General features: G+C 45.2%; 4 protein-coding genes across 4 annotated transcripts; 2 read left to right on the top strand and 2 right to left on the bottom strand.

Annotated features, from left to right (window-relative positions):
* Positions 1-6,161: 6,161 nt before the first annotated feature.
* Positions 6,162-8,184, bottom strand: NEUROG3 (neurogenin 3). Its single transcript, XM_075935630.1, is given in 4 exon segments — positions 6,162-7,025; positions 7,267-7,330; positions 7,333-7,430; positions 8,171-8,184. Coding segments are annotated over 4 exon segments (885 nt in total). The 3' UTR covers positions 6,162-6,316.
* A 39,051-nt stretch (positions 8,185-47,235) lies between these two features.
* On the top strand, positions 47,236-72,769 carry LOC102452307 (broad substrate specificity ATP-binding cassette transporter ABCG2-like). The gene is made up of 14 exons (XM_075935629.1): positions 47,236-47,295; positions 47,692-47,809; positions 48,305-48,460; positions 49,421-49,578; positions 49,988-50,139; positions 51,366-51,458; positions 51,983-52,170; positions 56,013-56,164; positions 56,567-56,656; positions 58,718-58,842; positions 59,565-59,719; positions 65,529-65,618; positions 70,711-70,763; positions 72,612-72,769. Exons 1-14 carry the CDS (start codon positions 47,243-47,245, stop codon positions 72,757-72,759), a joined length of 1,731 nt encoding a protein of 576 aa, XP_075791744.1. The 5' UTR covers positions 47,236-47,242; the 3' UTR covers positions 72,760-72,769.
* A 7,042-nt stretch (positions 72,770-79,811) lies between these two features.
* Positions 79,812-112,625, bottom strand: TSPAN15 (tetraspanin 15). Its single transcript, XM_075934942.1, has 8 exons — positions 112,455-112,625; positions 100,969-101,154; positions 95,603-95,677; positions 89,895-89,990; positions 87,507-87,623; positions 81,085-81,132; positions 80,859-80,975; positions 79,812-80,024 (listed from the first exon to the last, which is right to left on the bottom strand). The coding sequence occupies exons 1-8, from the start codon at positions 112,548-112,550 to the stop codon at positions 79,872-79,874; spliced, it is 888 nt and encodes a 295-aa protein (XP_075791057.1). The 5' UTR covers positions 112,551-112,625; the 3' UTR covers positions 79,812-79,871.
* An 18,394-nt stretch (positions 112,626-131,019) lies between these two features.
* On the top strand, positions 131,020-142,293 carry TACR2 (tachykinin receptor 2). Its single transcript, XM_075935628.1, is given in 5 exon segments — positions 131,020-131,118; positions 132,343-132,587; positions 135,842-135,998; positions 137,835-138,031; positions 142,027-142,293. Coding segments are annotated over 5 exon segments (852 nt in total). The 3' UTR covers positions 142,181-142,293.
* Positions 142,294-144,179: the final 1,886 nt, after the last annotated feature.

Below are 144,179 nucleotides of genomic sequence, written 5' to 3'. Positions count from 1 at the left end.
CTCCGTTAAGGGAAGAAGAAGTGTGAATTTGAGATGTGTAAAGCATCCCCACCTTTAGAATATATATTATCTTGTCTTTACATAGCATATTTCATCCCAAAGGATCCCTAAAAATGCTTTACAAAGCATAATCTATAAAGGTTTACATTCTCCCATCACTTAAATACAGCCACCTCTGGTTTCTATCTAATCCTTTCATTGTTCAAATCCTTTTATCTAAACATAAAAATGTTACCTAGAATTGTGTGTCAGGCACCAAAATGTTGCAGAAAGTTGGCTGTCTTCAAAAATAAAAGCCAGTCCTGTTTTGTACAAGTCTCTCAGCAGCCACATTTGGCAGTGCATGTGCTAAATATTTTTCAAAATATTGTTTGCATGAGTTGGAGATTCGATACATTTCTGTATCTCTGGAATGGGCACATTTCAAATGGCCACCAGTTTCTTGTACATCCACAAGTGCACAGGCCATTAAAGAAGCCTTGGTTATTATGGTGGGACACCAGACCTGGGACAGCCCAGTGAACAGACATGAAACCATCATGCACTAAATGCTAAAAAAAGATAAATGGAAAAGGAGTCTTTCAGTCTTCATTATCAAGTATCCATGGGTTTGCCAAAACCATAGCAACCAGTTCAAGCAATGATTAACCTAATAATGTGGAGGCAAAGAAAAAAAGATGCATTCAAGACCTTAAAACAGTCACTACTTATCCAGAGGTTGTAAATTTCCCTGCTAGTACACAGAGCCAATGCTAAAAGACCAGAGACGTCCTAAATCTCCAAAGAAAAGAGATCTGATGCAGTAAAACCCACTTACTGAATCCTTTCTAGAAAAACAACTAGTTTACCAAACAATCGCCCTTCAGGCCTCTGCTAGTACCTGTGACTTGTATTCTAGGTCACATTCTCCTCCTCCCACTCATACAAACATGGAGCTTCACACCAGGACTTTTGCAAAAGTGCGATTTTGATCAAGCCGTTGCCTGAGTTTGAAAGTGTTATAATTTCTTGTCCTTTTTTTCCTGGTCTCATATCAGGCTTAGGCAGGGCGCATATGGAAAAGCTGAACTGCGGGAGGAAGATCAAAAGACTGGCAGTATGGAAACTAAACTACTAAGGAACCAGAAGGGTGAGGGAGGAATGGCATTAGGCCTCTAAGGAGGTGGGGGATGGGTAGCATTCAGGACTACACCCGCACCCCACGCCCAGACACACACTTCTTCTCCCCTCCCCCTCTCCCAGCCCCAATTACCTTCCAAGAGGCTTCCCGGTCCACTGTGCCCCAGGCGGGGGAGTGGAGCTCAGCACCACTGCTCTGCATAGGGCCAAGGGAAGAGGGGGTGCCAGGACGCTCCGCGCCGCGTGGAGCCAGTAGGGGGAGCGATGTCCAGGGGAGCTCAGAGGAAGAAGGAGACCCCGCACCTTGCCTGCAGCGAGGCAGTGAGCAGCAAGGCGCCGTGCTAATCGTTGTCCCGGCTAGCAGCTCCCCGGGGCCAGGCGCGGCTGGGAGCTGTGCGCTAGTCGGGGAAGGCGGGCTGCCGGGGCAGCGTGGGGAGAGTTCCTTTGCTGGGGCAGTTGCTGGCGGAGGAGAGGCTGGGCCCGAGTGCCAGCTGCTCACCCCCGCAGCACCAGGGCCCCACAGCTCCCTGATCCGCCCATGGCGCTGGCGTCCCTCCCCGGCCCCACCAGAGCCAGCTCCCTGCGGCTCCGCGCTCAGAGCGAGCGACTGGAACCTGCTATAACCAACAGCCCCGGCTGCTAGGTAAAGGAAGGGCCCCGCCGCAGGGTGCTTTGCCCGGGGCTCGGCTGCTCCTCCAGGCAGGCCAAGTGCGGGTTGCACATTGTTACTTGCTCCTAGGTAACTCTGGCCCACGGCGCGTGTCAGTGACGACCCGTCTGGGTGCAGACTGGAGAGCAGGATGCTGACGTGGGGCTGGCAGCTGAACCCCAAACCACCCCCCTCCTCCTGCCCCCACTGGCCGCACGCCCACTGCCCTGCCTGCTCCCGCCAGGCACCGGAACGACTCCCGGCTTTCAGCACCATGGCCAGTGGCTGGCCCCAGTTTTGCTCCGCGCACCGGTGTTGACAGCTCAGAGAATCCGGCTGAAAGGGAAGCTGCTGCCGGGGCCCCAAAGCCGGCGGCAAGGATAGTCCATGGCCTGGCTTCCCCCTTGGGGTCCCTCTAGCCGCGCAGTTCTGCGCCGGGCCGGGCTAAGAGAGCCGCTGTGGGCAGGGCTCTGCGCCGGCCCCGTGCAGCTCGTAGCCTTTGCACGAGTTTGGAGGCAAGAGATGGGAAGTGAAACAGTAACCCCCACGGGACCTTTGTCTGGGGAATGGCAGCCCAGGGCCAGCCACGTGCGGGCCAGTCCTCGCAGAGGGCCGGATCGCAGGCCGGGGCGCAGCCCGGGCGCCTGAGGAGGTTGCCTGGTGGAGAGGGTCATTTCGGGCTGCTGCTGAAAGATACAGACGATGCCATAGCCTGCCAGAGGCTCTCACCAGCCCCTTCTGGCACCTACACCCGGAGCCTCATCGCCTCCTCGTGCCGCACAAGCCCACACTCCCCTTCCTCTCATACTGGTCAGACCCCACCTCCCCCAGCCCTCACTCTCCCTCCACCTCCTCTCCCGCCCCTCACCCATCCTCTCGCCTCACCCATCCTCTCGCCTCCCTCTCATGCTCACCGCCCTCATTCTCCCTTCTCACCCACCCGCGACCTTCGGGGCTAACTGCAGGAGACAGCCCAGCTCTTCGGGAACTGTGCGCCGTCGCTAGCAGTTCAGAGCCATGGGGAGGAGGCAGAGGCTGGTGCCTGGAGCAGGGGGAAGAAAATAGCGAGAAGAATCAGGCCAACCACCTTTAAGGCGTTCTCCACACTTAGCTAGGGCCCGACAAGCTCTGCAGGCACCCGAGGATAAGGGGGCAATGACCTTGTATTCCAATCTCACCAGGGAACCCCTATTTCAGTCCCCCTTTCCCTTGGGCATCCGTGGCAAATCCCCCTCGATTTCTAACTGGGCAGAAGCCGGGGGCTCCCAGAGCAGCTCTGGGGGATTCCTGTGCGAGCTGGGACCCCAGTTCTCAGAGCTGTGGCCTGCTACCAGCTTGCAGTACAGTTAATGCGCTGCAGCCCACCGCGCCCAGAGAGGGACAGCTCCGTGGGGAGCTTAGCCAGCGTGGGCAGGGCCACGACTCGCGTGGGAAGGGCGAGTCCTGGGCTTCTCCTTACAAATCAGCTTCTGCCCTAGGGCTGGCCAGGGGCCCACGCCCGCTCCTGCCTTTCCAGGGGCCCTTTCTTCCACATGCGCTAAGCGCGGAGGGGAAGAGCGGCGCCAACCCACGCCCAGGAAAGGCCCCGCATTCCAACCGCCCCGGGGCCAGGATGTGTGATGGAGCGTCAGTGAAGAAGGAAGGTTGCTCGGATGGGCTGGGGCTCAGCGACACTATCTGAGAAGAGGCCCCACAGGCTCCCAGCCTGTGCAGTTATTTTTCACTGTTGCCTTGGGGGGGGGGGGGGGGCTGTGCGTGCGGGTTTGTCCCCAATACCCAAATTTCTTTTGTTCTACAAATTGCCTCAATAGCGTCTCTTTGCTGCTTGCAAATGGGCTCAGCTGAGAACAATTAGCATCACAATAGCCTTTTGGCCCAGAAGCAACTCTTTGTTTCTCGGCCGCAGTGCAAGGGGGCAGTGGAAGAATGCCCTCCCAGAATCCGCGGAGAGAGGGGGAAAGAGCTGCCATAAATCTACTACCCAGTACAAATTGAGCCCCTAGAAGGGGAACAAATACAAGATTCATGGGTTTAGACCAATTTTATAACCAGCCTAAGGCCCAGACAAAACCCACGGATTTGGAGAAACTCTGCACTGTAATTAGGAGTGAGATGTTTTTAAAGACGCCTGACAAGACAAGCGTGCTTTCAACGGGAAGATATTTTTTTACATGGCAGGTAACTGGCGTCTGGATCCTGCAAAATCCCAGGAAGCGTGTTTCAGCGTTTACTGTTTTGCACCGAGTTAAATTAAAAGACAAACTTTAAACCCGCCCACTCTGACCCGCAGAGCAGCTTCCTCACCAGTGCGGTGCCTCTGCATTGGTGTGATGGAAATTGTTTGGGGGTAAGGGCCTGACTAGCATAATGCAGGTTTTGTCACGACTTTTTACATACCTATAGTTGTCTGTCACTATAAGCATTAATCATGCTTTGCTAGGCTCTTTTGCACACAAGTCCTGGAAGTTACTTCCACTTGCAATATGGGATAGCGGCAATGAGAAGATGATTTGATTTGATTTTAATTGCTCGGCTAAACCAGTGATAACGGCACCCGGGGAAAAAACATGTAATTCTGCAGAACAACCCCTCAGAGAATAGGACACTGTTGACTACAAACGCAGTTCAGATGCCGCTTTATTTGAAAGTGCAATACCGAGGCCAAATTCTGCTCGCCTTACCCAGAACTCCCACTGAGTTCAATGGTAGTGATCAGGAGAAAAGGAAACAGCATATGGCCCATGATTTCCAGTCACTCATCAAACAGAATAAAAGCGAGAGAGAAGTCCAGTTACGCTGCCTAAACAAGAGAAATGCATTGTGGCATTGGTTTTATCCAGGGAAAGGTTATACAGTGCCTGTCCCAAACATGCATTGTGAGGAAACTGTGACCTATTGGATATCCAGCACGTTTCACTCCAGAGCTAGCCGCATTTTAGTTAAGTCCCTAGGCCCAAATACTGATACTTTTATTAGTAAAAATAGCCCCCATTGAAGTTAATGGGACTTCTAGTAAGGCCAGAGGCGTTGACCCATACACATATAAGTAACCTCCGCCACTTGTGGAGGGGGTGAAATATAAAATCGCCTGTTTTACAGACGCATGAGTTGTGTTCAGACACGGACTAATTTAGAAGCTCTGTGCGTGAAAATAGTGGGCAGTGTAACAACTTCGAAATGTTTTTAATCATTTCATCGTTAACGAAACAGTGGGAAATAGAGATTTTGTAGGGAAAGAATACTTCTAGAGGCAATTTTGCTAAAAAAAAAAAAAACCCTATTCCTTCGTCAGTGAAAATAGTTCTCAAGTGCTGAAGCGGTCACACCAGAAAATTGCCTTTAAAAAGGTAGCAAACCCCTCGGTCCTAACCCCTCTTCCCTCTGTGAATTTCTTGTTCAGTGGAACTATAAAACCTTCGGCCTTACATTTCCAGGTGCACACTTTTCTCGTCCTGTAAACAAGTGAATATTGCAATAGGCCACCAATAACTCATTAATCTTGTGTTATTAGATTAAATCCCCAGGCATTAAACAACACCTCCCTTCATTCGTCTGTTTGCTGTTCCCCCATCCGGGTTTTGATTAGTGCCATATATCTTCTCTGGATTCAGGTAGGCAACTTCAGCGGTGATGTGAAATGTATTGCGTGTTAAAGATGATAAGAAGAGAGAGATTAGACATTATATGTGTATAGGCGAGTATATCAGGAGCGACTATATTTTAGTGGGCGAGTAGATCTGCCGAGCTATGTCGGTGGGGTGGGGCGACTGCAGGACAGAAGGCCGGCCCCAGACTACTCGGAGTTGGAAGCAGGGACCAAAGGCAGTATATAAACCCGTGTTTCTACATGTAAAGCTGAGCAATAGGCTACGTACAGTAGCATGCTCAGCTCCTTGATGACTCATTGGCAAGTAGCCCCGCGTGTGTGCCAAACATTCTCTAGCAGCTTTAGAGGAGACAGGCTTTATTGTCTTTTTTTTTTTAATTATCACCACCCGAGCTGTTCAGTACAATCATTTAAACCGGTGCCAAAAATAATCTTATGTACAAAATATATATCCGCTATGAAATATATTCAATAAATACAAAGAGGGACAAAATTAATATAATTTACCTTTTCCCAGTACGAATATTTGATTTGTTTTAAAGACGTGCGACCATCTCACATCAAAAAGAGCTTTGTCTGAAACTTACCCGCCAGAGACCCATGGATCACACACACCCCCACCGCCCATACCGGAGGGAGAGGGTCCCGGATTACAAAAAGAGAAAAGCATCCCTCTCTAAACCTGCCGCGTTCCTAGCGCCCCCTACCTGCTCCGGCTCTAGCAGGAGCCCTAGAAAGTGCACAGCCAGGGGTTTGACCCCCAGTATGTTTTAAGGCAAAGCTGATTTCAGAAAGTCCCTCCAAAGATCATTCTCCTCCTGGGGCCGCGGGCGGTGCGTGTCCATGGTTTGACCATCCGTGCGTCGTTTTGTGTTTGCAGCTGCAAACTAGTCCAGGGGCAGAAAAGGGGGAGCGGGAGTCCCCAGGACACAGCGGTGGCCTCAGACAAACTCGGGGAAGGCGTGAGGGCTGGGTCGGAGACAGGCCAGGGTGTCCGCAGCCTGGTAAGCGCCCCCGTCCTCCAGGGAGTCAGTGGGGCTCAGGCTGCCCGCCTGCGAGCCCGGAGAGTACAGCGAGTCCCACTCACAGGGCGAGAGGCTGCCGGGACTGGCCAGCTCCACTGGCTGCCGGAAGGGTTCCCTGCCCGGCTCCGGCTGCCCCACGCCCAGCAGGCTGTGGTCTGCCATGCGCAGGGTCTCGGTCAGCGCCCAGATGTAGTTGTGGGCGAAGCGCAGCGTCTCGATCTTGGTGAGCTTGGCGTCGTCGGGGAAGGTGGGCAGCACGCTGCGCAGCGCGTCCAGGGCGGAGTTGAGGTTGTGCATGCGGTTCCGCTCCCGGTCGTTGGCTTTCATCCTGCGGCTCCTCTTCTGCCTGCTCAGCACCACCTCGCTTTTGGCCTTCGTGCGGCCCCGTCTGGCCTTCTGCTTCTTCGGCGGGCACTGCCTGGAGTCCGGGGAGGGGACTCTCCCGGGTCCCGCTCCGGCAGGGCAGCCCCCTGCCTGCAGCCGGCTCCGGGGAGGGCTGGGCGAGGCAGACAGGCTACCCGTGCCCAGGGAGGAAGGGGAGGCTTCACCAGCAGGCGCGCCGTAGTACCGCTCCCCTGTGCTGGACGCCGGGGCGCCGGGAGAGCAGTCGGTCTTGGGCGACATCCTGCAGGGAAACCCAACGCACAGGGACCCGTCAGTTTCCATCCCGCGCCTGGCGCGCTGCCCCACAGCATCTGCTCACATGGACCCGTGGGGCTGAGCCCGCGTCTAATTCAGGGCAACCAGGCAGCGTCCCCGGCGACTCCTGGGTCTGCAGCTGCGGGCGCCGGGGGCGCCCAGGTCCCTTTAAAACACAGATATCGATCCGAGTGCGCAAGGAAGCTCTGGGCGAAGGGGGCGCTTACCTGGATCCCCCGGGGATGAGGCTGGCGCGGAGGGAGACGCCCTGGTGCAAGAGCCCGGCCAAAGGGGTCCCTTGTCTTCTGACCCCGTGGGGACGCGGAGCAGTCTTCGCTCAAGTGCAGGGGAGTGGAGGCTTCGCGTCAGGCACACGACTGCCTTTGAGCGCCTATATATGCAGGCCTGAGACAATGGGGATTTCCGATCAATGCAGCGTGTGCCCCCTTGGCACGCTTTATCTTATCGGCCCGGTCCGGAGCGTGCCTGGCTCATTGCTGCCCGCCGCCGGCCAATCAGAGCGGCGGCCTGGGGCAGAGCCACGCGAGTCCCTCTAGCTGCTCCCGCACAGGCCGGCGGGGGGAGGAGGAGCAGGAAGAAGGGAGGCTCCAGCCCCATTCTGCCTCGGCAATAGGCCTGGACGGGTCATTGCCGCAGCGCTCGGGTCAGCAGGGAACACGCCCTTCAGCTGGGAAAGGTCCCTTCGCCGCCCCCGCTCCTGCAGGGCGCGGCTCTGAGCGCTCTCTGCGCCGGCAGCCCCGGGAGTCGGTTCGCCTCTCCACCAGCCCGAGGCTAGGGCACCGTGACCCACTTACTAGCGTCCCCAGACGCGGGGCTGCCAGCCCTGCCTGAGCCAACAGAGATCGCCAAAGTAAATCGGCCCCCTCGCTGCGACGCCAGCTTCTCACCAGGGCACACTTCATTCACTTCTTTCCTCCTGAGCCAAGGGGCCCAGGGGCACCCTGAGCCCTGCAATCCAAGCTACGTCCTAGCAGCCCCTGATCCCCTCTATAAACCCCGACAGGCACTCAGAGCTACACAAGAAGGGCGCAAAATTCTTAAGCGCACTTGATCCCTTGCTCTCAGGTTTGGCAGGGGGGCAAAACAGCTCTTGCTGGGATCAACACGTACCGAGAATTGGGCATCTATATGACCCTTTGGCGCAGCCCAGTCACGAGGAGGTTGGGGGGGAAGAAATGGTGGGAGGACCAACAAACAACACCCTCGCCGCTTCTTTTCTTTAGTAAATGGCTTTGGAAACTCTTTACATCGTACAGGCCGGCCTAATTTTAAGGATGGTGAAACGTGATAGATGCTCACAGCTACTTAAGCAATAGCTTATACTATACACATAAGTCCCAAAAGAATAAGCGGCTTCATGATTTGTTTTAGGACCAAGCACAAACCCTAGCGGCTCCCACAGATGAATACTTGAAACTGGCTCCTTTTTTAAAATATGGACTCATACGAAATATTGAGTTTCCACCACAAAATACAGGCAGACAAAAATGCCATGAGAAAAATAACAGTGGCCTTTGCCTCGCCATGTCAGACCTGCGTGGTAACTCTTGTTCTTCATTGCCAAGCGTTCCTGACAAGTGCATCCTCCAAGCTGACATCAGCCTTCTTCAGTGCCTTGACCCACCTTTCTCTAGATCTGGCTGGTGGCCTTTTTCCCCTGACTATCAGCCCTTGTACTCTCTGGCCAGCACGACCCCCGCCAGGCATCTCCCATGACCCAGCCAGTTCAGCGGATACGCTTCAGCTTTTCTGTGATGGGGCCAACCTGCATCATGGCTCGTGCCATTTCACTGCATAGCCCATGGCGTCTCTTCGCACCCAGCCTCCGCCTGAGCACGCTCATGTGAGCAGTGTGAAGGAGCCGTGGTCCTCCTCTTCCTCAGTGGCCAGCATTCCGACCCACATCTCCTGGCGGGCCTCAGCATCATTTCCTACACGTGGCTCTTTAGTTTATTTGGCGCGGTCTTATCACAGAGAATTCCCATCAGTTCCTTCCACTGACACCAAAGTGCCCTTTCTGCAGCTCTTAATATCCGTATCATGGGTCAAGAGTGAACAGGGGTATTTACATTGTTTATATTAAAATGACATGCCCCTCTGTCCGTAGATGTTAGAAAATGTAGGTGCCATATTTGCCAAATACATCAAGGAGCCCCAACACGGAGAAAACAGGCAAGGAGAGACTTCAAAGGAAAGACGTAGCCTGGAGAAGCGAGAATCCCTGTGGTTGCTACACTTGTACTGTCCAGGGAGCGTTGGGAAATATCTCTGTAGCTTAACTGGCACTGACTAGCAAGGATTCGATGCCTCTGTTACATCTTAATTACTGGCAATAATACTAACAGCTTACATGGAGAGCCAACAAGCTAAACAGCCTTAGACTCGCAGGACTATGTGCAGGCTGGGACTCCCCCACAGTACTGGACGGCAGCCATCTCTGGGGTGAACGGGGGAAAGCCCTTAACACCCTACAGCAACACTGCGCATCCCCTGAGGACAGGCCATGGATACCGCCCATTGTGACTTACTAGTCCCCTCTCAGCTGGTGACCCTGCAGGAGGGAGGGCCAACGGTCACAGGGGCTCTTTGCCAGGCTTTGGAGGAGAACAGGCGCATCCGGAGGCGAACTGAAGCAAGCGCTTTGTGTGTAGCTCGCGTGCCGGCTAGGGGAGCGAGACTGCCGCGATCACCAAGCACCGCACTTCCCGTGACTTCTGTACAGACTGGCCCGCGCTGTCACACGGAGGGGTTCAAAGACTCCCTCACCTGGGCACTCTGATTGGGCAGTTTCACTTCTAGATGCCAAAGATGGCCGCGTGTGCCAGAGCAGCTGCGGGAAAGGTTCCCAATATCTCTGCCGCAGTAGAAGACATCCCTGCTCTAGGGGGGGGGAGGCTGCTCCAGAGGGTGTTTGTGGGAGGTTACTGCCGGTTAGCTTTTCTTCCCTTCTCGGACAAAAATAGGGCCATGCGGTTCTTCTTGCTCTTTTGGGATAGATCCTGTGCCTACTGAAATCTATAGGGAAGCTCTCAGTGGCCTAGCCTACAAGATCGCACCCTATATGTAGCCCACGCTTTGTTCCTCAAGAAATGCACGTTAGTAACGGGATGCCCTGGGTATACAGCTATACGCCCGGAGAGAGCCATACCTCTCTCATGCAGGCTGCTTCTGTGAGACATCTACCAGGTCTAGGTAGGCTTCTCGTTTGGGACATCCGACTTCCTATATGTCCCCCTTCCATTAAGGGGGGGGCTTCCTCATGTAGGGCTCCCACTCCGATATATTCAGCTTTCTAGCAAATCCATATGAACCCATCAGTTGGCTGGACTAAGGCTCAAGACGCATAGAGTGGTCCAGCAAGACAGCCAGTGTACGGGCACCCAGAAAATTCTGCAAGTGTTCCCATGCTTGCTTCTAATTGGTTCCATGTGTGTAGATGCATCACTGGCATCCAACACAGTCCCTTGTGTACTCACTTTCTCTTTGTTGACCCCAGCACAAGGAGTCTAAGAAGCCTACTACGCAGGGCAGAGAAGAGAATGGTTTCGTTCCCTGTTCCTAAGCCTGTGGAAAGGCGCAATGTGATTAGCTTTGGCCAAGATAGAGCTCTACTTCCTAACTACCTCCCGTTCACATCCCCTTGCCCACGGGGCACTTGGCCCACTATGTTGACCTCCTAAAGCACATTCCTCCATGGTCCCTTTGGCCTCCTTTCCCAACTCTCCACTGAAGAAGAGGCAAGGACGGAAGCCACCTGTGAACTTCATCCTCATCTCCTTGTGCAGCAGACTGCAAAGCAGGGAGAATCTTCCGAAATGTGCTCTCCTACTCCCCATAAAGAAAAGCGAGATAGGGAGGCCTCTCCCTGGCCATTCCACATCCCCAAAGAAAAGCTCTGTATCTATCGCTAAGCTCTTTTCTAGGCCCCAACGTGTGATATTGCAGCTCCAGGACTCAAGGCACCATCTTTCAAATTTGTCTCTGCCCTTCAGCACCCATCCCCTCATTTAATATATAATGCGAACCAGGAAAAAGTAAATCAACGCCTGTATCTAGCTTGAATGAGCCACTGGTTCAGCAAGTCTGAGCATCCCTAGATGGGTGAGAGCCTAACCTTATATAGAGCGGAGAGCACAACAAACGCTCGGGACTAGAATGCTAGGCAGACTTCTAAAAATTAGGAAGGAGCCCGAAGGAAGAGACAGCAGACAGGATTTGTGCAGTGATGATGGAAACCCAGGAGTGGCATTTAGACATTAACCCAGTAGTGGGACGATTTGGTTTTCTCTGCATTGTAGAAGGCTGGCGTTCCAGACTGTGCATGAGAAAAAAATATCCCCCATTAAAATGAGCATAAAGTTTTCCCCTGGAGACTCAGCTGCACTAATCAAATAGCTCGTGTCTAGCTTTTGGGGAACCCAGTGAACAGGAGCGCTGCCGGGGGGCGTGCTCCCTGCAAGCGGTCCGGGAGAAGTGAGGAGGCGTCCGGTGAGCACAGCTGCACGTTTGCTTTCCCACGGAGGAAGTGGATGGAACTTCTTCCCGCACATGCAGGGAATGGTTTGGAGCCTGGCTGAGGCCAGAATCCCCGGGGAAAGGCGATGTCACCAATTTTGAGACCTGAACTCTTTTTCCTTTGCAGAACTCGCGCAGCACCAAGGAACAGGAGCAGTCACTGCTGTGCGCAAAACGTGCCCAGGGTTTTTGCGCAATAGCTATACTGGTCAGCGGGAATTATCTCTGCGGGGGGCACATTTAGTTCCCCGAGGTTTCGATTTGAAAGGCTATGACATTTCTAACTGTCCTGAAGCCACTTATCGACCAGAGAGGGGAAGAGACAAGAGTGCTTGTAAAGCACACACGGTGTGGTTTGGAAGCCTTTAAAAGTTCACTCTCCTTCACCAAAACACTTCTGACATCGCTCCAGTATGGCCGTGGGGATTCGAGCTGGGAGTTGTAACGGATATCTATGTGTAAAGCGGTGGTGCTGAAACAGCTCCTTCTCTAGGGCTGGAAATGTGTCCCTGGCCCCTTACTGCTTTCCCCCGTCAGCAGGGATCTGTGGGCTCCCCCCAACCCAGGCACATGGCGCCCCTTTGCGCACTGCCGTCTCCAGAAGCGCAGGAAAGAGGCAGGGTTAACATGAGCCTCCCAAAGGCATGTGCATCTGGTGAGTGTCTGTGAGTCCTTTAAAAAGGGAGGCTGCTTGGGGTCTGAAAGCCTTGTTCGTTCATTTTTCAGGGGGGACTGGGAGGGGGCACTTTTCTTGCCTCTCGAATTTTGTGTGCCCTTTTAGATTTGCAACAAGGGGAAAATGAATAGCAAGGCCCTGGCAGATTTTTGTGCTTGTGCAAATGGTTGACAAAAATCTGGTGAGCGAGTTTCCAACCCTTAGACTGCCCACTTCAAACGTCCTTCAAACAAAAGCTGAAGAGGAAAAGAAAGCCCCACCTGGTACCACTGTTTGCTAAAATAATAATAAATAGATTTCGTTTAATAAATAATTACAAGAGATTGTAAAGTGAAGTGCTTTGGGAAACATTAATCATGAGGCTGGGGGCAGCCATCACCTGCTGGGAAACAAGGCAAGTTTATTGTTAAATCACCTCTACACTGCCACTTTCTGATAACTCTCTCCTAGTGCCACAATGACTGCTCGGTTCTGTTTACTCATAGTTAGCATAACAAGCACAATATTACCACAAACGTGATAAAAATCTAGGGGGGGGACTGCATTAGGTTCCTACTCACACCTGTCTGGGCAGCTTCACTACAGAGCTGGCATTAAATGGCCCTTCCAGGAGGGGCCCTTATGTCGTTTACATTAGACTATTTTATGCTACTTTATAACAGGTTTACTGCAATCCCTATCTCCCTGTCCTATTTGTCTTATTTTATTGAAAACATATGGTAACCAGTTGAGCTCCATCCCATCTTTCATCTGTCAGGCGTTGGGGATGTTTTGCAATCTGGGACTTGCCTGCAGTCTGCTCTGACCAACTGGTGCTGTTTAATTTAAGGAAGGGAGTTGAGATAACACTTGGCTGGTCTGGGTCTCTCCCCCCCTCCACAAACTGGGAAGGTAAATACAATTTAATAAAATAAAATTAACCGTCTGCACCAGTGGCAGCCCCCATGCGCTCTGGGAGCCTTTTTGGATAGGTGAAAGGCTCACCATATGCCTTTTTCCAGACGAGCCCAAGGCGCGCGGGGAGCACATGGGAGGGGAAACACAAGCGATGGGGGCTCTCCAAAGTGGCCAGAGCCTTTATTGGCACCCCCCCCCCCGACTCCCTTATTCAGCAAATGACAAACAAACTCTCGAGATCGTTTTAGCGGAAACCAAGGAGCCGGGCAGCGCTCAACGCGTGAAAAGGTGCAGTGCGCACCGTACCACCTGTTGTGGGAGCGGAGGCGTCCCAGAGCCTTGCTTCCCCTTCCTTCCCCTCCCCACCCCAGCCAGGACGTGCGAGACTATTACAAAGATACTGTGATTTGTGGTGACATATGTTTAGCGAATATGTGCACACTTCAGAGCGCCGGGGAGAGCAGCTGCTCTTGCTAACATACCTACCCATAATATAATACCTGTGGCCGGCATCTTTGCGCCTTCTTTTGAGATGACAGACCCACTAATCTTGCTGACAACGGCTCTGTTATGTGACTTTATTGTCAAGTTCAACAGATGTACGTCCCCCCCCCACACACACACACACAAACGCGCCGTTAGGACACAAGGGCCACATATGCCAGGCGAGAGGTGCACATATGCCCCCCTTTGTGCAAGGCAGCTCATCCAAGCAGCGTTTTCCCGAGGAAAAAAACCAACCAGCACCAAGCGGAGATGTGCAGGTGCCATGAAGGGCCGATTCCCTTCTGCGGTGCCAGGCTGCGCCCCCGGAGCTGAGACAAGGGCAGGCCGGCTGGGAGAGCGGGAGGCCTGGTTCTTAGCGCTCACTCCAGGAGCATGGCACGTGTCCGCGCTAACAGCGGGTTTAAAAGCCCTCTCTGGTCCGGGCCCCGCCGCTGCTGAGAAATCAGTTCGTCCCCTCAGCTCCGTGCGCCCCCTTCTCCGACCTCTCCACCGGGAAAGCTGAGCCACATCCCCGGAGGGCGGTCGGGAGAGAACCCGGTAGCTTTGCCCCAGAGGCAGCGCTCTGGCCGGGCTTGGCACATCGGGTCAACAAGTCAGTGGGGGAGGAAGAGGCAGAGGATGGGACCGGAGACTTGGCCCCGCCCGGGAGCCGGTTCATTCAAAGGGGCTTTTACTGACAGGTGCTGGAATCGGACATTAAACTGCGGGGGCTGGCGCGAGCCTTGGGGACCCTGTAACCAAACGGGCACCGTCTCTATCGCACCCTGGACGAGGGAGGAGACGCTCGAACACAGACTCTGGGCACATCTCGCCTTCCGAGCCCCGGGGCTTCCCGGAGGAGCGCCCGCAGCTGGAGGGGCAGGGAAGGAAGGGCAGCGTCCGTGAGAAGCCGGTTGGTGGGATTATTTGCTCAGGGCAGGCGCGTTCATTGCTGCCTCGTCCTTTCCAAGGGCAGCCCTGCCCAAGCCAAGCGCTCAGCAGTGAGTGAGACTTTTCCTCCACAGGCCACTACTCTGACATGCCAGTCCGATCGCGTTCACACTCAACACCAGCGTGTGCTGAGGGTCATGCATCGGCCAGGGAATGACCAAGAAGAGCCCAGATACCGGCCCGCAGCTAGCCCGGGCCGGAGCTGGCGAAGGGTTTCTCGTCTCCTCCAAACGCTCTTCCACTCGTCGCTCATTGTTCAACCCAGAGACTGGCCAGCCAGATCAGTCTGATTTGCCTTTGGCTCCAACGCCCAGTTCAGCACCGGCCTCTCCAGGGCACCTCTGGCCGCTCCAACGTGCCCTCTACTCCCCCCAAACAGACTGGCAGAGATCGGGGGGCCAGCGCACTCCCCTCCCCCTTGCACTTTACCAGGAGCGGGGCGGGAAAGGGGACAGCTCCCTCTCTCACCCAGCCGCCGCCGAGCAATGGAAGTCGGTGGGACTCCCCTCCTCTACCCCCTCCCCCAGGCCAGCGCCCGGGCCCCAGCGCTTCTCCAGCCCGGGCGAGCGCGCTGACCAACGTGCTGGCTTCCCGGGAAACCACCCAGCACTCGGCTAAGCGTCAAGCGCGGGGCAGCAACCCGCCTCCGAGCAGTGAATGGGGGAAGCAGCAAAGCGTGTTGCAACCCCCTAGCCAGTGCCAGTGAGCACAGTCAAGCTTCCTGCTGTTCGCCCGCGTCTTTTGCGCAAGGAGCCCAGGGGGCGCGCAGGAGAAAACAGCTCTGGCTCCATAGACTAAGGTTAGCTAGCAACAGGCAGCCGGCCCCGCTTCGCCGCCTGAGTCAGGGCAATGGGAAAGGACCCGATCCTGCCCAGTCTTACTCGGGGAGTAACCCCTGGGCTGAGTACGACAACCTGCCCTAGGAAGGGTATCAGGATGGGCTGGGCAGTTGCTATGTTATTAACAGGCAAAAGCTGGAGGGAAGACACTGGAGTCAGGCCTGAGTGTGAAATGCAGGATGAGGCCTCAATGGCTTTAACCATTTAACCATGGCACTTTCCCAACTGTTTGCAAAACATGGCCATGCAAGAAGAGTGAGGGTACATCTGTGACAGATGCGGCTGTCAGGTGAAGGCGCCCATCCTTCCATCACATGAGTCAGTAGGAGTTGAATGGCAGCAGGATCCAACCCCAAAGCACAGTATATAGAGAATAGATGTGTGGGCATGGATGTACTGCTGTGTGAAACTCCAGGCAAAGAGCTAGGGTTCCTATTTAAATCAGATACTCTACCCCCATGGTTTTCAAAGGGTCATGCTTTTAAATGGCAAGACAAATGTCTGGCTTAATCTTGAAGAATTTAGTAAAGCAAACCTCCCATTGAAAGTACAGGAAGTTTTCAGTACATGAGGACCAGGCCTTTAGGCCCCCAGTTTATCCTGTCACTGAAAATAGGTCTACACTGCAGCATTATTTCGGAATAACTGATGTTATTCTGAAATAACATAGTGAGCATCTACACTACAAGCCTTTATTCCAAAATAATGAGCTGGAGGACTTCTTACTCCAACTCATGGTAACCCTCATTTCATGAGGAGTAAGGGCAGTCAAAGGAAGAGTGTTCTTCCTTTTACTTCCCGCTGTGTAGACAGTGCCAAAAGCCAAAATAAGCTATTTCAAATTCAGCTATGTAAATCATGTAGCTGAAGCTGCATAGCTTAATTCTACTTTAGCATGCTGTGTAGACATACTGAAGCATGTGGCTAACTTGAAGCCTGCCAGTAGTTCCATTTACTTGACATCACTTGCTTAAAGTTAGCTATGTACTTAAGTATCTTGCTGATTTGGGGCCTTAAAGAGCAATTGTAATTAAAAATGGCAGATACAGATACAATTTAGGCAAAGGAGCCTTTTACCACCAGGTGAACTGTTTGGCTGCCCCAATTTCCTTGTGCAGCCTGGTGTGAAATACTGAATTCTGATGTAAGGATAAATGTGGGTAAGCCCTCCTTTTGTCATTATTTCTAAATGAGCACTACATGGGTATTTACATATAGCAAACTATCAGCTTTCTAAACAAAATCTCCATCCTGGACAAAGCCATGTTTTCTAGGCATTTTGAAGTCCTAACAGGTCAATCAAGTTATAATTGGCTCCAACTGGTACTCCTACAAGCTGTTAAACTCTTCACCTGCTTCTAAGTGTCATTCAAAAAGATTCACAATTCTTTCTGACCTCTGAAAATAATCAAAGGAATGGCTTCTATTCTGACAGGAAAGCACCACAGATCAAAGGTTAAACACACCAGAGCACATGAGAATTGGCAAGGCTTGGCAATGAATTACTAAAAGCTGTAGTCTATAACACTGATTTTTCCCTATCTAGTGAATACATAGATCTGTCCAAGGATAATATCCTCTCCAAATCCCAGAGTAAAACACTGCCAGAAGATATAGAGACAAAGCTGAAACTCCTTTGTGAATTATTAGATAGTATCAAGGGAATCTCTTAAGATATGAAAATGCCATTTCATAAGTCATAGAGGAGGAAGAGAAAGAACCGGGATGTGAAAATTAGCCCTTTAGCTGTGCTTTTACATACCACACTTTATGTAAAATGAAGACACTAAACATGAGTGTAACTTGAAAGACAAAAAAGCTTAAGAATCTAATACAAATATAACATGCAGAGGAGCATCTAGCATTTTTATAACCACACACAGAAACCGTTCAGGTAAAATAGCATTATTAGAGTCACAAAGTCAAGCACAAAAAAGATAGGAAATGACATAACTAAAGTTGCCTGTGCAACCTTCATTCAACCTTTCCTCCCTTGTGCATATGGCAATCTTTAATAATATGCTCCCATGCCACTTTTTCCTGTTGCCCATTCCTTGTCTGTTCGTTGCCTCTCGAGCACCTGGCATTGGCCACTGTCAGGAGACAGAATACTGGGTTAGATGGACCTTTGGTCCAACCCAGTATGGCTGTTCTTACATTCTCATGTTCTCCACCTGTTCTTATAAAATCTCCAATGACAGGAATTCCACAACCATCTTTGAAGCCAATTCCAGAGCTCAGTTACCCTGATAGATAGAATTTTGTTTCTCTAATATCTAATCTAAATCTCTCTTGCTACAAATTAAGGCCTGGCCTATACTAGACCAGATGGGTTGATTTAAGGTACACAACTCCAGCTATGCAAAATTCACAGGTGGAGTTGGCATACCTTGAACCGAGCCATGGTGGCATCCACACAGCAGGAGGCCAATAGGAGCACATGCGCCCGTCAGTTTCCCTTACTCCTCACAGAACAAGGAGTACCAGACGCCGGCAGAAGCTGCCTTCAGCGTTCGATTTATGGGTCTACATTAGACCCACTGAACATTAGACTCACTGAACACTCGAATATCGACCTCTGGAGGGCCGATCTTCTCCCTCCTGTAGACATGCCTCAAGGCTATTACTTCTTGTCTTACCTTCAGTGGACATGGAGAACAATTGATTCCTATTCTCTTTGTAAAACCCCTTAACATATTTGAAGATTTATAAGGCTCCACTCAGTTTTCTTTTCTCAGAACTAAACATGCCCATTTTTTTTAAACTATTCCTCACAGGTCCGGTTTTCCAAACCTTATAACATTTGTGTTACTCTTCTCAGGTCTCTCTCTTATTTGTCCACATCTTTCCTAAACAGTGACACCCAGAACTGGACACAATATGTCAGCTAAGCATACCAGTGATATGTAGTGTGGGACAGTTACCTGCCATGTCTTATATATGACACACCTGTTAATACACCCAAGATTGACATTAACTTTTTTCCACAATTACATCACATTGTTGACTCAGTCAATATGTGATCTGCTATAACTCCAAATCCTTTTCAACAGTACTTCCACCAATCGGTTGTTTCCCATCTTGTGGCCGTACATTTAATTTTTCCTTCCTAATTGAAGTACTTTGCACTTATCTTCATCAAATTTCATCCTTTTGATTTCAGACCAATTCTCCAGTTCGTTGTGGTTGTTTTGAATTTTAACCCTGTCCTCCAAATGTTAGCGGCCCTTCCCGATTTAGTGTAGATGATGATGGCAGACCAACTACCAGCTTCTACCAAGCCCTAAGCCTCACTGAACATCAACAAATGCTCATCTGGAAACCAATCTGGCTCACCTGAGTTAGCATTGTTAAAACAGAGGTTAAGTAGATAAGCATGTGTTTAGACTTATTGAAATGCTTGTAGGATGCTACCTCCTTTTTCCAGTCTGTCTCTCTAGCCAGTCCCAATTTTGTCTCTGAACCTCTATTCCTCTCATCTGATCTGTCTCCCCACTCCTCCCCCAAGCCCCACTGATGATCAGTGCCAGTCTCCCCAACCAGTTTCAGTTTCTCATCCACCAAATGGAGCCCAATCTCCCCTACCCATTTCCTTCCCTGATTTCCAGTCTCATTTCCCTTGCCCGGACTTTCCCGCCCTAATCTCCACTCTGACTCTTAACCAATCTCCTCCCACCCCAACAGGCCCAGTCCTAGGGCAAGGTGAGCAAGACTAATGCCTTGAGTCCCATGCTTTCGGGGTCCTGTGCTGCTAAGTATTCACCATCCACTGGCCGAGCCTAGGGCCCCGCTCCCAGCCTCCTCCCTTGGGCCCCGCAAACACTTTGGCCAGGCCTGCACCCCAACTCCCAACCCCAGTTGCCCCCCCTTCTCTCTTCTAGAATCCAGTCTTTCTGTTCTCTCTTCTAACGCTTCTTGACCCAATCTACTCCCCTTCCTCTCCACAAATGTCTGGCTTTTGTCACCTCTCCAATCAAATCAAGGGGCTTCCTCCTGTACACTGCCTGGGCCCAGGAGAGGAGTCACTGAGAGCACAGAAAACATTGTTTCTTTGCTCTCAGTCCAGATGTTTGGACTGGACCAGTCCATAGCAGCACAGAGCTGCAATTGCAGGGAAAGGCCTTCTTAGCCCCAAGCTGAGCATGCCCAGTGAAACCAGAATCTTTGGGGTGTTTTGCTGTTAAAGTCTAAAATGAATCTAGGGATTATTTATTTTTAAAGGTTTATAGCATGCGCAAATTTAGACAGATTTTTTCATGGGTATGTTAAATGGCGTATCCCTGACCCAAAGGCCAAATTTCAAGTCCCTGCTCCAAAGTATGGGGGCACTAAAACTATTAAATTAAAAGCTCACCAAAATTTTTTAACTTGGCAAAACAATGTCTTTTCCCTAGCAGTGTATTTTACCAATGTGTTTCCCCTAGTTCTTGGCATTGACTGAGCTGCTTTGACTGAAATTAAAAAAAAAAAAAATTAAAAAAAAACCCACACAAACACCAGGCATGGCAAATTTCAGCTCAAGTGGTTAAAGTTTGGCAAAATTATAAGTAACTGAAAATGGGGTCTTACAATGGAAAGTATCAGGCAAACTTAATAATAGGTGTCCCACTACCCTTGCCTATAATAAAGATATATATGAGTACCATTGCAAACCATTTCAGATTTGGATAGGACACATAGTTATATGCATAGAAAACAGAAAACTGTTTTAATCTCTGGGAATATATTTAATTAGGACCCACTTGGAGAAAGCAGCTGTTACCTGAACTGAGAAAAACTCTAACTAGAGTCTTTGAACAGGAAATGGGCTTAGCACTTGACAAAAATACAGTATCAGGCCTGATGGTGGGAGAAGTTCACTGCATATGGAAAAGGTTTATAGTTTCAGTCCTCTGGCAAGCTCTGTGGCGTAGCTTCAGCTAAATGTGTACTGAAGTCCAGTTGAAGAGTGGAATTTCACAGAAGCCCTGAACAAAGAGAAAGAGCGGAATGTTAATGAATCTGTGGTACAATCACCTTTCAATGTTTTCCGAGGAGCCAAGGAACAAGGTAGTGGATGAAAACTGGAGGTAATGGGTAGAGCTCTGCGTGGACACAAAATTGGTATCTGCATCCACATCTGCAAAAATGATCCATTGGTATCCGCAGCCACACCACGGATATAAAGCCGATAGCCACAAAATTTCCAGGCTCTAGATATGAAATTTGTACTGGGTTCTAGGTAAGAAATTTGGACCCACCTCCATATCTTCGAAATGAGCCTTGGATATCTGCAACCACACCTGCGAATGCGGATACCTGTGGCTATAAAGCAGATATTTGTAGATTTGAAGGGCTCTAGTGATGGGTTCTTTAGCAGATGGAGTATACACTTCAATGATCCTGAGCCCACAAGAAGTTGGGGGCATTCAATTCCCATTAACTTCAATTGCAGTTATGTATGGCCAATACTTCCCATGTTTGATCCACATTAGGGAAAACCTGGCCATTGTGCAATTACTAATATTGTCAACCAGGAATAAATTAAGTATCAGAACATGATGTTATAGACCAGGGGTCTCCAAACTTTTCTGCCCGAGGGCCGCATTAACTATCAAACAGCAGTTCGGGGGCTGACTACACACTTGAGGTCCAAATAAAAAACAATCAAAACATGGATGTTGTTTTTAATTATTTATTTAATATTATTTTATTCAGTTATTATTTAATAACACATTGATACACTACACATGAGCACCTGTATTAGTGTGAATGGTGAAATTGTTTCCTGGATGCCAAAATAGAGCCCAGCCCACTAGTGACCTCATGAGAGAGCTAGCCAATAGGATAAGAACGCACTGGCCAATAGGGAGCAATTGTCCACGCCAAGTCCCAACCCCTCTTGCTGTGAGGGACGCGCAGAGCCCGGGCTCGGCCGTCGGTCCGCAGGGCGTGTGGCCGTCCGTTGGCGGCTCCGATCCCCCGCACCTCCGGCCGGGGAGTCTCGCTGCCCAGGGCAAGGGCTGCGCGGGTCCAGAGTCCCTCCTCCGTCCCGCTGGCTCCTCCGGCTTCCCTCTCCTGGCTGCCTGCCCAAAAGAAAGTGAGTGCCGGCCGCCCCTGTCCTTCCGGCCCCTCCCCCTTTTGAGCCAGCACGCACGGGGCGTGCCGCTCACCCTGGCGTCCCTGCCCCTTCTCCTCCTGGGTCCTGCCGCCTTCCTCGCCTGCGGCTGTGCGCCCTCGCTCCCCTCCCCGTGGGCTTTCCCCTGGGCTCCGCTGCGCTGTGCCACTCGGCGCTTCTCCGGGGGAGGGGCTGTCAGTGTGGGGAGTTTCTTCGCCGCCCCAGCTCCGCGGCGCTGCGCCACTCGGCGCTTCTCCAGGGGAGGGGCTGTTAGTGCGGGGAGTTTCTTCCCCGTCACAGTCTCCACGGGCCGGATGAGAGGGCCTCGTGGGCCGCATCCGGCCCGCGGGCCGTAGTTTGGAGACCCCTGTTATAGACAATCAGGTAAAGGGGTCAGACAGGAAGGTTGAGGTCTTGGTGTGATTTCTGTTATCCCAGAGCAAATAAAACCAATGCTTCCCAGCAGCAGATTCCCAGGACATCCGGGGTGGTCAGTGGGATTCACCAGAGTGGGATGTCATGAGTCCCATTCAGACCCTTATGGGCCCCGCATATAACAGGCACATTTCACACACAGGTTAGCAGTGTTGTTGTCAAGTTGTCATTGTCAAGTCCAAGTTGAGTCTCAAGTCACTACAGTTCAAGTTCCAAGTCGAGTCTCAAGTCTTAATTTAAAAAATGTCAAGTCACTTTTGTACAAGTCATCAATATCGGCATTTTCGGACAATTTTTTCACCAAGTCGATTTAACAAACTTAGCAAGTCTCAAGTCGAGTCTCAAGTCACAAACAATGAACCCGAGTTGAGTCTCAAGCCGAGTCACCTAAGCGACTTAAGTCAGACTTCAGTTCAAGTCATGGGACTCGAGTCAACAACACTTAGGTTGGAATGATAGCAAAGGATAGGAAGAGATATTATCAAATACAAGTATGTACAGCCGGGTCTGTCCCAGCTCTCCAGTCTAGACAAACCATTACAGCCAAAATCATCTTCCTCGCCTACCCTTTCAATCACCTCACCACCCCTAAAGTCCCTTCTCACAGCCTTCCTGTAACTTTTTATGGTAAGTTCAAATTTCTTGTCTTTGACTCAGGGCTTTAAACAATTCTGGAAGGAGACTCTCTCTCTGTGGTGCACTGTGCCCACTCCTCACTTCTTGCTGATCTTTTTTCATATTGGCTCCCCAACAGCCTCTCTCTCTTCTCTTTCACCAAACTACCCTACTGACTTAGCTTCCAGCCCTCCTCAAACATCACTTATTTCTGCTGGCTTTGCAGAACTAATCTCCCACTGATGCTTTCTTCTCCTGTTCCAATGCCAGACCTTTACATTTATACACCAAAACAAACAAGGAATGCAAATGAAAAGAACAACAATCTCCCTCTCTCCAGCCAGAACTTCAAGTTAGACCTTGAAGTATAACATTATCCCAATGACTTTATTCCCTTTTCCTTAGTCAGTCCCATCTTATTGCCGTTTTTTGTTTCATTTACCTAACTCAGATCGCAGACTCCTCGGGACGAGAACTACTTCTTCTCATTTGCCTCTAAATCTCCCTGAATATCAGTGGCACTATGTAATAATATTGCGCATGGTGTCATTTGTGCCGGGTGAAAGAGCATAACCGTTTCCACACAGCTTGTGGTGATGGTTGTGCAGGGTGCCATCGCAAATAGTCATGGCTGACAGCAAGCCCATCTTTGACTGAAGTTAGGAAAACACCCCCAGTGAAAAGACAGCATGCGATGTTGGTTGTTACAAGAAAAGCTAAAATGCACATGGTTCCAAAGTGTGTGTTACTGCAGGATGGAACCACTAATGCTAATTCTATCAGCATTAGAGCTGATTAGAAAATTGCTTTTCCCTGGAGAACATTTTAGCAGAAAGCAAACTATTTCAGCCAAAAACTAAAATATTTCAGTGTGGAATTAGTGCCATTGTGCCTCATGGGAGTTGTAATCTGGCAGGGAAGCCTGATCCAAAGCAGAGAATGGGGACATGAGGATATCAAAGTACCATCACTCTGCAGCAGGATATTAGAATCTAAATGTTTTGAGGCTGGGACAGTTGGGTTTTTGTTTTGTTTTGTTCTATTTTTATCCAAAAAAATCAAACATTTCCACAGCAAGTAGAAACTCCTATTTAAACACTCATTTAGTCAAAAACACAATTTTCCAGTGAAAAATCGTTCTTGTTGGAATGTTTGGATCTGCCCTGATTTGAATGACATTTTCTCAGGTGCAGAGATTTGTGAACTGAGATGCATATTTGAGGCAGCTAGCTCACTATCCTGTGAATGGGAAAGAATTCTGACAGCAAGTAATGGCGGGGGAACTTCAGAAGATTTAGCATTTTGGATTATTCAAATATTTGTCTCGGGGGTAGCCGTGTTAGTCTGTATCTGTAAAAACAAGGAGTTCTGTAGCACTTTAAAGACAAACACATTTAGTTGGATGTAAGCTTTGTGGGTAAAACCCACTTCATCAGATGCATTGGAATAGAAATTACAGAGGCAGGGATATTATCCCTTCTTTTGGTATATGCTTATTTACACTAGTAATCAAAATAAGGCAGTTACTTATCTAGTATAGGACCAGTGTCAAGGAGGACAATTCAGTGAAGTTGATGCGGCTGACTCCCAGCAGTTGATGGGGAGGTGTGAACACCAAGAGAGGGAAAATTACCTTTGCAGTGAGATACCTATTCTAAATCTTTATTCAGTCCCAATTTTAATGTGATAAATTTGCTAATGAATTGCAGCTCTGCTGTTTCTTTTTGTAATCTGGTTTTGAAATGTTTTTGTAGAAGGATAGTGAGTGTGCAGGGAAATTAAAGTGTTCTCCTACTCACTGGTTTATGTATGTTACCTTTCTTGATGACTGATTTGTGTCCATGTATCATTTGGTGCAGAGACTGTCCAGTTTGGCCAATGTACATGGCAGAGGGGCATTGTGGGAGCATGATGGCATAGACCAGTGTTTCCCCAATTTTATTTTGTCACGGAACCGTTTTAAACTCGAAAGAATTTTGTGGAACCCCTAATAACAGTCTAATACAGTGGTCACCAACCAGTAAATCGAGATCTACTGGTAGATCTTGGAGCCTCTGACAGGTGATCCTGACTGGTTTGGCCAAGAGGCTATCAAGTGCCGGCACTTCAGCTGCTCCTCCCCCCACTGCTCCTCATCTCCTGCTCTTTGCCTTGGCTCTGCCTCTCCCTCTGGGCAGCCTCCTGCTTTCTGTGCAGGGCAGGGGACGGAAAGGAGGGTGCTGATGTCAAGGTTCCCCTCCCACTCGTATCCTTTCACCACAAAGCAAAGAGGGGGCACAACAGGACTTGAGATGGAGTTTGCTGGCTACTTTAGGGAATGGGCCAGGGCAGGGGTGAGCCTGTCTTAGTCCCACTGCACCACCACCCAGGAGCCACCTGAGGGACACAGTGCCCAGCTGGAGCCCACATCCTGAACTCCTACCCCAGCCATGAACTCCCTTCTGCACCCCAAGCTTCTGTCCCAACCCCCCTGCATCCAAACATAGTCCCAGAGTCTGCAACTAGAATCCCCTTCTACATCCCAACTGCTTGCCGTGAAGAGCAGCTCAGAGTCCCTCTCACATTCCAGATTCCTTAATCCAAGACCAGAGCCTGCACCCCAACCCTCTTCCCGAGCCTGATGAAAGTGAGTGAGGATGGGCAAGAGAGGCAGGACTAAGTGAGCGGGATGGGGCCTCAGAGAAGGGGAGGGACAGAGGCGGGACAAGGGTATTTATATTGGAGGTAGATCTTGGATTCCACTTCCATTCAAAAAGTGATCTCGCGCTTAAAAAGGTTGGAGATCACTGGTCTAATATATGGAGCTGAAAAAGTAGACCACAAATAAGTAAGGATAATAATAAACAAATGCTAAACAAGGTCATGAGATCAACATTTAGTTTAATTGCACATATTTAAAAACAAAAATCATATCATATTAATTATTTTTTAAATCATAAAATGTTATTGTAATGGAATTTTCTTGCGGAACCCTTATTTTCACTTTGCAGAATCCCGGGGTTCCGCAGAACACCATTTGGGAAATACTGGCATAGACCATGTTAGTAGATGTGCAGCTCCTACACTTGATAAATTAGGGTATGTCTACACTACCCTCCTAGTTCGAACTAGGAGGGTAATGTATGCATACCGCACTTGCTAATGAAGCCCGGGATTTGAATTTCCCGGGCTTCATTAGCATAAGCGGGGAGCCGCCATTTTTAAATCCCCGCTGCTTCGAACCCCGTGTAGCGCGGCTACACGGGGCTCGAACTAGGTAGTTCGGACTAGGGTGCCTATTCCGAACTACCGGTACACCTCGTTTCACGAGGAGTACCGGTAGTTCGGAATAGGACCCTAGTCCGAACTACCTAGTTCGAGCCCCGTGTAGCCGCGCTACACGGGGTTCGAAGCAGCGGGGATTTAAAAATGGCGGCTCCCCGCTTATGCTAATGAAGCCCGGGAAATTCAAATCCCGGGCTTCATTAGCAAGTGCGGTATGCATACATTACCCCGCTAGTTCGAACTAGCGGGGTAGCGTAGACATACCCTTACTCCTTTCAGGTAGGTCCTGAGCTTCCTGGCGGATTTGCTTGCCTCAGAGGTTCACAGCAGCCCACAATTGTAGGTACCATGCCCAGGGCTTCAATTTGCTGTTTGTTGAGCTCTTTTCATCATTGGCCAGTATATGGTAAAATGGAGGATAAACTCCACAGTCCTTTCCTCCCTGAGTGGAAATGGGGAGGTGTTGGAGGGAACCCAGGAGCACCCTCTACTCCGGGTTCCAGCCCAGGGCCCTGTGACAGTAGCTACTCATGTGAATCCCTGATACTTGCTAGAATACAGCTCCAAGACTCCTGGGCTACATCCCCACACATTTCCCAGCACCTTCCATCTCTCCGCTTCATCCTCCTACTTGTGATCTACTTTCTTCCTACTCCCAGTAGCGCTGTCCTCCTTCCTCCCAGCTGCATGCACCCTACAATTGCAGGCCAGCCTCTTTTTCAGCCATTCTGAACTGGTTTTCTTAATTACCCCCAGGTGTCCTAATTGACCTAGGCTGGTCTCACTCTGAGGCCTGTCAATTAGCCCCAGGTGTTCCACTGCCCCTGATTGCCTCTGCTGGTTCTAAACCAGCCCCTCCCTGTTATTCTGGGGGCAAAGATCTCCTCAGTCTGAGGCTTATATATCTCCCCTCCTCTACTTCTTTCCACTCCAATGCATCTGATGAAGTGGGTTTTACCATTGAAAGCTTATGACCAAATACATCGGTTAGCCTTTAAGGTGCCACAGGACTCCTCAAATATTGGTATGCTTATTCTAGATCCAGAAAACAAGCTGAAAACTCAAAATTACCAGCCGCTGCTATCCTTTCTATTCAGTCTATTTATTTATTCTGACATGCCCATCAGCCCGATTTTTGAGCACCAATGACTGAGTCTGGGAAACCAAAGTGTACAGCTGAACACAATCAACATATTGATGACACTGAAGCCCACGCTAGCTCATTGTCTCCTGGAGGGCCACTTATATACAGTGAAAAGGGTTGATAGAATGGACCTTTGCAGTAGTCTACCTGTAAGAGTCCTTGGGACAGATGTATAACTGCAGAATATCACCCTCTGGAATCTCCCAGAATGAAACCACTGAAGTGTGACTCCATCTAGTCCTGCAAAGATCTGTACATGAATCAGTACCACTTTATGTGCTGACTGAAGTAAAGAAAACCATCATGGACATCTGACTTTTGCCTTGGAGAATATTGAGCAATGAGTGTTGCCATCCTTCTTAAAAAAAAACCTTTTAACACAAGACTACAAAAAGAAACAGCACAGTTGTAATTTATTCGCCAATTTAACACAAACAAATTAGGACTGAATAAAGATTTAGAGTGGTTATCTCACTACAAAGGCGATGAGTCCAGAAATCAGTGGGTGCCAGATGATGCCAAGGCTGTTTTCTCACAATAATCTTTCCTCAAATGGGTAAGATAAAAACAGGGCAGTAAGTGGCAAACTTGTCAATGTCAAAATGTGATTTCTTCCTAAAGAATTGACATTCATTTGACTGAAGCTCTCATAAGGAGATGTTAATATCTCCCAGTTAAAGTTCCTTACCCTGCCCTTCCCAATCTGCTTGTTTTTACCAAACAAGAAGGACCTGGCTCTATTTTCCAGTTTCCAAGCAACTTCAGAAACTACATGAACAAAACTGACGACAACTTCTTCATTCATTTGTTGCTACCTCCATCCACAGCTCTGCTTCCACAGAGCTAGATAATGCACCCTGACTCTGATCTATCTGATCCATAGAGCAGATGGACAATTCCCCCTAGAGAGCAAATGTTGATTCTTTCTGAGTGGAGGCAGCCTGGATTAACTTAATTGCTCACCAGTTCTGGCTACCAGATCTGCACAAAAGCAGCAGTGAAGGACAATAAAGCCTCCAGCCCAGCCACAGCATGAGGAACTAAAAAAACCCTCCCTAAACTACAGTGAGTGATTAAGTTATTCTTACACACTCAGGGCTTGATTTCACTGCAACATTTAGTTCAAGTTACTACACTCAAGTCAAGTTACTGCACTTGAACCTACACAGCGAGAGTGAAAACGAACACTCTTCGAAACAACAAGGCACTTACACAGAGTGATTGGATTAGTGGCTGATGAGCTGTCATTTGAGCTGTAGCATCCTCACTGAATGACTAGCTTAGGCTTTGTCTACCCTACCAAGTTTGGGCACCCAAACTTATGTCGATACCCAAAAGCTGACATGATAAAAATCCCAAAAAGAATGTTCACACTTGCTCCCTCTCTCGACAGATCAAGTCCACTTTGTGGGCAGCATGTTCAATAGAGAGAGCAATGCACTGTTGGTATGCATATCTCACTGACCCCTGCCAGGACTATATCTCTGCCAGGAACTGGCAGGATGAGTGTTGGGGTTAGGGGGAGACAGGGCTCCACATGGACAAAAGAACGTACAGTCTGTGCTGGGGTTCCACTGCAGCTTTGCAGGGAACAAATTCTAAAATTATCCCACACTTTTCCACAGGCTGGGATCACTCTAGCAGACATCGCACTGCTGGGGGTCTGGGTACATGTACTGCATACTTGCAGCTTCCACCAGCTCTGGATGCCGCTCACCTATGTGCTGCTTTGGTCCCTGCACAAGTAATTGCAGCATGGCATGGGAGTTTCCTGCAAAGGAGGAAGGAACAAGTCAGCTCTGTCATGGAACCTGCAGCAGAGGATTAACAAGTACCTCCAGGAAACTTTCCTGGAGATCTCTCTGGAGGCCCTTGTGAGACCTTGGCATGCATCAGCACTCTGTTCCATTTACTATACTGGGAAATGGCCAGCTCCCAGAAACACAGCCAGCCTATACTTTACACCCCCCTCTGTGCTCAGGGTCCTCCCTAGAAGTTTTGGTGCCCTATGCATTCCCCCCAATGGGGGGCTGTTCCACAGAGGGGGCTGGCCCCTTCACAGGTGGCTGCAGTCCAGGCTGGGAGGCAGGCCCAGAGCTGCAGGGGCAGGAGTAGGGCAGGAAGGTAGCAGTGGTTGGAGCCGCCCCTTCACTCACGGATGGCAGCAGGAAGTGAAGTGACCCATCCCCAGCCTGCTTTGCTCCCTGAACTCCCAGAGGCATTGCTTAGGGCAGCGTTTTTCAAACTGTGGGTCATGACTCCTAGGGGGGGTCGCAGCAACTTGGGGGGGGGGTCACAGCTGGATTCAGTTTTTCACTTGTGATCCCTCTCTCCCTGCCCGCAAAGAGCGGCAGGGTGGTGGAAAGCAGCTGCCAGCAAGCGGCGCAGTGTGGCCAGGGCTGCAGACTCCAGGAGCGCGGCTCAGCTGCAGCAGGAGGCGGGAGCATGAGGCTGGTGCCGGCACAGGAGCGGACGCGTGAGGGGCCAACCGGGACATGGTTGCCGGGCGACTGAACACTTCCCCAGCTGGGAGAGGGTGGGGGTCACTCAGGCAGCGGGCTGGGGGATTGGCTTGTGGCAGAGGACCCGGAGGTAAATAAGGGCACATGGGGGTCAGAGGAGGAGAAGAGGAAAGAAAAGGAACGTGGAGCAGAAAAGGCACAGAGGAGAAAGAGACGGGGGGAAGGAGCCTGCAGTGGGGAAGGGCGTTGAGGGCCGCAAATGCCTTGAAGGAACCCCAGGAGGGCAAGCAGTCTGGTGAGAAGGGGGGAGGGAGCGACCCAGGGCAGTGAGGGGAGGGGTCAGACAAATTCATCTAGCATTTTAGTGGGTCATGGTATCACAAAGTTTGAGAACCTCTGGCTTAGGGGAATGGCTTGGAGCTGCCCCCTGCACTCACTGGCAGCTAGAAGTGGAGTGACATGTCTGGGAGCCAATGGAGCAGAGAAAACTGTGGTTGAGACATTCTGCTTCCCACCACCTGTGAATACCAGGCCTGATCCCTGCTGCTGGCACCAGCCCCACCCCTGCCAGTCCCCTGCGCCATATCACTCATGGGAGGAGCTTGGGGGAAGGGGTGGAGTGTGGGTAGGACAGGGAGGAGAAAGGGCAGCGTGTGGTGGGGGGAGGGTCCCGGGCCCTGCACCTCTCTAGGGATGGCCTGGTAGGCACAGCCTGCAGCAAGGCCAGCCAGGGGATGGGACTGGCCACCAGAGCCAGCTCTGCCCCATACGCAGCACATAGCTGTCTAGGGCACGACAAAATGTGGGGCAGTTAGTTACCCTAAACTGTGGTGCCCTAAGCAACTGCATATTTTGCATATTGGTCAAGACAGCCTTGTCCACAAGCCACAGCCACTAAGCCTGCCCCTCATCTCCTGCTCCCTGGAGAGCAACTGCTGAGACATCATAGCATCCAGCTCCTCACAGGAAAGACAGGCCTTTGAGGCAGCACCAGAGCAACGGTTTGCCTCCCTCGCCTTAAGGTCCTCCCTCCGCTTCTCGTGGTCTGCACAGATGCATGTCCTGGCCGTAGCCCTTTTCATACAAGCCTTGAGAAACATGCCCAAAAATGCAAGAAAAATAATTTTTATTTTGCACTGGAATGAAATACAAACCTTTCCATGTTTATATAAGCAGACTTGTATCCAAACATCCATTTTCAGACCAAAGAAGTCAGGTTTCCAGTGCCTCTTTCTCTCTCTCTAATCATAGAGTTTGTGGCCCCACAAAACCTATCCATCAAAAATCTCCACAACTCATCTCCTCTTCAAGGAGATAGCACACTTCATAAGAACAGCCAGACTGAGTCAGACCAATGGTCCAGCCAGCCCAGTATCCTGTGAGCCTACAGTGGCTAATACCAGATGCCCCGAAGAGAGGGAACACAACAGGCAATCCTCACATGAGCTCTCCCATCACTCACCTCGGGTATGTCTACACAGCAAAGTAATTTTGAAATAACAGCCCTTATTTTGAAATAACTTTCCTAGCGTCTACACAGCCAAACCGCTATTTTGAAATAAATTCGAAATAGTGGAGCGCTTATTTCGAATTTGGTAAACCTCATTCTACAAGGAATAAGGCCAAATTTGAAATAGCTATTTCGAAATAAGTGCTGTGTAGCTATTTCGAAATAGGGGGCCTCCAGCCTTCCCAGGGTGTCCTGGTGGATACTCCAGCCTCAACCAAGACCACTCCTCTCCCTCCCCACCTTCATGGAGCCCTTAAAGGGGTAGACTCTGGCCACAGTGCCTGTGCCAGCTCCAAGCCTGCCAGCCCAGAGCCAGCAGTCACTGCCCCTGACCCAGTGGCCCCAAAACATGAGCCAGCAAGCCACTGGCAGCCAGAACCTCCACCGCTCCCCAGGAGCAGTCTGCCAGCTCCCAGGAGCCTGACAGGGCCCGGAGAAGGTGGATGCCTTCCTGGTCCAGGGTGGAGATCATGGACCTTATTCAGGTATGGGGGGGATGCCCCCAATGTCCATGATCTCTGCACTAGACATAGGAATGCGGCCGTCTATGGCAGGATAGCTGCAAGCCTGGCCACAAAGGCCACATGTGAACCCTGGAGCAGGTTTGCATGAAAATCAAGTTGGTCTGGCTAGACCCCCACCCCTGAGACCTGAGCTTCCCCTCCCCCTTCTTTCCCTTGCTTCCCCCTTCCATCTCCCTCCTCTGAGGTTTCCCCCTCCCCTCTTCCACCCTCTCTTCTCCCCTCTCCCACCTCTTTTCCCTAGTCTCACCAGAGTTTCATTCCCTCAACCCCAGTTTTGTGAAATAAAGAAAGTTTGTGTTCATGAAAATAAGTGTATTTTATTTGACATCAGGAAGGGGGGTTAGGGAGAGGTAAGTGGAAGGACATGAGGGAGGAATGAGGCACAAGCCCCCAGTAGGGCAGACTGGGGAGGCTCTTAGTGCTCCTCAGGGTGGAAGCTCTCCCGCAGGGCCTTCTGGATACTGACAGCCCTTGATGGACCTCCCAGATGGCAGCCTGCAGAAAGTGCAGCCAGGCTCGTAGCAACACGTCCAAGAGAAGCACCAGAGTGCCCAGGGGCAGCTCTAGCTCCATGTTGCCGAGTGCTGTGGTGTCCCGAGTGAGGGCAACCAGAGCATGCAGAGACAAAATGCTTTGCTGTCCCTCATCGAGGTAGACAAGCAAGCAGGGAAACCTGAGAACTGGCTGTCCAGGGGTGGGGGAGGGTCCTTTAAGCACAGACCTCAGAAAACCTCAGGTAGCATCCCCACGCAGTAAGTCCTGACCTGGTGCCCTGCTGGAACTAGTGTGGACATGCTATTTCGAAATAGCAAAATACTATTTCGAAATGCATTTTGTGTGTAGATGCGTTATTTCGAAATAACACTGTAGTGTAGACATACCCCTCCAGAGAAAGAGGCTAGGGATGCCATTCCTACCCATCTTGGATAATTGCTATTGATGGACCTAGCCTCCATGAATCTATCTAGCTCTTTTTTGAACCCTGTTAAAGTCCTAGCCTTCACCACATCCTCTGTCAAGGAGTTCCACAGGTTGATTGTGCACTGAGTGAAGAAAATTTTCCTTTTGTTTGTTTTAAACCTGCTGTCTATTAATTTCATTTTGTGACCCCTAGTTCTTTTATTGTGGGAATAAGTAAATAACTTTTCCTTATTCATTTTTCCCACACCAGTCATGATTATCTAGACCTCTATCATATCTCCACCCCCCTTAGTCTCCTCTTTTCTAAGCTAAACAGTTCCAGTCTTTTTAATCTCTTTTCATATGGGACCCATTCCAAACCCCTAATCATTTTTGTTGCCCTTTTCTGAACCTTTTCCAATACCTTTATATGTTTTTTGAGATGAGGCGACCACATCTGTATGCAGTATTCAAAGGAAATGCATTTCATTGGAAATGTTCCAATCAGCTCTATGGAGAATGTTTATTGTAACACAGCAGGGAGCGAGTGGCCCTGCCAAGATCAGTGTCCAAGTATGCTCTATGTAAGTAAAGGACTGTAAGCTTTGTGAGGAGAAACCAGACTGACAAATGTTAACAGAGAGGTTAAGTGACTCACCCAAGTTCACAGAGTGAGTCAGTATCTTAACTGGGAATAGAACCAAGTTTCTGGACTCCCAAGTTAGTGTCCTACCCTCTGGATGATCCCACTGCTTGACAAGCTGAGCCTGGACAGGCAAAGATGTTACATATTCATTCCCTTATTTGTTTTCTGGGCTCCAAATACATTTTGGTGAATCTGGGAAATGGCAGATCTTGGCAGTGAGTTGAGCCAAGAAAAACCAAGTCCTGCCAACTAACTCCTGCCAGGCTGGGCTCCCATGTGTCCGGAGCATGTCTCCCTGCACCCATCTCTTTATAGCAATTTCTGCCATTTTCTAACATCATTTAAGTTTCTAAAGTAATTTCTTTTGTTTTGTTTTTTAAAGCAAACCATCTACCATATGTTCCCCCCTGAAAGGCGCAATTGTTGTCAGATAATTAAGACACTGAGGTGAGCACTCGGAGATTCCTTTCCTCAGCCCCACACATTGTCCTGTCTCTGTCCCTCTTTCAATACGGCTTTGAGGGCTCTGCTTTTCTAACTTCCTCCTCAGCAAGAAATGAAAGAGCCACTAGAGTGACCCTCTTCACTGCTCTCCCTCTTGCTTTTCATTTATTTTTTGACACCCAACAATAATCCCAGCTTGGTGCTGGCCTGCCGTTCTCATCTGTCGCTGGGTCAGGGGCTGCAGGGACACTGCCTGGCCCATTCAGAAGCTTCCCAGGATTGAAAAGAACAGGAAGGGAGAGAAACCAGAGCCAGGGATACCACGTGCAGCACAGAGGTGGTCCAGTCTGTCAGAGGTTCTCCAGCTCACATCACAGTTTACTTCCCACAGGCCAGGACACCAGGATGCAGTTTCCTCTTTACACTTGTATTTGGCTTTACTAATTAGCACCCGGAGTGATGGGTTTGCTACACCAGCCAATACTCACTTTCCAAAAGCCATTGCTCAGTTCTGCTGATTAGTTTGTCCCTTGCTCAATGGACTGGATCCATTGAAGTGCTGAGTAGTCACAATCCCCACCAGAATCAATGGGAGAGGAAGGTGCTCCCTATTTACAGGAGTGGGCCCTGGCTACTCAGCAGGTTTTGCATTCGTAAGGAGCAGACTGGAAAGGCTTGCTGCAGTTTAATCTGATGTTCTCAAAGGCAGGAATGAATTGTGCACATCTGGAAGTACAAGGCACTTGCAGGTGACTAAACTAACAGTTGGTGGGAGGGTGAATGACATCCAAGCACACTGACCAGTCTTGGTATTAAAACATACACAAGGAAGCTTTCCTTGTCTTGAAGGATGGAGGTTTTTGCTTTCATGCACCTCTGACTTTGGGAGCTCTCTGCGCTGATTCTGTAGAGAGGGCCAAACTGTCAGAATAGCCTCAACCCAGCTCTAAGTAAGTGTGTCCATAGTTGGGCCCCAAAGACTAATTTAAGTATAAATCTAGGGGCAGGCCCGTCAACAAAAAGGCGGTAAAAGGGCATAATTGCCCCAGGGCCCAATAATTCAAAGGGGCCTAAAGCTCCGGCTTGCTGCTGCTACTGCATTTCTAAACACAGACATCGTTTCAATCTACAAAACCATTACCAAAGGAGGAGTCTGTCAATTCAGTCTAACAGAATTCTACTCTACATTTATTCATTTCATGAAACTAAACCAGACACTGGGAGATCTAATATTTTAGCACAAAACACCGGTACATTTCTAACATTTTCATAAACTAAAATTTTTAAAAAATGTTTAAGTTCCCAAGAAATTAATAGAGTGGATGTGCAGACTTGAAACGACAGATAAAGTTGCATTTTCTGTGCCTTGCTCACTTCTAAATCCTGAATTCATGATTCTTTGCTTCCCCTATAAGACTTGATTAAATCATGATTAATTAAAACAGCATAAGAACACAATGTTTCTTGTAGTGTGTTTGAGGTCATCTTTGAGGACACTGGAGTTTTTGTGAATGAAATAGTCTCAGATTTTTGTCAGGACGTGAAATTGAAAGATTTTTCCATTTCCCGGTAGATCTTTCTGAAATTGTCCTTTGACTTAGTATATTTGATGTGTGCATTCCTATAGCAAGAGGAAAAGAGATCTATGTAAAGATCTGTCTGAAAACAATTGCTGGAAATTTAGTGTTGAACCTAGAGGAAGGTCTTTAAACTAGCTACATTCTCTCCCCATTCCCCTTGCCAGCTTCACCTGCCCCCATCCCTGAACTGGGGTTTTCTTTGTATTCAGATTTTGTCCTAAAAGAAACACCACACCAAAGGATGCCTTTCTAAAGGTCTGGATTGCCTTGATGTGCATTTAAAACATAATCACGTAAGAGTTACAAACCGTCAGTCCTCAAAAGCAGCAGTACTTCTCCTCTTTCACATCAATTCCACCTCCTAGAACTGATGGGGGTATTCATCCTCCTCTTTGTTCCCTGAAACTCACCGCCCACATAACTTTCCACTTTGGCCGTGGAAAGCAAGCAGTGTGGCTGCAGTGGCATTAGCAGGGTCTCACTTGGTGAGTGGATGATGCTGATTCCCTTTCCACCTGCAGAGGTTGGGCACAAACTGGAAATCTCTGTAATCCAGGCTCCTGCAGAGTGTTGACAGGCACAGAGGGTAATTTCACTTGTGGACATACTCAAACAGAACTATTGTAAAAGAATAAAAGACTGAAACCTATGCGGTCAATTTACCTGTAAGAAGCAGCAGCAAACTAAGATTAATAAAGAGCCAGGTTTACAGGAAGCACATGGTGTGAGGAGAAATAGGACTCTGCTTTACTTGTTAGGAGCTGGGTTACATCCTGTGCTGGGCAGGAGTACCAAACCCTTAGGTAGGTGTGCTGGCATTTGGCTTTACCAGGATAAAGCGGATCACTGCAGCCTAGAATGCACTTACATTCCTGTGTGCACCATAGCTCCTAGTTTATGAACAGTACTGCCATCAAAGAAAACTGCCATCACTTTAAGGCTTGGGCCCTGCATGGAACAACTGTCTGTGCCTTCTACTGCATGCCAGCCAGTAAGAAGAATGACACCACCAGTTACTTACCAGACTTATACTGGGAAAGGAATCAAGGCTCTTAATTTGGGCATAAATCCCAAAGAATTTGACTAAGACGCACTTGGCACATGTAAAGATCTCCAAGCACAGACTGCCAGAGGGCTAACCTTAACTTGGAAAAATTCAGAGAGAGTGGAAGAAAAGCTAAGAGTAAATCTGATAAGAAAGTACAATGCAACCCAGAGATAGGTGTTGATATACACAATAATCCACCGGCACAAGTAATAAAAGGGTGGACCTACTGCAGGATGAAGTTGGTGACATGATCTAGTGGGTGAGAGTGTAAAGCAGTGGTCACTAACCAGTAGATCGGGATCTACTGGTAGATCTTGGAGCCTCTGACAGGTGATCCTGGCTGGTTTGGCCAAGAGGCTACCAAGTGCAGCACTTCAGCTGTCCCTTCCCCCCACTGCTGCACATCTCCTGCCCTTTGGCTTAGAGCTGCCCCTCCCCCTGGGAACCTCTTGCTTTCTGTGCAGGGCAGGGGAGGGGGAGTGCTGATGTCAGGGTGCCCCCTCCCATTCTGTTTCCTTTCTCTACAGAGCAGAGAGGGGGCACAGTAGGATTTGGGATGGAGTTTGTTGGCTGCTTTAGGGAGAGGGCCAGGGCCAGGGCCAGGACAGGGGGGATCCTGCCATAGCCCCACTGCATCACCACCCAGGAGCCACCAGCAATGCCTAGCTGGAGCCCGCATCCCAAACTCCTACCCCAGTCATGAACCCCCTCCTACACTCCAAACCCTTGTCCTAGCCCTGAGCACCGCTGCATCCAAATGCCATCCCAGAGCCTGCACCTAGAACCCCCTCCTGCATCCCTCCTGCCTGCTCCAAGAGCAGCTCAGAGCCCCTCTCACACTCCAGATCCTTTAAGCCAAGACCAGAGCTTGCACCCCAACCCTTGCCCCAGCCTGTTGAAAGCGAGTGAGGATGGGCAAGAGAGGGAGAATGGAGCAAGCAGGGGCGAGCCTTGAAGAAGGGATAGGAAGAAGGCAGGTAGATCTTGAATTGCACCTAAATTCAAAAAGTGATCTCGTGCTCAAAAAGATTGGAGACCACTGGTGTAAAGTTTATACTACAGAAAGAAGAATTTCACATAGCGTAGGTGCTGTTGTATGGCCTGAAAAGGACACTAGCCCTGACTATACTCACACTCACAGGGTATGTCTACACTACCCCGCTAGTTCGAACTAGCGGGGTAATGTATGCATACCGAACGTGCAAATGAAGCCCGGGATTTGAATTTCCCGGGCTTCATTTGCATAAGCGGGGAGCCGCCATTTTTAAATCCCCGCTGGTTCAAACCCCGTGTAGCGCGACTACACGGGGCTCGAACTAGGTAGTTCGGACTAGGATTCCTATTCCGAACTACCGGTACACCTCGTAGGAACCTAGTCCGAACTACCTAGCTCGAGCCCCGTGTAGCAGCGCTACACGGGGTTCGAACCAGCGGGGATTTAAAAATGGCGGCTCCCCGCTTATGCAAATGAAGCCCGGGAAATTCAAATCCCGGGCTTCATTTGCACGTTCGGTATGCATACATTACCCCGCTAGTTCGAACTAGCGGGGTAGTGTAGACATACCCCCAGAGACAAGCACTAAACGTGCTTGAGTGGACTGTGCAAACAAACCCTGGGACAGCAGTATCTAGGATGTTGTTTCTTATAGAGAAAACAGGTGTGATGCAACCTTGCGTTTCTGCCAGAATCTCATCCCTAAGATGGATCATAATGTATGCAGTGCATGTTATTGTAAGTCCAAAGATACCATACTTCAGTCTGTCTTCTATTGAAAAGAATGATGGAGTTATTCATGAGTATAAGGGTACGTCTAGACTACATGGCTCCGTCAACGGAGCCATGTAGATTTGTTTGTTCGGCAAAGGGAAATGATGCCGCGATTTAAATAATCGCGGCTTCATTTAAATTTAAATGGCTGCCCCGCTCTGCTGATCAGCTGTTTGTCGGCAGATCGGGGCAGTCTGGAAGCTCCCCTGCCGACATGAAAGCCCTTTATCGACCTCCCCGGTAAACCTCATCCTACGAGGCATAATGGGGAGGTTGATAAAGGGCTTTCAGGTTGGCGCGGGAGCGTCCAGACTAGCGCGCTGAGCCGACAAACAGCTGATCACCTGTTTGTCGGCTCAGCGCGGCAGCCATGTAAATTTAAATGAAGCCGCAATTATTTAAATCGTGGCTTCATTTCCGTTTGCCAATCAGCCTAATCTACATGGCTCCATCAATGGAGCCATGTAGTTTAGACACACCCTAATGGACTAAAATTTGACATTTCCTTTCATTCTGACAAGGAAGGGAATGTGCCTAGGCAGAAAACATAAGAAAAACATGGACCTATTCACCTGATATATGAGGAACCATTAATGATGTCACCAGACTTTGTTGGATGGTGCTCGGAGCCAGTTATTAAACCACAAACCATTATGTGAACGGTCAGTAAAATGGATTCAGGAGGAGAAAAGGAAACTCTCCTAATGCTTTGAGGTGGTACAGCTGTGCCAAAGGAGCGGTCAGCACAGGGCAGTGGTTCCCAACCTTTTTTATACCACGGATTGGGAAACCCACTCACAAACTTTTGACAGACCAGTAACATTTTAGTTGAATATTTGCAAATAATGAATATGCAAATATTCAAATAAAATGTTATCTGTCGGTCAACCAATTCACCTGCTGACCCAGTCTTGTCACTCCACATCCCTCTACCTCCAACCCCAGAACCCTCTGACTCCATCCAGCCAACTCTGGTACTCTGTGTCTTTGTATTACGAAACCTGCCAAACCCATCATCTGATCCCCCCTATATCTCCCCAGCCCCACTACATGCCTGTCACCCCAGTGCCCACCATCTACCACTTCCCAACACCCCCTTCTGCCAGTTTCCTTTTGTCAACCACCTTTGTCTTGCCTGGAGCCTGTCCTGCATCTGCTGTCACTACCAGCCTTGGCACGCTGTGTCTCAGCGACCCCGGACTTAAACTGACAACCTCCCATTTCCCTGGATCCTGCCCCACCACTCCCAGTGCCCCCTGATCCTGCCCCAGTAGCCCCGGTGCCCCTTGCTCCACAATCGCCATGACTGCCTGTTGTGCCAAACCCTGATCCTGCCCCACTGACCCTGCAACTGCCTGTTCCACAAGCTGTGAGGCCCCCGACCCTGCTCAGACACCCTCGGATCTGCTGCCCCTGAGACAGAAGCACGAGTTGTGCTGCACCTGGCTCCAGCTGACCCCCACTCCTACGCTGCATGCCCTTTGACCCTTGACTTTTAACCTCTGACCCCTACAGCTCGTGCCAACACCCTCTTGTCCCGTGACCCCACCACACCCTCACCCAACACCTCTTTGCCCCCACCTCACCCCTGCACTCCGCAGAGCAAGGCTGCCCCTTTAGGGAGCGTGGCCATTACTATACTGCAGGCAGGGGGAGCAGCCATTGGTGGCGTGTGTGCTCCCTCCTCCTTTTCACCCCCTTCTTCCCCAAGCACGTCTTGCGCCCCCATGGGAAGAGGTGGGAGGGAGCGTGGAGTCCCATCAGGACCAGCCTCCCACCTGGGTGGCAGGGGGAGGAGGAAGGAAGGCGCCTCCCGCTCCACCTCCTCCTGCCGCCACTTCAGCCCCATCGCCACCGCTGGGCAAAATCAGCCACCATGGCTGCAAGAGCTGAAGCCATCTGCTTTGTGGCGCCTCAGGAGCCCAGGGTGAGCCCTGCCCCCAAAGCCACCATGAACAGCTCGCTTCAGTGCCGGCAGCTGCTGCAGCCCAGCAGCTCGCAGCATGGTACTAGGCTGTGGACCTGGGGCTGAGAGCCGCTGGGTGCAGGTTCCTTGGAGTAGTGGCTCCATGTTCTGCTCCTTTCATTGCTGTGATTCTGAAAATGTGTCTTTCCAGTACAGCAAAGCATCAATCAGTGTCTTAATGGTACAGCAGCCTTTCTACCGTAGAAAGAAGAATTTCACACAGCCTAGGTTCTGTTGTGTGGCCCAAGGAGGACACCAGCCCTGTCCGTACAACCCTGACGTACCAGCTGACTTGCACCAGTGACCAGGATCCCCCAAAATGTATTGTGATTGGTTTGCATGGAGAGGGGTAAAGCAGCCTGGGGATTATTACAGAGGGAGCAAAGAATCTCTGTGGGCAAGCCCAGCCTTAGGGCAAGGCAAGCAAGGTGGTTGCCTTGGGCCCTGCACTTTCAGGGCCCTGCGCTGTACCAAGCCCAAGTACAAGGGGCAGCTGGAGCTGGACAAACTGGTCACCTGCATTGCCGTGGGGCTGCTGCTTCTGCTCATCTCACTGGCTTTCGTACAGATCTCCATAGGTCCCTGCCTGGCCAGCCCCACAGCCTAGCACCCTGCCACTGCCCCAGCCGGGGTCCCCTCACCTATCAGGGTGGGCATCTGGGCTCCAGCCTGGCTGCATTGGCAAGGCTGCGGGAGCTGGCCCAGCCTGCACGTGTGTTGGCAGCTCTAGGCTGTGTTTGGGCCTAGTGAGCTGGGATGCAGCCCCAAGCCACTGGCCTTTCTCCCTGTCCGCGGCAGATTATGTTTGATCTGTATGGAGGGGAGAGTCACACAGTTCAGCAGAGAATCTGACCTGGACAGTATGTTGTTGAATATATCCAGTGAGTGACTTGTGCTGCCTGGGCTGGACTCTGTAACCCCTCAACTGGGTTTGACTTAACCTAGAGCATCTGCCGGCTGGGCCCCGCTGTCAGCGTGCCACCTTGGGCCCTGCAAACTCTTTGCCTGGGCCTGTCTGTGGGTCTGCAGAAGGAGGTGGCAGGCCCTTGGTTCTGTTACCTCACCAAGCCTTTCTTCAGTGCATTCCAGCTACCCCTTCTCCCAGGCTTCCCTTCTCACCACCCTGTCTGCTACCAGGAAAGGACTAACAGCCAACAAGAAATGGTTAATCGAGCCTGCTCCACCTTCCCTCCACCACCTTCCCACAGAGGTGGACTCTGCACGCTGCAGGGAGCCTGTCCCCAGCTGAGTTTTGCTGCAAGAGGGCCATCCTCACTTTGGAGGGAGGGAGCAGGACTGGCCCCTTAATTGCTAATTAGCAAAAAATCAGCCATGTGCAATTAGGATTGCCAACATGGTGTTTAAAAAATACAGGCCAGACCTCAGATGTCTCCATCTTGACTTGAACCTCTGGGATTCCAGATGTCTCCATCTTGACTTGAACCTCCCTTTCCCCCACTCCCGTGCTTCCCAGAGTTTCTCTCAGGTTGTGGGTGCTTCTGAGAACCCAGGCCACAGGTGCTGGCCCAGCAGCCATTGCGACTCCTGTTCAGGCGCTGCACAGTGCCAGCGGCTGAGCTGTGGCTGCTGTGGTGCTGTGCACTCTGTGGTGCATATTGGTAGAACCACACCCCTGGGTACCAACCCCCTGCCAGACAGAGCCCTTTCCTGGCCCTGGCCCTTCAGCACAGCTCCAGGGCATCCAGCTCTATTCACTTGCCTTGCCAGACAGAGCCTGCACTGGGAAAGCAAACTGAGCTAAGGGCTGGAATCTGCAGGAGCCCCATCCAGCTAGGAGCCAATGCTCCTGGGTCCATCTTTTCTACTCTCCTACCAACCCCTAAGCTCCTGCACATGACTCTGTCTGCCTTCCCTTTGCAGCACTGAAGGACCTGGGTCAGCAGGGGAGTAGAAAGATACACCCATGAGTACAGCCTCACTGCTGTTGAAATACTAGCTAAAAGTTGTCCTGTAGTATGAGACAGGCAATTTTCTATTTAATTAAGAAGCTTCAGGGGACAGCCAAGTTAGTCTGTAAAGTGCTACTAGATCCATTGTTGTTTTTTAAGTTTATCCTGAACAGACTAACAAAACATGTAGAAGGTATCATGGGTTGTGCCCAGGAAAGCTCCTGATACCATCTACATGTTTTGTTAGTGCTTCCAGACCATTCATTGTTTTTTAAGTTTATTTAAGTAAGGGCACTGCTGGCAACCCTGTTTGCAGGGGGTGTCCTTGTTGCAGAATTAGCAAGGTTCAGATGATGTAATATTTATCCAGCGCACAGCCTGCTGCACCTCTCCAGACTCTTCTGGGTTCTTGCCCCTGTATGTGTCTGAATTTGACCCTTTGCCCACCCCTGCATTTCATACCTTATGTTACATGAGTTGTGCAAATGATCAGAAGGTAGCACCTGGAAGGGGATTATCTTTGTGCCCCCTCAGCCTTCAGAACTATAACCCCGCTGCATCACAGCCTGCACACATGTAGAATAGTGATAGAAATGTAGCCGTGTTAGTCTGGGGTAGTTGAAGCAAAATGCAGGACAATGTAGCACTTTAAAGACTAACAAGTTGGTTTATTAGATGATGAGCTTTCGTGGGCCAGACCCACTTCCTCAGATCAAATAGTGGAAGAAAGTAGTCACAACCATATATACCAAAGGATACCATTAAAAAAATGAACAAATATGAAAAGGACAAATCACATTGCAGAACAGAAGGGGGATGCGGGGGGGAGGGGAAGGAGGACACTTGCCAACAAGGACTTAACAAGAATTTGAACTATCTCACCCATTACCAAGACAGTTTCCCCAATTATCACCTGTAATACCATTAACTCACAAACATCCCACTCTCCCTACCTTTAATATCATCAATTCACAGACACTTACCTTCCTTCCTCCCCCCCCCCCCCCCCCCCGCATCCCCCTTCTGTTCTGCAATGTGATTTGTCCTTTTCATATTTGTTCATTTTTTAAATTGTATCCTTTGGTATATATGGTTGTGACTACTTTCTTCCACTATTTGATCTGAGGAAATGGGTCTGGCCCACGAAAGCTCATCATCTAATAAACCATCTTGTTAGTCTTTAAAGTGCTACATTGTCCTGCATTTTGCTTCAGCCTGCACACAGTGTGACTATGCCACACCATGATAAGTGGTCCTGCTCTTATTTTGCATCTCTCTGAAGTCGTCTAGGATTAAAATGCCTTCAGGCAGGCAGCACAGTAGATTTACAGGGTTACACTCTGCCTGCTGGGAACAGCAGATGCCAAAAGCAAAGATCAAACTTGTAAGTAGTGAGTGCCACCTACTGTCCAAATGGCATTATGACACCCTCTCTCCCACCTTTTGCATACTAGGGGAAGTGCAATGTAAGGAACCATCTGGGCCTCTCACCAGTTCTCTCCGGCTAAAATTCCAGTGCCTTATAAAGCTCACAGACCTTGCCATTTTCTCACTGTTTCTGTCACACACAGGGGCAGAGCAGTGTGGTGCTCCTTCCCGGACTGACAAAGCCAGAGAGATGGGCAGCAGGTAAAGATCCAGGTGCAGCTTCCCTTGCAGAGGACTCCAGTTTGTTCTACTGTTATTTTCTAGTGTCAAAGTTCCATTCATTTATGGATGTCCCCACTCATTAGGCCAAAGTCATTCTTGAAGCAAAGACCAGTGAAGTCAGTGGAGGAAAGGACTTGGCCTATTGCATTTTACGGTCTGATATCAGCATACGTAACCCTGCTGAACATACTATTGGCTACATAATTATATTGCAGTTTAGCAGAGAAGGACTTTGACTCTAATAAGATTTTGCAGCATGTTTTACAGATAAAAACAAGTGTTCAACAATCGGACTTGAGAAAGCAGACACAGAGATTTGGTGGCAAGGACACTGAAAAAAAAATCTCTGCAGATTTTTGCCCTTGACAAGGTTTTTAATCCAAAGAGAAACATCCGTCCATCCCCTCTCCCATCTAGTTTGAACAGATCTTGGACTCCCAGGCATGGAACTCACTGATTCTCAGGAAGCTGTTGCCCAGCTGACTGTGCCCGGGCCAACTCTGGCTTTCCAAAATATCAGTTACTTTGTCCACATCACCACCAGGTCCTTTTTCTCAAAAGAAGCAGAAGAAAAGGAAATTCTCAGAAATGTCAGGTAAAGAACAGCTCTTCTCTGTTTGTGTATGGCCAAAGTAAGGAATCATAGAGCTCTGGGTCCATAGAGACCTAGGAAATTTTAAATATCAAAGTACTGTATTGAATACCCCATATTTGAATTAACCCAGTTGTATTGAATAGTAGTTATCTGTCTCGGGATTGTCTGTGGTTCCTATCACAGCAAATATCTAAGCACTGCACAAAAACTAAAACTCACAGTGAATGTTCTCCTGGTCTTGTTTGTTTTCTGTCTGCTTCTCTATTCTATCTTTCTGTCTTTCTCCCTTCCAATCTCTCAAGTAGTCCAAGGGAGATGCCGTCACTGGGCATCAAAGAAGGTTGGGTGGACTCTGCCTGATGTTTGGCAATAAGGTACTTCTGTTCAGTCCCATACATGGGAGAGCTGTATCCTGAGCCAGACTGATTGAAGCCCCCAGTGGAGGACTGCCAGCTCTGAGAGTAGCGAATAGGTGGTCAGTGATGCAGCGTGACCCAAACCATTAAGTGCCTCCTAGATCACATCTGGCTTAGTTTGATCTTATGCAGGCTGCTGTGTGAGCTTCAACATTTGGGGGGAGTAGGAGGTTATGCTCAGGTCCTCTGGTCTAGCTATTATAACCCAGTCTTACCTGGAGACAGACTCCTGCCAGACAGACCCCAGGCAATGGCCATCAGGTTTCCAGAACTAATGGTTCTTATCAGCCTCTTGTAATTATTTAGTCTTTGAGATGCTACTAGACTAACTGTTGTTTTTTAAGTTTTTCCTGGTACAGACCTTCTTGGCTATTCCTCTGAAGCTTATCTACTAACTGACTTTTTCTCTTCCTCCCCTTCAATTTATTTTCCTTCTCCCCCCTCCCTCCTTCCCTTATTTATTCTTGGATCAGGACTTCAACACTCCGGTCATCTGAAGAAGTGGGCTGTGCCCATGAAAGCTCATGACACTGTCTACATGTTTTGTTAGTCTTTAAGCTGCTACCAGGCTGTTTGTAGTTTTTTAAGTTATTCCTAGTATTGTTTGTGTGCCAGTGTCTCATGAGTACCTCACTGAAAACAAAAGGAAACTTTTAATGTGACTGGCCCAGCCAGAGCTAGCTCACAAATTCAGCAGCATCCTAGGAATACGTATGCCTCTATCCTGAGGGTACCACCATTTTAGCCCTGCAGGAATGCCCCAATCCCTGAGAAACCCAATCACTCTTTTTCCTTGATTCCCATCTTCCAGTCCCTTGCCAAGAAGCCAGGGGCACCCTGTCTCAGCTCATTGGGGATGATCCTTAATTGACTGAAGGGGTCATTTATGAGGAAGGCAAGGGATGCCTCCTTCAAGAGGCAGAGCACGCTAGCTCTTTGGGGCAGGAACCCTCTCTTTGTTATATGTTTGTACTGTGCCTGAAACAAGGGGTTTACACAATAAACACGCCGTGGGCTATATTATGCTGCCAGCCCCTGCCAGTCTGTGGGACGGCAGGCAGGCGGGGAATTTCAGACAGGGTTTCCTTCATGGCCCAACTGAGCTCCGACCCCCTTTCCTCCTAATACCAACAATCTGAAGAGAAAGCACCATTATGCAACCACTGTATGCCCTGACAATCAGGGAATGACTCCACTTCCCTTGCACTTATCAATTGCTACGGGATGGTCATTTCCCTCCCCCTATTGCCTCTCTTCAGCTACCCTCCTAGAACGTCATTGGACCAGACTAGGCACCCCAGGTTTTTCCTGGGACTCCAAGGTACAAGGCCGAAGTTGTCAAATCCCAGGACTGCAAGAGTGAGTGGTAAGTGTGTTAAATCTGAAATAGTGCACAGGAGGCTGGCACTGCCATGCATTCCGAAGTCTAGAAGTACCAAAGGGCAGATTCTGCAGAGAGTGTGTGCACTTGGTTGTGGGAGTAACTGATGCCCTCTGAAACCTGGCCAGGCTGGTGTGCGCACTTTATGAGAGTTGGAATGCCTCCCAGAAAACACCCCTACTCTTAGTTCTTCGTATTTGCTGCAGTAATGCTACTGTGAATCATTTAATTTCCAGTGACAGAAGGGCAGGCCAAGAAGCTCTTAGCAGCAACATTTTGAATGAGCTTGAGAAGGTGTTTTGGTTTGGGAATTAGCCTTTACTTGAGATATGGGAGATCTACAAACAATATGGATGCCCAAGTTTTCAGCTAACAAAGGGGTTCCAGCTAAAATCAGGTCCCTACCGTGCTGCACATTGTGCAGACAGACACAGTCTCTGCCTTAAAGAACATACAGCTTCAGTTTAAGATTAGTAGCCACTGAAGTGGGGGTAGCAAATAAATGGAAGGCTAGTAGAGGTGGGGGCTGGGGTGACAGTAATGTTAACACATTTCTACTGGCACTATCTCTGTGCATAGTTTGACGATTGGGATGTGTGTTTAAAGGGTGACTTTTGAGCTAAATAAAGATACAGTCGGTAACAATCTCTGTTCTCCACCTACCTGCTCTGTATCACTTGCCAGTGTCTGGCAGGATCACAGCAGGAGTGGATATCAAGGAGGGATTCGAAGGAGGATGGAGTAAGGACTTTAGGGATTTGTTTTGGGATGATATTTCACACCTAACAGGAGTCATGGATGAAAGTGTAAAGATGCTTTTGGAAGAAGAGAACAGGTAGTCCATGAGAGATGGCATAATCAGCAGAGGAAAGAGGGCAGTTGACAATACTATAAAGACAAAGTAAGTTGGCAAGGTGGAGTTAAATAAAGCAGTGAACATCCTTAAAGGTATGAATTAGGCACTATCTAATGTGATGGAGAAGGGGGAGCCTGCAAAGAGATTTGAATGGGGAGGATGTGGTCAGAAGGGCAGGCCAGGATGCTGATCTTAGCAGCAACTTTTTGAATGGGCCTAAGAAGGTGTTTTGGTTTGGGAAATAACCTGATAGGATTCTGTTCATAACTCCACCCCCAGCTCTCAGGTCCATTTGCTGATGTTCCAAACCAGTCAAGTCGTGATACAAACATTCCGCTGGGGGTCTGTACCGGGCCAGCTGTGAGAACAGCTCAATGCACTTCACACAGCATGGAACCATTGTGACCAGGCCATTCCTGGAGTTTCCTTTTCATAAAGAGTACACGCTCTGTCATAAAGCTAAGTCTTGTGTCTCATTCCCTTTCCAGCCAAAAACTACCTCTAGCTTTCACTTACTCTCCTTGCCCATGCAGGGTCTTCTTTCAGGTGAAATCATTTCCTGAACTGTTTATAATACTTCTCACAACCTTCTTTTGGCAGTGGCATTATGAAGCCTGGAATGAATGCCATTTTAGGACCCACTGGAAGTGGCAAAACCTCGTAAGTGTGACTGTGTAAATCAATGCCTCTTGTGTCAGTTTTGATATCACTTCTATTGCAAAGAAGGAAGCAGGCAGAAATTCAATCCCTCCCATCTAGCACAGGGTGGGCTGGACTTCGCAGCTCTGGGTTCGGGTACATTGGCAGCATCTAAACACGGGGAGTAATTTCCCTCTTGCCACTGGAAACAGAGATACCTCTGGGACAAAACTGGTTCCTGAAGGCAGTTGTAGAGCAGAGCCAGGAAATTCAAAGCTGAATGAGCTTGGAGAGTGCCTTTGTTCCCTGGGGCAGAAGGCAGTGCATGCAGGACTGGGGGGAAGGGTACATAGGTTGGAGTGATATGGGAGAAGCCTTGTACTGAAAAACTGTGAACAGTCACTCTTCTCTCTTCAGACTCCTTGATGTACTTGCAGGATGGAAAGACCCCAAGGGTCTTAGAAATGGACAAATCTTCATGGATGGGAAAGCAGTAAACTCAAAATTGCACCTATGCTCTGCCTACATCGTGCAGGTGAGTCAAGGCAGAATCCATGGTGCCTCCCAGTTTGTGCCTGGTTTTTCATTTGCATAGTATGCAAAGTCTGAAATGCCCAGGACATGCAACATCAAGGGCTTATGATGTTGGATTATCTCAGGTGTGCATTCCCTGTGGCTACACCAGAGCAGTTAAGATCCTGAAATGTCACTTCACTGAGCTATAGTCACATGATTCTGGCATTGCCCAGAGGGAGCCATGGATCATGTCACCATAGGCATTTTCTCCATTTGGATCATTGTCTTTTCCTTCAAGAGACTACAAGTCTCAGTCTCCCATTGAGAACTTCTATGGAAGACATTAGAGCTCTGTATTCCTCTCTCTGGGACTCCCCTTTGGGTACAGTCTGACTTCACATTAGTAGAACAATGCTGATGGTACCAAGACCCACTGTAGAGGCTGTTTCTCTCAAAACTCTGGCTGATGTTCCTTCTAAAAGCAAATGTTTTCCAATGTTCTGGGCTGCCACAGGAGGATATTCTGATGGGAACACTCACTGTCCGTGAGAACCTCCAGTTCTCTGCCAGCCTGCGCCTCCCACAGAGTCGGAACAATGAAGCAGAAAAGCAGCTGAAGGTCAATGCCGTGATACAGGAGCTGGGGCTGCAGGAATGTGCTGACACCAAGGTTACTGTGCTATCTTTTTATAAAAACCAGTAGAGGTCACAAGTGTCTCCACAACACCCCTCACGTCAAGCAGTAGCTGCCTTATGTGTGTGCACAAGCACCTGACAGGCCCCTTTTCACACTAATGGTGACAGAAGGGTGTGATTTGGTGCGTGATTTGAGTGGCACGTACAGATTCCATCCTCTACATGCACAAGGTACAAGCAGCTTGAACAAAGCACACACAGGGATTTCCTTTGGCAACTTTGCATGTATGTCCAACTCCTCTTAGGCCAGCAACAGGGATGAAATCTGGGGCTTTCCATACTGAAGCCATGAGCTTTACCACCTGAGCTAAAGGATTGCGTCTGAGTGGGGAGTGATAGCAGATTCTCATGTTTCACATGGGCCAGTCATTACAGAGGGACAAAGTCTCACAGTCTCCTAGAAAGGGGTTACACATTGGAGATGCAAGGCTCTTCTCCCATTTCTCTCTTCCTCCCATCCTCCCTTACCCCTCCACCTGCTGGGGAGGGAGACAGGGAGAAGAGCTGGGAGTGGGGCAGGTCCATGAAGAGAGCAACGTTATGCTTTGGTGAGGTGCACAGAGCTTGCATGTGGGCTGTTTGGTGTATGGGCTGATCCTGTTGGAGAACCATGGCTTACTTGTTTCCAGTCTGCCCTTTGTTTCTGGTGATCCTGGGAAACACAGACCAGTAAGGATTATTTCAATACTTGGTGAATTGTTTGAAATAATTACAAATGGAATTATAGAACATCCCTTGCACACGATCTTATAGGGAGAAGCCAGCAGGGCTTCTGGAGCTCAGTGTGGGGGAATGAAAGGATCAGGCATGCCCTTAGCTGTATGTTTTCCATGTGTGTCCATCTCAGATCAACCCACTCGCTACCTCCTGGATTTAAACTCACCTGCCTCCTCTCCCAAGTGAGTTCTTTGCTTGCTTTTCTCTGTGGCAACAGATTGGCACTGAGTTCCTGCGTGGCGTTTCCGGAGGGGAGAAGAAGCGGTGCAGCATTGGCATGGAGCTCATCACTGCACCTTCACTGATATTCCTGGATGAGCCAACCACGGGACTGGATGCCAACACAGCTAATGCCATCATGCAGCTGCTGCACCAGTGAGCCCTGCCCTGTTTCTGACACTCCACTCACTCTGCTAAGCAATTTCATTTGGAGATTGTCCCCTTCCTTACGCAAGCTGTCTCAGAATGCCTTCGCAAACTAATGAGTTATATTCAGCACAGGCACTGCTCAGGTATTGAAAGGGCAGGCAATGGTATGAGGTCAACAATAATGCACTCAGCCAGGCATTCTAACACCTGTTTTGAGAAGAAGCTGTAGTCTGAACACTAGGCTCACACCCGGGTCTTTTCAAATAATACTCTGTAGCATTTAGTGTCTACCTCCATTGCCCCTGGAGACATTGGCAGAAAATGCCGTAATATGGCATTTCCTCCAAAATACAGTTGTTAAATTCTAGCTGGCCTGGGATTCTGATATTCACCCATTGCTTCTTCTGTTTTGCAGACTCTCCAGGAAAGGAAAAACTGTGATTTTTTCTATCCACCAGCCACGTTATTCCATCTTCCGTCTGTTTGATCATCTAATGCTGATGAATAAAGGAGAAATCATTTATGCAGGACCAGCTGAAGAGTCCACTGGTTATTTCAACAGCATTGGTAAGAGATGGCACTGTGGCAGCGTGAGAATCACTGCTATAGGACAGCTACAAAGCAGTTTTTGTTAATGGAACCCTAAAGCTAGCAGTCAAGGTATTTAAGTGCACAAACATAGTGCTAGTAGGAGGATGCACTGTGACTAGGAGAACCTTTAACAGAGAGACAAGCAGTTCACTATTCAAGGACACCACAGAAAACTGTTTTGATTCAAATCTTAATTGCATCAGCCAATTCCAGTGTGCAAAGGCCAAGTCCACTGCTTTATAAGGGTGCTTTGCATTGCTATGCAAGAGATCTATATTTAACTCTTTGTCCAGGACTCTAATTCACAAAGACAGCAGAGACTGGGTGTTCTAAAGAAATAGTTGATACAGTGGGGGGAAACAGATGGGAAAAACATAAGAAATTGCTTCAGAGGTGCCACATGCATCTTGAGAAAGAGGGGAAAACTGGCATCAGTGCACAGCAATGTCTCTTAGCTGATCCAAGAAGCCGTGTAGATGGGCCCCAAAAGGAGTTCTGTTCACACAAGATTAGAGGATGTACAGAAGCTTGATGCATCAGGAAAAGAGACAGGTCTGTTTAAAAGAAACAAAAGGGTTGTTTCAGCTGCCTTTGTGAGATATTGTGTTGACTAGTAAGTTAGCTGGTTGAAGAGTGAAGCTGGCTGTGAAAGACTGATCTGTGAGAGCGACAGATCGATTACGTATTTTAAGAGAAGGCGGGTTTGGCAAAGGTTGGTTAGCAGGCACTAGTCTGACATGGGATGGGTTGGTTAGTCTGCATGGTGCTTTGGCTCCCTAGGTTAGTCTGGATGTTGGGCTGTACAAAATATTTGTGATGTAATTCAAACCCCTAGAAATGAAAAGTTTTGGAATTTTCTTGTTATTTTTTGAAGTTCTACTTCATGTATTTTCACATTTCTGCATTCAATATTAGGAGTATTTTTGAGTTAAAATAGGTTCATTGATCATCTCAGCATTTTTAATTGTATCAAGATAAATATTCATATTAAATGTGTGAACTCAGATTTTCACAGGTATTAATATGTAACAATCCATTTCCCCAAAATGTCAAATAAAGCAAAATTTCTGTGCCACAAAATGTCCTGAAATGAAATGTCGTATTTTGGATGATATTCAGCACAGAGCATTTGTCATTTACTCACACTGTGCATTGGACATGAGGTTAGCTTTGGTTTTCTCTCACGAAATGGTGTATTTCAGGATACCAATGTGAAGCATTTAACAACCCTTTGGACTTCTTCCTGGATGTCATCAGTGGTGAGATCATGCAGTCCCGGCCTAGTCCAGAGTTAGGTGAGTGCTGTGCAATTACATTGGCTGAGAAAGAGAGAGGTGATGGTAGAATAGCAGACAGGACAATGCCTTGCTAATCCACTTCAACAAATACATAGGAGTTGTAAAACACAGAGGTAGTCAAACTTCAGCAGTGCCCATTACAGCATTTAGCTCAGAGCCTGAACACAACACACTGGTTTCTCCTCAAAATAATTCTTGTTCCTGAATGGTGCTGATTCCCTTCTGTCTCAATCACTTGCCAGTGTTAAGCACACACAGTTGCAGTCTCGGCATAACATTTTTAGGCTACGCTTTCCCTTTAGCAAGGAGACATGCCAAGGATCATCTAATTCGCGTGCAGACTGCGGTCATTCTCTTTGCTCTTCAGTAGTGTGTCAGTGATGAGCCCAAAAATGCTGGTGTGATGATTAGCAAGCTTTGTGGCTTTTCTGGGAGTTGGCTAACACTTTCAAAATGTTTCAAAAGCAAAGTAGAAGCAGGAATGGAACAATTGACCTGGGACTGTCTCATTTGGTCTGCAGCCTCAGTGGAAGAGACGGATTCTCATAGCCACTCTTGCAGTGACAAGAATCCACTGCCCATGTACTACCACAAGTCCCGCTACTATGAGCAGCTTCAGCAAGAGCTGGAAAACCTACAGCCATTCGAGAGCCACCTCCGGGATACTGGTGCAACAAAAGCCACCTACGCCACCTCATTCTTCCACCAGGTGAGGGCAGGGGAAAAAGAGAGGGAAATGTTACATAAAAGGCACAAGAAAAGGAAGGTTTCAGGCTTTGTGGCCTTAGAACAGCAATCAGTAGATTCACTAGGTCCTCTGCCTAGTGAGACTTATTGACTGTGCAGCAATTCTAGGGAGACAACTGAGTCTAAGACTTGCCCCTCTTCTCCTTCCGGTAATATAAATATTCTTCATTTTTGTAGCCACATAGGACCAGATATGGGGACTCTGTGCCCTGGCCAATGAGCAGGTTGTGTGCTGACAGTCTCCACAAGGCCACTGGGAGAAGCTGTGCACTGAGACACATTGCAGAGGCACTGGGCTGGGGCAGCTCAGCAAGGCCCTCATCTTCTCTGCTCTAGGGCTGTGGTTCCCAACCTTTTTACACCGCGGACCGGCAAACCCATTCACAAACTTTTGGCAGACCGGTAACATTTTGTTTGCATATTTGCATCTTTACTATGCAAATAACAAATATGCAAATACAATATTACCAGTCCACCAAAAGTTTGCGAATGCCAGTCTATGGAATAAAAAGCCCTGACCCCCAGAGTCCCACAGTGCCAGCCCTAACCCCTAGAGACTCCCTCCCCTCCACTACCCCCAGCGCCAGCCACTGACCCCAGAGTCCCCTGCATCCAACCCCTGCAGTACCAGCTCCCTACCCCAAACACCTCAGTGGCAGCCTCCCACCCCTTAGAGCTCCTGCGCCAGTCCCCAACAGTAGCCCCAGCTCCAGTACCCTCCAGTGCCAGCCCTGCCCCCATAACCCTCTCACTACTAGCCCCACCTCAAGAGCCTCCCAGTGCCAGCTCGCCCATGCCAGATGCCCCAGTGCCCCCCATCAACCTCCCACCTTTAGAGCCCGCCATCTCTTAGACAACCTCAGTACTAGCCCTGTCCCCAGAACCCCCCCAGTATTAGCTTTGCCCCCAGAGCCTCCCAGTGCCAGCCCCCTGCCTCTTAGAGTCCCCCAACGCCAGAGCCCCCCAGCATTAGCCTCACCCCAGGACACCCAATGCCTGCCCTGGCCCCCTAACCTAGCATTGAATTGCCTCCCAGCTGCCAGCTGAGCGCTGCTGCTCTAAGGCTGCCGACCTGGGCTCTGTTTGGCCCTCCCACCACACAGTGAACCGCTCTTCTGAGGCCATGAGGAGACCCCACCTCTTCCTGGCACTAGCTGGCTGAGAGGCGGGGCAGGGTACACCTCTCCCAACAGCCGCAGCAGGGAGGGAGGCGCTGGGTGGTGTATCCCAGTCCTGGCCCTCAGGGCCACCGTGGCCAGGCAACCAGCAGTTTGCAGACCAGCACTTGGGAACCACTGCTCTACGGAAAGCAAACCACAGGGTTAACACAGCAGTGCCTTAAGATCTACCCCTGACACTGTGCTGGGCCGGGAGGCCCAATGGATCTGGGCTGTGTGTCACACTAGACTCCACCCATATTTAATCCCCTTCTGCCACAGACTTGCACAGGTTCCACTGCCAGGGAACCTCCACAGCTACAGAGCTGAATTTCTCCCTTCATGAGAATCCTAACCCTGCTTTTCTTATAGGAAAGCATATCCCCAGGTACTCACCTCAGAAGGTTACCCTTGAGCAATTTGAGGCAGCAGTGTACAGTGAAGAAGTAGCTATTTTTGCTGTCATGCTGGGGAAGAATTTCTATTGTTCATCATTCAAAATAAACTGTAAAATTAAGGAACAAGTGAAGGCAGGTAAATAACGGACAGAACAAAATAAGCTTTTTCAGAGATACAGAAATTATGTTATCCAACATGAATCAGACCCTCTGCTGGTATGAACTGGCGTCACTCCTTTAAAGTCCAGGCCACTATGCTGATATACACCACCTAAGGATCAGGCCTTGAGGGGGTTTATATTTAATGGTATGGATCTTACAAAGTGACCCAGTTCACTGAATGGGTGGGGGAGAGGGAGAAGGAAGGATTAAAATCAAAATCAGAAATTGACTGTTTACCTTTGACAATGATGTCTCTCTCAGGCAGGAGTTGCAAAGAATGTAACACCGAGAGCATGGTGTTAATTTTTTTAATCATACGAAGGATCAAATACACCATCTCTCTGTGATTGCAAATGTAATTCTGTGTAAGCAAATGTGTGAAGAAATGATGATCTGCAGAACTCATTCTATTGCCACTACAGTCTTTGAAAATGAGGCAGCGTTGTCTGGCTTGCAGAGATAATCCTAATTCCTAACCTTTACACTTCTCATCCCACCAAAATGACATATCAACAGAGACAAGGGGTGTTTTAAAAGCCTAAGTATCAGAAAATTAAGTATTAGAAATCAGTTCACAAAAAACCCTTGCCATATTCTATAGTAATAACCCAGAATACTGCAGTTTACAGTTGCTATAGTCCACTGAACTATTACTGAAGGTAACTGAAGTATTTTTAAATAAGAATAGATACCAGGATGTACATAAGTAAAATATATGGGTGTTGAATGGTTTGGGATTGTCCCAGAGTAAAGGTGAATGGATAATTGCTGCAGGCAATGGACAGACTGTTTCACAGACATTTGCCTGTTTCTGGTTTAGAAGTGTAGGGGTCCCGTCCGCCCCCACAGCGTCGCTCGTCGTCAGCTTTGGGGAATTGGCTCTGCTGGCGGTGATACTATCCGATTCAGGACACTGTCCTCCAACAGTGCCCACACAGCCTGGGCTTTACCCCTTCTGGGGGCTTTGTTCTTTCTCAGTTATGCCGAGAGGGGGTACAGGGTAGGGAGGAGAGAGGGGGGCCCGGGCCCACCCTCACTCCCAGGCCCCAGCCCAGGGCCCTAATGGACACGGACCAGCTTCGGTCCAGGTCCAGTTGGCAGGGGCATCCTCCCGAAACCTGCCCAAGTGAGGGGCTTTTGTATGGCCCTCCCCTGGGCTATTTCCTCTCCGTTCTGTTCCCCCCCCCCCCTCCACTGCTGCTGGCTTACTCGGCCCTCCGTGGGTCCACCTCTCATCTCTCCGGATGACCTTCCAGACCCCGTTGCTCCACGGCGGTCCGCAAAGTCCTGCTTTCCACAGCCAAGAGGGGCTTACTCTTGCCCCGCCCGGGGCGGCATTTAAAACTCCCACCGCGCCCAGCGCCGGAGGGTGACGTGCTCCTGACGTCACCAGCTGACTCCACCTGTCCCACAGCGTCTGTGCCGCCGCCGCTGAGGCGGTCAGCTGGTCCGCGGCGCGAGTACAGCCAGCGCAATGCCAGTGCGTGCTTCCCCGCCGCCCGAATAGGACTTTCGCCGCGGGGGGTTCAGTGCGGGGTTGTGGGGCCCTGTCACAAGAAGCCATCTTCACAAAAGTGAGATTGATGCTCAGTTTTTCCAAAACATTATATTCTCCACTAGAGGCAGGCTCCTTTGCTACAGCTGCACATAATCTTCAATGGGAGCCTTGGAAGTCCCACTACTTCATTTCAAAAAGTGCATGTCTCCCAGTCTGAGGCTGTGGCCTTGTGGATATTGTTGTGCACCTGCCATGCAGGATGTGTGGGTGCAAGTCAGAGTTCTAGTCAACTAGAGCAGGCACAGCTTGGGAGTGATCAGTCTTATTTAGCATCTGGGGGTGAGGTTGAGCATCATTTCACTCAAAACAAATCTCTGTGGATGATGGAAGAATGCAGCTGAGAGGGATTTGCAGCTAGTATCCTTTGCTAGAATGGATGGTAACTGCAACATGCGGTTTTGAGCATGGAGAAACCCCAAAGGGAACATTAGGACTCAAAACAGTGTTGTAAAGAATCCTCAGTCCAATAGACCAGCCTGGGAAATTGCAAGTGAGGACACTGAATTTATGTGCACGTGTATTCCCTTAGCTGTACACTGTGAGCAATCGCAACGTGAAGAACATCCTGAGGAATCCTCAGACATCCATTGGCCAGCTGCTATTGGGCACTTTCTTCTCTGTGTTGGTGGGGCTCATTTTCTACCAAGTACCAGCCACTCTGCCTGAAGCCTTTCAGAACAGGTGAGAGGAAGAACAACATCTTTAGTCCCTTCCTCCAGCTTGGACGTGGGAGGGAGATGAATGGAGAGACAAAGGGAATGATGCACTTACAGAATGAACGCAGAGATGAAGACAAGGTCTTTCAAGTAGCTCAAGTGAGCCTAATACCCTGTGGCATCCAGGGGGTTAGAATACAAAACCTTATACGGAATCAAAATCAAAAGACATCAGAGAATATTCCCAGTAGGAAAGACAGTGACAGACTCAAAAAATTTCCAATTGAAACACTTACCTTTGTGAGGATGCTTCCAAGACAGTGTAATGTGAGAGCAGCATGAAGCATAACAGAACTCTGCCCTTTGTGTACAAGTCCAGAAGAGATCTCCACATAAATCTCTTTCCCTTTTCCTCCCTTCTCTGCAGGTTGGGAGCTTTCTTCTTCCTGGTCATCAATCAGGTCTTTGGGAATCTGTCTGCAGTAGAGCTCTTCATCAATGAGAGAAGGCTCTTCATGTGAGTGACTCTAAAAGGACTTTAACTCAAAATGCTGGAAAGAGGTATAAACCAGTGTTTCTCAACCAGTGGTACGAGTACCCTTAGGGGTACTCGAGAGAAGTCGGGGGGGGGGGGTACATGAACACAACTGAAATTTGGAGAAAACTGATTTTTTAATGTTTTACAGCATTTTATTATTTTTGTACTTTTTACACCCAAAAATTTCATTGCCCTCCCGGCTATGATTAAGTTATTTAAACAAATGTGTTGCAATGGTAGAAAAAAATTCTGTCTGAAAACGGTAGGTACTGGAAGTACTAATATTATATATATAAATTTTAAAGGAGTACTTTATAAAAAAAAGGTTGAGACACACTGGTATAAACCACCTGTGGCTGCCGAGGTGGCAGCCACAGACGTGTGTGCCCACAATTTAATTTTCATTCCAAAATAACCGTAGCCCTTCGAGTTGCAAAGAAAAGTTCTGAGATGTGAACTGAATGAACACTAGTACAATGTCTTCTTTCTGAGTCTGTTGGACTCATTGGATGATAATGGGACAGGAAGCTGCTGGTTAATGACAAGGACTCCTGGACATCAAGTCCTCCCAAAATTTCAAATAATCTCCACATCTGCCTAAAAAAGGAAGTGAAAGGGACAATTCATCCCCACCAACAATGCCAAAAGCCTCAAATGCCTTGTAGATGGTCAGGTTCCAAACTCTCTTCAGGACTTCCAAAGGGGCCAAAAGCCCCATCTATTCCTTGTCCTGTTACCAAAATCTCCAGATTCCTTCAACAACTTTTACAACACAGTTATACATTTTTGATACCAAAATCAGCAGCACTTTAAAAACTGAAAATCTGGGGCAGCATAAAATGACTTGATTTGGGTATCAGAATAAAAATGACATGGGAATAATGAATAGATTGTAGTCTTCATTTTCAGGTTTCATGCATTTAAAAAGTGTACTTTTTCTGAACCTTGCCACAGAATTTTCATATGAGAACATCTCAGAAATAAGTATGCTGTGTCACAGAATTTAGGTCCAGCTGGGCCTGATAAATGTCTCGACGATCATGGATCTGAGAAAGTCTGTCTCAGTTTAGCTCCCAACATTATACTGCTCAGTGTTGTTTCAAAACAAATACAATCACAGCCAATTGAAAGCTATACATGCAAATATAAGCACACTCTGTTCATTAAGTCATAATATAGCACACACTTAGCATCTATAGACAATGTAGGAGAGATGTGAATGGACACATTTCAGAAACAAAAGACTAAAATACAGGTAAAAGTGCAGTTTCTACATTCTACTCTGAAGAGACCACAAGGAGGGAAAGAAAGGAATTGGATATTTGAGGAGAGTGAGGACTGGGTTACGGAAAAAGAAAGAATACTGTGAAGAAGGGAGAGAGAGAGAGAGAGTGTGTTGGGCAAGTTCATGTAAAAATGTAGTCTAATCAGTGAGAAAGGGATAAAGCCCTGCTTTGCAGAAATTATATTACTAGATTCTGAGGTAGACAACAAGCTTTGAGCGGGAGAAGTTTTTTGAAGGCTGGCCTGATGTTTTCACAGTTCTAGATATGGATGAAGAGACTGGCCACCATATTTTGGACAATTTGAAATTTGGCAGGAGGAAGTTATAAGCATTAAGAGGAGGAGGAGGAGATAGAAGCATAGGAGAGAGTTTCATTAGAGGAGACATCGGGATAGTATCATATGTGGGTGATGTTTTAGATGTGGTAGGCACATTTGCAGACCAGAAAGAAGGCAGAAAGAGTAGAAATTAAAGCTGAACATGTATATTTCTGAAAGTAAGGGTATATGGGAGAGATGTATAAAAAATGAGGATGAAGGGGATAGAGTTTTGTTTCAGGATGTTGTGCTTACTAATTTAATGGAGTATCTGTCTGGAGATGAAGAAAGTTCTGATGGAGATGGGTGTTAATGGAATTGAGGAGGAAAAGAGGAAAAGACGAAATGCTAAAGTGGTTATAGAGTTAAATATTGTAAATATATGGAACAGCTACTTTGGTTTTCAGTGGTTTTATTTATTGCACACATTTTTTCCAGTCACGAGAGCTCAAGGGGATACTATAGGACCTCAGCTTATTTTCTGGCCAAGGTGTTTGCTGATCTGATTCCCAATCGTATCATACCCTTGTTGATGTTCTCTGCCATATCATACTTCATGATGGGTAAGTACTGAATTTCCTGTAGCTCAGCACCTCTTTGAGGAAGTGATTCAGGACAAAAATAATTTTTCTTTGCCCCCCAATAAGACGACGCACATCCACAAATTCATCTTATTGCTAGTCTACCACTAGCTCGGACTCCAGCTGGTTGCGTTTTCACAAAGCATGGCTGGATCCAGTCCCAACAGGACTCCAGCAGTGTGGCCTCTTAAGGTTCCTCCACGGCTTAGGGAACCGTACAAGAAAATCACTCAGATGGGCTCAGTTCTATCTGAGACATGTGAAGAGTTAAACAAACCCACACAGCCAAACTGCTAATTTGAGCCTGATTACAGATGAGAATGAGAACAGGTCCAGCCTTCCAGTAAATACAAACATTTCTGAGGGGTGCACTGCCTAGCTCTTTAGGGATAACTCTGACACTCAGCCTGAAAATTCCTCACAAATCCAGTGAGCTTCAACATAGCCATGCACAAATTACAAACCAAAATTCCAGTAATGGGAACTCTCTCACAACACTGTCCTGGAAGGATATGCTATGCATCCAGCACTGAAAGCATCCTCACTGCAGTGCTTGTTATGACACTTTTAATTTCTGAAAATGCCAAGCTGGATTCCTGTAGTGGGAATCGTCCTACACTCTGTAGCAGTTCCATGGCTATGCATGTTATGCATCCACACCTTTCCAAGGTACTAAGTCACTTTCTCTGTATCACCATACACAGGTCTGAAACAGGATGCAGGAGCTTTCTTCCTGTATGTTCTTTCCCTCAGTCTGACAAATGTGGCAGCTGTGAGCATGGCCTTCCTGGTGAGCGCCAGTGTCAGCACATTCGCCATCGCTAACGTCTTAATCGCCTTGCCCTTCGTCTTCATGATGGTGAGAACTTCTTATCCACTCAAGGGCAGCCTTGCAGGCTATACAAACCCAACTAGGTTCAGGCAGGCCTAAATCTTAAAACACAGCTCAGATCCAGATTTAAAATATTCCAAACTGAAGGGATGCTCAGATCTGCAGCTTTGGTTTAGGTCCCTATTGGAATGCTCTGGGAAGGTGTGTTTTTAAAAAACAGGAGTAATTCTGATGGAAGAAAGCAAGATACAAAGCAACTGTAGCTATATATAGTTATTAGTACAACTGGTGTGGTCTAAACACAAGACAGTCAGCATTGCCTGAGTTCTAACCCTGTCTCTGCACCTGTCATGTTCTGAATCAGATATGGATTAGCTACTAGACCTTGCTTATATATCCCAAATGTGATCATAATGAGATCCTTTACCACTCTTCCAGGGATGTCTGAGGTTAGCCTAAATAAAGTACATTAAAATTCCATTTATCCAATCTAATTGGGACTGGGGACAGAAAGGATAATCAAAAAATGGATAATTTGGAGATTGGGAAAGAGTGAGGCAGCAGCACCATCCAGGGCCATGGGAGAGATAGCCCATTTGTGGACCTGTGCTCTTTGGCTGTTTGGTTAATATAGAGAGCCGGATAATGGAGGGTCAGATAAACAGGGTTCTACACTATTGTATACAAAATTCCAGCTAATGGCTGAGCAACATAATACAGTTACATAACACATCTCCCCCTTTATGTTCTACATTCCTATCTTTACAATAGTTACACAATCGCATTGTCTTTGAAGTTCAGTACAAATCAATCTGTTAAGTGTGTCTGTACTTTACTGTCATCTGGTTGTCTACTTTCAATAACAGACTGTGGTTGGTTTTGGAATCCTTGAGCTCTGCATGTACAGGTTGTAGTGTTTGCTCTGTTGATTGTTCTAAGGAAAGAAACTATAGATATTGATGGTCTTGGCTGAACTCTGCTGTCAGCCTCCATCACATATGATCTGGGTACTGGATTCTGTTTCTTTACAACAACTGGAGCTGTCCATCCTTTTTCTCCATCCAATTTGACACGAACAGAGTCGCCAGGTTCTGGACCCAGTAGTTCTTTAAATGAATGTCAGCTGTAAAATTGTTCATAAACTCTTTAAGCCTTTTTATCTGACTTGGTTACTCTCTTCATATCTGGGCATTTTGGCGATATGCTCTTTTCCAAAACTGGAACAATCATTCTGAGGTATCTTCCCACCAAGATGGTGTGTTGGACTACCTCCAAAAGTCACTACTGGTGTTGATCTGTAACTCAAAAGGCAAGTGTAAGGGGACTGTTACCCCTTACTAAAACTCTGTGGGAGTTTTTGATTTGCCAGCTCGCAGTATCTGAAGGGGAAGAGTTCATGAGACTGACTGACCCCAGAGACAATGGAAAGCAGCCAACACTCCAGCTCAGCCTGATTGACAGGTTGGACAGGCCAGTGAGGAAGGGGAGAGGCCAGGCCCTGTCCTCCCTGTGAGCTGGGATTGTTCTGGCTCTCTCTCTGAAAAAACAAGCTGTGTGCAGAAGAGGTCCAGCAAAGACAGAGAGCTGAAATAGGAATACAAGCTGTGTGAAGAAGTCCTGCAAAAATAGGGAGCTGAGAGACAGCCCAAGCAAACCAAGCTGTGTGCTGAGGGGCAGTTTTTGCAGCAGCTGAGCCTGACACACACAGCTCAAGAGCGCAGACCCTGTGTTGAGCAGCAGACTGGCAGTGCTCAGAGAGCCAAAAGGAGCAGAGAAGCAATGCAAGAAGCTAGAGACTGGTCACACAGCACAGCCTGCAGCTGGATGTGGTGAGCAGCTGGGAACTGCAAAGTGTGGGGAGAGGCTCTGGACTGGGAGAGGGGTCTGGCCACTTAGAACTTGAGGCTGTGTGGTCACTGCCAGAGCAAGCGTGTCCAGCCTGCAGCCCCTGCAGCACATCCAGGGCCTCTAAGGAAGAGACTGTGGACTGTCCTTACACTCTGCAGGCTGCTGTTTTGATGTCCCTGTGCTACAGAGCAGGGCTGTGTGTTCTCATTTAACCATTCTCATTTTTTTCTTATTCTTTTCTCTTTAATCAGTTGTTGTTTAATAAATTGTATTTGCTTTGAACCTTATGAAGTGATCACTGGGCCAACAAGGCCTGCAGTGTAAAGAGAGCACCTCGGAGTGGGAACACCCTAACTCCTGCCCCTAGTGACTACAAGGTCAGGGATTAAGCCCCAGGAAACCTGGGCCCAGCCTTGTTGGGGTTTCAAGGGCTCTGCTACTCAGGAGAGTGGAGGGGGAGCCCTCAGGATCAGGGAGCCGTGGGGTAAAGGAAGTGGGAGCGGGGACTCAGATCCTTTCGCTGGTTCATTTCACCGGGGTGTATAGAAGTCAGGAAAGTTCCCCACAATAGCAGGATCATTCCCCCGCTTACACAAGTAATGGCGGCTCTTCCTGCTGTAGGATTTTCTTGGTTATCTGTACAGCTTTCTCAGCCTTTCCATTCACTTGTGGGTAACATGGGCCGCTAGTGAGATGATCAAAACCATATTTTGTTTGGATTCACTTAAATTCTGCTGCAGTGAATGGTCACTGTCCATTGTCTGTCACTAATTGTCCCAGAATACTAAAGTGAGCAAAAGTGCTTTCAAGTACATGATTTGGGGGGGGGGCGGGGAAATAGCCCAGTGCAACCAGGTAATGATGTCATCTGACTTTGCATAGATCTGCAACTAGTTCTTTCGAGGTTTCTCTGCTAACAGTGTTTGTAAACTGCATGGTTCGATATTATCTGAAGTTGATTTGATGTCCTTTCAAAAGTCCAATATCATCCAATCCTCCTTCAGGTTCTTCCACATTTTGCACTAGGCCCATCATGGCTACCACATTGCAGTGACAAAAGGTTGTTGGTCTTTGATCTTTTGGTCAGATGCACTTTGACTGCATAGCTATTATGGACGTAGGTTACTTTTGTAATGAACTGGACCATACAGTTCAGAATGCCTTCCGATATCTGTGACTTTAGCTCTGGGAGGGGTTGAAGGTGATTATAAGTTTCTTCTGAGATAACTGTGACATCAGCGCCTGAGCTAGTTTTAAAGACAACAGTCTTGCCACGAATATTAAATTTCACTTTACATGCAAGCTGTATGTCATCACAAGTGATAGATCACAGAAACAATGGTCATTGTTTGTAATATGAGTCAATTCCCAGACTGTTTTGGTGTGGCAAACCGCTGAAATATATCCATATTTCGTGCATATATTACACTATGTGCTTCTGTCTGGATATGCATCATCTCTTGGGATATGACTTTTTCCACATCTTATTTTTGTAGGTTGGAATTTGTCCCTCCTAACTTAGTTCAATCTCCTTGTATCAAGGGCTTTATGGTAATGGCTTTAAACACTCAAGTGTTTGAGATCTTGAAACTAGCTTAGAAACTGTAAACAATTTTCTTTCTGTTTTGCTATTTCAATAGCTGAGGCTAGGGTAAAAGCTGTCTTTAACTGTAGCTGCTATGAAAGGTTGTTGTTTTTCTCTCTTAACCCAATAGCTAGCCTCTCTCTGATACGTTCATATCTTGCATTCCCAAAATCACAGTCTTCATCCAATGTATGCAGAGTTCTTATAAACCATTTAACATTTTCCCCTGGTTCATGAAAACATGCTACTTCATAAACCACATTTCTCTGTAGTATAAAGCGTGAATCAAACAGCCATAATCCTTTCACTGTCATCTTTATGACTGTCTTTATTAAAGTAAAAAAATGTAAAGCTATGTTCTACCAACTTCCCTAAAGCATAAATGTGATACCTGCATATCCCCCATTTCTTTGTGCAGCTTGATAACAATATGAAATCTTGCAAAATATTTCCAGTCTGCTTGTCAAGCTGAAATTCTCTGGGGGCACTGAAGAGTGGCCTGTTGAGAGATCTTGCAACCTTTCTTGTGCTGTGCCTTCTGTTTGCAACATTGTTGCTGGTTCTTCTGTTTCTGCTTTAGTTTACTCCTAACACCTTGTCACATTCCTGTACCAGATACGGACTGGGTACATAGCTTGTTTATACACAGAACTGGTGTTCATCATAAGATCCTTTCATACCATGTCAGGTATGGCTGAGGTTAGCTTAAATAAGGTATTTTCATGCAGCACCACCTAGTGACTAGTGATAGAAAGGTAGCCGTGCTAGTCTGGTGTAGCTGAAACAAAATACAGGATTATGTAGCACTTTAAAGACTAACAAGATGGTTTATTAGATGATGAGCTTTCGTGGGCCAGACCCACTTCCTCAGATCAAATAGTGGAAGAAAATAGACACAACCATATATACCAAAGGATACAATTAAAAAAAAAGGAACACATATGAAAAGGACAAATCAAATTTCAGGACAGAAGGAGGATGCGGGGGTGGGGGGGCGGGGAAAGGTAAATGTCTGTGAGCTAATGGTATTAGAGGTGATAATTAGGGAAGCTATCTTTGTAATGGGTAAGATAACTGGGGTCTTTGTTGAGACCTACCCGTAGAGTGTCGAATTTTAGCATGAATGACAGTTCAGAGGATTCCCTTTCACGTGCAGATTTAAAAGGCTTCTGAAGCAGGATGCAGGTAATTAAGTCGTTGAGACTGTGTCCTTTCTGGTTGAAATGGCAAGAAACTGTTTTTTCTTTGTGATCCTGTCTAATATCTGTTTTGTGGGCATTGTTCCTTTGGCGAAGTGTCTGAGATGTTTATCCAATGTACAAAGTAGACGGACACTTTCGGCACATGATAGCATAAATTATATTTCTGGATGCACAGGAATATGTATTCTTGATCTTATAACTCACTTGGTTAGATCCAATAATGGTATCAGCAGAGTGAATACGTGGACAAAGCTGGCAACGGGGTTTGTTGCAAGGGAAGGTACCAGGGTTGGTATTAGTGTGGTATGTCCTGTGGTTGTTGGTAAGAATCATCTTGAGGTTAGGTGGTTGTCTATAGGAGACTATGGGTCTGTCTCCCAGAGTCACCTAGTGACTGTTACAGTATAAAACTCCATTACTACCTGTGATCTTAAGTAAGCCCTGAAGTCTCTGACTCATTTTTTCCATTTCCAAATGAGGTTAATCCTTTCCTATTGCAAATAGGTGATTTGAGATTGTTTATTAAATATTTACAAAGCAGCTTAAAAACTGAAAGCATTACACACTTATATTCTCACTCATATTGTATGAAATTTGTATTTCATATCCTGAGTAACAGTGGAATGATACATTATCCTCCCCACTGGGATGTACAATTAGAAGAGGCTTCAGTCTAGGTTTTAATGGCCTTTGTATTTTTATTGTAATACAATTTTTGTGTTTTTAATTGATAATACAAACAAGATGTTGCCACTCTAGATGCCTAAAACACTATAAACAATGAGAGAATTTTTATGAAAAAGGAGTTACTGACCAGTCACATTAGCCACTGTTCTTAGCTAATCATTTTAAATGAAAACTACCAATGTTAGGACGTCCTAGTGAACTGTAGGGTCAAATAGTCTGAAAAAAATTGACAAAATTTTAGTTAAGAACTGTATCAATGATCTTAAATATATTTTTATTAACACAGAAACTGGATAAACATCTTTAAAATGATTATTTTCTTACTCAGCGCACTGTGTGGGTAGGAACACTGTATATTTGATAAAAAATAATTTCCCTGGTCTTCTTTCATGAATGAGTGTTACCCATTTGGCTCAAAGGGTCTGGTACTGAGGAACAACTCCCTAGCAGTTTTGGGAATAAAAGGCAACTAGATCAGTTATTGTGTGTTCTATATTGTTTTATTGCACAACAGGTCTTTGGTGGATTCCTTGTAAACCTGAACTCCATGCTGAATTGGCTGTCCTGGATCAAGTGGATCAGCATCTTCCATTACGGAATGAATGTGAGTCACGCACCTTACAGGGAAGATTTGGCAAAGTGCAAAACAGCAGGTTCAAAAGCAAAGTGAACTTCATCCTGAAATTACACAAAATCCCTCAAGCCTGTTTGCCATCTCTCTTCTCATGTCTCATATAGTTCACAAGCTCTTAGCCAAAGACAGAATAGAACAGTGTTTCTTAAACTTTTTAAGACTGAGGAATACCAAACAAGAATTTTTTTTTTATGGGGAAAACCAAGGATTTTTTTGTTGAGCAAAAAACCCACAAAAAACCAACAACAGCCCCCAGGGAAAACTTGTGGAGCAAAACAAACAAAAAAAACAACCACTGGACCAGGAGGGAGGGTAGATGAGGATCTCGGGGCAGGGTGCCTGGCTAGGAGGGAAGGTAGAGGAGGGGACTTGGGGTCTTGGCAGGGGGAGGGGAGTGGGGGGGGTTTGGGTGTGGGGTCTGGGCACGAGGGGGGATGCTTACCTGGCTTGGCACCCTGCTGCAGCAGGGACAGCCTCCAGGAAGCATGCTCTTGTTCCTGGGGGGACAGGGGTGGAGAGCTCAGTCCCCCCCCCCCCAGCTGCCCATGCAGTGGGGAACCCAGCACAGCTGCAGCACCAGGCAGGCTTCCTGCTGGTGGGGAGTAGAAACCCCGACCATCCCTGCCAGATTAAACTCTGCCACTTCCCCAGCAGGCTGGGGAGGGGCAGGGGGAGAGAGAGCAGCAGTCAGTGGCAGCCTGTCAATACAGGCAACCTAGGTGGTCACCTAGGGCACCAAGAAAAATGGCCGTTGAGGGCTTTGGAGGCAGGGGCACCCATCACGCGCCGATCACACATTTCGCCTAGAGCGCCAGTTGCCGGCAGCTCATCTAGGGCTGCTCCAGGCAGCAGTGCATAGGGGGCAGCAGAGCCCAAGTGTGCCCCAAGGTGGGGGAGAGGGGGCAAGGAGAGAGGCAGAGCCTGAGCCGGGTTCCCCAAAGGCAGCAGTTTTAAAACACCGAGGTCCGGGAGTGGCTCCTCAGCTCTGGCCACCCTTCCCTCTCTCAGCAGCAGCGGCTGCTGTAAAAGCTGCCACCTGCACATGTGGAGGAGGAGGAGGCTGCACAGCAGCGGAGGCCCCGGTGGGACGGGGCCATCCTGCGAGCTGGGGGGGAGGGGTGGCAGCCACAGCAGGAACTTTCTATGGGCTCTGCAGGGGGTGGAGGATCAGAATTTGTTCTGTTCTCTCTGTGGCACACCTCTGATTGGCTCACACACTGGTGTGCCATGGAACAGAGTCTAAGAAATGCTGGGATAGAATCATCTAATACAACCAATACAATCTAATGGAAGAATGATCTAATCTATGTTGCTCACCTGTCTTCTGAACAGGTCCTAGAACAGAGGTGGGCAAAAGGGCCTCTGCGGGCTGGATCTGGCCCACCAAGCGGGTTGATGTGGCCCGTGGAGGCCTGACGCTTCTCCACCCCCAGGCCAATTAGGGCCTGAGGGCAGGGGAGCGCATGAAATTTCTTCATGCACTGCGAGGAGCACACAGCACTTCGAAGAGCCACGCGCTCCTTGCAGGGTGGGAGGAGATGTCACATGCTCCCCACCCCAAAGCCCTGATTGGCCTGGGGACGGGGGAGTTGTGCTAAGGTTCCTCCACCCTACGAGGAGCGCACAGCACTTCCAAGTGCCATAAGCTCACACAGGGCGGGGGCAGGGAGAAGGAAGCTTCACGCAGTTCCCCCGCCCCAGGCCCTGGTTGGCCTGGGGGCAGGGGGAGTGCGCAAAGCCTCTTCCCACCCTGAGAGGAGCACATGGCACTTTGAAGTGCCGTGTGCTTATCGCACAGTGAGAGGAGGCTTCGCGCTCCCCCCATCCCCAGGCCAATCAGGGCCTGGGGGTGGGAAAACTGCATGAAGCTTCCTTTGACCTGCCCCGGCCCTGTGAGGAGTGCGCAGCACTTCAAAGTGCCCTGTGCACCTTGCAGGGCAAGAGGCGGCTTCCCGCACTCCCCAGCCTCCAGGCCCTGATTGGTCTGGGGGTCAGGGGAGCATGGAAAGCCTCTTCCCACACTGCCAGGGGCATGGGTGCCTAGTAGGAAGGGGGGGCAAAGGGGCTCCTCCACCCCCAGACCAATCATGGGCTGGCGGTGGGGTAGCCCAGAAGTAGCCTGGCCCCGCCCCTTCTGGTTCAGGTCCCACCCCTTCCGGGTAGCCAGGGCTTCTTCAAAAAAATTTTAAGTGGCCCCTGGCCCAAAATTATTGCCCACCCCTGTCCTAGAAGCTCACCTCTGTCCAACCAAGAAAGTGCAGACTGTCTGCTGTGTGTGTATAACTAGCAACACCTGTAAGTCTGCATTTCTGTCTTTCACTTTGTAAACTTGATACTATGCTTTGTCACAGACAATGGAACTTGTCAGAAGTGAAGAAAACAATAAGCACAAATGCACACTCCCCATCTATGCCACAACACAAACTTTCCTGTATTCTTTTAATAAAACAGTTGATAAGAAGTCTGTCCTACACATAATTAGAAACTATAGCACCATCTACTGGCACCATCCAATACTGACCCAGTAAAACAAATCAAGATCTTCTTTTCAATGAAGGTTGATTACATTCATGCTTCTGGGGCTAAGAATAAATATCTCTATATATGTTTACAATGAGATTTGCAAGACAAAAGGCCTATAGCTAAATGTTTGTCCTCCCCCCCCCCCCATTGAGACTAAGGAAACTCTTCCCCATGTTCTGCTAGTGTGTGTGTTTGGGCTTTACTTTTATGAGGGTCTGATTCCCTCCTTCTTCTCTGTCCTGTCCCATCTCCACTTTAAACATCCTGTCACCACAGAGTCTCTCCAATTCTAGTGAAAGGCACAATAGTCCCAGATGCTTTTCTAGCTTGGAATTCCCCATGAAAGAGAAGGGACTATGTTTTAAAAGCTACAGGGCAGATTCATTTGATATTTAGTCCATAATTAATCATCCCTGAGTCTCATAATCCAAGGGGTGGACAACCTGGGGTCATGAACAGGTGTCAGGGCATCATGGTCACATTGCACTTCCCAAGCTGTTGAACAGAGGGTGGTTCCAATACAGAACAGGTTGAGAACCACTGCCAAAGTTGTGTCATGGTCATACTGCATTTCCCAGTCTCTGAATACAGGCCCAGTATAATAACAGACAAGAAGGGACCACTGCCAAAGTGAAACACTCCGGCTGTGTCTACACTGGGCCACTTATTCCGGAAAATCAGCCACTTTTCCGGAATACGCTGCGAGCTGTCTACACTGGCCCTTGAATTTCCGGAAAAGCAACGATGCTCTACTGTACAAAAGCAGCCGCTATTCCAGAAAAACTATTCTGCTCCCGCTCGGGCATAAATCCTTATTCCGGAACACTGTTCTGGAAAAGGGCCAGTGTAGACAGCCCAGTAGTCTTTTCCGGAAAAAAGCCCTGACCGCGAAAATGGCGATCGGGGCTCTTTTCCGGAAAAGCGCGTCTATATTGGCCACAGACGCTTTTCCAGAAAAAGGGCTTTTCCAGAAAAGCAGCCTGCCAATGAATTTCCGTTTTAAGCATTTCCGGAAATTCATGCCAGTGTAGACACAGCCTCCATGTCTCCGGAATAGTGATAGAAATGTTGCCGTGTTAGTCTGGGGTAGCTGAAGCAAAATGCAGGACAATGTAGCACTTTAAAGACTAACAAGATGGTTTATTAGATGATGAGCTTTCGTGGGCCGGACCCACTTCCTCAGATCAAATAGTGGAAGAAAATAGTCACAACCATATATGCCAAAGGATACAATTTAAAAAAATGAACACATATGAAAAGGACAAATCACATTTCAGAACAGCTCCCATCCAGAACAAACCACACGATCTATCGTCTATAGCCAAGCCCTTCAATACAACCGCATCTGCTCTAATCCCACTGACAGAGACCAGAAGCTTCAGGATCTCTACCAAGCATTTATAAACCTCAACTACCCACCCGGAGAAATAAAAAAGCAAATTGAAAGAGCCAGACGAATACCTAGAAACCATCTACTTCAAGACAGACCCAAGAAAACCAACAATAGAACACCACTTGTCATCACCTACAACCCTCAACTTAAACCTGTCCAACACATTATCAATAAACTACAGCCTATACTGAAACAGCATACCATACGCCAAGAGGCTCTGGGTGACAAACCCATAATCTCCTATAGACAACCACCTAACCTCAAGATGATTCTTACCAACAACCACAGGACATACCACACTAATACCAACCCTGGTACCTTCCCTTGCAACAAACCCCGTTGCCAGCTTTGTCCACATATTCATTCTGCTGATACCATTATTGGACCTAACCAAGTGAGTTATAAGATCAAGAACACATATTCCTGCGCATCCAGAAATATAATTTATGCTATCATGTGCCGAAAGTGTCCGTCTGCTATGTACATTGGACAAACATCTCAGACACTTCGCAAAAGGATTAATGCCCACAAAACAGATATCAGACAAGATCACAAAGAAACAACAGTTTCTTGCCATTTTAACCAGAAAGGACACTCTCTCAATGACTTAACCACCTGCATTCTGCTACAAAGACCTTTTACATCTGCACTTGAAAGAGAATCCTCTGAACTGTCATTCATGTTAAAATTCGACACTCTCCGGGAAGGAATGAACAAATACTCAAACTATCTTACCCATTACCAAGATAGCTTCCCCAATTATCACCTCTAATACCATTAGCTCACAGACATTCCACTCTCCCCACCTCTAATATCAATTAACAGACATTTACCTTCCTTCCTTCCCCCCCCTCCCCCACATCCCCCTCCTGTTCTGAAATGTGATTTGTCCTTTTCATATGTGTTCATTTTTTAAAATTGTATCCTTTGGTATATATGGTTGTGACTATTTTCTTCCACTATTTGATCTGAGGAAGTGGGTCTGGCCCACGAAAGCTCATCATCTAATAAACCATCTTGTTAGTCTTTAAAGTGCTACATTGTCCTGCATTTTGTCTCGGGAAGGCATTGTTGTTCTTAGAATAGTTTCTCCCTCTGCCATTTCCTAAGATATTAGATTTTCTAAACATATGTTTCCTATTTTAGGCCCTGACCATCAATGAGCTCAAAGGAGCAATTTTCCATTTGAATTTTTCCACGTAAGTACTCACACTGTTCACTAACCACTAAAAACAATCCAAGAGCTGAGGGAAGAAAAATGATGTCCAATCTGACACACTTCAGCACAGGGACACATACAAGCATATTATTTATAAGGTATTTGGCATACACAGCCAGGAATCTGACATACTACACAGCTACCCACTGGAGCATAAACAGCATGCTATACTGTGTGATCCTTTGAAAGACAAACTGCAGAGTCAGAAATGTACACAGAGAACCAATGAGTAACAGGAAGAACCGCACACAAGTATATTTTGTAATAAATATTACACATTAGAGGGAGCTGTATTCGTCATTCCAATATATAATGATATTCTTCCAAAATCTCTAACCTCACAATTTTTAAAATGTTCTTTTAACACAAAGTGTCACGAACAAATGGTATGTGATGCTCTAACTAGGTGGGTAGCATTTGATTCCTTGTGTGTTATATTTTTACCCTGCTGAAGTATGTTTATACAATGTCTCCAGTTAGTTCTCGCTTCCGTCACCCAAGGGAAGGTGACTCAGTAAAAGTCACTAGAATTCACTATTGTAAATCAGCAGGTACAGTAATAAAAGAGTTACTGTAATTATTAGGTTAGGCTTTGGTCCTTGCTGTTCCTCATGCAGATAACCTGCACCATCCTGTACACCAAAGGAGTGATGCAAGACAGAGGCATGTTTGGGAAACAGAGAACACGGGTATCTCTGAAATCACTTATCGGGACTTACAAGGAATTTTCAGACAAGAAAAATACATAAGAGCATTTTACCTGGCATTTTTAAGCAGCACAGAAGGCACATAGCGAGAGAAAAACAAGATTATACTATGCATTTATGGAACTCAGGGCATGGACAGGGCCCATATGGGACATCACAGAGATTCATGCACAATGGGCCCTCAGGAAGTTTGTAGTGTGCTGTTAGTAGAACACACGTATTACAGTCAAAGTACTTAATGGCTCATCTGGGAATTCACACAGTCACATCATCAGAACTTAGAAGGGCACATTATAGGAACTCAGTGGGCAGACACATAATACACCTGACAGAAGTTTTATAAGGGTAGTCATAAGCGCTTGATAAAACAGCAACTGCTACTGTAGAATTACAGAGTATACAGTGACATACAATAGGCACATTAAAGCCCATTATAAAATCCCAACTTATATATTTAGAAGAACCAGATTTATTTGTCAAGAGTCTTCCGGGCATTTGAATGTGGACTACATCTCCTTATTCAGGGAGCATCCAGGTGGGTGGTTGAAGGCTGGCAGCTGTTCTGAGCAGCAAATGCATCACTTCCACAACACGCCTTATCTACTGTAGCTCACCAAGCAGAAGGCTCCCTCACCACTGCTTCCAAGAAACTGCAAAATAAATAGAAGATGGCACTCTGTGATTGAAGCATTGTAGGACTTCATGACAGGCGTTATCATAGAGCTAGGTGTGGCAGAAGGTTAATGCACTCCATTTTTCACTAATTAGTAGCTAATGTGGATAACACAAATTAAGAGATCTAGCAAGTGTTGTATTCTCCAAATAGCCTCCAGGGAGTAGTCTTTGGCCAGGAGAGATTCATTCAAGACAGAGCCATTTGAGGCTACGAGATGAGAATAACTTGAAGTGACAACCTTTCAGGTCAGGACCTAGTTGCATTAGCAAAGCCATGGGAAAGGAACAGGGGGAGAGACTTGCACGGTGCCCTCCTTTGCCATTTCAGGTTATCAGCAATACTTTCTTACTTATCACCACTAAACTGTTCATAGTGACCTTTAAAATGAAAAAGATCATGTTTTATTTGAACAGTTTGTTTGTTCACTAGTGTCTGTTTGTTGCAGGGTCCCTGGAGAGGTGTACTTGCAGCAGCAAGGCATCGACTACAGTGCCTGGGGCTTTTGGGAGAACGAGGTTGCTCTCTTGTGCTTGTCACTTGTGTTCCTGTTCTTTGCCTACATCCAGCTGTTAAGAGTGAATCGCTGGAAGTAAACTGGGCAATTTCCAGTTATCATCCATCAGGGCAGCAGCCATGCAGAGTTCACCTTGGCCCCTCCTATCGGTATGTTCTTGATTTCAGATGCCTCCTGATTTGTGCGGTTTTTCTCTTCAATCACCAGAAGCCTGAAAATGTAAAAGTAATTTGACCAAGACTGACAGAGTGTAGTGTCAACATATGTGTAAAACATTCATTAAATATACGTGTTTTACTTTTTAATGCAGAAAATGGTCAGATACTCTCATAACTATCCATGGCTCATAATAATCAGCTGACCTCACACACACAGTGTGGAGAATGGAACACAAGAGTTTTTGCTAAAACATAGGACCCCTTGAAGGAGAATTGTCTTTAGCTAGCAATAATTATTCTTTCCTTTCCATTCTTCCTACACAAATTCTTGGTTATGCTTTAGTCAGTATTTGCTAGGTCTACCCCAACTTCTACTTTTCTGGCCATCCCACATCTTACCTTATCACTATCTATTCAAAATATCCCAATCACCCTTATATCAATTTACCACTTCGAAATTCTGTGCTGGCTATGACTCTGGTAGATCAGGCATCTGCACAGTCCCCAAGTTTCAATTTACTACTGGCAAATATGTATTTAAAATCAGTGTATTTCACCCATTAAAGTATTTGTATTGTTGAAATAGATATTAGAATTGCAACAATGTGTTTAGACTTTATATAGAATGCTTTTGAGTTGCTGCATGTATTACTTTTACTTAAAAACATCTGAATCCAATATTGTAAGGTAATATTTGAGCACTTGCACTATAAACCTCTGTAACTGTAAATCATGAGATAGGAGAGAAATATTAAGAAGTGTGAAATGCTAGTCTCCTACCAAAGGTAGGTATATCCTGCCCAAGAAGGAAGGTCCATTAACACCAGACACATTAAACAGCAAATAACTTTGATGTTCACTCTGCTTTCAACCAGGAAGATGAGTCCTGCAAGTGAATTCCTCCAGTAAACTAAATTTGCAGCTCGAAGCAGAAGGAGAAATGAGAATAAAAACCCATAACAAGGATTAACTGTATTTCATTGTTCCTTGGACAGTAGGGGCAAGGTTTCTAGGCATAAACAAGGGATCACCAGCTGCTAAACATGGGTTAGCCCTAAAGGACAAATAGAGCTTCTTTATTACAAAAGTGTCTATTACTTTTTGAAATGGAAGATTGGAACCCATTTCTCTGTATATATGTTTACCTGTTTTAACCTTGTAAATAACACTTTGATTTCATTTTCCTATATAATAAATCAGTGTATAATTTATTTTAGGATTGGCTACAAGCATTGTCTTTGGTGTGAGATGTAAGGTGCACATGACCTGGGATAAGTGACTGCTCCTTTGGGATTGCTGATTCTTGGTAAAAGGGACCATTTATCACAAAGGCAAGCTTGCTTAGGTGACAAGATAGGTCAGAATAGGTCTGTGACTGTTACAGCGCCTGAGAAGTTTACACTTGATAACTGATTGGTGAAATCTAAGTATGGAATTCATAGTTAGTTTGGGGCTTGTGCGCTAGTTCTTAACAATCTGTCCTGAGGTTGGTACTCACACTCCTGGATCACCACGGGACAGTCCGACATTGGCTTCCTCTCATTTTCCACAATAAGTTCAAGATTTATGTCTTCATGTTCAATATTATACCTCTGCCTACATCTCAGCTCTCACTTTTCTACTCCATTGTGTTCTGCTTCCTGCAAAAAAAAAGTACCTTTTGCCTAAGCTGCTCAAAAATACCCCTCTTTATCCTTCACTAGTCCTTCATCTTGATTCCTCTTTTCATTTACAAATGAAAATGCCCCCTTCATTTACAATTCTGTCTCTTTATTCAAATCCTTCTTTAAAACACACCTTTTCCCCTTAAGCTTGCCAAAGGTGACCCATAAGAGAGACAAGTGCAACCCAGTATAAACATTAAGGAAAACTTCTTGAGCTCTATAAAGCTGTGAAACAGTCAGAAATATTTAACAATTATCTGGATGCAACTCTAAAAATGTACTGTAGGGATGATCCTGAACTGACATGGTCCAATAGGACTGTCCTCTCCCCCCTCCACTCCCCCCCCCCCCGATTCCTATGATAGTATTTATTGTTATTTAAGAACAAGTCAGACATTTCTGGCACCAACGACCTTTGAAGAGACCCCTGGCAAGTGAGGAAAGCGAAGAAGAAATGGGAGGGGAAATGAGCAAAGAGAACAAGATGAATGAATGAAAAGGAAATAAAAGAGGAATGAGAGAAAAAGTCAGGGAAAAAAGGTGATGCTGGATTTTTGCCATGCCACATAAGAGTATCAAAAAAGGAAGGGCCGATGAAGGCAAAAACAAAAACAGCAGAAAAAGATTTCCTGGCCTAATATTTGGCTATTATTTATTTAGAGAACCCCATAATACCACCACTTTTTGCCTGTGAGTACGGCAGAGGTTGGAAATTCTTCAGAGAACATGTTCAGACAAAATATGGATTAGTCCTCACAACACCTTCAGAAAATTCAGTTTCCATTTTACAGAAAGAAAAATATAGGCACAGAGGTTAACTTATCCAAAACCATAGGACAAATCAGTGTCAAAACCAGGAGTAAAACTCAGATACTTCTGGTTCCCAATTTTGCTCAGATTGCTAGATTACACCTCTAACAATACAAAGAGCGAGCAAAGAAAAGCAGAGGAAGAACAGGCATCTAAAGGGAACAGGTTCTAAAGAGAATTGCAGATGATAGAGTTGAAGGGGAAACGAGATATTCTTCACCAGTCAAAAAGGCTGAAATACTATGCAGACTGTTGATTCCCAAACCTTCAAAATTCTCAAGAAAAAAAACAAACTGTTTCTGTTGCTGTATAAACATCTTATTATTGCAAGTAGTTGAATATAACAATGTAACTCACTAATCCTACAGCCACATAAAAACTGAACTTCTCTGCACTTGCCTAAGAGTTCATGAAAAATAGACTAGGGAAAAGATTATTTTTGTCAATATCTCAAATCTAGTACAGTTCCTCTTTAAAATTATAATTGAAATCAGTTTTAAATAAGGTATTTTTAAAAAAATCACAACATTTATTGTTTATTAGAACAATACAATTTGAAAATGAAATATCTGCACATAACAGAACTCCAAAAATCAATAGGCAATCTAGTTAATTTACTTGGTGAAGAAAATACAGTATTTACAAGATTTAAATTAGCCAAACATCCAATAGCTCACATACAAAATCTGTACAGTAATAAATTGTGTTAAAAAGTTTGTCAAAGCATTACCTGACAGACCCAATACTATCATATACATAAATTATTTAAAAGGCACATAAGATTCATCTATGAAAGTGTGCTGCATTACAGGCAGTTACATTATGTCATTAAATAAGACACTAGGATTGCCAGCCTTCCAGGATTATCCTGAAGTCTCCAGGAATAAAAGATTAATCTTTAGTTAAAGATTATGTCACGTGATGAAACCTCTAGGAATTCTCCCAACCAAAGTTGTCAATCCTAGTCAGGACAGCATGAAAAAGTTATTAAAACATGTACAGTACAAGCTTTCAGGGGAGTAGCTGTGTTAGTCTATAACTTTAAAAACAACGTGTAGTCCTGTGGCACTCTAGAGACTAACAAAAATATATAGGATTATGAGTTTTTGTGGGTAAGACCCACTTCATCAGATGAGTTGAAGTGGAAATAACAGAATCCAAGATATATACAACTACAAAAGAAGCACCTGTCAATTGTATGATCTGTGTTGATGAAGCTAATTAAGTGGGCTGGATGTGTCCCATTCATAATTTTTTATGTGAAAATGTGGGTGTCAATGGTAGGGGAAAATGGCCTTGTGTTATCCAGCACTTTAATATCCAGAAAACTCTTAACTGGCATCTGCCATAGATGGCAATACAATGCCCCCTTCTGTTAAACAGAAAAATTCCAACAGTCATCCGGCATCATTTTCCAGCACTTGTGGAAGTCTCAATTGTAAACTTGTGGCAGTAAAGGCTGTTCTTATCCTGCCTCTGAGTACAGTACTGTATAATAGAGAGCCATCACCAGATATTATCTGAGCCATTCTGCAGCTATGGCTGGCAATACACCAGCAACAGGCAAAGGACAGAAAAGAAAACATTTATACTGACTATAGCCCAGAAATTGGGCCTAATTAGGTGCCTTGAAAGAGGGGAAAACAGGAGCCACTTGATGCAAGAGTTTGGCGTTGGCTTGTCGACAATCTATGAGATGAAGGTGCAGAAGGCAGACCTGATGAAATTCATGTCAAGTGCTGAGACAACCAAAGCAATTAAGAAATGCCGTATTTTGCATAAACCAAAATTGGAGCAATTAAGACAACGCACTTGATGAATGGTTCTCCTTTAAATGTTCTGAGGGTGATCAAATTTCTGGCCCAATGTTGATCGAAAAGGCCAAAGACTTATCAGTTGATGGAAATGACCTAGACCTGTGTTTTTCTGATGGTTGGCTGGGATGCTTTAAGATGTGGCATGGTATTAGAAGGCTTAATGTCTCTGGAGAGAAACAGTCTGTTGATCATGAGGTCACAGAAAGATACTGTGTGTGTTTTTAAGAAGCTGACTGGGAAGCATGGCGTAATCCCAGAGAACATCTACAATGCTGATGAAACGGGACACTTTTAGCATTGCCTGCTCTCTTCAACCCTTGCTGGTGCAAGTGAGGTTGGTGGATTCAAGAGGAACAAGGGCCATATCACTCTGCTTATGTGAGCAAATTCTGCTGGCACAACCAAAATCAAGTTGCTTGTGGTTTCAAAATTCAAGTGGCCAAGAGCATTCAAGGGTATTGTCCATCTGCCAGTGGAGTACAAAGACATATCTGTGTGTTTGTCCCACTATACCTTCCTGCTGTGAAAGACCACCTAAAAACTTGACGTGCCAGAAGACACAAAGATTATTCTGGTTTTAGATAACTGTTGAGCTCACCCTTCTGAAGCAGAGCTTGTATCTGACAATATTTTCACAGTCTTCCTGCCTGCAAATGTCACCTCACTTATGCGGCCAATGGATCTGGGAATTTTCAGAACCTGAAAGTCATCTACAGGAGGGATTTTATGAGGAAGCTGCTAAACTTTAAAGGAACAATCCAAGAATTTCAGTCATGGTACAGCTCAAGGATGCTATCTTCAGTGTGGCATGTGCCTGGTCTGCTGTCAACCCAACAACTTTAAAGAAGCCTGGAGAAAATTGTGGGACAAGTAGTATTTGTGGAAGGGTCCTCTAAAGAAGAATTTCAGGGCTTCAAAAAGTAAATCACTACTGCAGATACTTCAAAATAGCAACCCCACAAACCCAATCAGTAAACTGAAGGATAATGAAGTTACAGAGTGGGTAAATGCCGATCAAAATCTAGATGTTACAAAAACCCTGACAGACTCTGAAATTATAGAAATGGTTGTCCATATGGAAAGAAGTGCAGAAGAAATAGATTCAGAATCTCTTGGCCTACTGCTGCATAGTGTGTGGAAACTTTGGTGAAGTTCACTGAGCATCAGTCGTCTTATTCTTCTCAGGAAGTCATGCAGCTGCACATTATTCACAATTTCCTCAAGAAAAGGTAACTGACTTGCTGGCAGGCAGACATCTGCAAGTTGCTTCAAAAGCTTCTGCAGCTTATGCCACTGGACCAGCATCATCAACATCGACAGTAGAAGTTGCTGATATTGATTACCCTGGGGCAGTACAGGAACAGTAAATTACAGTGTTGTATACAGTAATAGTGTTAAAAGTTGTAGGCTGCGTCTAGACTGGCAAGTTTTTCCGCTAAAGCATCTGCTTTTGCGGAAAAATTTTCCAGATGTCTACACTGGCTGCTTGAATTTCCGCAAAAACACTGACGATCTCATGTAAGATTGTCAGTGTTCTTGCGGAAATGCTATGCTGCTCCCGTTCGGGCAAAAGCCCTCTTGCGCAAATGCTTTTGCGCAAGAGGGCCAGTGTAGACAACGCGGTATTGTTTTGCACAAAAAAGCCCCAATCGCGAAAATGGCGATCGGGGCTTTCTTGCGCAAAACCGCATCTAGATTGGCACGGACGCTTTTCCGCAAAAAGTGCTTTTGGGGAAAAGCATCCGTGCCAATCTAGACGCTCTTTTCCGCAAATGCTTTTAATGGAAAAACCTTTCAGTTAAAAGCATTTGCAGAAAATCATGCCAGTCTAGACGTAGCCGTAGTGTATACAGTAATACAGTGCAATGTTAAAAGCTGTAGTGTTAAGTATGGTTATTTCATTTCTTAAACATTTTTGTATTCAGAAAAGCTCAAATAACTGGCACATTTAATTAACCAGCAGTCCCCATTCCCCTTGCATGCCAGATAACAAAGCCTGTGCTGTATTTAATATCACAATTTGGCTTATTAGACAAAAACACAGAAGTCTCTCTTCTGATTAGGAATCAATTTGAAAATATAACTATTTAAATATGTTAAACTAAAATACAAAAGCTCTTTCAAAAAAATTAGGTCTCAGTTTTCCCAACATAAAGTATTCCTCGCCACGGGTCTTTCAATAGTCATACAAAAATGTTTAGTCAACCACCATCTAGGAGGGTAGATCCCTGGGCTTGTGCAATTAAAGAGTCAAACCTGAAGGCCATGTACTGCCTTAGATATATAAATGAGGACAGGACAGGAGATACAGAGCATGAATTAGACACAAACTGCTGCCTGGGGCAGTAGAGTTGAAAAAAGCACCACAATAAATGTTTAAACTGATCTATGGTGGCAATGCTTTTGCCTCTGCAGAACTCCCATTCCTTTAAAGTATACAGGATTACCTGGTCCACCTTTTAATTCTCATGAGATCTAGCAGTCTGCAGTGCAAGGCCTGAGAGATCCTGTGAAAATTCAAAGCATTCTCAAAACTGATATCCACAGGAAAAGTAGTTAAGAGCACACGGTGGAGAAAGTTAAGGTTTTGTTTTGGAAGTAGAAGGGTGTGGGGGTTTTTAAATAAGAAAGGCTAATTAGCATCAAGACCTTTAAGATCTGCAGAAATACATACAAGAAACATCACAAAATTTGTTTTTATTTTTTTTTAAACAGCACTTGAGGTCTTGCATGGCCACTATATTACTCAGGATAACACATGCAGCAACCTGCGCCTTCAATTCCAGTTTCTGATTTCTGCTGCGCTCCTTCAAGAAGACTCTCATCAAGTTTGTGTTCAGCAATGATATCCTCTACACGAGTTATGTAAAGTAAAGATAACAACACTCCAAGGAACTGAAAAATAAAACAGCAAACATAAATAGGAGACAACGTACTGCTTATCCAACCTCCCACTCTAAATCTATATATATAAAAAAATGTTCCTGCAGGACTACTGAATGATGTCATCACATCAGCATCCTCATGCTGCTGCCACTGCCTGCCTCCGTTCTCAGCTGCTTGCTGTGGCCAGCCTCAGTGCTGTCCCCTCCGGGCATGGTCAGCTTCAACTCCAGCTCCTGCTTCATGCTCTGGGGCTGTGCCACTGGGGAGGAGCTGCTGGGGCTGGGTCCTTTCTGCCATCTGAGCCTGACATCCCACCCCACCCAGGCCACACAGAGTCCTCTCCACCATCTGAGCCCAACCCTCCCAGCCTGCTCCCCTCTTCTGCCAAGACTCCGCACCCCCGGCCTGCTTCTGCCCTCTCCCCCCAGCCAGACACTTACCCCCAGACAGAAAGAGGTTGGCAAGCATAATGACCAGGGGGCGCAGACCCCTAGTATTGATATATGAAAATTGGGGGCTCAAGACAGCACAATCTTGGAGAAGAGAAAATCCACATTTGGGGGAATGAAGGAACTGTATTTATGATCAGCTATTTAAAAAAAAAAAAGATACTGATGCCTGTAGTATGGAATGTTAGAATAAGTCCTGGAGGAGACAGATTAGTGGGCAGAATCCAGGTGAAGTAGATAAGGGTCATGAAAAATTGCTCACTATGATATTGCTGTCACAAAGTTCCAGCCACATAAGTTTATTTCATTAACTATAAAATCAAATGCCATTTTGTCTACCAAGGCAATGAACCAAACATTCCTCTTAACGGACAATGTAATGACATAGACTTACCTGAGGAATCAATATGCCAAGCAGGACACCAGCCATGATGCTGTAGTTGTCTAAGAACCAAATGAGGACTGCATGTGTGCATCCTCGGGAATATATAATGTGTTGAACACTCAAACGCTGTAAAATAATGAAATATATCTTCTAAAAACACTTATTTAATATTAACCCTATCAAAACTTAGAAAGAAGAAACATGAAATGCTTTACAATTAAGATATTTTATTTACCTCTTTGTCAATAGTTTTATATCCACACATAGTGTTCATAATATCTGTCTGAAAAGAAAAAATAAATGTCAAAAATTTTAAAAAAGAATTTCAAAATGAAATGTTTTTATTTTTCACTTATATTTATGTAAAGGCAACTTCAAAGCATATAGGAAAGCCATAGCTGGGCCTACACAGCCTCTTTTCCTGACAGGCCCTCCTTGTTCAGCTACGATCATGTCCTGTGCATGGATGGCTAGGCCATTGCACACTAGGATGAGCTGCTAAGTGTGCTTGCCAAGCTGGGCAATCAGGAAAAGGTATTCAAAAATACAAAGGTATTTTAAAAGGATGGTTGCTTCTGGTGTCTGTGACCCATGGCCAGTGAAATTTATGGTGACCAAAGAAATCATTGTCACAGGGAACAAATCATTGTAAAACAACTGCTGGAGGACAATTAGGATAGATACAAGTTACAAAACGTCTACACTCGCACTGTGTCAACACCAGTATGTTTACCATGGCTTTAGGCCATTTGGAGAGAGAGTTTTCCTATGTCAGTGTAAGGGGCACATACTTAAACCAGAGACACCAAGAAGCCTGAGGTATTTAGCATCTGTTTTGTTTCAGTCTTCATTAAAAAGGTAAATTGTGACCTGATGCTTAGGACAAATATTATTAATGACAAGTGAGAAGGAACAAAAGCCTGAATAGGGAAAGAACAAGTTAAAGACTATTTAGAATGAGTTAGATGTAGTCAAAGGTACAGAAGGAGCTAGCTGAAGCAATCTTGGAACCATCTTTGAGAGCTCATGGAGGATGGCTGCCCTGGCCCTGCCTCTTCCAATGAGTCCCTCCCTACTATGGGAGCACAGAACCAGGCCCTCCGCCCCCACATTGCCTGGGGCCTGGCATGTCTGTTGGCACCCGGTAAAAAAGACAACACGGTAGCCTTGTATCCATGCTGGAGAAAAAATGGTTACTTACCTTCGCAACTGTTGTTCTTTGAGATGTATTGCTCATGTCCATTCCATGTAGGTGTGTATGCTGCGTGCATGTGTCATCAGAAGTTTTTCCTCTAGCAGTACCTGTTGGGCCAGCAGGGGAGCCCCCTGGAATGGCACCACTATATTGGCTAATATATACCCCTGCTGGCCCTCCACCTCCTCACTTCCTTCTTACCAGACTACTCCGAAGAAGGGAAGGTGGGCGAGATTTGGAATGGACTTGAGCAACACATCTCGAAGAACAACACTTACAAAGAAGTAACCATTTTTGATTTTTCAAGTGATTGCTCATGTCCATTCCATGTAGGTGACTTCAAAGCAGAAACCCCAGGAGGCAGGGTCAGAGTTCTAACTTTCCACTGAGCAGAGGACAGTCCTACCAAGGGCTGCATCCTCCCTAGCCTAGTGAGCCAGAGCATAGTGGTTAGCAAAGGTATGGACCAAAGACCACGTGGCAGTCCTACAGATGTCCAGAATAGGGACCTGAACCACCAAAGCAGTAGAGGAGGCCTGTGCCCTAGTGGGGCATGAGAGGTGGGGCCAGAACCCCAGCCAGACCATAACACTCCTTGATGCAGGAGGTTATCCATGAAGAAATCCTATAAGCAGAGACTGGCTGGCCCTTGAGCCTCTTTGCGATTACCACAAACAACTGTGGAGACTTACGAAACAGCTTCATCCTGTCTAAATAAAAAGCCAGTGCTCTCCTGACATCTAGCGTGTGTAGAACGTGCGCTTGGGGTAAAACATTGGGGAAAAAAATTCTTAAGAGACATAAAAGTGGGACACCACCTTCAGTGAGAAGGTGGGGAGATGGCGTTGCCTAACCTTGTCCTTGAAGAAGACTGTGTAAGGGGTGAGTGTGAGAGGTAAGGGCTCTTAACTCTGACACATGTCTGGCTGACGTGATAGCCACTAAGAACGACACCTTCCAGGAAAGGTACAGCAACCAACAGGTCACCAGAGGCTCGAAGTAGGGGCCTGTGAGTCTGGTCAGGACCATGTTAAGGTCCCACTGACAAATGGGCTGTTGGACATGTGGGTAAAGCCTGTGTCACATTACTGGATTTTAATGTGAATAGGCAGGACATTGTTGCACCCACTACTGTGTGTTTGCCCCAAATTCTGTACGAAGTGGGCCATGTGAGGTGTCAAATGAAAGCTCATGTTATGCTGATTCTATGTATGCTACTCATAAACTTGTATGATTTTTATATGTAAAGTTATAAATATGGGCTCTGTGCTTGTATTTAAATGTTCTCTGACTGGGAGGGAGCAATGGGCTTCGACCACCTATTGTGAGGATGATTATCCAATGAATGGCTGTGCTAATTAGTGATGCTGCATAAACAAAGGTTCTCAAGGTTGCCAATAAACACCTGAGGAAAGCGTCTTGAGGACCTGCAGATCAGTCAGTGCTCCTCTGCTGGCCCAACTGCTAGGGGAAAAACTTCCGATGACGCATGCACGCAGCACGCACACCTACATGGAATGGACACGAGCAATCACTTGAAGAAGAACTGTAAGTACCTGGGCATGTGAAGAAACATTTATGCAGCATGTACAGATACTAATGCCAGATTCCCTCATTTAAAAATGAATTTGGTCAGGAACAGGAAATCATGGAACTGCACAAAGAACAACTTTGAGGAATTACACAAGTACCTTATTTTTCTGTCTTGTATACAGATTTCACTTTCAAAAAGTGAAAAATGTGTGAAAGGTATTTCTAATATTTATAATTGTTTCTTTATCAAATTCACCCTTCAAAATAACAGCACTGGTTACAAATTGATTATGATGTGTATGATAGATATTGAAACTGTTCCAGCGGTTCTCAAACTTCATTGTACCACAAACCCCTTCTGACAAAAAAAAATTACTACACGACTCCAAGAGGGGGTTGAAAACCTGAGCCCCGCCACCCTGGGTGTGGGGAGGGACAAAGCACAAATGTTTCAACTCCAAGCAGGGGGCCTGTAACCTGAGCCCCACTGCCCAAGACTGAAGCCATGGGAATCCAGTAACCAAAGCAGGGGAAGGCTTTGCCTTCCCAAATCACCTGGCTTGGGCCCGCTCTCAGAACACCTACCATAGGCGTTCTGGGGGCAGAGTGTTGCTGCCCCCAGCGCCCATCCTCCTGGTGCTCCAAGGCTGGACCATGCAGCGTGCCCTCCTGCCTCCCCTGGTGCTCCGGGACAAGAAGGTCTGGTTTGCATAGCGTGCCCTCCTCCCAGGCTAGGGAGGCTGGGGCCATGCTGCACACCCTCCTCCCTCCCCAGTGCCCTGGGGTTGGGGAGGCTGGGGCGAGCACGCACCTGCCTGCTTCCCTCCCCTTCCTGTGGTTGGGGGCAGGGAAGTGGCAGGGCCTCATCAGAAGGGGCGGGGCTAGAGGTGGGACTAGGGATGTTAAATATCGGTTATTGAATAGTCGAGTAATCTCGTGAATTTTTATTGGTTAGTTGACTATTCTATGGTCCCCAGAGGTGGAGCTAGCAGCCAGTGCACTCGGTCCGCTGTCCCAAGGAGTCCCCTGCCACTCCACGTGGGGTGCCAGGCAGGAGCTGGTTCACAAGGAGAACTAGTTCAAAAACCAGTTTCCCTCATGGACCAGCTGCCTGTCGCCCTGTGCTGCTGCCTCTTATACAGAGGCAGCAATGCAGGGTGGCAGCAGCCCCTGACCAGTGGAGAGGGGAGGGAAATGCATGTAGTCTATAGTATTAACCTATAAGCTTTGCTTATCCGATAATCGGTTAATTGAGTACACTATTAATGGGGAGCAGGTTTAAAACTAATAAAAGAAAGTTCTTCTTCACACAGCGTGTAGTCAACCTGTGGAACTCCTTGCCAGAGGAGGCTGTGAAGGCTAGGACTATAACAGAGTTTAAAGAGAAGCTAGATAATTTCATGGAGGTTAGGTCCATAAAAGGCTATTAGCCAGAGGATAAAATGGTGTCCTTGGCCTCTGTTTGTCAGAGGCTGGAGAGAGATGGCAGGAGACAAATCACTTGATCATTGTCTTCAGTCCACCGTCTCTGGGGCACCTGGTGCTGGCCACTGTCGGTAGACAGGATGCTGGGCTAGAAGGACCTTTGGTCTGACCCAGTACGGCCGTTCTTGTGTTCTATTACATCCCTAGGTGGGGCTGGGGGCTCCCAAAAAAATGGCTGAAACCCTCTGGCTTTGGCTTCATTCTGGAGTGGTGGGGCTTGGTCTTGGGCCTCAGCAAGTCTAATATCAGTCCTGGCAACCTTATTAAAATGGGATTGTGATGCACTTTGGGGGTCTCTATCCACAGTTTGACATCCCCTGCTCTAACCAATGCTCTAACCCTGCTCAGTATTTTTGGAAGGGTTCAGATTAAAAACAGAAAAGTTAGTGTGACGGAGTCTCCCCTCCCCCCATGCTTTATGAAATGGACTCATGGACACGAATATATACAACTCAAAGGTGGTTTGAGCGAATTATTTCATGTAACCCATCGATCTTCATGTCATGATCTGCTGGTTCTGTTTATCTTACTCTGTGGTATGTATTATTAATCTGTGTAAAATTAGACACATGGAGCGGGGAATACTATGTGAGTTTCAAATGTGTGAATGGGAGACATGGAGGGTGTTACCTGCAACTTCTAGATGAGCCACTGTTAAACTATCTTTTGTCCTTAAGTCTGAGCCGTGCTTCAGAGAGAGCGGCCACAACCCCTTAACAAAAGGAATAGGAAAGGAGAGGCCTGGCTCTTTTGGCTGGGCTGCACCTGAAGGAAGGAGCCTGAGACCCCAGCGTGGGGCGGAGAGCCCTGGTTTAGAGTGGGAGCTAGAAATGAGGTTTTAGGGTGAGTTTAAGTTTGCACTGAGGTTTCAGTGAAGAATTAGCCAAGCGGTTTTGTTTCTTTTGATTTGTAACTTACTTTGCTCTGCCTACTTTCTCTTATTACTACTTAAATCCTACTGCTTTAACTTAATAAAACCATTTTCATTTTCTATCAAACCCAGTGTAAGCGATTGTTACCTGGGGGGGCAACCAGTGTGCACATTCCCCCTTTCATTGTTAAAGGGGGCTCACCTAATTCTTTGGGGTTTGATCCCATCTGGGGAGTGATCTCTCAGGAGGCTGGGCCCTAAACTGCACTCTCCTTGGACCTGAAGTGGTTCGGTGTCTATACTGCTTCTCGGTGGGGGCAGGGACCTCAGCTCGGGGCCTTGGCTGGGGGAGACCAGCAGAGCTGGCCCAGCAGGACCGGGCAGTGAGGAGCACCAGAGAGCGGGAAGGCAAGAGGTAGTGGCTGCGTCAGCACCCCAGGAGGCACCCCCAGGGATCGTCTGTGACCGCACCTCCGTCACAGTTAGTTTCTGCCTGTCAGTAAGTTGACATTCACTGCTTTCAGGCATGCAGCAAGAAGAGCAGAGGCATTTTTGAGCTATTCAAACCAATTTTCCTGCTGTGTATCACACCACTGAGGAAAGGAGAGGGTTAGTTTCTCATTGAAAGTATTCAGGTTTCTCATCACTGGGGATGAATTGCTAATTAAGCATGTGCGTGCATGTTTGCTGTGTACACGCATGTGAATGCATATAACGCTAAAGGTAAAGCATGAACTGTCCTAAGAACATAGATGTGATGTGCAAATTAACAAGGATAAGAGAAGCATTTAGTATGCAGCCAATTCAGAATTATTTTCCCCTTTACAAGTTCTCCAATGTCATAGATCTAAAGTTTCCACTTCAGGTGGGATTTCTATATAATATATTGGGTCCCAAAACAACCTTGGGGAAGCTATGTTTGCTTCGCATTAAAACCTAGCAACTATCAAAATCTGTTCCTTTCTGCTTCATTAACAGACATAGGGTATGTCTACACTACCCCGCTAGTTCGAACTAGCGGGGTAATGTATGCATACCGCACTTGCTAATGAAGCCCGGGATTTGAATTTCCCGGGCTTCATTAGCATAAGCGGGGAGCCGCCATTTTTAAATCCCCGCTGCTTCGAACCCCGTGCAGCGCGGCTACACGGGGCTCGAACTAGGTAGTTCGGACTAGGTTCCTATTCCGAACTACCATTACTCCTCGTGAAACGAGGTGTACCGGTAGTTCGGAATAGGCACCCTAGTCCGAACTACCTAGTTCGAGCCCCGTGTAGCCGCGCTGCACGGGGTTCGAAGCAGCGGGGATTTAAAAATGGCGGCTCCCCGCTTATGCTAATGAAGCCCGGGAAATTCAAATCCCGGGCTTCATTAGCAAGTGCGGTATGCATACATTACCCTCCTAGTTCGAACTAGGAGGGTAGTGTAGACATACCCATACATCCCAAGATTCTTAACTGATGAACAGTTCTTTAAGAGACTGATGAACAATTTTGGATAGTTATTTTTCTGTGAATCATTGAAATTTAATGAAAAACAGTTAAAATAATTAGATCAAGTAGATTATACATACCTTATTTCTGATACAACAAGTATAAGGCACTCCACAGGCTAATGGCCCTGGTGCAGAACACTCATGGTATGGATTCTGTGACCAATCTTTAAAATCTTCCCCACCACAACACTTAAACTTAAAAAAGAAAAATATGCTGTTTTAATTTTTAAAATTCTAATAGTTTTCTAATAATTGAAGAATTAATCAAATATAGAAAGGAATTCATTTTAAGAAAGCTCAAGTACAGTAAAACTCCATTAGTCCGGCATCCAATGCTCCTGATGGTCCGGCACCATCAGGAACCCGGAAGTGCTGGGGCAGACAGACAGGCTTCCCCCATTTAGCTGCTGCTGAAACTGACCAGCAGCTGAATCGGGGAAGCCGGGAGCAGAGCAGCTGGGGTGCTGCTGGGTTGGTCTCGTAGCGCTGCCCCTCGGGGCTGCGGGACCAACCCGGCAGCACCCCAGCTGCTCTTGGGGACACCTGGGGCAGAGCAGCTGGAGTGCTGCCAGGTTGGTCCCGCAGCGCCAAAGGACGGTGCTGCGGGACCAACCCGGCAGGACCCCAGCGGCTGTGCCCCAGGGGTCCCCGATTCAGCCGCTGCTGAAACAGATCAGCGGCTGATTCCAGGAAGCCCGGGGCAGAGCTTCTCTGCCCGGGGCTTCCTGGAGTCAGCCGCTGATCTGTTTCAGCAGCGGCTGACTTGGGGACCTATGGGGCAGAGCAGCTGGGGTGCTGCTGGGTTGGTCCCGCAGCGCCGAGGGGCGGCGCTACGGGACCAACCCGGCAGCACCCCAGCTACTTTGCCCCAGGCCACGGGATTCAGTCGCTGCTGAAACTGACCAGCAGCGTCAGTTTCAGCAGCAGGCTGAATCGGGGATGCCTGCAATAGAACAGCTGGGGTGCTGAGGGGTTGGTCTCGTAGCACCGCCCCTCGGCGCTACGAGACCAACCCCACAGCACCCCAGCTGTTCTATTGCAGGCATCCCCGATTCAGCTGCTGCTGAAACTGACCAGCAGCGGCTGAATCAGGGACGCCTGGGGCAGAGCGAGACTATCGTAAGGGGGGGCTATGAGAGGTCTGGGGTGGCATCCCCTCCCACCCCACTCCAGACCCCTCATAGCCCCTCCTTCTGATAGTCCGACATATCTGATAATCCGGCACCCCCTGGGTCCTAAAGGTGCCGGATTATCGGAAGTTTACTGTATAAGGGAGGCAAGAGGCAGCAGCTATTATGGAGTCTGTTTATCATACCATACATTCATTAGCAACAGTTATAAAAGAGCATGATCTAAAATTATAGTCAAATCCACAAATAAAGTATGCAGCAGTGAAATGAAAAATTAGATTTAAAATGTGTCCAATCAGATACAACATTTCAAGTTAAAAGCTCAAACATCTTTTATAGAAACCAGTAAAACCAAAGGATTAGAGGCAAAATGAAAGAGGAAAATCTCTCAAAATTATGTTTGTTGAGATAGTTCAATACTATATTTTGTCTATAAAAGTGTATCCAAAGAAAAGCTTCTATTCGACTGACCAGGAAGGAAAAGTTAAACTGAAAGAATCAGTTTGCTATTAATGTAAATATGCCATTAAGGGGTAGTGTTGAAACTGGAAATAACATGTGACTATCAGCTTTGTTTTGATTAGCAGGTATGTGAGTGTATGCATATGCTTATATCACAGTACCACTCAAAACAGAGAGAATATTAAAATATCTAAAGAATCCTGGTCCTGAAGAGCAGGACACAACTTCAATATGTTGTCTATTTAAAAGTGTTTAGCACAGCTATAAGTTGTATAGGCTCCTTTTCAAATATCTGAACACTTTCTATTTCTTCAAAATTATGTGAGAGAATTCTTAAATAATCCAATAAATATTTTAACACAGCAGCTTTTAAAAAGGCCATGAGTCAACTCCATATGCTATTCAATATTGGTCAGCTATACTCAAGATAATTTCTGAATATCAGTAACAGATCTACTTCCTTCAGTTAGCATTTCAGGAATAAATGAGATTTTTTTTAAAGTAAAATACTTCATAGCTTTAACTGCAATAGGCTTTGGTCCTCACTTAATCTTTGCATTGTCTTCAGCAGGATTTGAATCCTTAGGCCCAGATTCACATTCAAAGGCGTAAAAGTTGCAGTCTGCACTCCTCACACCTATGCGGAGAAAAGGGCTTTAAAGGCCAACTAGAATTCCATAAGATCCCTGCTAGCACCAAATCTGATTCTCCAGTTCACCAAAGGGAATCTGTTCCCCCTGTTAATGGGAGTTAGATCAACACACCAATTGAACAATAAACTCCATAATACTTATTCTTGTATGTAACATTCAGAGGGTTACCTCATGTTCCATTGTAACATTCGTTTTAAGTAAACCCTCCCATAAAAACAAACCTGCTTCTGAACAAAATCCATTATGTTTTTGAAGTCCAGATCATCATAGTAATTCTGAATTCCTCTTCGGATATTGTCATTTAAAAAATCAATTGTCTAGGGGACAAAAGCAAAATAAAATGTGTCACTTACATAGTCTACAATGATATTTAAGACTCAACACCTACATAATAAAGATCAGAATTGTGAGACTCATAGATGAACTTATCTTCTTTTGAAGAAAAGTCAACATGATTTCTGTAAAGAGAAATCATGCCTCATCAATCTACTAGTATTCTTTGAGGGGGTCAACAAGTATGTGGACAAGGGGATCCAGTGGAAATAGTGTACTTAAATTTCCAGAAAGTCTTTGACAAGGTTCCTCAGCAAAGGACCTTAAGCAAAATAAGGTATCACGTGATAAGTGGGAAGGTCCTTTCATGGATGGATAACCGGTTAAAAGATAGAAAACAAAGGATAGGAATAAATGGTACGTTTTCAAAATGGAGAGAGATAGCTATTTAACATAGTCATAAATGATCTTGAAAAAGGGGGTAAAAAGTGAGATGGCAGAATTTGCAGATGATACAAAACTGCTCAACATAGTTACGTCCAAAGCCGACTGAGAAGAGCTCCAAAAAGATCACCCAAAACTAGATGTCTGGGCAACAAAGTGGCAGAAGAATTTTAATGTTGATAAATGCAAAGTAATTCATATTGGGAAACATAATCCCAACTATACATATAAAATGATGGGGACTAAATTAACTGTTACCATTCAAGAGAGAGATCTTCGAGTCATTGTGGATAATTCTCTGAAAACATCGACTCAGTGTGCAGCAACAGTCAAAAAATCAAACAGAATGTTAGGAACCATTAAGAAAGGAATAGAGAGTAAGACAGAGAATATCTTATTGCCTCTATATAAATCTATGGTCTGCCCACATCTTGAATACTGCATGAAGATGTGGTTACTTTATCTCAAAAAAGATATCTTGGCATTGGAAAAAGTTCAGAAAAGGTCAACAAAAATGATTAGGGGTGTGGAATAGCTGCCATACGAGGAGAGATTAATAAGACTGGGACTTTTCAGCTTAGAAAAGAGTCAACTGTACGACAGAGATCTATAAAATCATGTCTGGTACGGAGAAAGTGAATAAGGAAACGTTATTTACTTGTTACTATAACACAAAACCCAGGGGTCACCAAATGAAATTAATATGTAGCAGTTTAAAACAAATTAAAGGAAGTTCTTCTTCATGCAATGCAGTCAACTCCTTGCCAGAAGATGTTGTGAAGACTAGAACTTCATGGAGGCTCAGTCCATCAATGGCTATTAGCCAGGATGGGTTGGAATGGTTTCTCTAGACTCTGTTTGTCAAAAGCTGGGAATGAGTGACAAAGGGTGTGTCACTTGAAGATTTCCTGTTCAGTTCATTCCCTCTGGGGCACCTGGCATTGGCCACTGTTGGAAGACAGAACAATGGGCTAGATGGACCTTTACTCTGACCCAGTATAGTCATTGTTATGTTCTTATGCAGCTATTATATAAATACATAACTGATATGTCCTCTGTTATGGAAGATAAAGGATGGTAAACAAGTGCCATGTCAAAATACTATAAGTAAGTAAGCAAGCATGACTCAAAGATAAGCAACATAACTTTTTAGTTTTCAGAGGGAAGTGACTTATGCAAAACAACAGCATCTAGATTTGATCCTAACAAATAGGCTATGTCTACACTGGCCCCTTTTCCGGAAGGGGCATGTTAATTTCAGCGATCGCAATAGGGAAATCCGCGGGGGATTTAAATATCCCCCGCGGCATTTAAATAAAAATGTCCGCCGCTTTTTTCCGGCTTTTAGAAAAGCCGGAAAAGAGCGTCTACACTGGCCCCGATCCTCCGGAAAAAGCGCCCTTTTCCGGAGGATCTTATTCCTACTTTGAATAAGCAGCGGACATTTTTATTTAAATGCCGCGGGGGATATTTAAATCCCCCGCGGATTTCCCTATTGCGATCGCTGAAATTAACATGCCCCTTCCGAAAAAGGGGCCAGTGTAGACGTAGCCATAGGGTTTAGAATTTGAAAGTGGAAGGCAGCTTGGGTGAAAGTGATCAAGAAATCATAGAGTTCACAATTCTAAGGAAGGGTAGAAGGGAGAACAGCAAAATAGAGACAATGGATTTCAGGAAGGCGGATTTTGGTAAGCTCAGAGAGCTGATAGGTAAGGTCCCATGGGAATCAAGACTGAGGGGAAAAACAACTGAAGAGAGTTGGCAGTTTTTCAAAGGGACATTATTAAGGGCCCAAAAGCAAGCTATTCCGCTGCATCAGAAAGATAGAAAATATGGCAAAAGACCTCTTTGGCTTAACCACAAGATCTTGCATGATCTAAAAATAAAAAGGAGTCCTATAAAAAATGGAAAGTAGGACAAATTACAAAGGATGAATATAGGCAAACAACACAGGAATGCAGGGGCAAGAGCAGAAAGGCAAAGGCACAAAATGAGCTCAAACTAGTTACAGGAATAAAGGGAAACAAGAAGACTTTTTATAAATACATTAGAAGCAAGAGGAAGACCAAGGACAGGGTAGGCCCACTGGTCAGTGAGGAGGGAGAAACAGTAACAGGAAACTTGGAAATGGCAGAGATGCTTAATGACTTCATTGTTTCGCTCTTCACCGAGAAGTCTGAAGGAATGCCTAACATAGTGAATGCTAGTGGGAAGGGGGTAGGTTTAGAAGATACAATAAAAAAAAACAAGTTAAAAATCACCTAGAAAAGTTAGATGCCTGCAAGTCACCAGGGCCTGATTAAATGCATCCTAAAATACTCAAGGAGCTGATAGAGGAAGTATCTGAGCCTCTCGCTATCATCTTTGGAAAATCATGGGAGACAGGAGAAATTCAAGAAGACTGGAAAAGAGCAAATATTGTGCCCATCTATACAAAAGGGAAACAAGAACAACCCAGGAAACTACAGACCAGTCAGTTTAACTGCTGTGCCAGGGAAGATAATGGAACAAGTAATTAAGGAAATCTGTAAACACTTGGAAGGTGGCAAGATGATAGGGAACACCCAGCATGGATTTGAAAAGAACAAACCATGTCAAACCAATCTGATAGCTTTCTTTGATAGGATAATGAGTCTTGTGGATAAGGGAGAAGTGGTGGATGTGGTATACCTAGACTTTAGTAAGGCGTTTGATACGGTCTCGCATTATATTCTTATCAATAAATTAGGCAAATACAACTTAGATGGGGCTACTAAAAGATGGGTGCATAACTGGCTGGATAACCGTACTCAGAGAGTAGTTATTAATGGTTCACAATCCTGCTGGAAAGGTATAACAAGTAGGGTTTCTGTTTTGGGACCACTTCTCTTGAATATCTTCATCAACGATTTAGAATTGGCTTATTAACTTTGCAGATGATACCAAGCTGGGAGTGGTTGCAACTGCTCTGGAGGATAGGGTCATAATTCAAAATGATCTGGACAAATTGGAGAAATGGTCTGAGGTAAACAGGATGAATTTTAATAAAGACAAATGCAAAGTGCTCCACTTAGGAAGGAACAATCAGTTTCACACATACAGAATGGGAAACGACTGTCTAGGAAGGAGTCCTGCAGAAAGGGAACTAGGGGTTATAGTGGACCACAAGCTGAATATGAGTCAGCAGTGTGATGCTGTTGCAAAAAAAAGCAAACATGATTCTGGGGTGCATTAACAGGTGTGTTGTGAGCAAGACAAGAGAAGTCATTCTTCCGCTCTATTCTGCGCTGGTTAGGCCTCAGTTGGAGTATTGTGTCCAGTTCTGGGCACCGTATTTCAAGAAGGATGTGGAGAAATTGGAGAGGGTCCAGAGAAGAGCAACAAGAATGATTAAAGGTATAGATAATATGACCTATGAAGGAAGGCTGAAAGAATTGGTTTGTTTAGTTTAGAAAAGAGAAGACTGAAGGGGGACATAATAGCAGTTTTCAGGTATCTAAAAGGGTGTCATAAGGAGGAGGGAGAAAACTTGTTCATCTTGGCCTCTGAGGATAGAACCAGAAGCAATGGGCTTAAACTTCAGCAAGGGAGATTTAGGTTGGACATTAGGAAAAAGTTCCTTACTGTCAGGGTGGTCAAACACTGGAATAAATTGCCCAGGGAGGTTGTGGAATCTCCATCTCTGGAGATATTTAAGAGTAGGTTAAATAAATGTCTATCAGGGATGGTCTAGACAGTATTTGGTCCTGCCACAAGGGCAGGGGACTGGACTCGATGACCTCTTGAGGTCCCTTCCAGTCCTAGTATTCTATAATTCTATGAAATTCAGTGTATTACTGAAGGGAGCAAGAAGTTTAAAATTACATCCTGATCCTTAAAATTATATCCTGATCCTTAAACAATTGACGCCAAGCACTCCACCAACTCTAAAAGCGAGTAGTACAGCCCCCAAATCCTTTCAGTTATTAATCTCTCTGCTGAAACAGCTAACTAATTCAACAGAAAAAAAAAAGCGGTGAGGGGAGAGTTACAGGAATGACCATTTGTACCTATACTTTATGAAAATCAACAGCAACCCTTCCCCGCACTCAGATGTTTTATTAACCATGAATCAAATTTTCTATTTACTATAATGTCCACTCATTTTGATTCTGATACAGTACATGCATTTAATGGGTTGCATTCTGATGTCTAGTTTCTCACTTTAAATGGAATCTAGAAGAATAATTTGCACAATATGAAGTATACATTACTGTCGCCATTAATTACAACTTTTAAAAGTGAAGATAACCCATCTTTTGATGTTCAAATTCAATTTCAGAACTTCACAGTAGCATCAAGAGGAAAGAGCAGTCCTGGAGAAAGGGAAAGCTTGTTTCAAAACAAAGGTGAGAAATACAATGGCAAGATTTCTCATTTAAAAACAATGTGTTTGAAAGCTATCCATAAGAACACATTTTAGAAGAGAGTGATGTAAGGCATTGGTGGGTGACCCTTTATTTTTTGTTCCTTTTTTCCTTCTGAATGTTCTTACTGATTTTGCCAATATAAAAATAGATGTGTATATACTTCTGCTACTTAACATGGCATACATACTTATGTCCTAAAACTTTAACAAAAAGAGCACTCACTATATTACCAGAAAAACACACACACATAGATGAATTAGTCCATTATTCAATTTAATCAGCATGTAATGTGTTTGCTTGATCTGGTCTGTCTGAGCAAAGTAATTTTGTTATTGAAAGAAAGACACTCTGACCTAATAACAACTGAGATAATGAAAGCACTACTGAACTAATATTCATGAACAAGATGAAAATGAAATGCAAAATAGATTGTTGACCCAAAAGTGACCAAGTCTCCCTGAACAGTGAAAACTTTCAGAAAGCAGCTAAGGGAGGTAAAATGGGAAGTAAAATAAAGAAAAGAATATTATAATACAGACAGGTTTTATAAACCGGTTCTGCACATAGTGCAGATCCTTACTAACAAACCATACACACAATCTTTTTTCTTATTCTTAGGTCTCAAGACAAGCTGCACTAACTATGACAATTTCTTTTTTCCAACTAATTTGAAAAAAACTTAAAAACCTGTATCTTTAGTCCCTTACCTTTTAGTGTTCACATGACAAGTTAAATACTTTTACCCTCTAAATAGCTGTAGCCACAAATTTGCATACAGTACATAACATTACTAAGGAATAAAAATGTAAATTAATTTAGCTCACCTGATTTCTGAAGATCAGTGCCACAACTCCTCCAATCAATTCAATGAAGAGACAAATACCAAGGATGTACATGAACTGCAAAATGTAATGGCAAAAAACACCTAAATAAGCTTAGAAGCAATTTTCCTCTGTTTTTCCTTCAATTATTCTACTTAACCTACAACATACTGAACAATTTTCTAAATCTCCATGTACTTTTGAAAGATAACAGGAAAAAAATCAAGGTTATCACGGAATAAGTTTATAGATATAAACTGTTTGTGGTTTAAGAGATCCTTTTCTCCATGTTACTAACTGAACCTTTTTTGATTTGGAAATACTGATTTATTTTCCTGTTTTCAACTCAACTAAAATTAACATAACTTTTTTAACATTCACATTGCATTTATCATGCCAAAATACCTCTTCCACTCTCCATATCACTATTGTAGCTCTTGTAATAGCATATTAATGAACTGCTAAAAATACATAATATTATGTTTGTATGCTTCCTGAAAAGATCAGTAATATTCAAAGTCAGCCAAATTTTGAGAGGGTCAGACGTTCACCACCACCACCACAATTCCTTTTTTCCAAAACATGAGAGCAAAAATTAGTGCTGTGCTATGTGACTAGCGCATCAGAAATGTTTTCCTTCCTGCTTCTGATCTATTCCTTCCTTTCCCAATCCCCAAACAGGAAAACACAATGTGTCATTTGCGAACACATGCACATACCAAGAGTAAACAAGGCCAGAAGAAAACACTGCACACTGTGCACATTAGTAAACTGAGTTTATTCAGACTATTGTGAATAACCAGGAACCACTGTACAGGCAGTCCCCGACTTACGCGGATCCGACTTACGTCGGATCCGCAGATACAAACGGGGCTGCCCCAGAGTACACGGACTGCGGGACCTCGTGGTCCTGCCGCCCGTGTACTCTGGGGCTTTCTCTGCGTCTCCCTGGTCTGCAGACCAGGAAGACGCAGAGCAAAGCCGCGGAGGGGCTCGGGCAGCCCAGGGGCGCCTGGGCTGCCCGAGTCCCCCCACCCGCCCCCCCGCGGCTTTGCAAAGTCGCGGGGAAGCCGGCAGCGGAGCAGTCCAGGCGCGCCTGGGCTGCCTCGCTGCCCGAGCCCCCCCCTGCGGCTTTGCAAAGCCGCGGGGGGGCTCGGGCAGCGGGTCACCCCAGGCGCGCCTGGACTGCTCCGCTGCCGGCTTCCCCGCGGCTTTGCAAAGCCAAGGGGGGGGGCTTGGGCAGCGGGGCACCCCAGGCGCGCCTGGACTGCTCCGCTGCCGGCTTCCCCGCGGCTTTGCAAAGCTGTGGGGGGGAGGGGGGGGCCTCAGGCAGCGAGGCAGCCCAGGCGCGCCTGGACTGCTCCGCTGCCGGCTTCCCCGCGGCTTTGCAAAGCTGCGGGGGGGGCTCGGGCAGCGGGTCACCCCAGGCGCGCCTGGACTGCTCCGCTGCCGGCTTCCCCGCGGCTTTGCAAAGCCAAGGGGGGGGGCTTGGGCAGCGGGGCACCCCAGGCGCGCCTGGACTGCTCCGCTGCCGGCTTCCCCGCGGCTTTGCAAAGCTGCGGGGGGGGCTCGGGCAGCAGGTCACCCCAGGCGTGCCTGGACTGCTCCGCTGCCGGCTTCCCCGCAGCTTTGCAAAGCCGAGGGGGGGGCTTGGGCAGCGGGGCACCCCAGGCGCGCCTGGACTGCTCCGCTGCCGGCTTCCCCGCGGCTTTGCAAAGCCGAGGTGGGGGGGGGGGGCTCGGGCAGCGGGGCACCCTAGGCGCACCTGGGCTGCTCCGCTGCCGGCTTCCCCACGGCTTTGCAAAGCCGCGGGGGAAGCCGGCAGCGGGACAGCCCAGACGCCCCGCGGCTGTCCTGCTGCCGGCATCCTCAGAGGCTTTGCTCCCCGTCTCCCTGGTCTGCTGGAGACCAGCAGACCAGGGAGACTGGGAGCAAAGCCGCGGAGGACCCAGGCGGCGGGACCGCGGTGCGTCTCGGTCCGCCGCCCGTGTCTTCCTGGTCTGCTGGGGTGGGGGGGGGGCACAGCTAGTACGCCCCTCCCCCCCCAGCAGACTAGGCTTTTCTCTGGATGCCTGTGGCAGAGCAGCTGGGGTGCTGCCGGTTGGTCCCGCAGCGCCGCTCTGGGCGCTACTGGTCCAACCCAGGAGCACCCCAGCTGCTCTGGTCCTGATTCAGCCGCTGCTGGTCAGTTTCAGCAGCGGCTGAATCAGGACGCCTGGGGCAGAGCAGATGGGGTGCTGCTGGGTTGGTCCAGTAGTGCCGAGGAGCGGCGCTACTGGAGCAACCCAGCAGCACCCCAGCTGCTCTGCCCCAGGCATCCTGATTTAGCCACTGTTGAAACTGACCAGCACTGACTACAGGAAGCCCGAGGCACAGTTGCTCTGCCCCGGGCTTCCTGGAATCAGCTGCTGATCAGTTTCAGCAGCAGCTGACTTGGGGACGCTTGGGGTTCTTAAGTTGATTCTGTATGTAAGTCAGAACTGGCGGTCTGGATGCCAGTTCCGACTTACATACAGATTCAACTTAAGAACAAACCTGCAGTCCCTATCTTGTACGTAACCCGGGGACTGCCTGTAGTTTCAAGTCCTTTCCTTGCTAGAGACAGAATTAGTCTAAGAAAAAACCACCAAGAGCCTTCATTGTTCAAATCCACAAGCAACAGCAAGAATGGTAAGGTTTCCTGCCATAGAATGGGAAGCAATACAGCTGTATAATTAGAGACTATGATCACACAACCTCATATTCTCAGCCGTTTTCTCTGTATCTATATGGCCCAGAGTTCAATGCCTTCCGAGTCAATTTCCAGTGAACTTTTAAAAACTGCAGTCACCCATCATTTTAGCCTACGATATGAATCACATTTAACTATTCCATAAACTTAAAATTTGGCAGGTGAATAATAATTATGTTTGTATGCTGTTTATGAGCACAACACTGGGCAGGGTGAACGAAATTCCCCTCAAATAGCTACTCATTCTTTCACAGAAATAGTAGAGAAATACTAGATTACTGCTGTTTCCATCTCAGCTCTAAGATTCTGAGGAACTATGTGCTAAAATGTCACCAATATACTGATTACACAGTTGTACATCTTCTCATTGTAGCCCATAGAACCATTCCCCTGTTTCTCCAATGAATGGTAGACTGAAATTTGAATGCAAGCCAACTTGTTTAGACTCAATCTGAGGCTGCCATCTCCTCAGAATGCTTCTCCTGACCACTACCCCTCAGTTAATGCCTTAATCCAGAGGTTCTCAAACTTCATTGCCCTGCAGTCCTATCCTGAAAACAAAACATGATCTCCGTAGGAGGAGCAGAATCCTGAAGACCCAATCCCCAGCAATTCTAAGCCAGCTCTGATGACCCCATTAAAATGGGCTTGCAATCCACTTTGGGGTCCCAATCCACAGTTTGAGAACCACTGCAAAATTCGGCTATAAAAGTTGTTCACAGTTTCAAGCTTCTTTGTTCAGATAGCAGCACTGGCCAGGTATTTTTTTTCTTTCTTTTTCAACTGCCTAAGAGATTGTGCAGGTTCCTCTCAAATGCAGTCCTCGCCACAATACATGCCTTTGCTACCATCAGACTAGACAAATGGCACACAGTGTATCCAAGGCTAAATGTAACTTTCAGCCACTGCAATCCATTTTGGTTGCCTAGTCATAATTTGGGATATTAGCTGTAAATCCCTTCATTACATAGGTTCTAGTTATCTCACCAAAGACTGATTATTCTCCCAGGTGTTATGGTTTTTGTTTAACAACAAAAACACACAGAAATAAGGCTTTGGCTATCTCTTTCAAGAGTGAAGCTCATACAAGTTTGAAGGAGAGCATTCATAGTGGTGAACCCTCTAGAATTAGATACCACCAAGCATTCACTGGCTTTTAAAGTGTGACATGTATCCCTTTCTTTAGCTTTTTTCTAGTTGTAAGCCCTGGAGTCTCTTAAAACAGTTTCTTTACAACTGTAATCTGACATAGCTCACTCAGTTTATTGCTACAAAGGTCTGCAAAGAATATGTTCTTTGTTTTTAGAAGATGTTTGGTTCTAATCTCAAGATATATAAAATGAGTCCAGATACTATGATGATGGGAATCTTATTACCTTACTACTAATTAGAAAATATTGCAAGTATTTATCATATTTACTCTACTTGAAGTAAACAACCTAATCTTTACATATTTGACATTTATTTGCTCATCATTTGTTCACTTACGGTACTAGGACAAGATTTTTAAAAATGCTCAAAATTGGCTGAACTCTGCACCCACAGAAGTCAATAATATCTCAGCAGCAATATAGCTGGACCAATGCTGAGCACTTGTGAAAATCACATTTGTATGAGGGATGTTAAATTTAGATTAATTAACTAATCGCATAGTCTATGGGATTTCCATTGACTATTCCATTAGTCTATAAGAGCACCTCCATCTTTGAACTGTAGCAAGAAGACTACGAGGCTCTTGCTACAGTTCAAAAGCAGAAACCCCTCAGGGCTTGACATGTACTAGAGCAGGGGCGGGCAATATTTTCTGGCCAGGGCCTCTTCAAAGTGCCTTGCGCTTCTGGCAGGGCAGGAGGAGACTTCACATGCTCCACCGCCCTTAAGCCCTGATTAGCCTGGGGGCAGGAGGAGCGCATGAAGTGTCCTCTGCCCCCAGGCCAATCAGAGGTTGGAGGTGGAGGAGCGCACAAAGTTTCCTCCATGCTGCTAGGAGCATGCGGCACTTTTCTAAGTGGCTTACTGCTCGCAGGGCAGGGGTAGGGCAGAGGAAACTTCCACTGTGGCTCTTGTACATGTCAAAAGCAGAATCACAGCAGAAGCAGCGCGAGCGGAAACTGCTTCAGTCTCCACTCGCACCATTTCCCGCTGTGCCTCTACCTCCCCTGCCCTTACAGAGAAGGTGCTGGGGGGAACCGGCTTTTAAGCCAGCTCCCCCCAGCACCGGCTCCTGCTCCCCCCTTTGCTGCCTCTCTCTGATAGGGGCAGCAAGGGGGGAGGAAGTAACTAGTCGCATCACTAGTCGACTACTCTCTTACATCCCTAATTTGTACACATTAAATATTAATCCAAATGACTCATTACAAAGGTATCCATGCAATGAAATATTCATTTGAATATTACAATTTTATGTTTAATTGAAGAAAGAAAAGTGAGTTTATTTTATTGCTTCTTAAGAGTTGAGTGTAACAGCCTTGCTATACATAGTTTCTCTCTGTTATTGAATTGAAGAAGAGGAAAAATATTGTGTTTTATACAATGTTCTAAAAGATTCATGGTGCAACACTTACGGGGGTTGAGGTCAAGTAATATTTACAAATATAAAAACTATATAACGCCTCATAAAAAAAACGAGAGTACTTACTGCTTGAAGAAGGCATATGTTGTCCCTTAAAGAAGCCAATACACCCACGAAGGATACAAGAAACATTACAATGCCCAAGAGTATTAGAATAATTGCTGGGGCTAGAAAGGCACTTTCAAGGGTTTTATACTTCTGTCTTTCAACTTCAGCATAAATTCCAACAGCAAGAACAAGTGCCCCTATCAGCTGAAATGAAAAAAGAAAAATGGTTGTTTTTTCTTAAATAGGTGTAATTTGATTACAGGCAGTCCCCAGGTTACATGGATCCGACTTACATCGGATCCCTACTTACAAACGGGGTGAGGCAACCCCGCACTAGCTGCTTCCCCCCAGCAGACCAGGGAGACGCAAAGCTAGCGCTCCCTCCCCCCGCCCCCAGCAGACCAGGGAGACGCGGAGCGGCTTTTCTCAGCAGACACCTCAACTTGAGAATAAAGGACTGAGGGAAGTGAGGTGTGGGAGAATAAAACTGAGCTCTGGAGAAATGTTTGGCTAGAGTTTCCCCTACAATATGTACCAGTTCTGACTTACATACAAATTCAACTTAAGAACAAACCTACAGTCCCTATCTTGTACGTAACCAGGGGACTGCCTGTAATTGTATTAATTTGTCTTTTTCACTATCTGATATATACAAGTATTTTCACTAATTGTTTACCGCTACAATTACTATGTACTAGATTAAGGGAAAAAACTGGTCTCTAAATTTACCTAATATAATGTTCTCTTTGTATATCACATAACCCCCAAATTAAAGTACATTGCAAGCAATAAGTTCAAAATGGCTTGTACATAGTTAATTGTTTGCCATCACTTCATAGCAATAGAATTATTATGAAAAGCTGATTTAAAATATTTATTGGAGCTCCTGCCAATTCAATTTTTCTACAAGGTGATTGCATATGGACTCTTTATCTATGAACACATGTATTTGATCACAGCTTTTATTACTCTTCTTAAGTTATATCTACACTAGCACTTTTGTCAGTAATGCTTTTGTCTGTCAGTGTGAAAAAATGCACCCATGACTGAGGCTATCTACACTGGGAAGGTTTGGTGACAAAAAAGTGCTATTGACATGCAAAAGTGAAAAATGGTCAAACTGTTTTTTCTGCATCCCATTGTTGACATTTCCTTGCTACATTGGTAGCTCCCCTGTCATCAGATAGAGCAAAGCATTGTGCACTCCACAGTGCAGTGAGGGAAGGCATTCTCAGCTGCTGGGAGCAACATCACCAGTAGCTCTGTGAGCTCTCCATGCTGAGGAATGTCAAAAGCAGTCTCTCAAGAACAGGAGCATTCTAATGATTTTCTGTTTTTGTTTATTCCCCAAAGGGTGCAGTTCACTCAGCTGTCAAACTTCCTGGAACAGCAGAGATCACAAAACAATGAGCACAACCATCAGGGCAGGCATTGTGGGATACTGATGGAAGCCAGTTCTCTCAACGAAACAAACAGCAGAGTCCACACTGGCTTTTTGTCGACAATAAAGGGAGGGCAAAAGACAAAAGTCTCTTGCAGGGATGGAATTTTTTTGTCACCAAAACTGAGTGTTTTTCCTAACAAAAGTTGCATTGTAGTGTGTATGCTCTCACTGTTTTGTCAACAAAAGGCAGTTTTTGGCGACAAAACATGCCAATGCAGACAAGGCCTGATACAAGTGTTTGTTGTAGGCAGCACTACATTGGCAGGAAATACTCTTCCTCCAAAGTAGCTACCGCCACTTGTTGGTGGTGTTTTAATTCTGCCAACAGAAGAGCTTGGCAAAGAGCAGTTGCATGAGAGACCTTACAGGGACACAGCTGCAGTGATACAGCTGTTCCACTGTAAGGTCTGTGATGTAGACATAGTCAATAATCTTATGTAACTTCCAAGATCTTTGCAAGTTCTTGAACTTCTTGCTGCCACAGCAAATCTCACCCACACAACACTTCTATAGATGGTGTGTGGCAGGGTGCAGCAACCCCGCACGCAAGGGGAGATAGGGGGTTCCCCAGGAGAAGGGACTCCCGGGCGGGGATGACCATGGGAAAGCCACCAGAGCAACCACGCAGGATCCAAGGGAAGGGGACACCCAAACCCAACCAGACTCCGGCGCTGAGAATGCCAGGGAGGCGAGCCAGGTGGCGCATGTGGATGACGTCAACGCTGTGCAACTTGACCCTGGGTCACCGGGTGAGGACGTCAGAGCCAAGCGCAACAGCTTGTCGACACTGAACAATGACGCCACATGCTGAGACGGCAGGACACTGAAAAGTAGACCCGGGGACGCTGGAGTGGGGGAGAAGGTCCTCACAGGAGCCGGGACAGGAACCCGAGGGAGCAGAGACCTGACACCGAGTGAGGTGACTCGGACCCCAGGACCACTGGGGGGATGAAGGGGCTGAGGTGACAGAGTAGGAAGTGACCCAGGGCGGGGCTGCAGAACCCGAGAGCGGGTGAGTTTAGGGGTTACTACCCCACCTGCTGGACAGGGAGCACTCTCCCTGCCTTAGGGCTCTGGGTTGGGACTCCGGAGAGTGGGTGGGCCCGAGTCCCCCTACCCCGCACCCCCTAGTGCCTCCGAGGCACGACCAGCCGGTGCGAGGAAGACCGGAGCTAATTTGGGACGGGATACACTGTGATGACTCAATGGAATTTGGGTAAGGGGGAGGGGAAGGGGGAGGTACACAATAAAGATGTCTCTAGAGAATCCGACACAGTGTTCTCAACCTTGTAGTGGTGTACTTGACACTAGTGTCTTTTTCTATGTATGCATTAACACTTATCACTGTATTGTTGAATTGAGCTAATAAATAACTGATTCAATCATACTGAATTCAGTCTAACACCCTTCCCCCAATTCAGAGTACCTATTGTATCAGGCAGTTTATGACTCACAGAAGAGAAGAGAAAAGACAGGCAATGCTTATTCAGCTTAGTATTTACCTTAAGAGCCTTTTTCTACTGTAGCTATTTTTAATTGCTTTTACATCTTTAGAAGGCTGATCTCTAATGTTAATTTAGCTTTCAAAAAGTAAAATGTTTTGACTTATCTGTTATAAATGATTATGATAATTCATATTACTCTAGCTTATATGAAACTTAGGAAAATTAACAAACAATTCAAAGAACCTGTAATAAACCTTGTAACAGCAAATGTATATTAGAAGATTTGCAAAGTTCATTAATTTTAAAAGAATTACTATGCAATATAGCATTTTTAATCTTATTCTAGGAAAAAGTTTATACTAACTAATGCTTTGAGGTTATTGCAGTTTATAAAAATGGGAAAATAGTTTGCTAAAAGCCAATAACAGAACACACAATTTATCAGTCCTGTGTTTATTTAAAATTAGTCTCTCAACACTTGAATACAATTACATATGTTTTTTCAACTTCTCTCCTTTAACAGTGTCTCACCAATAATCTTGAACACCAACTTACTGGAAAAATTGCAAGCTTTTCGGCCATTATAGCATAAATATTAATATAACTAATAATCTTTTATCAAATAAGCTTTTTCTATTACATGGTGCTGCTACATAGGTTTAAATCTGAATTTGATTAAATCAGCACTTTTAGATTTGCCATGTTTTCAAATGCCTACTTTACATGCTGACCATACGAAAGCCTCTTACAGCACCTCTGTTAGGACTGTGTCAGTTTTTCCATTACAAACTCCAATTTTCAGGGACTTAAATCTCAACAATAAAATCTACTCCAGAGTAAAATATGGTAAATCCTGATTTTAAGAGGAATAAGGGATCTTCCGGAAAAGGCTTTATTTTCTGAAAGATCCCGTCTAGACTGGCGCTTTTCTCCGGCAAAGCCCCGAGCCGGAAAAAAGCAGCAGCCATGTTCATGCAAATGCCGTGGGGGATATTTAAATCCCCCGCAGCATTTGCAATTCCGACTTGTCTCATTAGCATCCCTTTTTCGGAAAAGGGTGCCAATGTAGACACAGCCTTGGTATACTCTCCTAAGAAAAGCTGGTTGGTAGAATTTAATACACACTACCACAAGCAACTACACACAAGACCCTGTAGTATACAGCAGGAATGGGCAATAATTTTTCCAAGGGGACCACTTCACCATTTTATGTGGTGGTCGTGGGCCAAGACCACTGTCAGAAAAGGCACATCCTTACGTGGAATGGGCGAGACCTTAGATAGAAAGGGTGGTTCTCTCCAGGCACTGTGTGTCCATGGCAGGGAGAGGAGACTTCTCCCCCACTCATATCATAGAATCTTAGAACCACAGAGCTGGAAGAGACCTCAAAAGGTCATCAAGTCCAGCCTCCTGCTCTAGGCAGGACCAATCCCAACTAAATCAACCCATATCTCCAGGCCCCATTTGCCTGGGGGCAGGAGAGTGCACAAAATCTCTCACCTCCCCCCCCCCAAACCCAGCCAGGGGTGCATGGCCCCTAAGGGAACCACCAGTTGCTTTGAACAGCTGGCGGTTCCCACTGGTGTCGCGCACCCCTGGCAGTAGGAGGAAACGTCGTGCACTCCCGTCCCCAATCCAATCGAGATCTGGGGGTGGGGGAGTGCGCAAAGTCATTCACTGTTCAAAACAGCTGGTGGCTCCCTCTAAGTGACACATGCTCCTGGCAAGGGGGAGGAGAAGAGCCACCAGCTGCTTTGAACAGTGAATGACTTCATGCACTTCCCCATCCCGATTGACCTGGAGGTGGGGCTGCCGCAGGCTGGATCAAATGGCTTGGCAGGCTGCATCCAGCTCACAGGCCATATCTTGCCCATCCTTGGTATACAGTGTTTAAGATGTCCTCAGCTGTCAACATCTAATCAAACCAGCAAGTTTTGAGGGTTTGATTTGCCTAATAGCTGAAATACTTGTCAAGCAAGTATATAATTTATACAAGGGTGTGCAAAGTGGTGGGAATATGAGTCAGAGTTAAGTTTATTTGTGGAAACTCACATTTGAATACCCTAGTTTTCAGAAGTTTATTGTTTTAACACTAGCAAATTCTGTTGAGAGATTTTTTTTTTTCTTGAAAAAACAATGAATAATCTAGTAGCACCTTAAAGACTAACAAAACATGTAGATGGTATTGTGAGCTTTCGTGGGCAAAACCCATGAAAGCTCTTGATACCATCTCCATGTTTTGTTAGTCTTTAAGGTGCTACTAGATTATTCTTTTTTTTTTAATGTTTTTCTAGTTACAGACTAACTTGGCTACCCCTCTGAAGCTTTTTTTCTTGAATTATTGATCCATATTTACAAACCAAACTACATCTAAAGAATTGTCTGGCAGCAATAATATATCAGACTTTTCATATCTGGTGATGATACCTAACTAATTAACAGCAGAACCATACAACACACAATGCACTTTTGTCTACTTAATCCTGCACTCTTGCCCACCCAGCCCCTCCCAGACTATTTCAGATATTCCAAATTTAGAAGTTTCAGTTATTTTCCTTTATTAAATCAACATACCACACAAATGCTTCCTTTCATCCCACTCCCGAAATGGTTACACTGGCCTCACTGAGAACCAGAATGGACACCATTCAGTGTTGTGAAAATGACAGGTTTAAGATGCGTCTCAGATCCAGTAGGAGTCAAAATGTGAACTATACCTCAAGGGATAGTCTGAGATTTCTAACAGGTCATACAGCACTTACTTCTCATTCTGGAAGGTTCCAGCATTTCGCACTTCAAGGTAAAGGTTGAAAATCTCTAGTCTGGCATTCTCTGGTCTAGCAATAGCCATGGTCTGGCATGATTTTAGTTAGCTGGATGTCCACTTATCATGAGTGTGGCCAATTTTCCCATAATCCCATAAAGTTTGTTTAAAGCCACCAGTCCTGTCTCTATTATTTAGCTTTAATTTACCCCTAAATGTCTTGTAAGACCCCAGTAAGCAGTGGAAGTGTTGATAATGCTGCTAGACAATATTGACCTCCACAGTTCAGCAAATTCTCTGGTTTAGCAACAGTCAGGTCTCAAGGGTGCCAGACTAGAGAGGTTCAACCTGTAGTAGTGCTTGTCAGATAAAGTATTACAAACTTGGTCCCATTAAAACTTAAACTCTGTAGAACATTTCTAAAATATTTATTCTGCAAAATTTGAAAAAATTGAAAATTTATCATGTGGGAGCTAAAAAGCATTTATTGGCACTCATTTGTAGCTCTGCCATTTAGAAGGAATGCAAGTTTCCCACAATCATGCTAATAAAACATTTACCCTGTACCGTCATGCAAAACACACATATTCCATACTGTATTATAAAGACTTTTTTGAGTAGCGGGAATTCCAGAATAAAAAACAGACGCATTATTAAAAATCCTTGTGCATTATATTTAGATTAACTTGTAAATTTTTGAAATATGATTTTTTAAAATCCTAGATTAGCATTAATATACAGATCAAAATGTAGAAGGTGACATCCAGCAATGTCATTACTTGTATAAACTTGTCCGCCTGGGCATTTCTCTGACACACCAGAGAAATAATTTGTTGTAAAACGTGCATAATAAATCAGCTTTATTACTGTACTCATTATTTCTACTATATTTAAAATAATCAAAAAACAAAACTCACAGCCTAGATGGCTAAAAACAACAGCATCATTACTTTGCCTCAACCAAGATGTAACAATTTGGGAAAGGTTGTTAGCCCCTCCTGCTCATTCTTTCCTGCTAATGTTGATCCTTTTCCTCCTTCCAGCTGCTACTGAAGTCCAAAAGAACACACGGATAACCATAAAGACATAAGTATATTTTGCATTCTGTATACTTCAGAACTGAATTTAAATTTGGTAATTCATATTTTATTATACCAGATGTGCCTTGATTTGTATTAACTGAATATATATCACCAAATGATAGGAACAGCCTCTGTATTATTGTGTGTGTGGAAACGGGTGGAGTCACTTTCCCAAGCAGAAGAAAAAGTAGATTTTTAACAACTGGTCCCAGAACAAAATTTACAATTTCATTCACATACAAAAAAGTTTAAGCGAGTCATCTAATTCTGTGACTACTCAATATTAGTTATTTTCACCTCGATAATGTGAATGTGGGCAATCAGTTTTTTTTAAAAAACATTATTGGCTAGAAACTCTGGAAAAACAGCTTTTTGAAGCTTTGTATTCATGTTTGAAGAAAATTTCAAAGATAAATTCAAGTCTAACAGTGTTGTAAAATATTTTATGTTTACATCACACCCACTATTGTTACAAACCTTACTACAAGCCAACCTACAATGCAGGCGAGATGTGCATTGATAACATTATTATGGCTAGCATGGCATAAATACTTTTTATACTGAAGAGAGAAATTATACTACTACCTCTTTAGCTGTAAGTGTTAGAAATCTGTTATCCAGAAAATCTAACATTTTAAACAGAATTCTATATGCCCAGTTGAAACCTAAGCAGTGACAGGACCTTGCAACACATTTATTCATTTTGACAGCCAAAACAAGTTTTTTCAGACTATTTTTAATCTATTTTGTGTGTGTATCTTCAATAATGTTGACAAGAAGCAAAAATGAGTTTAACTAAACAGATGTGTCAAATGCACATGTGGAAGTAAATGGGAGGGTGAATGTGCTTAGTACAAAACAAGATGTAATAACAGGAGGGGAAAGTACAGAGTAGTTAGTACAGTCAACAAAAATTTTAAGCAAGTATAACATATTGAAATTCCTTCACAAGCTAGAAGGGATGTTCACTGTATAGAACAAAACTTTGCTCTTACAGATAGATGTCAGTGGGGGACTATTGTCAGCATAACAGGATTAAAAATTCAGCCTTGGGAACTTATTACACATTTGGATAAGTAAGGAACACTATATCACTTGATTGGGAGAAAGCAGAATTTAAAGAGAATCAAGCTTACAACATATTTCAAAGAATACATCATAGGTTCAAAGTGTGAATGAATTCAATTATACTAACAAAGGAAGCTCTCTGCAAGAACAAATGCCATCAGCCCCCATCTTTTCTTCCAACAGTTCTTTCATTGTGCCCTCTGCCCCATTTTCAAGTTCTAAATCGCCTGTTTAATAGATTAAAGAGTTTAGATATAAATAAAGTTATATAAATAAAATGAAAGGGTCACTAAAATATAGAAGCCTTGGGAATACTATATTTGCAAGTCTGTTATTTATAGTTTTTCTTCTTTTCATTTCTGGAATATTTGCTGTAATTTTGTTGAGGATGAAGCGGTATGGTATGGTACAACCTGCCTGGTCTTTGTGCTCAGGTGACAAGAAGTTATTTAAAAGAAGATACAGTGTGTATAAACTTTCCTCCATTAATATACATATTTAAATTCTGTCTCTTCAGGAGTGTCTTGTAAACTATATGTTCGCAAAATCCACTCACATAAACTAATCTTAGTTCACATGAACATTAGGAATTTTAGTTTATAATACTTACCAAAACATTATATCTAATTTATTTTTAATAGCTATTCCAAAGTGTTAGACATGTAGCCTTATATGTATTTTGATATATGACAGGAGGAACAAGTTTAGTATTCTTTCCTGGTTGAAAATCCAAGAAGAAGAAAGGGGAGAATTACATATAAAGACTACATGTAAGGTGTTTGAAAGCTACTTTGCCGGTACTCTGTAATACTAAGGAGGACTTCTCTGTTATTCAGTTGTATTATGCCACATTAAAAAAAGTCTACCACACCAAACAAAAGAGTGGATAATTAAATTAGATACAAAGGTGCCTTTGCAGAAAATCTGCTTACAGCCCAAAAAAATTACGTGGCTTTTAAGGAAGAATGGAAGGCATACCTGTGTATAAATCAAATTACTAGAAACCTTTTGAACACAGAACAACAGAACAAAATCAGTAAAATGTTATTATTGGGAAAAGTATCCTAACGTGGAAAAGCTATAATTACTGTTGGTTGACCTGGCAATCTTTTTGCAGAAAATTCTACTTATGGACTGGTTGCTGGAGTGAAAGTAGGGGTCCAAGAAGGAGAAAAGTTTAATTTTCTATTAAAATAGAAAATAATAAAAAAAGGCTAAAAGATACCTATTATAAAAAAGTCTAAACTAAAGATAATATGGGTTAAGTTTTGATTTTCAGTCATTCCTCAAATTGTAGTTGCTTTTTTCAAAACAAAACCTAAAAAGGTACATTATGAAGACTCAAAAACCCAAAGTAACATGTTCTCCCCGCTCATGCTTTAAAAACAAAACACCTTACCTTAAAAATCTATCCCTATTAGGAAAACTTCTTAGCTCTCCAAAACAAGAAATTCAATAACCTTAAACTTGGAGGTTTTTTAAGACAGAGAAACAAAACTCATCTAGGAATCTGAAATATTAACATATGTGAAATGTCCCTGAACTGCAAATGGTAAAACAGTAAAACTAAAACTTGACAACCTAAAAATGGAAATTAGCTAATTTTTTGTTTTCTTTTTCCTTTTTGGCTTACTGAGTGTTAACCTCTGATCATCATTTTCATTCTCAGGGTGCCTATTAAAGGTGATGTTGCCACTTTTGAGGACAGACATGTAAGTCATATTTGAGGTATAACAGCTTGGGTGATGTCTCTTTCAACAGAAGCTTATGACTATTTTTTCTTCACCTAGCAAGCCTGAGCAATTTTCTTAAGCACTTAGGGCACGTCTACACAGCAGGGTAAAAGTCAGACTTTTCGGTAACCGGGTTTGGTTCTTTAAAGGATTTGAAACCACAGACAGAGGAATACTTCTTTTTAGGGTCAAACAAAGATTTTTTATTTTTTCTATTTACTTTATAATTAATTTTCCATTTAAATCAATTCACTATTTTTTATTCTTTTAAGAATAGAATATTCAAAGAAAAAGTAGAAAAACAGTAGTTAAAAAAACCATAAATAATAACTTCTCCTACAGATATACCCTCCTGATTTACCTTTAAACAATTTATGGAGTTAACAAATATATAATACTCACATTAAGAAACATAGAAGCATTGTTTAGATTCAGGAGATATTCTTTTCTTTATGTTTTTCCTTTCTTTGGATTTTTCGTTGCAACTTACGACCAGTGTTGTTCCCCTTTTGGAGCTTATGTGCGGCAGCGAGATTCAGCGCCGGGGAGGGAGCCCTGGTTGATCAGACCTAGCTTTTTGGAGTCGCAACTCGTCCACTCTTGGTCTGTTTCAGCCAACCTTATATACCCTGTTTCGGTATTTTGGTACTCCTCTACTCGCCTGACAATTGCTGACGTTAGATTTTTGTTGTCTCATTCTGCCCTTACAAAAACTTTCGTCTGCTCCATTTGGGGTAATCAGCACTTTATTGCATACTGCTGTCTGAGTTACTTACTTCCCTAAAAGCGGGGTTATTGGTCATCCAATCAAATTTTGTTTTTATTTTTATCTCCTGTATCTCACAATGCTGCCTTTCCTTTACATTTACAATTAAACTGGTGCTCATTTGACATATTCTGGGTAGGCCTCAATACCTTCCTTTGACAAGAATAAGCTATGCAACTTCAACTACATCAATTGCGTAGCTGAAGTTGAAATAGCTAAATTCGGCTTTTGGCGCTGTCTACACAGCAGGAAGTTGAAGGAAGAACACTTTTCCTCCACTTCCCTCACTCCTTGTAAAATGAGGGTTACAGGAATCAGAGAAATAAGTCCTCCAGCTCGCCATTATTTTGAAATAACGGCTTGCTGTGTAACCGGCTTTGTTATTTCACAATAACGTCAGTTATTCTGAAATAACACTGTTGTGTAGACATACCCTAAGGGAGCTGGTCTACTGCTTTGCACAGTGGTAGAAATACCACACAGTAGAGACTTTCCTTTCCTAGGAAAATCAGTAAAAGACAAACAACATTGCACCTACCTCTGTTAAAAGCCACAGCAAAGACAGATAAAACATCACTGAACAGCCCCACAAGCTTAAAATTGAAATGCCTTAACTGGACACAAAAACAACTGGTTTTCTAGTGGGTGAAGCCTTTCCCCGTCTTAGCTGTTATACCCCCATAGGAGTGAGACAGAGCAATGTTTTGTATTGTTACAGTGTAGTACACAGCTGACTGCCATGCTAACTGCCAATGGAAGTCACTAAGAGCCCAAACCAGTTCATCATGACCCACGAGAACCACAAAGCCGCATCCCAGAGGAGACAAGCGGGACCCCCCGAAGGCCCGTCTGGGGCAGACACAAAATACTTTCATGCCCAGCCCAGGCCCCGGTGTAGCGCCCTGAGGAGGGGGATGTTCCTGGCCTCCTCCCGCACTTGACGGGGCAGCGCAGGAGATGAGCCCGCGGGACGCACCTCCACGCCCAGGATCACCCAAGAGTCCCCCCGAGAGCTCTGCCTCGCGGGCAGCTCTGGTGCTTGCCCGGCGGGAGGTGGGCGCGCCGCCAGGGGCTGCAGGGCGGCGCCTCCCCGCGCAACATCCCCGGGCGCGGTATCCCAGCCGCCTCCGGCCCTGGGGCGGGCGGGGCAAGCCCCCCCCCTTGCGGGGCTGCGGGCCCGGCAGCCGCGGGCGCCTCCTCACCCAGAAGAGCGTGGAGTAGGTGATGAGGGTGAACTTGAGGCAGAGGTAGGAGAAGCGCGCACAGTAGCGGACGTTTTCCGAGTCCCCGGCCGCCATCCTGCTCCGCGGCTGGGCTCTGCCCCGGCCCGCCCCGCTTCCTGCTGCTCCCGCCGCCACCTGTAGCACAGACCGCGAGCAGCACCCAGCCGGCAGCGGCCTGACGCAGCACTGGGCAGGGATTTCCCTACCCCGCCCCATGGGGGTGTGCGCCCCCCCCCCCGAATTTCCCCAACACCCCTCCAGTTTTGTGAACCATGGTGCTGTACAGCCCACCTTCGCCCTCAGTGTCACCCCTCAGCGCCCTGACACCTAGGGTTGCCAGGTGCCCGGTATTGTACTACTCAGGCTGCTATTTGCACACTCTGTCCGGTAAAAAAAAAAAACAGAAAATAGCAGACATGTGCAATGTCCGGTATTTTCTGACTTTTCCAGCTGCGCACCAGACAGAAGCCTGGGAGTCCCAGCTGGGAGGCAAGGCCGCGATTGCTGCCCAGGTCCCTCAATTGGTTGAGTGTGAGGAGCATGGGCGGGACAGGCAGCAAGTGCCCAGGTCAGTACCGCTCCCACTTCTCAATTTGCTCATCCCCCTCCCCCCCAACTTCCCACCCAGACGGTTCTCCCCCACTTCCCCTCCTGATCTTCCCCAGTCACCCCCTCCCTACACTCCCACAGCTCTGCTTCCCCCTGGCCCGTTCCTCTTCCTGGTCTCCCCAGGGCATCTCTCCCCACCCCTGCCAGTTCTGCTTCCCCCCCCCCCCACTGCACCTCCCCCCCACCAGCTGTGTTTCCCACTCCCCCTTCCTCCTGACCACCCTCACGGCCCCCAATTCCCCGCAGCTGTGCTTCCCGCCCCCCCTTTACTCCACTGGATAGCTGCTCCTTCTGTTGCCACCTCCCTTTCAGCCCTGTCAGCAACACTGGTCTTTAGTGGGAACAAGGGAAGGCCCAATTTATCAAAACAGGTTTCTGATAAACTGGGTTGTTTCTTAAAAATAATAAATTAATCCATGCCCCAGGGCAATATGTGAATAACATATACATAAGTCACAAAAAATATAACTATATTCTCCAGAAAATATCATTCCGAGGTCATGAAAAAGTGGTATAAATAAATTTAAGTTGGTGTAAGTTACATGATGTGGGGTTAGAAGATTATGAAGACAGGGAAAACAACTATCATGATGGCTTGATTGTAATAATAAAGAAGATTTTCCTATTTTAGCCCTAGGTAGATGACATTGCAGTACTTCAGCCTGGAAGTAATAAAGGCATTGATCACAAACCCTGACTGAATACAAAAATCAAACAACATATAACACATAACCTCAGTCATGCAGAATGTAATGCTATTATACACAGCCTCAAAAAATATTCTATCATAATCAAAGAGGCTGACAAAGGGGGTGCTGTAGTCATGAACAGACTATGAACAGGAGGCAACCAGACAACTTACCAACACCAGATTCTACAAGCTTCTCTCCTCTGATCCCACTAAAGAATACCAAAAAACCCTAAAACAACTGCTCATGAAGCTTCTGGATACTACTCAGGACCAAATCTACACAGACACCCCCCCAGTCCCTGACCAAGAGTTTTCTCTCTGGTACCCGTAACCCAAGATACACAAAACTGGAAATCTCAATCATTGGCACACTTACAACAGGATTATCTGGCTGTATTGACTCTCTCCTCAGACCCTATGCTGTCAGCACACCTAGCTATCTTCAAGATAGCACAGATTTCCTGAGGAAACTACAGAACTTCAGTAATCTTCATGAAAACACCATCCTGGTCATCATGGACATAGAAGCTCTTTACACCAACATTCCACATAAAGATGAATTACAGGCTATCAGGAACATCATCCCTGATGACACCACTGCACACCTGGTTACAGAGCTCTGCGACTTTGTCCTCACCCACAACTATTTCCAATTTGGAGACACTTAGTATCTTCAAGTCAGCAGTACAGCTATGGGCATCCTCATGACCCCACAATAAGCCAATGTCTTTATGGCTGACTTTGAACAATGTTTTCTCAGCTCTCATCCTCTAACACCCTTACTCTACTTGCACTACATTGATGAAATTTTCATCATATGACCCATGGGAAAGAGACCCTTGAAGAATTTCACAGGATTTCAACAACTTCCACCCCGTCATCAACCTTAGCCTTGATCAGTCCACGTGAGAGATCCACTTTCTTGACACTACAGTACAATTACACGACAGATACATTTTTACCATTTTATACTGGAAACCTACTGACTGTTACACTTCCCTTCATGCCTCTAGCCTTCCATCCAAGAAACATTTGCCAATCAATTGTGTACTGCCAGGGCCTAAGATACAACTGGATTTGCTCCAATCCCACAGACAGAGAAACACCTACAGGATCTACAGCAAGCATTCTTAAAACTGAAATACCTACCCGGAAAAGTGAAAAAAGCAGATTGACAGAGCCAGATGAGTACCCAGACACTAGCTACTTCAAGACAGGCCCAAAATAAAACTACAGGACACCACTTGTCATCACTTGCAGCCCCCAACAAACTCCTCCAATGCATTATCAACAATCTATAACCTTTACTCGAAAATGACCCTTATTGTCACAGGCCTTGGGGGACAGGCCAATCCTTGCCTACAGACAACTCCCTAACCTCAAATAAATTCTTTCCAGTAACCACACAGCACACCTCCATCATACTCATCCAGGAACCCACCCCTGCAATCAACTCTAATGCCAACTCTGTCTACACATCTATATGGGCATTATCATCACAGGACATAACCACGTAAACCATCATATCAGAGGCTCATACAACTGCACATCCACTAATGTGATCTATGCCATCAAATACCAGCAATGCCCCTCTTCTATGTAAATTGGCCAAACTGGACAGACTCTACAACAAAGGATTAATGGACACAAATCAGATATCCAAAAAGGCAATACACAGAAACCTGTTGGGGAACCTTTTTATCTTGCCCAGGTACTCATTAATGGATCTCAAAGTCACTGTATTATTTCAAACCAGTTTCAAAAGCCAGCTGGACAGGGAAGCTACAGAACTTAATTTCATTTACAAGTTTGATTCCTACAACAGAAGTCTCAACAGAGACATTGGGTGGATGGCCCGCTACATTCCACATCCTAATGACATAAAAAAACCAACTAAGGGTACTTAGAGTGGGTACTAAGTGCTCTTATTAGCTTCATTTAGCATGAACACTCTAATTGACAATTTCTTCCCCCCCTTTTTTCCTCCCCCCCCCCCCATTTCCTCTCTGTGCTATTTATTTGAAAACTGGACCTCTTAAATACCATTTATCTGAAGAACGTTTTTTCCAGTAACAGACTAACTGGCTACCCCTCTGAAACATTTGTTTCTAATATTTCTACTTGCTTCAGTAGGGTCTTTGAACTTTGTTCAATAACTTTATTCTTGTTTTTGCTGTAAACAAATCTAAGTCCTGTGTGTTAAATAGATCTGTGCCCTTCTGTTGTAACCGGTAAGCTGAGGCGTACTATTCCTTTGGGAAAAGAAGATCTGGAAATAAGTGTTAAGATCATCAGGGCAGGGGGGTACAGGACACTTAGGGTTCATCTAGATTACATTTTTTTAAAAGGAGATATGCAAATTATGCGCTAATTTGCATATCTTCTTCCGATCGCTTTTTTGAAAGCGGGTTCTCCTAAAGTGAAAGTAGTCTGAACATGTTTTTTTCAGAAAAAAAACCTTTTTTGAAAAAATGCTCTTCCTGAAAAAGAAGTTTACGTGGTTTTTCGAAAAAGCGTTTTTTCCGAAAAAAACACATCCAGACTACTTTCACTTTTGAAAAACCCACTTTCAAACAAGCAATTGGAAGATATGCAAATTCAGTGCTAATTTGCATATCTCCTTTCGAAAAAAACGTAGTCTAGATGTACGCTTAGGGAGACACTCAAAGAACCTGAGTGTTGGAATATGCCAATTGCTTAACTGCGGAACTGTGTGGGCAGTGCTTGTGTTGCTTGTAGCTGTGAGTCAGTTAGCTGAGACTGGCATGTGGACAAGGCTTCCTCAAGCTAAGGGCAGGTGCTGGTAGGGTATCCCTTAAAAGCATCACACACATACACAAACACCCACACACACAAAAATTCTCTGCCTGTTTTCAGAAACTACTAGTAGGGCAGCTGCTCTTCTACTGTCTTTCCCCCAGCACACCTCTGAGTCATACAACCACAATCAAACTATTTGTCACACCCAAGGTGGATTTCTACCTATAGGAAATTAATGTTGCTTAAGTCCTACTTTTGTAGCAGTTACGTGTACAAAGTCCTTACTGCAGTCAACAAGAGTTCAATGCATGTAACAGCTATAGAAACAGGTTCTGCTGCCTGTAGTATCTTGTATTATTTTTCCAGGGTAGCAAACATACAAGACACATGCTTCACTGCTTAACCACTAACTTTTTTTTTTTTTTTTTTTTTTTTTTACAAGTTTGCAGTTCTTTTACCTGGTCTAGAATAACCTCTACAATTGGTGACTTATGTAATATTGTTCAAGATTTAAACAAACATTCTTGCAATATAAATAAATACGTAAGTAGTACTAATACCAGTTGTTATGGCTCTTTTCAATAGTAGATCACAAAGTGCTTTACACAAATTATCCTCATTTTACAATTATTTTCAGTTCTTCTCAGTGGGACCTTCTTTGTGTTAGAAGTAAGATGCTAGCCAGGCTGTTCTGGCTTCTGGGAAGAATTTAAAGGCACGATTTAAATTAATTACTATAATTTTCAATACACAAGCCATGAGAACATTTGGTCCCATTTAAAAAAAAATCTATGTAACTGGCAAGATGCTGGTACGATAATATAGGCACTATATAAATAGAAAATGAATGGGAAGGCAGGAGTGTATTAATGAGCAGCATGACGATACGAGGCAGCTAATAAGATGCAGTGTTGACACAAGGTTGGTTGTAGTAGTCAGATTATAAAGCTTTATAATGGATCATTATGTGGGTGGAAGAAATCTTTTATCATGTTTGTAGAGCTTAATGAAAGAGACTAACACCCTGGTCACCTTAGAATTTCATGTAATATGTATTTAGTTTCATCTCGAAATTGCACTCTCTCCTCTAATCTTGTATTGTTTTCTGCAATCTGTAGGTATTATTGACACTGCTTTTCTGATTTCTCTTTTTTTAAATCAGGAAAAAATCTTGCTCAGATTATCTCTGGAATTTAATGATACTATAACCAAGCCAAGAAAAACCTGGAGGAATACTTTTAGCAGTTAAAAGTATAATGTAGAATAGATAAAAATTATAGGGCATAGTATGCAGAGTGTTGTGGGGTTTTAAGTTGTTTGGTGAAGTTTGTGTGGAGCAGGTTTTTGAAGAGCCTGGGAAGAATATGTAAATCTGTATGATAGGACATCTAAAACTGTATTGCTGCATATGTGTTTCTAGAAAAGGAAATGGAAGGTGTGAATTAGGGTAGCTTTCAATATAAAGAGGGAGATATTTTCTTGGGAGTATAACATACACAGTAGAACCTCAGAGTTATGGACACCAGAGTTCTGAACTGACCAGTCAACCATACACCTCATTTGGAACCAAAAGTATGCAATTAGGCAGAAGCAAAGACAAAAACCAACTGACCAAACACAGTACAGTACTGTGTAAAACAAACTACATTAAAAAGGGGAGGCGGGGTAATAACATTTTTCTTCTGCTGAATAAAGTTTCAATGATATATTAAGTCAATGTTCAATTGTAAACTTTTGAAAGAAAAATCATGACCTTTTGTTCACGGTTATGAACATTTCAGTTATGAACAACCTCCATTCCCAAGGTTTTCGTAACACTGAGGTTCTATCATAACAGTACAAGACCTGGTATGTATAATTCTGTATACATTTGTTTATGCATAATTATATTTTTTCTTCATATTGTCTCATAGAACACCTGCTTTATCTTAATACAGTGAGAGATAATTTGATTCTGTATGTTTGGATCTGCTAGTAAAAAAGATCATGAAATAATATTGTTGCACCAAGGAATCTGAAAAGGGCATATATGGAACCTCACAAACTATTATTGCTTGGATATTATCATTAGGACAATGTGGAACTCAAATAGAGAGTTTTTCTTTGCATTCCCCCACAGCAAATAATTATTTGATCAAAGTGGATGTTAGAGAGAGACAGAAGTACAGATTTTATCTGAAGCAGAGTTGCCAGGTATCTGGTTTTTGCTTGGACAGTCCAGTGTTTGTGGCCCCTGTCCAGTAAAAAAAAAAAAAAACACAACAGAAAATACTGGAAAACTGGCGGGGCCGGGAGGAGCAGTTAGCATGTGGATTTAAAGGCACAGTGACTTTTTTTTCCCCCTCAACAAGTTTGGTCTCCTGGGTTTTTTTTCCCCCCTCAATAAATTTTTTCCCCGCCATGTTCTGGATTTTTCGTGAAAGTATCTGGTAACCCTAACCTGAAGGGCTATTTTCCTCAAAGGGAGCAGAATTAGGTCAAGGCTGAGCCCTCTTTAAAATTCAGCCTATGCAGGTTGTGCCCTAAGAGTGAAGTTTTTTGAGGCAGGACTTATAAAGCACAAAAAGCATATTGTCTCAGGGTATGTCTACACTACTAGCACTGCAGCAGCACAACCACTACAGGACACTATCAAGACAAAGTGTTTTTCCATTATTGTAGTCTACACACCCCTGCAAGAGGGGATAATTAAGTAAACAGATTTCTTCCATCACTCAAGTCAATCTAACTATATCACACAAAGTACGACTTTTTTTACAGCCCTGAGTGATGTAGCTAGGTGGGTCAACATTTTAGGTGTAGAACCAGTCTCAGTAATTTAAAGTATAAATAACTCACAAATTTTAAATACTGCACATTTAGAGTAACATCACTCCATATTGGGCGGGTTTTATCTCAGCAGTATCTGTGTTCATTCTGGGACTCTATTTTACAGATGGGGAGGTGAGACACAGAAAGGCTCAGTCACACATGATATTTGTGGTGGAGCAAAGAATTGAACCCAGATGTCTCACATCTTGGGCCAGTGCCCATCAGACAGGTAATACCCTTCTCAAATTATTGTTCCCCTTGGCTAACTGTGTTGCATTAACTTCCCATAACTTTTAAGTTCCTCTTTTACTACAAAACTATTCTAGTGTCTTCTGTACATTTTTGTTCTGATATTGTTCACTTTCATTTATATCTGTAGCATTCCACTGGCCCATTTCTCTGCTACTTGAACAGTGAAATGCCCGCTTGATGTCAATGAGTTTTGGAAGCAAAAGAAATTCAGGGTTAGTAAAATGCTATCATATGCATCCAGGGATATAGAACTCAACAAGAATAGATTAATTTCAGACATTGTTTGAAGATCACACAAAGAAAAGTTTAAGCACTATCTCAAAGTTTCATTTGATGTCAAATTGTTTAGCTCTTTTATACCCTAACCTCCACCTCCTCTTAGAAGTCTCCTTAAGCCCCTGTTGAAAATGTTTAACAGTTCACTGCTGGCTTACACTTAACAGTTACACCCACATAGCTGACAACAAAATACCAGCATGGGCGACGAGTTATATGGGCTCATGGTGCCCATGCTTCAGGAATATTCAGAGCCGGGGGGCCCTGCTCCACCAATATTTGGAGCTGGGTCTCTCCCCCCGGCCCTGCCTGGAGCTGTCCGTCAGGACTGAGGCTAGGACAGCCTGTTTTTCTGCTTGCTGTTCATTCTTTGAAGTTGTAACCAGTAGTCAATTAAGGGCAACAGCCCAAAAGGAAAAGGCAGTTAAGTTACAAGTATGTGTGAAGAGACAAAAACCCAGAGGTGAGAGAGATCAGAGCTCAATCCTGGAAGGAGAGCAGTTGAAACTGACACTGAAATTATCAAACTGACACTACGTGTAACCATTTGAGAGTGATTGCTTTATTACAAAATAGTCAGGGATAAAATTATAAGACTATTAAAAACATTGAAAAATTTCTTATACATCACTAGAACAAAACCAAGCCAGTACATTATGATAAGATTTTGACCAATCCACTAGGTTACAAAATCACCTGACAATATTTTACAAAATCCTTGATTTGAATATAGACATCATTATGGAACATCCATGCAGGCACAATGGTATGGTGACATTATTTTCATGATCAATTAGACATCACTGTAAGCAGAAGAAAGTTACTTTGTTTCATGTAAAAACTTTGGGAGATCTAGTAAACAAAAGAGATTCTGTGAGAGAGAGTAAGAGACAAAAAGAGATAGAAAGAGTAAATTATGGACAATATTTCTTTCCTAGATTCACTTAATATGTTAAAGAGTTCTCTCTTGAAAACCCAAGTAAGATGCAGGCAATGACTGAAAATGCTGTCTTTTTGTTTGTGTGTGAATTACGAAGGAATTCACTTGTAGGGGTTTTGATAAAAGAACTTTACAGACTTATCATTTTCACTTAGCAAATACTTAAGACTTTTCTTTTGATGGGAAGGGGGTTGAAGGTTTAGAATACAGTGCATACTATGAGAATGAGGAGTCATTAAAACATTAATTCTGTAAATTTTGATCTTCAAATTATGCAAAAGTAAAGAACAGACCACAGGTTGAACCTTTCTAATCTGGGACTAACTGGTCTGGCAACATCTATGGTTTGGCATCCTTGGGGACCCTGTGGTTGGAGCAATGTGTGTGGGGGGGGGGAGGAGGGCGGGAGAGACTATGGCAGCAGAATTATAGATGCTGCCAGACCAGAGAACCCCAGTAGTGAAGCCAGGTTGGCAGCAGGGGGCCAACAGCCGAGGACCCAGCTGGGGTTAAGAGAGAAGTTGGGCCAAGTGCCCTTGGGTCTTCATTGACCTCCCCTAGCAAACTCCCTGGTTTGGGACCAATCAAGTTCAGGGGTGCCAGACCAGGGAGGTCCAACCTGTACCTGCAGGTTAGGAGAAATGTTTTCAGTAATGTTTGAGATATTAATTACTAATTAAACAACCCTGTCTTAAACTCTGTGCAAATATCAATTCTAATTTATAAAAATAAACCTGAAATATAAACACAGGGCCAAGTCTTGCTTATTTAAATGAATGTATACATAGAGTAAATCTGCTGATGACTCCAAATTTTTTTGATTTACACTCATTAATTGAGCACAATTGATTAGATTTCCAAGGGCGGGGAGCAGGGGGATGGATTCAGCTAATTGTTATTGTTAAAACGGAGTCAACTCTAGTCTCATAATTACTGAAAATGTTTCATCTCATTTTTTCTTCCCGACCCAAGAAACCACATAACAGAGTCCACATGCAAATAAGTTTATCTAACTGACTGCATTCAGTTCCTCTTGGGCCAAAATTATGGATCTTTTAAACTTGATTAGAATGGCAGTCTCAGAAGAGCAATTTTTCATGGTTACAATGGGCAAATATACACAGTATAACAGAATGTATTACATATCCAAAATCACCCATCCTAACATACCTGCAGAATGTATGCAACAATACCTGAAACATGAGAACATCTGGAGTTACTATTGTCGGTCACGTTTATCTCTTGGATAAAAACACTAGATAGTCACCCAAATAAAATATAAGCCTACACTGAGAAACAAGCATACTAACCACTTAACTAAAAAGTGATAACTATGAGGATACAGTTTAACAATAGAAAGATGGTTAGAATTAATCAACGCTGTTGCCACAGTGTATGTTTGTTAACTGGAATTTTAAAATATATTTCTAGGTAACTGAGCTTTAAAAGGCCCTACATATTGGCTTCACATGCTCCAGGGTCATGACTTCAGATGCTGTAGATCAGTGGTCCCCAACCTTTTTGTGGTCAATAGCACATTCATGTTTTCAGAAGAGTGTGGCGGGTACCAACAATTTTTCAAGGCTTATTTTGTATTTGTACATTAAATAATATGAAAAACATAATATTTAATATTACATAATATATGAATCCATAAGATAAAGGTAATTTTACATGTAAAAGGTATTAATTACATTATTCGGCAATTACTGTTTCACCTTACATGTGAATTTGCTCTTTTTTAATCGACCTATAAGAAAAATTAAAGAATTTTTACAAAATAAATATCAAACAGTTTTTATCTTATTCGTTTTAAAAAAGTAAAACATTGTTGAACTGGTCCAAATATATTTATTATTCTTACTTTAACATAGATAGCCAGTTATGGTTAATTAAAAAATATTCTTTGTATTGTCACTTGTATCTGGATTTCAATAAACAAACAAATATGAAAAAAAGTTAAACACAAATTAATCATACATGCTCATCAGCACTTAATGGAAAATAGTGGAAAAATTTATGTGGTTTTTCTAATAAAAGTCAGTGTGATTTTTGGCACTGCATTTCTTCAGTCAATTTTTCGTAGTTGGGAAAGTAGGATGATATTCCCGTTCGTAAGCAATCATCAAGATGAGCATCTGTATGCTAAGATCTGTACTTTGATTTTATGAAGTTCATTGTTGAAAACAGAACTTCGCATAGATAAGTGGAGCCAAAATAAGATTTTATTTTGTATGCTACATTTTTTAAGGCAGGAAACTTTTTTCAGTCAACCAGATAACAAAAGTTTTCATCTGTTGCACAGGATTTTAGAACAATATCATTTTGAAGGTCCAAAATCTCCAGTTCCACTTCTTCTGTTCTTACTTGAATGAGACTCACAATTGATGTAGCCATTTCTGTTACCTCTATTTGTGAAGTAAAAGGATTCACAAGAAAGGCAACTACAGGCTTAATGATGGTGAACTGTTCAAATTGTTCCAGAAGTGTTTGAATATGGATAACAAATCGTGATGGGTTAAAAATCACTGTCACATACCATTTTCTTCATGCTTGGGAAATGTATGAGAGACTTTGTCTTCATATGTGATATCCACAGGATCAGTTTTGCTTTGAATGATTTTACAGAACCTATCCTTTGAGCCACATGTTTGTCTTTTCTCTGGAACTCAAGATTTAAAATGTTTAATTTGTCAGTTATGTCAGCAAGAAAAGCCAAGTCCATTAACCAGCTGGAGTCTTCTAGTTGCTCGAAGTTCTGATTTGTGGACTTCAGAAATTCTTTGATCTCTTCAAGTAGGCTTAAAAAACGTGCAAGAACTTTACCATTGCTCAGCCATCATACTTCTGTGTGCAAGATAAGATCAGATTGTTTATCATCAATATCTTCCAACAGGGCCTTAAAAAGTCGGTGTTGCAAAGGTTTCGCTCGAATAGAGTTAATTATTTTAATAACGACATTCATGACATGTTGAAAAGAAAGAACTTTGACGCACAAAGCTTCTTGGTAGATAATGCAATAAGACAAGACAAATTTCGGAAAAGATTCATCCTTCTTGCAGAGTGCAATGAATCCATTGGTGCTGCCCATCATTGCTGGTGCCCCATTAGTGGTGATCGCAGACAGCTTGTGTAGTGGCATACTAATTGATGTTGCATATGATTTGAATAAATTATAGATGTCCTCATCCTTTGTTCACCCTTTCATAGGCAATACTTTTAGTAACTCTTCTTTTACGGTGAAGTCACTAAATACCATCCTCACCATAATTGCCAACTGCGCTGTATCTGCTATATCTGTCGACTCATAGAACTGCAGAGAAAACCAGTCACATATTTCCAAGTCATCCTTTAGCTGAGTTTGCATGTTGCTTGAAATTGCATGTATCCTCATCGTAACTGTGTTGTCTGATAACTGCAAGTCTTGTATTGCCGACAAAATCTCATGCTTATTAGAAAATCCTTGAAACAGGCAATCAGCACCAGTCAAAAATGCTTCCTTCAACAATTCACCATCCTGAAAGGGTTTTTTCTTCTTTGCGAGCAGATGAGCAATTTTAAAGGATGCAATAGTAGCACTTGTAGACTTTACTACTTGTCTAGTGAAAACAGATTGCTGGGCAGAAAGAAGAAAATTAATCAACTCAAATCAAACCTCTGTCAATTCAGATTTAAGTGGATGGCTAATGTCAAAAGAGCTGTGATTAGTTTTTTTGGCGCTGCAACAGTACCACCGCACAATAAGCAAACACATTTCCCTTTATTGTCAATAAAACATTAGGATTCTTCCCACTCTGCGTTGAAATAATACGTACGTTGTCTTTTATTTGAACCACTCATTTTGGGCAAAATGTTATAAAAATAATAAATCGCAAAGCACAATAAAACAGCAGTATCAGTCAGGGGCAGATGAAAGTTTTGCAGGGCCAGCGCAGCACAATTTCACAGGCTCCCCTTTGGAGAAAAAATAGAAAAAAGATGTCAAATGTGAAGTTGAAGGCTATTTTCATATTAAATGTGAATGGCGTAAATTTGATAGAAACTTAAGTTAGTTGGATAATTTTTATTTTAATTATATTGTAATTCGTTTAAAAAAATTCTGCATTAATAAAAAGGGGGTGTAGCGGGTTTATGGGTGCGAGCGCCTCGCGCCCCCTCTTCTTGGCTTCGAACAGAGTCAGGGGCGGGGCTCCGCGGACCCACCGCCTTCGTTGCCCTCCTTGTCCCTAACCCCAGGGTTCGTTGGCAGGGCCTGTTGTGGGGGGGTGCGATCACCTCCCGACCAGGGGTGGCCGAGAGGGTTCGGCGAACCCCGAGTTCAGACCCCCTCCTCCGGCCGGAGAGGGGGGGTTTGGTCGTGGCGTGTCTGGGGAAAAGGGGTTGGGGTCCTGGTCCTTGGAAGGTTCTGTGGCTGGTGCAGTTCACCCAGCTTTCAGTTCTTGAGGGATGCAGGGAGGGTGGGGGAGTGGGGGACCCGGGCCCTCCCTCACCACCGGGTCCCAGCCCGAGGCCCTAAGTGGAGTTGGCGTCTAAACGTCGCCCTCCACGGCGGATGGGGCGGCAGCCCTCAACTCCTCCGCCCACGGGCGCCAAAAGGGCCCTGCCTTGGGCTCCTTCCACTCCCTGCTTGTCCGCCCCGGCGGTGGGGCTGATCGGGGTGCACTCACCACGTCGGAGTCTCCGGGTGCGTCCCAGTGCGAGCCGCCAGCTGCCGACGCCGTCCTTCCTGGTCGCCCCGGGGGCCGAGCCCTTGGTGCCCCTGGAAGCCAGGGTCGCCACCTCCTCGCTCCTGCCCCCCTTTCCGTCTGCCCGGCCGCCACCTTTATGGGCGCCGGAGAGTGACGCCTGGGCGTTCCGCCACGCCCGTGCGCCGCCGCCGCCGCCCCCGCCCTTGCCCCAGCGTGGGCCCGTGCCCCGTTCAGAGCTGCAAGCCGGGGCGGGCGGGCTGGCTGCTTCCGCGCGGTCCGCGCCCTCCCCCGCTCCCGGCGGGGTGCCCTGGGTTGGGCTTGCCGCTGCCCCAACTCCGGGGCTGCAATGCTGGCCGGTGCGCCGCTTGCGGCGCGCGGTTTCTCCCGAGGGAGGGGGAGTCCCGCTTCCTCCTCTAGTGCGGACCCCGCCGGGTCCGTCACAGGGGGGTGTCCAAATGTTGAGCAAAAAAGCACCCTCCCCCCCCCCCCCCAAAAATCATGGCACCTTTAAATCTCACACTCCCTTCTACATGGCAGGGGAAGAATGTCCCAAGTGGCTTTCCAGCTGAGAAACTGAAAATACCAGACATTTTACTGGGGGGAGAGGGGGAGGAGGAGGGTTCAGGCCAGGGGTTTGGATTGCGCCTCAGGGCAGGGGATTGGGGCGCAGGGTCTGGGAGGAGAATTCTGTGGGTGAAGATATCAGAGTGGGAGTAGCTGGGGGGGCTGGAAACTTACCAGCAAGATGTGCTGCTCTCCCGTTTCTCCCACAGGAGCTGCCTGGCCATGTGCTTGGGGATTGGTAGGTTCCTGCAGCTGCCATTGTCCAGGTCCGGCAAATGGGCTTGTGCGGGGGGGTGGACCCTCCCCTGCCAGCTCGCAGCTCCTGCACCACAAAGAGCCCCGCCATGGCTGTTTTGCGCGGGAGGGGATGGGGGGCTGTTGCTGCCTCTCGGCCGGACCGGACCAGCGCGGTGTTTGCTCCGACTGCTGAAACGCCTGCGCAGGCTGCCTGCTGCGGTAGGGGCGGGGTTCGAGCCTCCAAAGCGCTGCGTCAGACTCTCTCGCGGCCCAGGCTGCTGACCCTGCTCTAAGCAGGGGTGAATGCGAGTAGTTTTAAAATGCCCCCGCGGGCGCCATGGCACCTGCAGGCACCGTGTTGGGGACCACGGCTGTAGATTATATAATTCACCCAACAGCAGAAGGATGGAAGGTCAAAGTATATGCCATAGCAGAACTCTTATGTCATTTTTTGCAATTAATAAAAACTTAGTAAAACCAATTTTCTCCAATGACTGAGTTATAAATTTTATTCAAAATATTGTTCCAAAATCTGTTATATATGGAAAAACCACCTTCTACAGCTCCCAGAAGGGTGGGGGCCTAAAGAACATTGCAAAAGAAGGGTCTGTATTTGTTTTAATTTTAGAAAGTGTTTGCTTTTGAGGGTTATTGATCAAAGAGTGCTTGGTTGTTTCCATATTCAAGAGTATTAATAACATTGATATTCTTAGTTAAATAATTTTTTCTAACGATAGTGATATTGTGCAATAAAGGGAAACTGTTAAACGCTTACAGTTTCCAATCCATTTTTACATTATTTAATAAAATATATATCTGCTTATAGACTCTTTCACCTCAAGATCTGACTCAAACCTGGGTTAACATAATGAATGACAGTAGCTTGTACTTCTGAGGGGTTTTTTTAAATGTAAAATACCACAGAAGGTTCCTAAATGTTCATGTAAATAGAAATATTTTTTTCACCCCAGAAAGACCCATCATTTGGTCGGAGGCGGAATTTATCTGACCTCTTACTGAAAATGTCAATTCAAAATACTATTTCTGAATCAAGATGCAACTACAAAGAAAAGGCAAAGAAATGTACTTCATATACTAGACTTAGCATATGTCCACAAGTTGCTAGGATTTATTATTCAAGACCAAACATTTTGAATGTCCCTGAGAAAGAAGAGGCCATTTAATTTCCAAATACTCTATTTATCATTTTTTACAATGAGAGCAGGTTTCAAGGTTTGGATGCATTTATGGTTCACATGCTAAATGATTTAATATTTTTCTTTAATAGGAAGAAGTTTAAATTCAATGGAAGTCATTTTTCATTGTCTGTAAGGATGTATCTGGACTAAAGGTTTTTTTTTTTTTTAAAAAAAGTCACTTTTTTTTGAAAAACACTTCCCCTGTGTCTAGACTGCTGCCGCATTCTTTCGAAAGAAAATCAAAAGACGCAGCAGTTTTTTCGACCATGGAAAACCTCATTTATCGAGGAAGAATGCCTTTTTTTGAAAGTGCTCTTTCAAAAAAAAGGTGCTGTGTAATGCAAACTGTGCTTTTTTGAAAGTCCAGACGCTCTTTTTTGAAAGAGGCTTTTTCGAAAGATACTTTCGAAAAAGCCTCTTTTTAAAGAGTTTAGACATAGCCTAAGAAAGGAAAAGGAGTGAGGAGGCTAAACTGACTCCCAAACTCTCCAGTTCCCTCCAAGCTTTCTTCAGACCTATTTGATATTCTCCTTGATCCTTTCTAATGTGTCTACACTTGTATCTGATCAACAAAACTTTTGTCATTCAAGGGTGCATAAAAAAAGCTCATGAATGACAAGATTTTTCCATGGCGAGTGAAAATGAATGCTGATTTATCAGGAGTACTCTGGTGTTGACAAAGAGAAACCCCCTCATTGGAGATAGAAGAATTTTGTTGACAAAAGTCCAGGGATTTCCCTACACCTCCCCCAAGGGGGGTATACACCCTCCCCATAGTGGTGTATACCCCCCAGTTTTGTGAACTATGGTGCCATAAAGCCCACCTTCACCCTCATAGTCACCCCTCATCGGCCCTGACACCCCCCCCCCCTTGTAAATTCAACCTCCCCCATTTCAATTCTTGGGGAGGCTACTGCAAAAGTCCCGACAAACAGCATTCACACAAGCTGACTTTTAGTGACAAGGCTACGGTGACAGAGCCTTGTCATTAAAAGCTACATAGTGTTGATATATCCTAGATCAGTTTTTCCCCAGGCTCTTCCATTCTCCACCCAGCACTCGGAAATAGCTTTACTCTTTTCTCTCCTACCTACTCTTTTCTCTCATACCTTCTCCAATCTTCCCCAAGTCACTCAAAGCAACGACTCAAGAGTCCAGAGTTATATCTAGATTTCACTGATTCTTCTCAATGGGACTGCAGTGTCTCTCAGAATTCCTCTCCCCCCCCCCCCCAATCAAAGAATGGGCAACATATAAGTCTCCTGCCAACTCTCTATCAGAAACATCAATTATCTGCCAGACTAGGACAAGCCTCCCTCTGGAACTCTTCCAAAAGCATTATTTAATTATTAACCAGGAACTGCTTTCATAGCCACTTCTGCTATTACCAGTGTGGTTCAGAAGTGAGAGTAACTGTTGAGAGGCACCCAGTCCCTGCCAACCTAGTGATGGAGAAATCAAGTTAAGGACAAAACAGATTTGCTTGCATAATATCCTGCAAAATAAGTCATGTTCTTTCAGAGCATTATACACGCAATATATGCTGAAATCTATACTTGCATAATTGCGTAATGGTGCTCTTTCAAAAAGCACCATTTCAAAAGTAAAACCGCAGTCTAGATGCAGTTCTTTCGAAAATGACAGGCTTTTTCGAAAGATCCTGTACTCCTCCTGTTTTCTAAAGAGGGTTCTAGACTGAGGTTTTACTTTCGAAATGGTGCTTTTTCGAAAGAGCGGCATTACACGATTATGCAAATGAAGCACGGGATATTTAAATCCCTGCTTCGTTTGCAATTTTGAAGTGTCTAATTTATATCTGTTGAAAGAGGGATGCAGTCTAGACACAGCCACAGACTACTGCTGCTAATTATTAGCCCATAGTCAGTATGTATAGATTTTGATTTTAAAATTCAGAGAGTTTGCTTTTCTGGCTTTAAAGAAAGTACTGCTATAACTGTTTTATGTACATCCTTAGAACAGTTAAAAATCCGTTTCACCTCAGCTTATTCTCTTCTTTATCAGCCAGTACTTGTTAGGGCTTCTAAGTAAAAATATCTATGAAGCTAAAACCATTTTAGTTATATGGTGGGGATCAAAAAGAAAACTTGTCGGCTCTGCCCTAAGCATGCTTAACTATCCTTAATTTGACCTTGACTAGATCCTGACACTGTCTCCTGGAAACTGAAAGATTCTGTTTCCGTTTATTGTTATAGTTATTAATGTCTGCTCAAGCTCAGTTATCTAACCTTGATAAACCACTGTAATTTAAAACAGTCTCTCCTAAAGTGGCAAACTAAAAATGGCATATCAAAAAGTCACTTACACTACTATTAGTCATTATTATGGGAAAGACTCTATTCATTTAGCCTTTGTCACAGTTTTTAGCACTGAGCTGTTTCTTACTAGCAAAAGGAACTCCTAACATTTCCAGCTGCATTGTGTATTACACTACAGGTAGAAGCTGCACAATATCTCTAATGAAAATAAGCCACACCTAAGCCTCCAGGCAGAGGTGTATCAGCAGCTGGAAATGCAAGTTCCAGATAACAAGTCCCTCCAGACCTCTTGGAAAAGTTCATTAGCACATAATGTTCTCACTAAGTTTATGGAACCGATCCAGTTGTTTTGTCTAAGTAGGTAGAGAATCAGAGAGGGGGCATAATGAACTGGAAGTCTATAGGGATGGAGGAACAGAAAGAGAAGGGGAGTTCAGGGACATAGTAAGGAGGGAGGGAGAAGAAATTACAAGATCTGGATGAGTGTCCAAACCTGGTGTTTAAAACCATCATTTCACTAATCTGCTCTCTATTGCTGTAATGTCTTCCTTAGTTCCAGAACTAAGGATGTTAAATTTAGATTAGTCAAACTAATCAAATAGTTGATGTAATAATTTGCATTGACTATTCAATTAGTTAATAAAGGCACCTCTCCCTTTGAAATGTAGCAAGAACCCTGCCAGCTCTTGCTACATTTCAAAGGCAGAAGCGCCGCAGGGAGCATGGGGCCAGTGGGGGGACTCAAGCAGTGAAGTATAACTTTATATCCTCTAGGCTAAAGAAATAAAATATCACAGAAATTGTACACATTACTTCTTCCTAAACAAAGCTCTGACTGATATGCAATACTTGTGGGCTTGCTTTCATTTATTCTTTATTGTGTCTATATCAGTGGCTTTCAAACTTTTGTTTTTCCATAAACCAGTTGAAGAAAATTGTTGATGCCTGTGACCCAACATAATTATACATTTTGACTAGAGTGTAGGCTCTGAGGTGGGGCTGGAAAGAGGGATTTAGGGTGGAGGACGGGGCTCAAGGCTGGGGCAGGGGATTGGGGTGATGGGTTGGGCATGGGCTTACTCCAGAAAGTCTCAGTCAGCAGTGTAGCTAGGATTCTAAGGCTGGCTTCCTGCCTGTCCTGACACCTCAGACCATGCTGTGCCCCAGAAGCAGCCAGAAGTATGTCTGAGTCCTAGGCAGAGGTGCACAATTGGGAACCAGTCAATGGGAGTGTGGAGAATATGCTAGAGGAAGGGCAGTTCAAGGAGCCCTGTGTGCCCCCCCAGGAACTGGACCTGCTGCTGGAGTGGAGTGCAATGCAGTTCGTGGTGCCAGGACAGGCAGGAAGCCTGCCTTAGCAACCACCACTAGTCACCTGGTTGCCCTATAGCAAAGCAACCCAGTGCCTGGCATTCCATTACCCAGAACTGGATTGTGACCCATGCTTTGAAGACCTGGACAGAATTTTCTTCAGTAGCTCTTCTTCCTTTGCTACAAAAAACAAGGAAGTCATTTACGTTTTCCACTCTAGCTGGACTTTGAAACAAGCATGATAAAGAATAAGGCAGACATGAATAATTGATTATATATTATCTGGGATACAACTGAATTTTTCCATAGAGAAATTAGAAACAAGGCATTACTCTTCCTTGTAATTTAACAGTCCAATAGATATCTAGCATGATTGTTCTGAACAGGTGTGGGAGAACGGATCAAAAGTATACTACAAATTACTAACACAAGTGCTAGAGTGGTTACAGACAGAGGAGGGAGCTACGAGAAGTTTCCACTGCTAAAATCAACAATGCAGATCAATGGCAAATGACGTGCAAGGCCATAATCAGCTATTGAGAAAATAATAGGAGACTTTGGTAGAAACCCTGCTTTAATTTACTCTTCCCTGATAGTGAGAAATAGATTCCATAGAACAAAGAAGTATGTAATTCAAAGGTTTAACACAGAGATACATCTGCTGCTGAAAATTTGAATGCAATTCATGCTGTTAAGATTCAGAGCAAACACATACCACCAATTCAGTATTTTTTTTTTCTAGCTTCAGTGAGAGACAGCTGCACCACTGTAACAGATCATTCTTGGGGACTGAGCTGGCTTTGCAATTATTCAGCTGGGCCTAATATCAGTTCCACAACAGCAGTACATTCAGCTGTCTTCGTTATTTAAGGTGGACTGTGTTCATTCATGGACATAGTTTGTGTCAGTCTTTGCAGAAAGTTTCACTGATCTTAGTTTATTCAAGATCTCTAAATTAGCAAATTATAAGCTATAGAAAGGAAGCAGTAATTAAAATTATAAGGCGGGAGGATCTCTGCAAATGTATTATGCATGCAGTCTTACACAAAATAATTTCTCTCTCTATGAATATTATTGTATTAATCAAAAGAGAAAGACAATATCGTTACAAGGTGTAAGTTTCACACGGAATAGTGCATTCCCTTAGGATAAACTAACAATAGCTTGTTATAAAATGTTTTAATTTTTCCTTCTAGTAGAAGTTACTAAACAAATCAATTTAAAATAATAATGGCACCAATCAAAATATGTAGTTTTGGTTATATATTGCTATAATAAAAACGTTACCCCATTTTTCTTCTAGGTATGTAGCTATCATTTATCCTTTTAAGCCCAAACTTTCTACTGTAAACACCAAAATAATTATAGGAATAATATGGATGGTGGCTTTTGGACTCGCCTTCCCGCAGTGCTTTTATGCTAAGATAACGATTGATAACGGAATGACTAAATGTATTGTTACCTGGCCAGATGATGTTGGACGAAAGCATCAGCTCATGTAAGAGCATCTCATTTGTATAAAATATAAATGAGAAATCTATGCAGCATTGCTTGAAAGTTTAAAGTTTTTCTAAATGCAGTGCTCTTGGATACATGTGTTAAAAGCAAGCAATGTCCTTTTGAACTATATGATGCAGAGGGAAGGACAACTGTAACCTGAGCATTCCTTGTTAGCTAGAAATAAAACTGTGTTCATCTCTTTGATCAGAGAATTTGTGTTGTAACCCAGCTGATGTTGCAGGAGGAGAAAATCAAGGCAATGGAAATGGGGGTTGTGTTGTATAAACATAAGAGAAAACTAAATGTAAACACTACTAAATGGACAATAAATTTTGGTTCCAGTGATCTCCCCAATCCTAGCTTCAGGCAGGAAAAAGATCCAAGTATTTTTATGATTTGGGGATTACATAATTAACTATAAAAAAATAATCTACTTTGATCTTGCAAATAACAATGTCATCATTCTGAGAAGACATACACATGCAGCCTTTTGTGATTAATGCCAGAAGTGGGTGCCAAATGCTTCATGAATAATCCTCCTTTAACACAGTTTATGTGCAAATGACATCTGCTGTAACTGAATAAGTCAGGTGGTCCCTCTCCATAAATGGTGGTTGCTCAAAATAATCATACAAAGCATAATATTTATGTTTTTTTTACATGAAATGAAACTTGTTGGATAACATTAGATAGAGCTCTTTTATACAATCAAAGGTGATGGTATTGCTTTTGGTAGAGATAGCTGGTGGATCCTGCTTAGACAGTTGGTTTATTTATTTGTGTTTTTGTAAATAAATAAAATGATATAAATAATAATCTAAGTTTGAATGCCATTCACTTAGCAAAACTCTAAACACATATTGCCAGTTATTTTTTCTTACCAATTCAGTCATTTGCTTCCAGTACATTAAGTCTGAAGTACTTAATCCAACAAAATTCCCATTAACTTCAACAGGAGTTTTGCAGGATTAAGAACCTCCGAAATAAATCCAGCATCCTTGCATATTGCAAGATACTTTATAATTAGGGCTGTCAAGTGATTAAAAAAAGTAATTGCAATTAATCATGCAATTAAAAAAAGAGGATAATCTTGCACAGACCAGATAGTAACACTTCGGATCATCGTAGAACAATGCATTGAATGGCCAGCACCACTCTACATCAACTTCATAGACTTTAAGAAAGCCTTCGACAGTGTGGACAGGCAGTCCATCTGGACTATCATGCAACATTATGGAGTTCCAGGCAAACTGATTACCATAATCAAGAAACTGTATGAAGAATACTCCTGCCAAGTCATCCATGATGGAAAATAGTTGGAAAAATTCCAGGTCACAACAGGTGTATGTCAAGGCTACCTTCTTTCTCTGTTACTCTTCCTGATTATCCTAGACTGGGTCACAAAAACAGCATATGCTGACTCAGGAAGGGGACTCCCATGGACTCAAACTAGGAGACTTGAAGAGCTAGAGTTTTCAGACAAGTTAGCCCTGCTTGCAGATAAACTAGAGCATATGCAAGAGAAGATGGATGCCCTACAGCTGAACGAGTGGGCCTCAAGATTTGTCAAGAGAAGACCAAGTTAACGAGTATTAACAACAGACAGGAAGGTGAAATTACAATTGAAGAAAAACCAGTGCAAGAGGTTGACCAGTTTGTATACTTGGGGAGTGTTATCAGCAAGAATGGGGGAACTGAAGAGGACATTGGTGTGAGAATACAAAAGGCGCAACAAGCCTTTGCCATACTGTGACCAGTCTGGGGTACAAGAGCCATTGTAGTATGCCAAACGAAACCTTGTGGACCACAACAAATCAGGAACCAATGGAAGTCCAGATTAAGAAGAGAAACTGGTGATGGGCAGGCCAAATCCTGTTTAAGGACTCTGAGGAATGTATCATGCGACAAGCATTAAAATGGAATCCAAAAGGAAAGAGGAAAAGAGAACGTCCCAAACAAACATGGCGATGAAGCTTCTTGGATGAAGTAAAAGCAGCTGGCTTAACGTGGGATCAAATCAAGACTATGGTTAAGGATCGCAAGAGATTGAGAATGACTGTGGAGGCCCTATGCTCCGTTAGGAGCCCAAAGGACTAATAGATAGAATCATGCCATTAATCGCATGTGCTGCTCCTTTGAAACTCTGTGGCAGCATTTCAAAGGGGCCCAGGATCAGCTGGCTCCAGGTTTTGTGCAGCGCTGCTCCTTTGAAGAGCTATGATGGCACTTATAGGGTTGCCAGATGGTTTCAATAAAATACCGGACATATTTGAGATTACATCACAATCTAAATTACATCTTATTTAGAAAATACCAGACATTTATATTTTCTCAATTTGTTTCCTGATCAGAAAGCTCAAATACTGGACTGTCTGGTTCAAAACCAGACACCTGGCAACCCTATGCTTCAAAGGTGCAGCACATTAGGAGACTGAGATCAGCTGGGGACTCCAGCTGATCCCCAGCTCTGCATTGCAAAGCCACTTTGAAGTGCTGCTCCAGCACTTCAAAAGTGTTTTGCAACAGTGGAGATGGGGATCAGCTGGGGACTCCAGCTGATCTCTTGCTCCGTTTGTGCTGCCCCTTTGAAATGCCGTTTTGGTGCTGGAGCGGCACTTCAAAGGGGCTTTGCAACATGGAGCCAGGGATCAGCTGGAGTCCCCATCTGATCCCCAGCTCCGCTGTTGCAAATCACCTTTGAAGCGCCAGAGCGGCACTTCAAAGGGCCAGCACAGCATTAATGCCTGCAATTAATGTGTTTTAAAGGATTAACACCATAATCCTGTCCTGCGTTAATTGCAGGCATTAACACAGGTCAATTGACATTCCTATTTATAATTATGTATAATTTTGATTTTATAGCTTTTGTAATTTGTAGTTAACTTTTTATAGCAACAAATGTTATAAATCCTTCTGCCATGACCCCAGTAAAGCAACTAAATATGAATAAGCTGACATGAAATCTAAGTCACTGTTAGAAAGATAAATAATGTTGTCTTAAAGGAGCCCAGGCTTCAGTTCAAGGAAATACCCTTGGCACATGAAAGAAACGCATGTTTCCAGTTGGTGGAAGTTCCTTCCATCTGCACTGAGGCTTCATGGTGAAATTTTGTTCTCAGAGGCAGGCGGTACCACAGCTCCCATTGAAGTTAATGGGGACCATGCACACACATGTGTGGTGATTTGACACTGGGACAGAAGCTTTTGGAGACACACATTAACTGTAAAGATGTATCTATTTTTATTTTTCAGGTATCACATCACAGGGATTGCCTTGGTTTATCTGCTGCCTTTAATAGTGATGTTTGTAGCATATAGCATTATAGGAATTACTCTTTGGAGGAGTACGGTTCCTGGAGACTACGCTAATAGAGTCTATTATCACCACCAAGTTACTGCCCAAAAAAAGGTTAGAAAAGAAACTCTTACCTTGCCAACTGTTCTGAGTCTAGCTGTGAAATGTAACTTACATTCATTCAAAGTGTGCTGTGATTGTGCATTGGCACATTAAAGATGTATGGAAAAGTCTGACAAAATAGCTTAGGGGGAGGAGAGGTGACAATTTTTCACAGACCTCCTAATGAGTGTGAAAAGTGGTGATTTGTTATAAGACAGTCTCTAAGGGCACATCTACACTTGCTGCACTGGAGATCAAAATTCTGGTGTTCGACTTGGCGGGTCTAGCATAGGCCCATAAAGCTGAGGGCGGCTCCAGCTGGCACCTGTACTCCTCGCAATCATGAGGAATGAAGGAAGCCGACGGGAGCATCAGCCTTCCACTGTGTGGACACTGCTAAGCTCGGTTTATAAGCTGACTCAGCTACATATTCTGCGTAGCTGGAGTTGCATACCTTAAGCCAGCCTTCCAGATCTAGTGTAGACTAGTCATGTAAAATTTAGATTAATTGGCTAATCAAAGAGTCCATGCAATTTGAATCAACTATTCAATTAGTCGATAAGGGCGCCTCTGCCTTTGAAGTGCAGCAATAGCCCCAGGGCTGTTGCTACACTTCAAAGGCTAAAGCATTCTAGGGAGCAAGGGGCCAGTGGGGGGGCTCTGGCCCCGTGCCCCCCGTGATGTTTCAAAGCGGCAGCACCTCATGGAGCCCGGGGTCAGCTGGGGACTGTCAGCAAGGGGCAGGAGGTGACTCTTAGCTGGGGACTCCCAGCTGACCTCGGGCTGCACACGGTGTTTCAAAGCGGCAGACCCCAGGCTTCATGCGGCACTGCTGCTTTGAAGCACCCTCTTCTCCTCCCCCCCCTCCACTTGCTGCCTCTTTCTGATAGAGGCAGTGGGGGAGGAGCGTGGTGGGGGAGTGACTAGTCGACTAGTGTGTCAGCTATCTGATAAGCATTTATCGGATAGTCAACTAGTTGTTCACATCCCTCGTATATACCTGGCCTCAAAGAGAGAGCATCCAGTCTGGGAGAATTTACTGTTTTGCCCAAAGCTACATGGAGTGTAGAAGGTAGTGTCCAGTGGATTCATGCCTCAAGGAATAAGATCTATGTATGCTATAGACAGGAAAAAATTTCTCTTCCCATTATGCAATGCCACAATTCAACTGCTGGCCTCGTTACCTACCTTTCCCCAATATTTCCAGTTTGACTGCAAGCAATTTGTATGGTGCAGGCTGCCTTAGTAAGCTGAAATGTATTAATGCAAAGAAATATATGAAGTCTACAGTCATTATATGCTCTTGTGATGTCTGTGCTCAGAACCACTATCAGCATTAATAGGGTAGAAGTTCTTCTCATTTTTCAGGTATCTAAAAGGGTGTCATAAGGAAGAGGGAGAAAACTTGTTCATCTTGGCCTCTGAGGATAGAACAAGAAGCAATGGGCTTAAACTGTAGCAAGAGATGTTTAGGTTGGACATTAGGAAAAAGTTTGTAACTGTCAGGGTGGTCAAACACTGGAATGAATTGCCCAGGGAGGTTGTGGAATCCCCATCTCTGGAGATATTTAAGAGTAGGTTAAATAAATATCTATCAGGGATGATCTAGACAGTATTTGGTCCTGCCATTGGGGCAGGGGACTGGACTTGATGACATCTCAAGGTCCCTTTCAGTCCTAGTATTCTATTCTATGACCTAAGGCACAATGAGGCCCCTAAGATATTACAAAAAATATGCAGTGATTAAACAATTCAGGTGGAAGAACAGTATTGTTTTAAAATCAGTCACATATAAAACTTCAGATAATTGCAAAGAGACATAATAAAATATTCCTTTTATTTTTCTAGTTTGTGAGGACCATGGTAATTGTTGTGATAAGGTAACCAACAGACAGCAAAAGTTATCACCTCTACTTCATCCTGGGGAGCATCAGGAAAGACATCTATCAGCAAAAGTATATTCAGCAAGTATAGCTTGCAGTCTATCTGCTTGCTATGAGTTCTACTGTGTACAATCCAGTTATTTACTGCTGCCTTCATCAAAGGTTAGTAGCAAAAAAAACAAACAAAAAAATCACAACAGAAAACCCACACACGTGACAAAAAACAAACAGCCCCCTCTAGCTTGGACAGCGGTTAGGAATAGTTCAAAGACAGGCTGAGCAAGTGCAGAATGCTGACAGAACGTGACTTTGGCCATTACAAGGGATGCTGACTACTTTAGACCACAGTGAAAGCAGTACTCCCATTGCTACTGCTGCTTGCTGTGTGCTCCATAATACGTGTGAATGTAAAGGGGGAAGTTTCTGGCAGGGTCGGGAGCGAGACAGATCATCCAGTGGTTAAATATGAGCAGCCAAACATCAGGACAATAAGGAGAGCAAACTCAGGGGCACTGTGAATCAGAGAGGCTTTGAAAACCAGTTTCACAAATGACCAGACAATGATGTGACAGTTATGTATGTTGCTTTTAACAAGGTGTCCCTTGCTGTACATGTACTGGCCTCTTCCCCCAATGCAGTTGGCACAATGAATAAAGATCCTGTTTTTCTGAAATCAGTTTTATTTGGGAACCACTGGGAACATAGAACAGGAGTTTAGGGCACGAAGTCTGATGGCAGGAGGAGAGTGCAAGGGCAAGTGGCTGGTTACAAAGCAGTGGCAATGACAGCCTTCTGCTCCTGGAGACACTCCTAGGCATTGAGTGAAAGGCTTCCCATGACTCGCCCTGCCTGCATTCTAGGATGCCTGGGAGCGGAGACGATGGAACTGGTGAGGAGGGCAGGTGATTTGTCATAGGGTGCAGGAGGACTCAGTGCATCTCATTCTGTGTTTTATGCTCACGTTCCCTGCTTGCTTTCCTGCCCCGTTCCGTGAGGATGATTTCTCTCAGCATTCTCCTCCAGACATTCAGCTGAGCTCTATCAGTCCAGGCAGACTGTCTGAGTTCATTATACATTTCATCCTGTGTACATTTTTTTCCCACTTTCTGGTGTGTGACAGCCAACGTGCAGGGGGAGCAGGTAACAGCTGCACTGGGGAAAACAACAAGGGTAGGCTTTAGAGACAATAACCTTTAGAGAAGGTTAACTCTTTTACAATGAATGAAACAGTGTGCTGCGGAAAAGGCGTGTTATGTACAAGACCAAGTTTTTCATTTTAAACTGAGTGCCTAACCAGGCAGGTAGAACATCCAGCACTGGTCAGCTGAACTCGTTTGGTGGCAGGCATGGTAAGCAAGAGATTGGGGTTCTTGCTCTTTTGTTTCCACATGTATGAAATAGTGCTTGCAAAGAACAGCCCCTCATAGCTATGTAAGCATCAGCATTTGCAAAGGGGGGCAATGTTTGTGAGGGGCCCTGCAAAGGGGGGATTGAGTGAGGGACTGGCTAAGGGGGGGAATCGGGTAGAGGTATATGGGTTCATGCAGTCTGTGCATGGTCACCCCCCTTCCTGACCAACATGGCTGGTCTCCAGGATGATCCCTTCAAGCCCATTGCAAGCAGGGCAGCAAGCCTGAGGTCATGATTTGTTGGAGGATGAACAAATGGAGGTGGATGGCCTCAGTGTTATCATTTACGGAACTTTCCCTATTTCATCCAGGCTGCCATGCATGACATCAGTCTTCTCCAAGAGCATGACAGGGAGCAGATGCTGACTGAATGTGCCTCAAAACCTGTACCTTATGCTGCAATGCTTTGTGCTGCCATGATGCCAGACCACTTACTGCTGGCTTGGCGTGGGAAGGTGTCCTAGTATGAAGGATGGAATAAGGCAGCCCTCACCAAAAACCTTTTGAAAAGGATTACAGAGTACCTCCAGGAGAGCTTTCTGGAGATGTGCAGGGAGGATTCCCACTTCACCTCCAGACAAGTTAAAATTTTACACAATTGTTCAGGGTATATCAAACAGATTAAACCCAATTACATTTAGCCACTGTAGTATGATTACAAACATGAACTTACCAGAAGTGCCCTCCCCACCATCAAGGTCTGGCAGCGATACCATCTGGGAGGAATGGATTGTCTCCAAAGTTATGAAAAGGTGCTGACTGTCGGAGGGATCAGATCCTCCACTTGCCTGCTGAGCATTCTTTTTCTCCTCCTCTACAATGTCTTCATTGTTGCTCATGGCAGCCTGAAAAGTCACTTGGAAGGTATTGACAGTTTGGGGACAGTGATTGAATCCCCCACTACAATGCCAGGCAGGTGCTCATAGAAGCAACCTGAGGCTCTGACCTGGGCCAACCGCTTGCCTGTGCTTGTATTTTCACACAGCACTGCTGAGTGTCCCTTCAGTATCCTTTTCCCACCATGCTTTGTGTGATTTTGGCATAGAGATCAGATTTCTCCTGCTGCTTCAATGTTCTGCCTGCACAGATTCCTCTCCCCATACAGCAGTGAACTCCAGTACCTCCTGCATGCTTTGTGTTGGAGTGCATTTTATTTTTTTATTTAAAATATTTTTACCCATCTCTCTATTTAAAATATTTGAGGCAGCTTACAAAATTTTAAAATGAATATATAAAAAAGTAAAATAAAAGACCCCAAGTGTGGGGAGGGCGCATAAAACCTATTAAGGCACACCAAGAGAAGAAGCGCACATGCGCACTCACACACGAACTCAAGCACCAATAAAAGCATGGGTAAAAAGAGAGGCTTTAGCCTGGCGCTGAAACAATGGTGCTAGAATGTCCTGGGCAGAGAATTCCATCGCCTGGGATCAAAAGCTGAAAAGGCCCTGCCCCGCACAGATGTCAGTCTTATCTCCGTAAGTGGAGAAACATGGAGCAGAACCTCCCCAGCTGACCTTAATCCCCAGGCAGGTTTATACAGCCCTTATAGGGCTTTATAGGTTATAACCAGGACCTTGAATTGTGCCCGGAAACCTACCAGAAGCCAGTGCAGCTTCTAGAGCACAAGCATAACATGCTCTGCATAGTGAGTGTCAGTTAAAATTCGAGCAGCCACATTCTCAACCAGTTGAAGTTTCCGAAAACTTTTCAAAAGCAGCCCCCAGATAGAGTGCATTACGGTAGTCCAATGGGGATGTGACAAGAGCATGAATCACCGTAGCCAAGTCATTCCTATTCAGGGTCACAGCTGGTGCATCAGCCAAAGCTGCACAAAAGCACTCCTGGCCACCGAAGAAATCTGGTTCTCAAATATTAGAAAGGGCACAAGGACTCCCAAGCTGTTCCTTCAGGGAGAGTGCGACCCCATCCAGAATAGGTAACACCACATTCCTAGTCAGATGGCTTCCTGCTCAACAGGACCTCAGTCTTAATCCGGATTCAGCTTCAGTTTATTTGACCTCATCCAGTCCATCACTGCTTCCAGACACCGGTTCAGATTAGTTGCTGCTACAGCTGGATCTGATGTGTCAGAGAAATAGAGTTGGGTATCATCTGCACTTCTCCAAAGTTGCCCATAGATGGTCAAATTTAGCGCTACTCCTCTTGTCAAGGACAGAAATTGGCGTGAAAAGCCCTTAACGTTGGCTGAAGGGGTTTGGTAGCTCTAGACTAATTTTTGTTATAAAAATTGACCTAATGTAGCTAACTTCAAACTAAACTCGTAGGGTAGCCCAGGCCTCACTGGAATTTCCTCAATACAGCTTATGGTCACTTAGCATTTATGAAGAGCGACCATATTAAACACATGAGAGAACATGAACATCCCCTCTGTAAAAGTCAGAATGAAAAACTAGATCAAATACAATCTTGCCATAGCCCAAACTTGTAGGGGCTTTTTGTTTTGTTTTTGAAAGGAAAGATCATTCTCTTTGTTGGCTGCCTCCTACTGCTTTGTCATTTGAGCAGTTAAAGTCTCTCTCTCTCTCTCTCTCTCTTTTTTTGGTGGCATTTAATCCCTCAACAGTCAAATTCTCTCAGACAAGTTCACAGGGCTCCCACTAACTTTAGTGGGAGCCTTTCATATTCCCGTGCTCATTCAAGGGTGAAACGTGGCACAGCTGTTTCTCTCTTTGCAGTTAGTATGATCATGGTAATTTCCGTTTTTGTGTTTGTGCACGTTTGCAGGCTTCGTTCTGGCTTTAGACTAGCTTTCCAATGGTGCCCATATATAAAAGCAACAGAGGGAGACAAACTTAAACTTACTTATCCATCAACGTCACAGCTGATCCGCAACCGCCAGGCAAACAAAGCTAATTCAAAAACAGACACACTGAAATGAGAAAAAGACGACATCAGTATCTTGCTTGCATTTGACACACTGATTTTTATGCTAATACTCTTTAATATTGTTCAAAATACAGTCTAAAAGATACGGTAGTAGACTTTAGAAGCCTGGGGTAGTTTTATTATTTTGGATCATGCTGTTCCAAATGTCATCACCAGTGGAAATAGGATAAGAGTAGTAATTCTGGATGGATTTTTCAGCCTAACCTTTCTCCACTCCTCCCTGACTTCCAAAAGATGCAGGTTTGAATCAAAATCTATGTAGATTTTGTCTGTTTCATTTGAAACAACAAGCAACAACAACAAAAGGAAATGTCTAAATGGGTTATTTCAGCTTTAGTGAAAGAAAACATTTAGACTTTTGGTGCTAGATTCACAAGGGGATTTAGGCACCATTCACAAAATGGAGAGGACAGCAAACAGCAATAGCACTTACTAGTTAGGGCACTCACCTGGAATGTGGGATTTCCATGTTTGAATCCCAGGTCTGGAGCATATAAGTAGCTACCAGACTATATAATCATTCTCTTATGTTCTTTCTCTGAATAGTCAAATATTTCATAGAAAGTGGGCAACCAAGGGCCCGGTGAGCTGGGAGAAAACTAACCTGGGTTCAAGTCCCTGCTCCAGAGCAGGGATTCAAACATGTTTACTCAATGACTGTCCTAATCACCTCTTTTTTGTGAATCTAGCCCTTCACTGTGTTTGCCTTTATTTAAGCAAATAAACAAACAGTTACAATACCTGAAATCAAAATGAAAATGTTATTGTGTGTCAAACAAAACATTTCCTTACTTAGATTCAGATGAAGTGAGAAACTACTAGATGTGATCACCAGGTTCAAAGATCTACTGATGGGTCCCCTGACTGTATTTCTGCTCCTGGGTTAGATAAGATGACTATCTAAGGAGATGGTGGTACCTAGGGATATGGTAAAATCTCCATTCTTAAAAACCTCTAAGGCCAGCCTGACAAAGCCTTGGCACAGATGATCTAGTTGGGGTAGGTCCTGCTTTGAATAGGGCATTGGACTAGATAATTTCCTCAGGTCGCTTCCTAACTTAATCATCTATTATTCTATGATTAGCATTCCCCCCCCTCCTCTTTTGTGCAACTGGAGCAATGGGAAGAAGGAAAACCAAAACTTCTAAGCTTAGTGCAAATGCAAATATGAAGACATCTTTCCTGATGCCTTTATAGTAGTGAAAACAGGACACAATCCTAGCTGGGATCCCTGAATGCAGTTGTGTGTATGGAACAAAGAAAAGACATCTGACACACTATCAAGATGCACCTTTCAAAAAAAAAAAAAAAAAACCATCCAATCTTATTTAAAAATGATCAGTGATGGACACGGTGAGCCTGTGTCCATTCTTCCAGAAAGCTAGTTCATCTTCCATCTCTTCTTGACATACAATCAGTTTGCACTTTAGGTGACTAACTTGAGTTCTCCTCCCACTAAACAGCTCTACAATATACTAATAAGAAACCAAAAAGTGTTGCTTTATTGAGGGAGTGGGCTATAGACTAAACTTCTGGGGGTCAAGCTGTGGTTGCTCTTGAAGGGCTGAGATAGCACATTGCAGAGCTAGCATCACCATCCCCCCTTGACTTGTAGGGCTATGAAGGTTGCAGCTATTTTTTGATGGATCAGTCAGTGACGCTTTTTGTTAGCCTGTTTCCAGTTCATATTTAGAAAATGGTTTCTTCAGTTTTAGAAGTCCTGGCTCAATTTCTGTTCTGGGAAGATATGGTATTTCCCAGATCTAGTAGTTGAAAGTGGAGACTCTTCCCATCATTCAGTAGGCACAGTAATAAGTGCAGTGTATGTCAGGTTACATTATTTACAGCAATTTATGAGCTAACAAGAAGCTGGCTCTCAATAATAAATACAATCCTTGATAATATACATAGAAATTATTAATTATTAAACTGCATTTAAAATATCCATCTACTGAAATTTGCCATGTAAAGTTGTTTAACTTTAAATATCA

Source organism: Pelodiscus sinensis, chromosome 8, assembly GCF_049634645.1.
Source record: "Pelodiscus sinensis isolate JC-2024 chromosome 8, ASM4963464v1, whole genome shotgun sequence".
In the NCBI taxonomy this organism is placed as follows: domain Eukaryota; kingdom Metazoa; phylum Chordata; order Testudines; family Trionychidae; genus Pelodiscus; species Pelodiscus sinensis.
The sequence above is the reverse complement of the archived record's forward strand: the minus strand, read 5'-3'. Positions and strand labels throughout refer to the sequence as shown.

Excerpts from the sequence above, each read along its gene's own strand:
- LOC102452307 (XM_075935629.1), top strand. The coding sequence starts at position 47,243 with ATGAAGCCTGGAATGAATGCCATTTTAGGACCCACTGGAAGTGGCAAA. Across the intron at positions 49,579-49,987 it reads ATCATGCAGCTGCTGCACCA|ACTCTCCAGGAAAGGAAAAA; the intron begins GTGAGCCCTGCC and ends TCTGTTTTGCAG. Across the intron at positions 59,720-65,528 it reads TGCCCTTCGTCTTCATGATG|GTCTTTGGTGGATTCCTTGT; the intron begins GTGAGAACTTCT and ends ATTGCACAACAG.
- TSPAN15 (XM_075934942.1), bottom strand. The coding sequence starts at position 112,550 with ATGGCGGCCGGGGACTCGGAAAACGTCCGCTACTGTGCGCGCTTCTCC. Across the intron at positions 87,624-89,894 it reads TGGATTTTGTTCAGAAGCAG|TTTAAGTGTTGTGGTGGGGA; the intron begins GTTTGTTTTTAT and ends TTCTTTTTTAAG. Across the intron at positions 81,133-87,506 it reads CTTGTTGTATCAGAAATAAG|ACAGATATTATGAACACTAT; the intron begins GTATGTATAATC and ends TTTTCTTTTCAG.